This window comes from Neofelis nebulosa, chromosome 5 (genome assembly GCF_028018385.1).
Source record: "Neofelis nebulosa isolate mNeoNeb1 chromosome 5, mNeoNeb1.pri, whole genome shotgun sequence".
Classification (NCBI taxonomy): domain Eukaryota; kingdom Metazoa; phylum Chordata; class Mammalia; order Carnivora; family Felidae; genus Neofelis; species Neofelis nebulosa.
The window spans coordinates 130,257,786-130,379,681 of NC_080786.1; the positions used below are offsets into that span (position 1 = coordinate 130,257,786).

The 121,896-nt window shown below is 35.5% G+C and overlaps 2 protein-coding genes and 1 pseudogene across 8 annotated transcripts; 1 reads left to right on the plus strand and 2 right to left on the minus strand.

Annotated features, from left to right (window-relative positions):
* Window positions 1-19,927: 19,927 nt before the first annotated feature.
* Window positions 19,928-20,501, minus strand: LOC131513194 (transmembrane emp24 domain-containing protein 2-like; annotated as a pseudogene).
* A 12,604-nt stretch (window positions 20,502-33,105) lies between these two features.
* Window positions 33,106-103,070, minus strand: LIPI (lipase I). Of its 7 annotated transcripts, XR_009262252.1 has the most exons (12): window positions 102,745-102,945; window positions 99,974-100,107; window positions 79,393-79,778; window positions 76,843-76,951; window positions 74,475-74,576; window positions 69,478-69,567; window positions 68,341-68,508; window positions 66,476-66,580; window positions 52,592-52,703; window positions 47,920-48,096; window positions 39,940-40,045; window positions 33,563-33,673 (listed from the first exon to the last, which is right to left on the minus strand). XR_009262252.1 is itself a non-coding variant. In XM_058731740.1 (11 exons), exons 3-11 carry the CDS (start codon window positions 79,702-79,704, stop codon window positions 33,583-33,585), a joined length of 1,266 nt encoding a protein of 421 aa, XP_058587723.1. In that variant the 5' UTR covers window positions 79,705-79,778; window positions 99,974-100,107; window positions 102,957-103,070; the 3' UTR covers window positions 33,106-33,582. The 7 variants fall into 7 exon arrangements, 6 of the variants coding, with proteins under 6 accessions (XP_058587723.1, XP_058587722.1, XP_058587726.1 ...); XM_058731740.1 differs by lacking the exons at window positions 39,940-40,045; window positions 102,745-102,945 and adding an exon at window positions 102,957-103,070 and having other exon boundaries at window positions 33,106-33,673; XM_058731739.1 differs by lacking the exon at window positions 39,940-40,045 and having other exon boundaries at window positions 33,106-33,673; window positions 102,874-102,972.
* Window positions 103,071-103,072: 2 nt separating this feature from the next.
* RBM11 (RNA binding motif protein 11) lies at window positions 103,073-121,691 on the plus strand. Its single transcript, XM_058731745.1, has 5 exons — window positions 103,073-103,179; window positions 106,958-107,120; window positions 108,459-108,531; window positions 118,754-118,850; window positions 120,592-121,691. Exons 1-5 carry the CDS (start codon window positions 103,084-103,086, stop codon window positions 120,874-120,876), a joined length of 714 nt encoding a protein of 237 aa, XP_058587728.1. The 5' UTR covers window positions 103,073-103,083; the 3' UTR covers window positions 120,877-121,691.
* The last annotated feature ends 205 nt before the right edge of the window (window positions 121,692-121,896 follow it).

Genomic DNA, 121,896 nt, shown 5'->3' on the forward strand with positions numbered 1-121,896 from the left:
TAATAAAAATAATTCTGTGTTAAAGGTGAAAGGAGTTTTTTGTTTGTTTTTACTTATTATTTTTATCTTTCTACACAATCATATTGCTGCATTGTTGACTGCCCACTGGGAGCAAAGTCATACCAATCACCAATACATACCCTAAAGAGACATGTTTATTACTCTTCCATGAATTCTATCTCCTATTATGCTTTAAAGATGCTACAAACTTGAGCCATTAATATGTAAATGACATTTCCAGCAAGCCCTCAAATAACATCTTATGAGATTTCAAATGTCATGATTATGAGACAGTAAAAGAATTAAGGAAATAAAGAAAAGCACAGTATATGTATAGAAAGTATTAAAACATAAAATTTTCAATTATTAAAGCAAATAATAAGAAGTGAGCTTTATTCTAAACACCAATTAAATCAGAACCACCACACAGGGAGTACAGGTGCATATTAAACCATTATACCAACAAGAACAGAAATCTCTTTCTCCTGTATGATTAAATTTAGCATTTACTAAGGAAAGCATAACACAAAATGCCTTTATGTATCCTTCCATCAACTTAAGAAATGTATACACTATTGATAAGATTTAAAAAAAAAAAGAAAAGAAAAGAAAAAATAAAAACACAAAAAATAAAATGAATATCAGTGAATAGTGAAATAAATGCATTTATTAATAATTATATTAATAATACATTGAATTCTAAACATTACATTTATTTGTTGAGCCAAAACTCACTTAACATCATCATATACAACATTGACATACTATTGAGAAAAGAGCTTACCATCTTCCAATTCCTTCTAAAGCCTTTACATGTGTTATTTCATGCAATTCTCACAATAAATTTATGAGGTATATGCTGATTTTATAATTTTACAGAGAAGAAAATTGAGTCATATAGAGAGGAAGTTGTAATAACACTCAGGTGATCAGTGACATAGCTGATATTTGAAGTAACAGGATAGTAGAGTATGATTTAGAGAACACTGAAATGATAGTTGAAAGCATAGGTTCTGGATTGAAATTTTTAGCTTGTCTTTTTAGTAGCTGTGCCTTAATTTTACATACACATCAGTTTGTGCCTCTCTTATGAGCTGGTATTATACTGGTTTATGCTTGCAGGACACTTAGAACACTACCTGGAATTTGAAAGATATTAGCCATCTTGTACCATTTTCTTTACCTTGAGTAATTCATTAATCTGATAGAAATCGATGTGAACATGAATAAATGGTTTTTTTTTGTTTGTTTTTTTTTTAATTTTTTTTTTCAACGTTTTTTATTTATTTTTGGGACAGAGAGAGACAGAGCATGAACGGGGGAGGGGCAGAGAGAGAGGGAGACACAGAATCGGAAACAGGCTCCAGGCTCCGAGCCATCAGCCCAGAGCCTGACGCGGGGCTCGAACTCACGGACCGCGAGATCGTGACCTGGCTGAAGTCGGACGCTTAACCGACTGCGCCACCCAGGCGCCCCGAATAAATGGTTTTAAAGGCACCAGGAAGAAATGCAAAACCATACAAACAAGTCTACTTGGCTGGAAAACATATTTGAAAGCTCTGTTAAATTGAGAAAGGGAAGGGTGAGATCACAAAGGTGAATCAATGACTGGAAGCTGATGAGGCTTGTCAGGAATATTCTGTTCGACATCCCAAGACTTAAAAAAGTTTTGACAAAGGGAAGGAGATGATTGAATAGTGTTAGGAAAAGACATTTTCTGAAGTCAGCAGGTATGATAGTTCAATAACAAGAAAAGACAAATACAGTAAAGGAAAACAATATACAGTAATAATGTATTTGAAGTGATTTCTATAGGGTAATGCATGTAAAATCTGTTATATGTAAATTATTATGATTATAATATCATTATCACCTGGCTAATGCACGCCAGCCACATCACTTGGCCATGTGAGGCCAATTTCCCATGCCTCAGAGAATACCAATAACATCCGATCAGAGGTATCAGCAACCTCTGTCCACAGCTGAGTAGACCCTCACAGCTACTGGGTGAAATTGATTGTGTCTTCAATTGCAGTTTTCAAGACATGAAAAATGTATTGTCAGTGAGCAAAGTGTAGGTTGCTATCAACACCTTTGTTTAATGAGCCTCAGATCACATTACAATACGACTATCAATTTATCTTGTATCACATTCCAAACTTACCCCTTATTCCTGGTGCAAAAATATCTTCGTTAAAGATTGTGGCATCTAGCTGTATCTCTGCATCTTTTAAATCTGTCATCCACAGACTATCAGCCTCTTACTCAGTCTTCCATTTAATCCCAAATTCTGTCCCAATGCAGTTCCCAGAGTTTATTGCTAGCACTGAATCTGGTTACTGGGCTCTGTTACCCATTCCATTCCCTAAGATACAGCTTCAAGTATTTCTCCCCAAATTTCTTCACCTCTAAGCACCTAGGATCAATTTCTTATGTTCTGACTATACTTCTCCAGTGTTTCAGACATCCCCTATCACCTCTTCTACTCTTGCTTTTCATCTGCACAGAGATGTCAACTTCACTGACTCTTCCAATTGCTCTCATTTTCACTTATCCCAGGCCTTTATGGGTCCCTAAAATGTGTATATGTTCTCAGGAATTATGGTCCTATAATCTGTATATGACCACAGGTCCTATGTTAGGCATTATGGAAATAAGGATAAATACATCTCAACCCCTGCCTACAAGGAGCTAGTTTCCAGCCTAATGTACTGACAAGTAAAATGCATAACAGTAAATCTCTAGAAGTTCATGTGCATGTGCCTAATTCAGACTGGGAATGTCAGGGAAAACTTTTTAAAAGTGGTTATACCGCACTGTGCCCCCAATATGAAAAATAGTAGAAATAAAAAAAGTAAACTAGAGGATTATATGGGTATGCTGGGTATCTCTTCAGGCCAAGGGAGCTTAGAGATGAAAGAAGGCATGAGGGCATATTGGGAAGTTCATTAGCTCATTAAGGTTGGAGAAAACAGTATGAAAGGAAAAGCAGGAAAGAAGGCTACAGAGGAAATTAAATTGTATCACAATAGGATCTATATAATGTGCTAAGCTTTTTGTACTTCTTCCTGATGGCTGACAGGAAGACATAGACTTGGTGTATAAGTGTGACATGCTTAGTCATGTGTCTTAGAGCACTCTTACAGCAGTGTGGAAGATGTTTAGAAAAAAAGGCAAAACTTCCAATAACATGAGATTGTAAATCAAGAATCATCAGTGGAGATGGAAAAAAGGGGTAGGCTAAGGAGTTGAAAGAGATCGGTTATGTAGAATAAGCGTGCATTAGGGTAGAGGGAATAATAAATTGAGTATGGCCTATAGTCCTTGGATAACCCAGTGACTGCTGATAGCTTTCACGAAATATTAACAATAGCCAGAGAGATAAAGAGAAAATTATTACAGTGTTATATTTCCTTCTCAGCGGAAACCTAAGCAAAATGTATAATCAAATACTTGATATTTTAACTGACCAATACTCATTTTACTTCCTGGATTAACATATTTTACTTCCTGGATTAACATATTTTTCTGCCTAAAAAACTGCTCAACACTTCTGGCTGGCATGTTTCTTGCTATCATACCCAGGTATTTCTGCTAATTCCACTGAGTTACAGGTTTACTAAGGGTGCCTCAGTTGTCCCTCATTGTGTATACAGTATTTTCTGTTATCGTTGTCAACACAAAATTTAATTAAATATTATTAACACCAATAGTGTGAGTGAAAATGTAGTTTTAAATGCTATAAAGATTAAACTGATGCCTTTTCAAAGGTTCTCACATCTTAGATGCTGAGTTTGGAGTGTGCATTTCTAATAAATGGATAGTTGGTTTTAATCATTCTGTTTCATGACTAAATAATATGGGAGTGGCTTTAATCTTATCCTAAAACTTAGAAAACAGAAGACCATAAAAAGAATGGATGGGGTTTCAGAGTCTGTACAACTTTAGCATAAAACACAGCTCACCTGAATCAAACTTTGTTATTTTATGGGGGTACACTTATCAGTCATTATTAAAAATTTAGAATTTCAAAAGCAGAACATTGCTCTGGGAAAGTTACCATTGCATATATAGAGGAATCTTCCTGAGAATAACAATTCTAATGATCTCCTTCACCAGTGGTTCCCAAATGAAAACCCATGGAGAGTCTACATAAGGATAATTTGGAAGGACATGCAAAAGAAATACATATTCCCAGCTCTCCAACCCAGAGATCTAAGAGAAAGGTCAAAATCCTTCCCAATCTATCTATATCTACATACTGTTGTCAGTGAAGGCCTTAAACTATGTTTCTTTACCACACGTAATTTGACAATTAAAATGGCTGGAAGGTAGACTCATAAATGGCACTTCCATTTCACATCACATATTAAAAAGAATACCATATGATTTCATTCATAAGTGGAATTTTTAAAAAAAGAACAAAAAGCAGAATCAGACCTATAAATACAGAGAACTAATTGATGGTTTCCGGAAGGGAAGGGGAATGTGGGATTGGGCAAAACGGGTGGAGGGGAGAGGGAGATACAGCCATCCAGTAATGGAATGGATAAGTCGTGGGAATAAAAGTCATAGTATAAAGATAGTCAGTGATACTGTAATAGTGATGGAACAGGACAGATGGTAATTACACTAGTAGTGAACGCAGCATAGTGTATAAACTTGTCAAATTACAAAATTGTACACCTGCAACTAACATAGGATGGTGTATCAACTACACTTGAATAAAATAAGTCTCATGTCTTCTATGATAAATAGGCAGAAAATCATGACCCATGTTTTTGGCCATAATAACTACAGAAACATTCAAGACAGACCAATGCCTGCTCTGTTTGGAGATTAACAAGAAAGTACATGCATTTTTTTCCTTTTTTTTTTTTTTTTTTTAAATTAGGCTATACACTCAACGTGCGTCTTGAACTCACAACAATGCTCTACCAACTGATCCAGCCAGGCACCCTGAAAATACATGTCTTTATAATGTAAACATTTGCCACAGTTGATACCATGTGATCTTCATTATGCAGCAATAGAGAATTCCAGGATTTATCGGATACACATTCTCTGGCAGCTGCAGCATTTCAGGAGAACAGCCATGTGAGCAGGAAGGAAGTCACTTCCCATTTCAGATGATCAGAATTTAGCAAACACAGTTTTCATCTATTGAAATCATGGTGGGCACTTCAATACTGTCATTTATTAATTCTTTCATTATGAGATATTACTATAGGGACTTCGTGGGAAATGGACACTATAGCTCCAACACAAACAGAAACAAGGTCTTATTTACAGCAAGAACCACTTAAAGGAACGTTGCACAGTTACAACTTCCAGATATTTCACTTAGTATCTCCCCAGGTTACGAATGACCGGAACAGATTTATTGAGTCTCTGCTTGTTCACATATGATTTCATCAATCAGTTGTTCCAGAAGCATCTTACACTAATTTTCCAACTACTGCTTTATATTATGTTACCATTGCCAACAATAAAAAATAGACCTCACTCAGTGAGGTGATATAAATGCTGGGCAGTTAAATCTTGCTGATGTATGACACCATTTTCCACCAACATCAAGAGCATCCATACCTACAGCCATCTAGACAACATCAAAAAGAGAGAATCTATAGATAAAAAGGCACTGATGAAATATTGGTGCAGGATAAATGGGTTACCCAGAATCCTGCCTGATCTGAGTCTGAATACATTCAAAGTGCTGGTGCTATTTATGTCTCTTCAATAATTCCAAATCTATTGATTTTCTGGGCTGTACCTTCCACTGATAAGACTGCTAAATGTATAGGACATTCAATAAGTACAGCTGACTTTTTTTTTTTTTTTGATAGAGAGAGAGAGTGCGCACACGAGTTGGGGAGAAGGGCAGAGGGAGAGAGAGCAAGAATCCCAAGCAGGCATGGAGCCCAATACAGGGCTCTATCCCAAGACCCTAGGCTCATGACCTGAGCTAAAATCAGGATTCCGACCCTCAACCAACTAGGCCACCCAGGCACCCTGAATACAGTTGACCCTTAAACAATGCAGGGGTTAGAGGCATTGACCCTGGACCCACACAACTGAAAAATCACTTCTTAACTTTTGACTCCCCAAGAACTTAACTACTAATAGCCTACTGCTGACTGGAAGCTTTGCCAGTGACATAAACAGCCAATAAACACATATTTTGTAAGTTGTATATATTACACACTGCATTCTTATAGTAAAGTACACTAAAGAAAATGTTATTAAGCAAATCATAAGAGAAAAGACATTTATAGTCTATACTGTAAAAATGTGCATATAAATAGACCTGTGCAGTTCAAACCCATGCTATTCAAGAGTCAACTGTATTTAAAAACTGTCTTGTGACTTTAAGTGCCCTTAACCATAATTATATGTTCCAGCGATCTAACTTGGGGTTTATCCTAATGTTTACTTCCCTTGATAAAGTAGAGTTGTTAAGACTTTGCCTATTTCTTGGTTATTGCTACATCAATAATTGATTTACTGAATTCTACAGTGAGAACAATTAACTTCCTGGTAACAAATAAACATATCTTGTAACCTAGACACATCTAAGCCAAGTATGTTCCTTGGGCTTGCTAAGTGCAAGAGTGGTTGGAGACAGAATGGACAGCAGTGTTATAATTGTTGCCTGAGATGCTCATGGGAGAGGCAGGCTACTGAGCTTTGCTTATGTGTGGCACATTTCCCACCAGCAATTTTGGGAAGCTCTGCCCAGGCTCCATGTATCTTTTGATATGTGGGTTATGTCAGGAAGAGAGAAAGAAATACTGAACACAAGCATTAAATACTTTACAGCGTTACCTAGAGCCGGACCTGTCCCAAAGCTTTTGCATACACTTGCTTGATAAGCAAATGTTCTCTGTTGGCATGTTCATTGTACAACACACACTATCAAACTTCAAAGCAGAAGATCAAAATTTATATTTTATATTTTGTAAAATTTAATGAAAATATTTTTAAGCTTATACTCTTTTACAAATGCTATTAGATTTTTTTTTTTTTTGAGAGAGAGAGAGAGGGCACAAGTGAGCATGGGGCAGAGAGACAGAAAATCCCCTGAGTGGCAGAGAAAGAGAGACAGAGAGAAGCAGGGTTCACCCGAAGTAGGGCTCATGTTAACCTGAAGCAGGGCTTGTGCTCACCAAATGCAGGTCTTGAGCTCACCCAAAGTGGGGCACCAGCTTACCAGCTCACCTACCCTAAGCAGGACTTGAACTCACAACCGTCAGATCATGACCTGATCCAAAGTCAGATATTTAACCAACAGAGCCACCCAGTCGCCCCTGGTAGATATATATATATATATATATATATATATATATATATATATATATATATATTTTTTTTTTTTTTTTATTCAAGGCTATGCCAGTTAGGAAATTACTTCTGGTTAAATTTAACCAGCCCCCTGCAGGTGGGCTAATTAGTTATAAACTGCAGTTAAATTGGTGGCTATGGGTCTTACAAGAAGACCTTGAGAGTGTTATTCCACTTACAAGGACGTAAATAAAATGATCTATAAAAACCAATTATTAAGAAAGAAAAATATAGTGACCTAGCTTTTTACTTGTAGGATTCAATTAATTGTACTGTTTAATATTTTATTCTGATAGGCGTCATCTTATAAACTTTCAAGCAGAACTTGAAACTTGCTGAAAATGAAACAGTAAATATTCCATACACTTTGATAGAGATTAGCTCTTTGGCTGAGCTTTTGCCAGGGAGACACCTCTAGAAAATTTACTGGGGGATAGTTTCAGGAGGTCATTACACCCCTTAAAAATCAAGATTATTGCTTTTAACATGAGTATAAATAATTCATCCACTATCAACCACTTTCAAGATCATAATAAATAGCCTTTATTGCTTGTTTCATGACATAATCTACATAAACAGGTGATCAATCATCTCATGTGGTACACTTAGAAATGCTACCTGGTAAAGTCACGTTTTGAAATTACCTCCCGTTTGATAATTTTCTTATATGAACAATTCCACTTAAAGGTCTGTTTCTATTTGTTCCTCATTTTCACCTCCACTCCATCCTTTGTGTCTTGCCTGTTACTCATGATCAGTGACTTGTAGCATTACATATTTTTGTAAACCCTTCAACATAAAGATATTACATATAGAAAAAAAGCATCTATATCAAACATTGTTTTATTCACAGGTGTCTTTGCTTATTCACCTATGGACAACTTTTTATAGATTTCATATGCTCTTAACTTATGTGCACTTTTAGAAGAATTTTCTTCAAAAAATTTTTGCATAATTTAAATTATATGCTGCTGTTACTATATAGTGTTCATTTGTATTCCACAACTCATAAACTGAAGCAATTAAGATTCAGTTGCGCAGGATTTATAATATAAACCCAAAGGTTGTTATAGAATGGCATCAGCTTTACTTTGTCTAATTACTCTTTATATAATTTCATATATACCAGTAAAGCTGGAGGCCTGGATTGGTCAGCAACTATATTAAACAGAAGAAAGAAAGGTCGCTTGGGGTTCAGTTGGTTAAGCATCTGACTCTCCTTGTTGGCTCAGGTCAGGATCTCATTGTTCCTGAGTTCAAGCCCCGCCCTTAAGATTCTCTCTCTCTCTCTCTGCCCCTCCCCCACTTGTGTCCTTTCTCTCAAAATAAATAATAAATATACTTTTAAAAAAATTTTTAAAAAAGGTTGTCAAATTTCAAAACCCAGCTAAGTGAAGGAGCTGACCATTTTGAATAAAACAGACACAAGACAGCCTTTAAAAATTAAACAATTTCACTGTTTTGGAAAAAGTTGATATAGTTCATTTTAACTTTTTCAATTTTATTAACCAGAGAGTACTCATAGTCTAACCTCATTAGTATCCTTTGAGGTTTAAAAGAAAATTTTAAAAATTTCAGATAAATAAATTAATGTTAGCATTTATTTGAGGTACTCTTTAACCTCTCAGATAACATTCTGAGAACTCATTAGCCACATATCACCATAATGCAGGCTAGTAATAAATGGAAATAATGATTTCATTGTAAAGTTTAAGCCAATAGTAGCATGATCAGGAATTTTTGTTAACCTAGAATGCATAATCAGCTCTAGAGGGGAAATGAAAGGCAAAATCACTTTACATACTAGTGTAAAAACTGGTGTACAAAATTAGAACATAACTTTTTAAACCACTACTGTTCTATTGCCATTAAGAATCAATGGAATCTGTAATTAGGAAACATTATGGAAAGGTTAAAGATGAGAATACATGTGGTCTATCTACAGGAAACCTAAACTGTTTAGGTTAATGAAATGTCTATGAAAGTCATATTAATTAGCAAGTTCACAGGAACCTAACTTTTATTTTATAAATGCCGTGATAAAAAGTATTAAGGCTCCATGCACACACTGTGTTCCATCTAGATTACTGCACAGTGCTTACCTCTTTCAATCTTCTATCCATTTCCCCCCTCATGATCTGGATGCTATTAAGTATTGCATATTTCTGGAAATCCTTCATGAGGCAGAAATCACATTTAATTATATTGTTTTGAAGATAATGAGAAACAGTAGAAACTTTCTATTTTTTTAAAAAGAGGTTGTTGACTTTTCAATGTTTCATTAATATAACGTTATTAAGATGATGTATTTCCTTATTTTCCTCCTTGTTGTTACTTCTGTCTAATGCTAACCAAAACTCTTTCTTTTATTCAAAAGTGAGGATGTTGTCCACCAAAATCCAGTTTATTCTGGGAAACAAAAAGCTAGAATCAAATTGTATAGGAGTGATTATGTACTGTACAGATAGCAGGACCAGAAACAGAAGTGATTTAACATTAAAAAAAAAAAAAAGACAAAACCAGAATATTATCAGAATCAAGCATTAACACCATGCCAATTCTAATTCTGTACCCAGAAGAACAGGAAAACAATCACTGAGGATAGAATTCTCTGGCAAAAGTTGGTTCTTGTTGCTCTTCCCTGTATCAAAACGATATCAACAAACAGGGCCTTTTACCACTTCTCTCACTTTCAAATGTACGAGTGTGTATGATTAGCTGAGCTTAAGTTTCATGTGAACATCTGCCTACAAAGGAAGTAAAGAATTTGAGCCTTGATTCAGTTTACAGGGGAATTCACCACTTGGAAAGTTCCGTAAATATAGAGAGGTTTTTCAAAAGATGATGGACCAAAATTTTACATTACAATGATGTGGTAGTAGCTCATATCTGACTAATCCAAATGCAGAAGAAAAATGATCAACTCTAATCAACTCTAATCAAAACATTTTAAAAAGCAACAAAAACAGAATTCTGATGTTTTGAGGGAAAAAAATAGAAAATAGGCAGAAATATCAGAGTATTCAACCAATGATCAAGTGTTTGACCAAGGAAGGAAGATAACTGCACTAGTTAAGTTTGCCTTAATACAGATTTACACCTGATTACACCACAGTCTTGAAGAACTGGATGACTAAAATGAAGCAGCAATTCTGTTCTAGTGTGAGGAATAACAGTACAGAGTTCCATGCTGAAAAACGCAAGAGCTGGGGGATTGAGTGGAGTTGGAGAGACTCCCTTATAAGTGAAAGTCACAGAAAAGAATGTCACAGGTAGTGAAGATCTGAAATATTAATATAAACTCTATTCAGACTATCAGTGACCCCTAAATTGCACATGCATAGAGGGGACTCCATAGATTCCAGCAGAAAGCAATGGCTGAAGGATGAGAACAGAGCAGAGATTTCAACCACTATACACTACAGAGGTTTGAAGGTTTGGTGTTGGAGAATAGATAGATGAGTAATACTAGAAAAGAGTCTCTCTTCAAAGAAAAATAACAGAACCCAGAGTCTCTACAATGTATCAACCCCATATCTAGTATATGATTAAAAATACCTAGACATAAAAAGTCACAGGAAAATATAACACACAGGAAAAAAGTAGACAATGGAGAGACACACTGAGATGGCCTATATTTTGGAATTAGAAGGCAAGGACTTTAAATTAGCTGGTATAAATATTCAAGAATTAGAGAAATAGATGGCCATACATTTGAATATATAGGGAATTTCAAGGAAGAAATAAAAACTATAGAAATAAGGAAATATAAATTAATTCTAGAACAGATGAATACTATATCCAATATGGAAACTTTACTAGATGGGCTTACCAGACACGGTAGAAGAAAATATCAATAAACTTGAATAGATCAAGAGAAATGTTTCCAAAATGAAGAATATAGAGGAAAAAAAAATACTGTTTAAATTATATACTTTCTAAACACAGAATTTAATTAAATTCTCTAAATTATCTGGAATGTTTATTGTCATACCATTTGCTTTTTTCCATCACTCAAAACCACAGTAGATTTTCTTGAAAAATTTAAAATATCCATAAGAACTGAATCAGCGTCTTAATGGGTACTATTCAGGCTTCTAATTTTTGTGTTTTAAAGTCCTCAGTGCTTCCGCCATGCAGTCAGACTTACAAACCTCTGTCTTGTTCAACCACATCCACCTCATTCAATTTCTCTAACCCTGTTTTTCTATACAAAAGCCAGTTTTGACTACAAACTTGACCACTTAGTTACTTAGAAAGTATAATATATCTATTTATTCAACCAATACATACTGATAAATGATTCTATTTTTAGTTATATGCTAGATCCAGGAATATATCTGAAATTACTCAAGTAATTTTGTTGTTTGTTTAAAGACAGAAAGAGAAGTATACTCAGTCTAGCATCAAAAAGAAATTTCAAGTCTCCACAGTGAAACTACATCATTCCATGGAATTCCTAACTGCTTTTATCACTTAGGCCCAAACCTGCTAATATACAGGAAATGAATATACCACATCACATAGAAATAGTTTAATTTTTAGGTTAATAATCTTCTGGTGTTAAAAACTTAGTATCAGGGTGCCTGGGTGGCTCAGGTCATAATCTCATAATCACAGGAAAAACCCTATGTCAGGCTCTGTGCTGGGCTTGAGGCCTGTTTGAAATTTTCATTTTCCCTCTGCACCTCGCCCACTGTGCTCTCAGGTACACGTGAAAAAACTCTTTCTCTCTCAAAAAAACAAGCAAACAAAAACTTACTATCTATACGTTTCAAAAATATTGAATTTACAGGTATTTCTTTTGGAGTTTACTCATCTAAAATCCTTAAGCCACAAACTGATAAATTTATTGAATTACATTCAATGCATAAAATGCTGATTAATGAGCATAAGGCTTTGAATTATAGGGATAATGTGAAAAGCTAGCCAAGTTCATATCACACATTTTATATATATATATATATATATATATATATATATATATATTCAATATTATATTATTAAATATATATTTAAATATTGTCATTAGTATTTCTCTTCAGATTGAATCATATTTTTTCTAGCTTGAGACCAAAATGGCCTATAGTGATTATATTTAGTGCCTTATTATATAGAGATAAAATGTTTTCAATGCTATTTTACATATTTTGCTGGTATACTATCAAATTTTCCTAGTAACTTATATTTTAAACTTTTATTTTAGATTGAAAATTGATGAGTTACTATGATTTTTATTATCAGAATGTAAAATAAAGTTTTTTTTAAATCTCACTAATTTAAATAAATCCCACTCCATCTCACATGAAGATTAGCTGTGTACATGTTATTAATGTTCAGAGGTAAAGATCATAGTGTGCTCCATGTTTACATCTGGCCTGATAGGTGTGTGTGATGTTCCCATCATTTTATAAATTTATAAAAGAAAGGATTACTTCTTACTAAGAAAGTTATTCCCAGGGCCCCTGGGTGACTCAGTCGGTTGAGCATCCGACTTCAGCTCAGGCCATGATCTCACAGCTCGCGAGTTCGAGCCCTGCATCGGGCTCTGTGCTGACAGCTCAGAGCCTGGAGCAAGCTTCTGATTCTGTGTCTCCCTCTTTCTCTGCCCCAACCCACTCGCATTCTGTCTCTTTCTCTCTCAAAAATAAATAAACATTAAAAAATTTTTTTTTAAATAAGAAAGTTATTCCCTCCTAGTTACAAGGCTGAAAATTGCTGTAAGTTGCCATCAAATGGATGTCAAGTACAAAGCCACTAGGTGGCAAAATTTAATTATCTGTTCAGATTCTCCTCCATCCTCTTCCCAGAATTGCATCTAGATTCCAGGGACCAGGCAGGGGTTTTCGATATTGTTGAGATCTTGCATTAGGTTGGAAGCAGCACCAAATGTTAACCACAGAGGTAGACTTACTCATTAGTCTGGAGATCACTGCTGTGTCCACTTTGTCCCAGGCACAAGTACAAGCCCTCTCCAGATCTGCCAGGTCTGTAGAACAAATATTTCTTAGCTCAAGTCCACAGAATAATTATGAAGCTCCCCTGTCACTCCACCCACTGCGTGAAATCCATTAATTTGATTAATCACCTTGCTCTTTTTTGAAAGCAGTGTCCAGGATGGGGTCACAGAGAGGTTCCTCTGTCTCATAGTTATAACTGGAATACTCTACAACTGTCAGAGGTGATGCATAAATACAATTTCAAAACATGAGGGCTTTTAACCCCTCTGTCATAGATCGAGATTGGTCCTGGAGAGAGAGAGTCAAATATAGTATACAGATATTGGTGTGTTGGGGTAGTAAAGGGGAAGGGGAGGGCAACTAAACGGCCAGGCTATGGATAGGAGAGAGGTATTAAGGCTGAAAAATTAGATGCAGTCTTTCACCCATACAGGGAAACTCGGTTCTTTGCTGCTCTCTGCCAGTAGCTGCGAATACTCCTCAATCAGAATCACCTGGAGGGCTTGTGAAGCCACAATTGGCTGGGACAGTTTCTGATTCAATAAGAAGAGGAACCTAAATTGGAGAAAGGTGGGGCAAGTTGGGGTCAGGTGGTTATAACACCTGGTGCTACTCCTGGAAAGGACTCATGGCATTGGGGGAGGTAACCATTCACCCGTGTTATAGACCCAAATCATGCATACACCAAGACACCTTGCAATTTACCCTATCAATATATCCAATGGCATTGTGTCTTTAGGCACTTAAAAGTTTCAAAACTAGAAACAAGCAATCCAGTGATATTAATTTGCCCTTGGCTAATGTATCAGTCTTGATACTTCCAGTTTGCCTTTGCTTGGTTAGACACCTTTGGTTTTATAAAACTTTGGTTCACTCAACCCAGCCATTGATCTACTGACTTAATGTTTAAAAAGTACAATTTGTGTAAACCCATTTTGTTACAGGAGACAATTTCAGCCTTTGTTGTCTTTATAGATTAAAAAATATTTTTGTTAGCAGTAATGAAGAAAAAAAGCAACATGCATAAAGCAAAGTATCTGCATGAATGTTTTGTATTGTTTTATTATATAGTTGTATGGATCTCAGTAACTTAAAATTTCAAGGACTGTCTGCATATTGGGGAACAATTCATGTTAAAAGACTGCCCTCTTGTGACAACGTCCTGTATGTTTTACTGGTAAAATGACCTTATACCCTCTAAAATACAATTCATAATAGCATTAAACAGATATAAAACCTCGATGTAGTTTTTTTTTTTTCGTCAAAAATTTTATTTTGTTAAAAAATATCTTGCTTTTATGGCAATTTTAGGTAATGAATTGTTTTGAGTAGGTAGATGTTCCTGGGAACTGAAATTTAAACCCATCTCATTATTTAACTAATTTATTAATACATATATTTCCAATATGTATGGCCCACTTTTCTGCTTTTAAAAAATTAGTTAATTTTGCTACACACTGAGGTGTCAGTAGCATACATCATAGAACTTAGAAACTCATCTACGTTACTGTAACTATGAATGTCACCCCCATATTGAAGAGTCAGTTAGTCAGTAAGTATCACTAGTGGAAAGATAAATAGTTCATATCTTCTGGCTTTGAAGAGCTCTTGGTCTAATGCAGGAGATAGGTCATGTAAGCAATTACAAAGAAAAATCATAAATGCTACAGTACAGGTGTAAATACTACACCTGGAAATATAGAAGAGAAAGTACTTAGCTTTTCTGTAGAGAACTAGGGAAACTAGAAACAGCTAACATTGGAGACACCTGACATTTGAATAAGACACACAGGATTTTATTATATGCTAAGTACTCCCTAGATGCTGGACATGTATTAATGAAAATATTTAATCCCTACTCTTAAGGAACTGAGTTGTAATGGAAAAACAACACTGTAGACAATTTGAATACAACATGATAAGCGTTTATAACGTTCTGTGGATGTTCAGTGGATTTTCTCTCCATATCTCTTGAAACTGTTCCCTTCTTTTCATTTTATCACACCCTATAGTTACAAATATAGTGACTGTGGTGTTTTGTGATGTTAATTTTGTTTTCTTCCAGTATTTTTTCTAGGTCTTCTTCCCAGTTCTAGGAGCAAAGTTATTCTGGGCTCACTGACTTAGAGGAATGTAAAGAAAGCATTTTATGGAAAGTAATTGTAAGTGACCTACAATTCTCTCTGACTTATAACTTCTAAAAACTTAAGCCTTAGAGCAAATTTAAAAGAATCGTGGAACTGGTGGAGAAAAATATTTTTATGATTGAGAAACACAGTCTAAATGTGAAAGGAGACAGATTTTCCCCAGATTAGGAAGAAATCCACTCTCTGCACCTCTACATTCTGTCCTCATGGTTGAGAGGAGGGGAAAACAGAAGTGTCCCTTGATCGGCAGTGGAGACCTAGAAGCTATTGCCTAGAAATCCCCCGTGAGATGTAAAGATCCCAGAAAAAGTTTTTTTAAAAGTTACAATGGTGTTTAGGCAGAAGGGGCCATGGGCAGACTCATGAGAGGATGTTTGCACTCCAGGCATGAGCAAGAAGCAGCATTGGATTTGTGGGCCTCAATGAGTCCTGCAGGAATAGCAAAGGAGAGGCAGACAGTCAACTGAACACCTGACTACCATCCATCCCCACGCTCTGACTCTGCTTACCAAAGCTGTGCTCTGACACCCAGATGCCTTCTTCAGCACTAAAGCACCACTCTCCCAGCTCCTACGGGTGCTGACAGCTGACTCCTTGCAGAAATGTCACAGGTGAATAAAAACATCTTGGGGCGCCTGGGTGGCTCAGTCGGTTAAGCGTCCGACTTCGGCTCAGGTCATGATCTCGCGGTCTGTGGGTTCGAGCCCCGCGTCAGACTCTGTGCTGATGGCTCAGAGCCTGGAGCCTGTTTCCGATTCTGTGTCTCCCTCTCTCTCTGCCCCTCCCCCATTCATGCTCTGTCTCTCTCTGTCCCAAAAATAAATGAAAAAAAAAAAATTTAAAAAAAAAAAAACAAAAAAAACATCTTAAACAAGTTCACAGAGCCTTCTCAGAGACAGCCGGTATCCAAAGACTGGCAAATGTGGGTGTATAAAGTCCTGGCTACTTTACTCCAAATTAGGATAATTTGAGACCCATCAGAGTCAAGCTACCAAAAAAAACGGGTGAGAGGAGGGAGGGAAATTAATTTATCAAAGACAATAATTATTCCTAATAGAGTGACATCAAAATTGCAATTAAACACAACTATAATGATTACTTAAATAAAAAGTTTAACTCCAGTGGGATATAGAAGAGATTGGTAATAGCTTTGACTCCAGGGCAAGGAACTCTGGATAGATGTATTTTTAGTAAACTTTGATTCACTGTCATGTCGAGAGATTAAACCCTTAAATAAGGAATAGGAAATTCTTTGTGACAACATTCTACATATATTTCAAAAGTTCTGTAATTCATACATGTATACAGACATGAAACATATGGCCTAGAAACCCTGTTATATATGCTAAAGGGGTCTTAACTGATAAAAAGACATTGATATAAAAAAATACATGTGATGCATTTGGTTAAATTATTTCATGATATGTGAGAATTTCTAAAAATGTCAAAGAAATCGAAATGTCTTACATAATATGTATGATTAATAAATAAGTAGATAATTTATTTTTATTCACAGCATAACTTACATGTTCAATTTTTATATTCAATTGTGCTTGCTTGAAAATTGAGGAGATTTCTAACCCTGTTTCCCCTCGCCCACAGGGGGATGTAAGCAGGTATATATAGTTGTAAGTCAGCGAGCTTTCCTAGGAAAAAGGAAAAAATAAAAATAACATTGAGGATCCTTTATCGTGATGTCCATTTAAAAAGAAAAAAAAAGGAGCAAACAAAAAAATCCTTATTCTGGGGAACAAATGACAGAGATAGGATGCAATTCAGAGCTACCGAGGATTAACCTAACTCAGAATATATATGATTGGCAGGCGTGGATTTGCAAAGCACTTCTACTGGCTGCCCCTCAAATAGCAAGTACCAGCCAGATTGACCTCTACTATGTACATCAACTCATCCTGCTGTTTTCCTCACATCTCTGCTATTGCCGGAAGAGAAAGTCTATTAAGCTTTTTAAACTAAAGCCCGTGCAATTGTTAAGTGGATAATCTACAGTAATCCTCAATTGTTTCTCTTATTTTGCCCCTCACTCCATTTGAGCCCGCTTACGGAACTTCTGCTAGATTTTCACTTTGATGAGGCTGCAAAGGGGGTCTCAACATATTTAGAAAAAGGATGAAAAAATGATGCCACATTAGAAGGCTACATCTATACAACACATAAACTTTTCTTTCTCTCCTGGCAGAAAGTTGTGACAAAATGCAAAGCATTGCTATGCTGAATTGCTCCATCTTCTTGGAGATGCTTGCTGTCCTCACCTAACATCTTTTATTATCCTACTCCGTGTGCCCAGGGCCCCACCACCAAGGTAGGAGACAACTCTTTCAATAAAGGATATGAAAGATACATCCTTTTGAAAATATAAGTATGTTCATGCCCTGTTCTTACCTGAGAATCTTAAGTAGATCCTATTTATACTAAATCCTTTCCTGTGATACACAAAACTTCATATAATCTCACCTGCCTGTATCACCTCTGTTCTTCCTTCCTGCCTCTCATTCTACAACTGTACCATACTCTTCTATATTTCTCTCTTTGCATGTACTAATCCCTAACCATCCACCAAGAACCAATTTTATTAGTTTGTTTTTAAGAAGAATTGATTATTTGTTGAACTGGGGCAGATTAGGTAACAACGAATTTTAAGTTTACATCTTTTTTTAATATTTGCTTGAGAGAGAGAAAGAGAAAGAGAGAGAGAGAGAGAGAGAGAGAGAGAGAATGAATGAGAACAAGCAGGGGAGAGGCAGAGAGAGAGGGAGATACAGAATCTGAAGCAGGCTCCAGACTCTGAGCTGTCAGCACAGAGCCCAATGCGGGGCTCAAACTCCTGAACCAAGAGATCATGACCTGAGCTGAAGTCAGACATTTAACCAACTGAGCCCCTCAGACACCCCCAAGCTTACATCTTGTAATTCAATTTTGAAGTGCTTTCATACACACACACACACACACACACACCCTGGCATTGCAATAGTTGTCTTAAGGGAAAATAGTCACCTTAAACTGTTGTAAGTAATTTTACCCAAGACTGAAAAGCTGTTTGTCCTGAACAAGAAAACCTGTAACAAATTCAAATTAATTATATAAAACTCATTAGTTTTCTCTTTATAAAGAACCCCCCCCCCAAAAAAAAGTACAAGTAACTAATATACCTCAGTCACAATATAATTCTGGATCATCCCCTCACCACTACCAAATGTTTCTTTTATTTTAAGCCTGTTATCAGAGACCAAGAGAATTTTTTTCACTTTATACAAGACAAAGCTCACATGTGCCAAAAAAGAAAGGCCCAAGAGAAACAAAAACAAAATCCTAGTACTGACAGTGATATTCAGTACCCTAATTAAACAAAGGCCAAACTGCCACTGATAAAACAGTGGCTGTGTATCATGGCAATTAAATTCAAGGGACTTTAACCCTTTGGCATCAGAAATCCAGATTTTCCCAATTTCATGAATGGGTGTTTCCTACATGCTGAGAGTAGAGAATGTGGATGTGCCCGCACAACAAGGAAAGAGGTACTGTTTGTTGCAATATAGAGAGAACTAGCTTTAGGGGAGACTTCTTACAAGGCTAGGCAGAAACCGAAAAATGGTTATTAGCTGGTTGTGTCATCAATTTAATTGGAAGTGGTTGAGTCCTAAGGTTCAAAATACCAATTTGGTGTGTGTGGGGGGGGTGTAGTTGGGTTAAGACTTATCTTTAAAGAAAAAACAAGAGAGACAAGTATAAAAGTACCAACCTGGTAACATACTCCAGTCAGAGCTCTGCCAACAGGATGGGTACAAAATGTCAAGATTCAGACTGTTGCTTCTCATAAGGACTGAACAGAATGAATCTTTAATACTTTAACTGCAGGGTAAGGGATCCAAAGAATGCAGTCCTTTTAGTTAAAGTACTGTCAGTAACGTACTATTCCAAACAAACCCCATTTTATCGTGAAAACAAAAGGAAGATATAATCGGACTATATGCCTATCTTTCGCTTACAGGGTTTGAGTTCTGACAGACCTGTATAATGCAGGCAGAATTCAAGTAAGAAATTATGCCAATCGATTGTCAGATCTTCACTATAACTTTCCTAAAAAGGCGTTTTCACTCGATACCTTTTTTTTTTTTTAGCTTATTTATTTTGAGAGAGCAGGGAAGAGCCAAAGAAAAGAAGAGAAAGAATCCCAAGCAGGCTCCACACTGTCAGCACAGAGCCCCATATGGGGCTCAGTCTCACAAAATGTGGGATCATGACCTGAGCCAAAATCAAGAGTTAGACGCTTAACCAACTGAGCCACACAGGCGCTCCGCCCCCAATATCTATTAATCACAAAGAAACATAAGCTGTGAATATACAGTTCCAAAAGTAAAATTATAGAAACTAATGACATTATTATGACCTAAATATTTGGCAAACAGTGAATTATGATTTTGAGATCATCAAAAAGAGGCTTTCTGAACAATCTTCCACACTTCACAAAACTCTCTTCATGTAGATCTGTCCCAGTGTCGTGGCAACTAGAACAAGAGCTTCAAAGAAGGACGAAAGGGCCACTCTGCTGTTTGTGTTGCCACTAATCACTCTGTGTATTCTCTTCCGAACTTGTATGCATTCCTGCTCATGCTTTACACTTGTCATTGCCACTGCCAACTCATCAATCATTTCTTCTAGCTTGTTCTCATGAGCTTCTCTTTCCATGTCTTGTCCTTTGGGGACTTCCCCAATATCAGTGGTGAACAACATTCTTTGGAGTCATGGTAGACATCCTGTCTCTAAAACAAAACTGAATATGTTCCATCCATATGAGCAGCCAGTATGTATTTCCCACTGATCAATCTGTCTCCTTTATAAACTCTTTTATTGTCAGGCCCTGTAATTTCCACATCTATGTCCAGGAAGCCACCCTTGGCCACCTGGAAGATGAGGCCCATGTTGGTGCCTGAGGCGACCCGCACTCCTCTGCATGCACATCAATGCCGATAAAGTAGCCCAAGGCTGTGGCCTGAAGGGTGGCCAGGAGCACCAGCCACTCAGGGATCATCACCATGGTGAGACTGGGACTGAAGCCAGGACCCAGAGCAGGGCTTCCAGAGCCACCACCACCACCACTGCCTCCTCAGCCACCATCACCTCAGCTCCTTCATCAAGAACCAATTTAATCATCTCTGTTATCCACCAAGCCTTCCCTAACCTCCTCTGCTGAAACTGATACTCAGCCTTTCTCTACGCCGCCTCCTGGAGTAATCATTATTTCTGCAGCTACTGATGGGATTTTGGAGTGACGGGGGTTTGGAGGTGACAGCAAAGAAAGAATTCTTGAAGACGTCTGTGGTGCAAAAAGGTAATTTTATTACAGCACTGGGACAGGACGAGTGGGCAGAAAGAGCTGCACTGGGGTTGTGAAGAATGACTGGTTATATGCTATGGAGTTGGGGAGACAAAATCAAGAGGAAGGTTCTTAATGGGATCTATATGCTAAAGAAGACTCAAAGATGACTGGATGCCTAGCTAGTGTCAAACTAAGGTTGTTTCCCTGTAGAAAAGCATTATCATTAAAACAGTAAGCAGTTCCTGGAGATTAGGCTATTGATAAGATTGCCTCTTTCTTGATAAGATTGCCTCTTTCTTGTAATGTACTAAAATGTTTGTAAACTGATGGAGACTCTATCAGTTTAATCCTTTGTTTTCTGTCCTTTCCTTTGTTCATCCAGGAGTGCCTGAAGAATATCAGCCATCTCCCACTTGGGGGAGCGGGATATTGTTAGCTTGTGTTTGGCCCTCAGCTTGCCTTATGCTCCCTCCATCAGTTATCACGTGGTATATCACAACATATGTTTATACAAACAAGTAGCTTTCTCATTACAATATAAATTCTTTGAGTCTAAGAATTCAAGCTTTTCCATTTTTATACTCCAAATACCTGTCATAGTTGAGGAAGGCTTATTGAAGAGATTGATTGAGATGTTTAAGTACACAGTAACCACACTCTTTTCAAGGAGATGCATGAAAAACACTTGAGTGTTTTCAAAATATTTTAAAGCTTCAAAGGCAAGACTTCAGGGATACACCCTCTAAAAAGTATTTCAAGAAATAGCCATGACAATATTGTAGGAGATTAGCAAAGCTGGAGGAGCAAAGCTACCTGACTTTGAGACTTACTATAAAGCAACAGTAATCAAGACAGGGTGGTATTGGCAGAAGAATTGACAAATAGATCACTGGAACAGAATAGATAATGCAGAAATAGACTCACATAAATACAGCCAGCTGATTTTGGATAAAGTAACAAAGGTAATACAGTGAAGCAAAGATTGTCTTTTCAACAATGGTTGAATAATGGAACAATTGAACATCCACAGGCAAAAAAAAAAAAAATGTATCTAGACAATGATCTTACCCTTCAGAAAAATCAACTCAAAATGGATCATATATTTAAATGTAAAATGAAAAGCTATTAGACTCCTAGAAAATAACATAGGAAAAAAACTTAGACAAATTTTGGCATGACCATGACTTTTTAGATACAACATTAAAGGCAGGATCCATGAATATAATAATTGATAAGCTAGACTTCATTATAATTAAAAACTTCTGCCCTCTGAAAGACAATGCCAAGAGAGTGAGAAGACCAAGCTACAGACTGGGGGAAAATATTTATAAAAGACACATCTGATAAAGGACTTATCCAAAATATACAAAAAAGTCTTAAAACCCAACAATAAGAAAATGAACAACCCGACTGAAAGATGTAAAAAAGACCTTAATACACACCTAACAAAGAAGATATATGGATAGCAAATAAGCATGTGAAAATATGCTCAACATCAAGTGGCATCAGGGAAGTAAAAATTAAAACAACAGTGAGATTCCACTACATATCTATTAAAATGGCCAAAATCCACAACACCGACAACACCAAATGCTGGTGAGAATATGTAACAACAGAACTCTCATTCATTGCTAGTGGCAGTACAAAATGGTATAGCCATTTTGGAAGACAGTTTAGCAATTTCTTAAAAAACCAAACATACTCTTATCATACAGTCCAGCAATTGTAGTACTTAGCATTTACCCAAAGGAATGGAAAACTTATGTCTACACAAAAGCCTACACATTAGTGTTTATAACATCTTGATGCATAATTGATAAAACTTTAAGGTAAGGAAGATGTCCTTCAGTCAGTGAATGGATAAATAAACTGTAATATATCTAGAAAAATGGGATATTATTCAGTGCTAAAAAGAAATGAGTTACCAAGCCATGAAAAGACATGGAGGAATCTCAAATGAATATTTTTAACTGAAAGAATCCAATCTGAAAAGGCTGTATACTGTATGATTCCCTTCAAAAAAACAAACAAACAAAAAACTACGGAAAGAGTAAAAACCAAAACTATAGAAACAATAAAAAGACAAGTGGTTGCCATGGATTGGGGAAAAACAAAGGATAAATAAATAGAGCACAGAGAATTTTTAAGGTCATGAAAATACCTTGACTGATATCATAGTGATCGATATATGTCATGATACATTTGTCCAAGCCCATAGAATGTACAGCACCAATAATGTAAACTATGTAAACCATAATGTCAACAGTGGACTTTGTGTGATTATGAGGGATCAATGTAGATTCATCAACTGTAACAAATGTATCACTTTGGTGGGGGATGTTGATAAGGAGGGAGGCTCTGCAAGTGTGTGAGCAGAGGTGTTAGAAGGTGGAGGAGGGGAAGTATGCTCCACATTAGGAAGGCACTTTGAGACCAAAAAACAAAGCAAGTCCCTCCTGCAGTTTACACAATTTTATTCAAGGTAACTTACTGACTGGGGATCAGGCAGGCAGGCGATCCAGATGCTATGCAGCTATTCTCCCCCAAATCTGGATCTTAATCTACTGATTGTATAAAAGGAGAGGATACTAGTTATCTAAAGTGATGCCATCTGTGTGCTAGAGGAGAGGGAGGGGAAAGAACTATGTTATCTCTACTAGTTATCTGACCAACTTTAGGGAAGATCAGAACAAGCCTTCCTGCACTGAGGTCAGGATATACAATAACCTTCAAGGGGCCTGGAACATGTAGCCCCAAGGAAGGTCATTGCAAGTGTGTAAAAAAGACAGAAGGCCAAATATGGTCAGTATTGTCAGCATCCCTACAAGAGGTATACAAAAAAATCTTTGCACCTTCTCCTCACTCTTGCTTTGAAGCTTAAACTGCTCTAAAAAAAATAATAAAGTTTTAATAAAAGAAAATGTTTCAGGCAGTGTCTGAATTGAGACCACGTGGATTACAATCAAGCCAGATGACCAGCTTCTAATGACCTCATAGCACAACCTTGCCCTGACATATATTGTCCACACAGCATGGCTGCTCTGTAACTGCTAAAGTAGCTGACACCAATGGCCAATGGACAATACCTTGCTTCTTGCCTCTACTACATGTAAAGGGAGTGGTTACCCCACATCCAGGTAATAGTGTATTATTCTGTTATGTGCTAGACATTATAATTTCTTCATCCTCACACCACCCCTGTGAAGAAAGCATGATTATTATCACCGTTTCTCAGCTGAGGAAACTGAGGCAGAGAGCTTAAGTAGTCAGATGAAGACCACACAGATGGTGTGTGGCAGATTCAAGATTTGAACTCGGGAAGCCTAGCTTCTGGGCTTGGACCTGAAACCACTCTCAGTCACCACAGACCCGTTGTAGGAGTCCTCTCCCACAGAGTCAGAATCCTAGGCATTCCAGGTCTGTGCAAATGCACTCAGAAGGGTTTAAGACATGAAGTCCTGAAGGACGACCACTAACCTTCTGTAGCTTATTTTGTAAAATGGGATTTCAGGGAGGGACTCATGACAGTAACAGAGGCACAGCATTTTTTCTCTTATAAATTTATTCACCACAACGTTTTATGCCTGAACACATAGTTTGTATGCTCATTGCACAGTTATAAATAGATACACTCAATCTGGTAAAATGTACAGAAAGTGGGCAGAGTATTTATAATCTTGAGAAAATGCTTCAAAAAAGAATCCCATTCTCAGGCTCTTTTGGCTCAGATATAGGGACATTCATGGACCAGATTCCTTACCTCTTGCTTGGTATCCTTGAATGTAGGTATTCCAGTTTGAGTTTACTTTTGTTCCTAATACCATAGCAGTTGGTACATCCTGGAGTTCTACAGAGTTCGTCTGTCTAATTTAGATATTCTGATGTCCAGGCAGTTCTTACCATTAAGGGATGATACTTCATGGGCATTTCTGTTGAGATATTTCTTCTCAAAAGCCAATTCCATTTTACCCACCTACATTTGAAAATGAACCATTTAATTCATTTATTCTAATCTTTTTCTTTTCAGTCTAACAATTTTATAACATAAAATAAACTCTACACTCAGTATGACAACTAGGAATAATGACTGGCATTATTTTTGCATGTCACTTCACAATATTATTATCATTTTTTCTTAATAATATAAAGTTAATACCTCTTAGTTATTTCAACCATTCCTATTTAAACTAGTACTAAATAAAATTAAATTCATAGTATCCTTCTAGACTCAGAAATTGGAGTATTTCTTAATACCATTTTAGAATATGATAGCATACTGGTGGTGCATTATTAGGTAGAAAAATAACTGGTTAAGAAAAACTGGATTAAAAAAAAACTGGATTTGGGAGGTGTTCGCGGGTATCTCATTTCTGCCCAATTTATAAGCACTGGCTGCCTTTTTTGAATATCTATTCAAGAACATCTGTATAGGAAACAGGATTATAGATTAGTGTCTCCTTTTGGAGCAAAGGAAAGGCTTGCTTACTGTCCAGTGTAATATAGAAAATGTCTCTCTCTTTGGGGAAAAGTTCTGGCACATGAGCTGCCATAATAGAAGATGTAGGTTCCCTAAGCTTGTGGCCGTCCTCCTGCGGTACCACGTACAGGCATTACTTGGCCCCTTTGTGTTGTCCTGTGAGAGCTGTGTACTCCCGCTATGCTGTTGCTATGAGCAATGGTTTGTTGTTGTTGCCCCCCCCCCCCCGCCCTGCTACGTCTGAGCCAGAAGTCCTATGTCTTTAGTGAGCATCCATAAAACTGTGGCAAGAAAACTTGTTAGCTTGCAAGTAGGGTAACGTCTCAGACCCTTCTAAGTTATTGACAAATATGATCTGAAAAATTTAACGTTATTTTTATACATATATACATGTGTGATGTGGGGAGAGAAAAAGAGAAACTAAGAGGAAATGCTAATAGGGATAGGATTTTATGATTTTTGAATTCCACTTCTTTTTGTTTGTCCATTTTTTGCCACTGATATAAACATAAAAAAATCAATGTCTCATACAAATAACGTAGGTATACTCTATTGTCAATGTGAATTATATCTCTTTTACAGTTGTAGTTTCAGTGCTTTCAAACTTAGTAATATAAAGAAGTTGTTAATTTCTCTATATTCTTTTACATCCTACCACTCTCCAGCATTTTATTTGTTACAAGGGTAGCTGATTGTATTGTGTTTTGTTGTGAGGCAGTATTACCATCAACAAATAACTTTAGAAATGAGTACTCAGAGTTAGTGGTGCTTGTAGTTGGTAGTAATACATAATACAATATGTTACCAGAGTGTATTACATAAAATACCTATATAAGCTACACATCATATATCTTCTTTGTTGTCTATCAAATTTATACGTGTTTTATATATGCATATGTTTCCAGTTCACATTTTAATTGGGCAAAACTTCCAGATAAAAATACTACTAATAGTGTTAACAGGTTACCTTACCTTGACTATGATTTCAACAAGAGTAGCTTGACTGTTGTATTATTAATTAAAATGAAAGCTTTCCTTTTATTTGTAGTTTAATGAAGTTTTATTTTGTCCTCCCATTTTTTGAGATGAGTTTTAGGTTTTGTACTGGGTTGAAGAGTCTCTCCCCAAGTCCACATCCATTCAAACCCTAAGAATGTGACATTATTTGAAAATTGGGTTTTTGCAGATGTAATTAGTTAAGATGAGGTCATGCTGGAGCTTTCCTTCCCTCAACTTCCATATTTAATAAGTGGCATGACCTAGTTCTACCTTCAGAATACTTGAGCTTAACCACTACATCCAACAAAACAAACACACAACAGCAACAAAAACATCATAGACCAAGCCACCATGATCACACGGCCTTCTTAGTGGTTTCTCTGCTTCCAAACTTACCTGCCTACCTAAGGTGCCCTTCCAGTAATGAAACACAGCCATTGTTATTCTCATGTGTGAATGATATTATTAATGGTTTCATATTATATTTAGAATATAATGCAAACTATTACCATAACCAAGAAGATGTTTAAAATCTGGCATCTGCCAATGTCATCATCCTCAACTCCTGCAATCATGCCTCTGGATTTCTAGATTCCCAGCTCCACTGGCCTTCTTCCTGTTTCTCCAACACGCTTTCCTTCCTTGGGTCATTATACTTGCTATGCCTTTGCTGCAAATGCTGTTCCCTAGATCCTTACATAGGTGGTTCTGCCTTATCCTCCAGGTCTCTTCCAGGGAGGCTTGCCCTGACCATTTCAACTAACTCAGTCCCTCTAGTATCACTAACTCTTTTCACTGTAATTTTTTCTTACTGCCTTATCACTCTCTGAAATTATATTTTTGTTAATTTATTTAGTCTTTGTCTTACCCACTAAAAACTAAGCTTTCTAAGTTCAAGAACCTGCTCACTTTGCTGATAGCTGTGTTTCCAATAAAATGTCAGGCACATAATAAACATTTGGTATATGTTTGGATGAACGAATAAATGAATGTTTATGTAAACGTATCTAATTTGCACATTCTGTAACACATCCTTCTAGAAGCACCACATAGTTTTTCTTGCTACCACCCATGGTATACCTACTCCATGTTTCAGAAAGTATATTGCTTAACTTTTGCTACATAACAAACCATCCCAACACAGTGCCTTGGTCTATTGCATTTCTTCAAGTCTGGGCCAATTCTACCAATCTTTCTGCTTGTGGTCAATCTGTTGAGTGGCAGTTGTTGGCTGAGGTGTATCATTTCTCCTCCATTCAGTGTCTCATCCTTCCAGCAGCTTAGCTTGAGCATTTTAACATGATGTCCCTGGGACCCAAGGGCAGGAAGTATTTGTCAGGTCTCAGGTTGGGTTACATTTGCTATTGTCCCAGTGGCCAAAGTAAGACACATGTTCAAGCCCAGATTCAGGGTTTGAGGGTATTACATATGGGAATGACTACTAGGAGATTTGAACAAACTAGGCAATATTACAGAAACAATCTACCACAGGTGGAAAGCCACATAGCCTGTCTATATTAATTTCCAATCATATAATTTTCCTGGTTTTGTGGGATACTGATGACTAAAAAGTCAAATAATGGAAGAGAATGCGAAGAGTGGAAATTTTCTTGCTCTCAGAAAGTTACGGATTTCCAGTAGGTAAATGTCCATACACCTCTAGTTGGAAAGTGAAATGGAATCACAGTGCAATGGGTCACCTCTCTACCTGCCCATTGGGGGCATAATGGGGATCAGCTCAATTATCTGCCTGGATGTCCCATTTGTGTGTGATTATTATAACTTCCTGCTGAAATTTGGAATATTATATTTAATTTCCCTATGCTGCAGATATTTTCAATCCTAGGTTCTGTGTATTTCCTTGACTTGTTCAAATGAAAAGGAGGTAAGGGGGAATCTGGCACTACTGCTTGCCATCATCATAACCCTGAGGTGCTTTCCACATTTTTCTTTATATTAAAACTGTGCCTATATTCAAATCTATAAATATTGGTCAAGTGTTACTTTTTTGTACAGATTTTAGGAGGATATGATTGAAATAAAATAATCTGTATGATCAGTAATTCATTATTTCATAGAAACCATATCTTGTGTTTCAGAATGAAAGTTTTTCGGGGGGTGTCCTAGGCCATGTGGTTCTGAGAATACATTCCATTTAATCATTAAAATAAGATGTAATACTGATAAATTCTAATTCTCCTTCTCTCTCTCTCTCTCTCTCTCCCTCTCTCTCTCTCATCCCATACCCTCCTAACTTAAAAAAAGTGCTCTGCTAACAGTAAGCCCATTTTCCAAGTTATTCATTCTTCATTTACTTTGACAACCCTTATCTTGGAAACGTTCTCCATAGACATTTTCCCAATTAAACATGTCTCCTATCAATTGTTAAAGAGTAACACAAAATTAACAAGTATTGGAAAATAAAAAAACTCTTTGATAACTTATGACAAGTACAACTGAAAAAGTTCCAGTGGTTTCAGAATCTATACCTTTCGCACTTTGTTGTGTGTGTGTTTTTTTCCTTTTCCCAGGTAGTTATTTTTAATAGGCCTGAATTTTTATCATTCTTCTATGTGTTTAGAGTGTTAATGTTTTAATACTTCAGTGATACGTGTGGAAGAATTTTTAAAATTCAGCTCTAAACGCAAAAATTATTCTTAAATACTCTGTTTTGACTAACATCATCTAATGTTAAAATCTGGTTTTACTACATTTACTACATTAGAAAAGAGTTTAAGGCATAGATAATCTCAAATTTGCTGTACAGGAGAGCTCTGTGATCTCTAGCCAGAACCACTTGTAACATTTTGTTCTTCTAAATAGCTTGCAGTCAATGGTCACTGCCCACTCTTCCCAACTAAGCTAAAAAATATTTACTGCTTCATTTAATTTTGCATTTATCATTCAACAAATATTCATGGAACCCTTGAAACAGGCGAGGCAGTCATCTAAACCCTGAAAATACAAAGATGTATAATACAAAAATTTCCTACTCAGGAAAATCACATCTTTGTGACGGATATAGACAAGTAAGCAAAGAGTTAACATCCCAGGCTGTAACAGAGACATGAAATAGCATCTCTGGGAAACACAGGAGGAGGCAAAAGCAAAGGAAGGAGTCATTTGGGGAGATACGCAACAAGCTGATCATGTAAAAAGGCCAATAAAAGGCCCAAGTGAGAAGGAAGCTATGAAGACAAATCTGAGTTAGGAACTGGAAGGTGCTGATGGGGATCAAACAAGAAAGCTGGAAGACTATTCAACTGAGTCCTAGAGAATCTGGGTGAATGATAAGTTGCTTTGAATCTTCATACGCTTTTACAATATTATGTTCCATTTAAAACACTTTAATCATGACTGCTAGCCTACATGCAAACACATTCTTCCATGTCCCTGTGAGAAATAATTCTACCCTTAGCCAAGAGCCTAGCATTCCAGAAACTTAAGTCGTGATACAGAAATCCAAATTCAATTCAACACCATCTGCATAACCAGCTGTTCACCTCCCATATTTCCTTCCTTTTCATGTACCACATGTTCACAGGAAAAAAGAAATTATGAATGAAAATGTTTTCTGTGCTTTGAAGTCCTACATTTCATTATCCCAAAGTCATTTACTGATATTCTCTGAAAGTGTTGTTTACGCCACCCAGAGAAGCAGATTGTATTGTCTTGGGGCAGGAGTCAGGTATTTGGTAACTTTTAACAATGTCTTCATACTAAGATCCTAAAAGCACATGCCAGAAAACCAGTACATGTGCCTGGTGATTTGTTGGAATGGTTACAACCAGCAAGCCCCTTGGCAGTTGGCAGGCACTCACCAGCCCCATCACAATTTCTGAGTCAGGCTCTTCTTTTTGTCCTATGCTTCTTTTCCAGAGGATTTGAGCTCCTGTTCACACATCTATCCATTTATTCATCCACAAACATTCACATAATGCTTATTACATACTCGGTAGACAACAAAATACAACAAACATACCTTTCAAGTATTGCCAATTGTTCAAAGGGTTTTTTTTTACTCTTTTATTCCCCTTAGTCACTGAAGGTAATAAAACTACCTAATGTATATGGTAGCTTTCAATACTAAATGAAATAGTGCAAGTCAAGGACTTCCTAAAATCACAGACTGGTGGGGCACCTAGGTGGCTCATTTGGTAGAGCAGGAGACTCTTTTAAGTTTATTTATTTATTTTGGTAGGGAGAAAGAGAATTCCAAGCAGGCTCTGCACCATCAGCACAGAGCCCGACACAGGGCTTAAACTCACAAACTATGAGATCATGACCTGAGCCAAAATCAAGATTTGGACGCTTAACCAACTGAGCCACCCAGGTGCCCTGAGCATGAGACTCTTGATATCAAGGGCATGAGTTCAAGCCCCATGTTGGGTGTAGAGATTACTAAAAATCAATCAATCGATCAATCAATCAATCACAGACTGTCCCATAGTAAGTATTCATTGTGTATTTGTTATTATTATTATAATAATGCAAAAAACAGGACTAATACATAGGCCATAAATTTTATGACTCACAACAACACCTTTATGAATAAAACTATTTCTAAGTATTCTTACATAATTTTGCCTTGTCTATATTGGCTACACACACACACACACACACACACACAATTATCCAATATTAGAATGGTATTACAGCCAATGCAAATGATGCAATTTGGTTTTTTTAATGTGTAGTTTATTAAAACAAAATACAGTTTGCCGAGGATTATATTTACTCCTCATTTCAGTCAACCATTATTGGAACAAAGGTATGATTTGTTGCTTTGCTGGTGATTTTTTTAAATATAAAATTTATTATTCCATGGAAACACCAGAAGACACATCAATAAAATTATAATATATTATTTAATTAGATAAATCCTAAAACTAACCTAAAAATAACCAAACTGCATTGTTGAAAGGACTTTGAAAGACAGGGTTGAGTCTTGATTCATGCCAAGTAAGCATCATGAAAGATAGAAATTAAACATCTCATCTCTGTTTCCTTTTCTATCTGTTCCAGAACAGCATGCCTTCAAAGCATCCTGGTGTAACATATTTTGTGCATAATTCTTATTTGTTCCTTTTGTTGTCCCTGATTATTGCTATAGAATACCTGTGCTTCACCATAATCCTCCAAAAAGCACATTTTTCCCCTTTTATTTTTGATCTATGATTTCCACAAATTAAAAAAAAAAAGTAGAATAAAAAATGTTGCTTAAAGACTATGAACTTGAGGTCAGAGGAGTCACAGCCTTCTTCCCTTCTCTGTTTTTATCTTTTAAAAAATGGGAATAATTAGAATCCTGGAAGATATTATAATATGGAAACCTATAAATATTTTATAAGCTTGTGTCTTCAAGTTATACTTGGGAGAGTCTATCACCTGTGGCAAGAAGTTTTATTATAAAGGTTACAGGAGCCATGAAAATGCTATAAGTTTCTCTATTATCCAGAAACCCTAAGCAACTGGAATACTGGAACAGAATTTCTGGTCCTCATAATTTATCTGTAGTGCATTTATTGACATTTAATTTTAAATGTCATTCCCATCACAAACAGATCCAAAAGTTGCTGGGAATATCTGGCAAATTAATTAGAGAGGATTAGCAATTACATGAGGGTTTGTGGTTTTGTTTAAGAATGTGAGCAGACACCTCAGAGACAGAGAGGAGCAAACAGGTGTCTCTGCAGACTTGAGTCAGAGGCCTGTGTGGTGAAGGCTGAGGCAAAACCCGAAGGCGCTGTTTTCAAAAAGGACTATCAGTTGAGGTACAGGCTGCACTGATTAAATCCCTGGACAATAAGTGAGGAGACTTCTACTTGTTTCTGCCTGGAACACTCATCTAGTACATCAAGAGTCTTCACACATCAGTGTTTTCCAGATGGGCAACAAAAATGACCCCAATTAATCTTCAAATGGCTTATCAGGCAAAGGTCATCATTGTGGAGCTAATGAGTCATGGCAGGTATTATGGACTGAACTGTGCCTCCCCACCCCACTCCCTTCCACCACCACCCCCACCACCGCCAAATTCATATGCTGAAAGCCTAACCCTCAGCACCTCAGACTGTGACTATATTTGGAATTGGGGGTCTGTAAAGAAGTGATTAAATTTAAATAAGTCCTTTAGGGTAGACCCTCATCCAACTGGACTGGTGTCTTCATAAGAGGAAATTCAGACACATGGAAGAGACATCATGCACAGAACAAAGACCATGTGGGGAAACAGCAAGAAGACAGCCATCTGCATGTCAAGGAGAGAGGCCTCAGAATAAATGAAGCCCACTGACACCTGGATCTTAGACTTCCAGCCTCCATGCCTGTGAGAAAATAAATTTATGTTGTTTAAGCCACCCATTCTGTGGTATTTTGCTGTGGAAGCTGTAGCAAACTAATATAGCAGGAAGTCAAAACACACGGACTGTGACTGTAGTTGACATATTGGTTTATAAACACACATGCAACAAACCTTGGGAGTATTCAGACATACGTGAGAGAGTGGAGGCCCAGGAATCCCTCAATGTCTTTATCAGCAGAAATAACGAGGTCAATCTCATAGGATTTTTGTAAGGATTAAATGAATTGATATATGTGTTATTAAACTGTGTAGCAATACAGGGATGTATGTAAGTGTTAACTATCAGTATTTTTATTATTATTTTCATTACATATTTCTTACTATTATTATACTAATTTGAAAAGACACCAGTCAAAATATTGACTCAATCTTCGCAAAAATTCTTAGGTGACTGAAACATGATAAAGTTTAGCTACTCAAGTTCACACCATCAGTAGGTAGACCCAAAGTCTGACCTTAAACATTACAGACCCATATATTACTGTGCTCCATAGAAATAAATTTATTTACAATGCCAAATAAATCAAATATATCTCTAAATGCCAAATAGATCACTAAACACAAGGTGGATTTATGTTTACCAAATTTACATTAATCCAAGTGACTTCTCCAAGTGACAAATTTACAATTAAAAATACTTCTTTTATGACTGCAGTTTGACAAGTAGAAAATGATAGTTTAGACAGTGTATTGAAACAATAGGCTTCTCTTTTTTCTAAAGACATATTATCTATTAAGTAATTAAGGGAAACATTTAATGATAAACATTTGATTGAGGTAAACAGAGATAAACAGCTTTTAGAATATATTCAGAATGCTTTACTATATGCATTTTAACATTTTTCTGTATTTTTTATTTTTAAAATTTATTCAGGAAGTAGAAATATGTGAATCCCAGATTGAACAATGCCTTCATAAAGAAATGCTGATTACATTGTTCCCATTTACAAGTTCTTTAATCACAAACCGAATCCTGATGTGCATGTGCTTGGATCGAGAAATAATTCCTCATTTCCTTTAAGAACAAAATTATATATGCAAAGTGGTGGTCTGTGAAAAAGCAAGGGAGAGAGAGAAATAATTATTAATAAAAAGCAACAAAGTTTATTTTTTTCTCATAAACATTAGAATATTCAATGCCTGTAATTAATTAGTTTTCCAAATGCAGGGAAAAATCTATAGCATCCTTTCCATTCCATCTCACTTGGCTACACAGGGATGAAGTAGACACAATATTTATGAGAAAGAAAAAAACTGTGTTTCAAATTCTTCTCTCCTTGATGCCTCTTTGGGATACTAACTTTATATGGGAAATATTTTTGGATACTGAAATAGCTGAAGCCTGAACTCAACTCTTAGTGGCTGGGCCACTTTTTCTACTGGGAGAGCCACCATGAAAGAATGGAGCTTAACTGCATAGACAAATTCTGTCAAAATAATGTAATCATTCCTTTTTTCCACCTGCTAAAATGGAAGTAATAATGAGTAAAGAATTCTGTGTCTTGGAGAGATTGTGTATTTAGCATTTGAATATTTCTGAAAAGTCAAATCACTGTGGTGAATCGAGCATCTTGTCTAGTTTTTATCTCCCATTAATGTCTTAAAAACTTTCAAAACAGGTAATCAAGGAGGATAAGAAAAGATAGGTTAAAGTTTAGGAAAGGAGCTAAAGAAAAGATGCATTGCTCTAATTCACGATACACATTGCTCCCAGTCTCCTTCTAGCTTGCTTGAGACACCACTGAACAAGTTTTTAAAATATTCAACAGCACTTTTAGTCAAGTTATTCATTTTTAGATAAATCAATTTTCTATGTCTGCAAATTTGATTAAAATAATAAAATATAGACATACTCATTTTTAATTATAAAAACTGAAACAGAATACTAGAGTATCTTCTATTTGAAATAATAAAGGCACCTTGGAATTTTAATTTTAATGCTATAACAGTGAATATAAAATGATAATACTTCAATCATAAAAATTTTAGGTGTTAGCAAAAGTAGTTTTTTGTCACATTATCAGAGATCATCAACCTTCCTTCATTATTAAGAAATAGGTGTAGGAATGACTTTACCACTTCTCCAAACAAATGTATATATACTCGTGTCAATTCTTTACCTATGCCGCTATACCGCTTATCCATTGAATGTGACTTCACTGTTCTGGACCTCCCTGATCTACCTCATTTTTAAGTTGTCATAGTAGAACAAGTGTGTCATTAGACTTATTAATAGGCAAATTACCTCAACCATTAAGTAATTATTCTATTCAAATATTTATAATATAAAGACAAGTGTGGTTTTACTTGTTTTCTACAATAAAATATTACAATATGTTCAATCAGTAATATAATAAATGCATATTTTTGAATTAAATATTCTACATTTTACAAATCTTTGCAAGCATTACAAGTCAGCTGGGGCAGGTTTATAATACCTACCAAAAGTTAAGTTTCATCAAAATGTATGAGAAATATTAATTTTCTTTGTTTTTACGTTGTGAAAAGCCTGTCTACTTCCTCTGCCAGGACTCTAATTTTGACATCATTTATTCTATGTTATTAGTTCCTACTCTCCAACCTATAAAATTTTTTTAAAACTATAATTTAGAAGAAAACTTGTGTTATATATTGAACTACCATGGGGAGATTATTATATGTTTACTTGTTTAGTTTTAAAAAGAACACTGAATATTGCATTTCAAATGCTTTACTTACCACAAATTAGTGAGATAAATACATTACTTTGATTATATAAAATAACAGAAGAAATCTAGTGATAAAAAACTCTAAAATTCAAACATAGTTCATTTTTTAAAAACTTAAATCCATGTATTATTCCAAATTACAAAAAATACATGTACTTCCTTATTTTAAAAAGGTCCCTAGGGCCTTTGTACAATAAATCACCACATCCAAGCTTATCATACTGTTTTTAAAAGTTACTTAAGGTTCTCAGCACTAATTCAGGTGCTTGTTCCCACCTGCCAGATGGGAAAAGCCAGTATTTCACAGGTCACTGGGGAAGGCATATGGAGGTTCTTGCCTCAGTAGTGGGAGTAATTAACCCTAAACTACTCCAGGACTGCCTAATAAATCTTGAAAACAGGACCCGAAAAAAAATCAACCTGTTTATAAGAGCTTAAGTGCATCTTCAGAATAAACCTGAAGAATATTTATAGGAATATAAAAATATAGAGCACCCAACATAATAAAATACACAAAAATCTATCATCTAATCAAGAATTACCAAACATGCAACGAAGCAGGAAAATGAACCCATATGAGGGTTATCAATTGGAACCAACCCAAAACAAAGCACAGATGTGAGAATCAGCAGGGGACATTAAAGGAGTTATTATAACTTTATTTCATATGTTCAAATAGTAAATAGAGAAATGAGAAATACAAAAAGATGCTAGTCAAACTTGCAGAGGTGAAAACTACAATGTCTGGGATCAAAAATACCCTGGATAGGATTAATATCAGATTAAACATTGCTGAATAAAAGAACAGGAACTTGAAGACATAACAACAAAAGTATTCAAAATAAAATACATAGAGAAAATTAAATATAAAAATTATCAGAGCATCAGTGAGCTGTGGGATAACTTCAAGCAGCCTAATGAACTTGAAATTAGTGTCCCCAAAGGCACAGGAGAGAGGGGGGACATGGAAAAATGTATTTTAAAAACTAGTCACGATTTTAGATGAAATTTGATGAAATCTATAAAACTATGGGTCCAAAAAAGGTTAACAAATACCAAACACAAGAGGTATGAAGAAAATTACAAGTAAGTCACATCATAATCAAACTGCTTAAAATCAATAGTAAAGCGATAATAAAACCAGCCAGTCAGGGGCGGTGGGGGTGGGGAAGACATATTATCTTTACAAGAACAAAGGAAGGATAGCAATAGATTTCTCATTAGGATCAATGAATAGTAGAACACAGTCCAGCAACATCTTTAACTAACTGAAATTAAAAAAAAAACAAAACTGTCAAACTAGAAGTCTATACCCAGAGAAACTATTTTTCAAAATCAAGGCATCACAAAGAATTTTTCAGACACATAAAAGTTGAAAGAATTCACACCAGCAAACCCAGACTACCAAACCAAACCAAACCAACAATAAACCTTAAAGGAACTCTTTTAGTCCAAAGGTAAATTACACCAGATAAAAATATTCATCTGCATAACAGAAGTGTATCAGAAATGGTAACTATGTGAATATATAAATATATAAGACTTTTCCTAATTATTTATATCTCTTTAATAGATTGACCCTTTAAACAAAAATGATATAATGTATTATGGAATTTTTAGCATATATCCAAGTAATATGTCTGCCAACAACAGCACAAAAGCCAGGATGGGAGAAATGGAATTATACTACTCTCAGGTTCTCATGTTAAATGTGAAGTGATAAAATTCCCTTGGAGGTAGACTCTGATAAATTAAGGATTATAATATGAACCCCAAATAAACCACCAAAATAATCAAAGAGTTAATAACAATAATAATAAACCCAGAAAGGAAATAAAACATAATCCTAAAACTACTCAATTCATCCAAGAGAAGGCAGACAACGACAAAACTGGGAACAAAGAACAGATGGGACAAATAGAAAAGAAAATAATAAGATGACAGGTTTAAACTCAACCATATTAATAATCACATTAAACTAACTAATCTTTATACCCTCAATTAAATGGCAGAGGCCATCAACATCATGTGTCATTTGAGAAATCCAAATTAAAAACACAAATTAGTAATGAGAAAATAAAAACCAAACAACAAAAAAACTTGATGATGATGCAGGAGAGCAAAGGAACTCTGCTAAATGTTGACAGGATTGCAAAATGTACAGTCACTTTGGAAACCAGTCTGGCAGTTTCATATGAAGTTAAACATACACTTACAGTATGACCCAGCGATTTCACTGCTAGGTATTTATCCAAGAGAAATGAAAACTTATGTTCACATAAAAACCTACATGCAAATATTTATGTTGGCTTTATTCATAGATAGATATCAAAAACTGTGAACAGACCATATGTCCTCAAACTGGTGAGTGGTTAAACGAACTGCGGTAGTCATCAATAACATTCCATTGATATAAGCAACAAAATGCATGAATTTGGAATGTTTGAAGCTGAATGAAAAAAGCCATATTTAAAAGGCTGTACATACTGTATGATTCTGTTTATATAATGATCTGGAAAAGAAAAAACTAGAGACAGTGGTTGCCAGAGAGTGGGAGTGGGTAGTGGGGTTGAAAATAAGGGGGCAGCACAAGGCAGTCTTTGTCATTGATGGAAATGTCCTGTACCTTGAATGTGATGGTGGTGTATGACTCTATGAATTTATCAAAACTCATAGAACTATACACCAAAGAGTACATTTTACTGTTAGGTAAAATTTTTAAAAGTAGATTTAGTCCCACTTTTCGCAGGAAGTCATCCCAGGTCACTTCCACTAGAATATTCCTCTCAATCCCTAAGTTCAAAGGCCCTACTCTCCTGGAAATGCCCTGAAGGAACGATGCTGTAGTCTCTATCAGAGTTTGTTACAGAGAGATAATTACTGGTTGAATGCATACACAGTATATCTGGGCCATACGGCGTCCCACTTTTATAACTCACGTTCCCAATAATTTGGCAGTGCTAATTCTCATTAATTGCACATTATCTGTAGGGACGGATCTAAATAGGAAAAGCAACTAAACAGTTATGGCAATTATCTAGGTAATTAAACTTAAACTATACATTTCATCCAAGCATCTGTTAGCACCCTCAACCAGCAGGGAATGCTGTGTTTTGCTAACCACCCACAAGTTTTTTTGTTTGTTTTTTTGTTTTTTTTTTCCTCATGAGTAGAAACAACTGTATCTAAATTGTATAAATTTGGTAAATTTTCATAGTCTATTCACTGTTTATATTTTACATAAAAGTTAAAATTACATGCATGCTTATTTTTTCTCTATAGCATATTCGATTACATTACCCTATTTTTACTGATTAACCAATGAATGAATTGTGTACAATATTTGTCCGTATAAAAATGATTAAGAAAATAGGGATTGACATATAATAGTGGACACATCTGTCTGCTTTTACCATTTCTTTTCCCCTTATGACTCAGAAAAGAGAAATGCATGGAAAAAGTCAACTCTCTACGGCTCGCCAACAATCTGTATGAAGGTGTGAACATCATGTGCTAAGGTGCAAGATTTGAAACTGTTCTTCATCCTTGATGTTCCTTCTATGAATGTAAAACAAGGAAAATTGTTTACCGTGCAGATAGTTGTCTCTGCACAGAAAATCAGTATCTATGATAAGCAAGCACTGAGGGAAAAAAAAACAAAATACTCAACAAAACAGGAAAGACCAATTTGAATGTTCCACAAAAGACAGAATATAATGGCAGCCACTAACTTACATTTTGGAAGAAAAAATTGCTTCTAATCAGGTCCAAGGTACTGCACAACCCCAAGTACATTATGTTCACATTGTTATCTATGTAAACAGTGATTCTCCCAAAGCTACTGCAGTGGATAAGCTTCATGATTCTACACAGAAAGCCTGCTTATAATTTAACATAAATAATCAGAGTCAGGGGCGTTTGCATGGCTCATTTGGTTAGGCATCTGACTGTTGGTTACCACTGAGGCCACGATCTCACAGTGTGTGGATTCAAGCCCCGCTGTCAGCACAGAGCCAGCTTGGGATTCTCTCTCTCTCCCCACCCCTCTCTCTTGGCCCCTCCCCTGCTCATTCTCTCTCTCTCTCTCTCTCTCTCTCTCTCTCTCTCTCTCTCTCAAAATAAACTTAAAAAAATAATTAGATTCATGATTCAGTTATAACATGTGTGATTATTAGTAAGCATGACAAAATATTAACAGTGGTATCTCTTAGTTGTAACATTAAATTTGAATTAAATTGCCTGAATACTCCATAATGGAAATAATTCACTACATTAATTAATGAAAAAAAATGTTTATTCCTATAAAAATAACAGCAACTAAAACAAAAGAAAACAAGAACATTAAAAACCGAAGAAAAGCCAGGCTTCAAATCATTGCAAAGGCACTTCTAGGCTTAGAAACCGTAGATGTGCTATACAAAACCCCTCCGTTTCTGTTCCTTTACTAATAAAACAAAGAAAATACCTACCTCAGAAAGGTGTTGCAAGGATCGCAAAAATAATGTCTGGGATGTAGTAGATCTAAACAAATTTAGCCACTATTATTCATCTTGAAAGCAGCTTACTAACAGAAAAAAGAAAACTTTGGGATATCTCTTTCATGCCTACCTCTTCAAAGAAGTCATCTTTCTTTGGTACATAAGAATTTTCCCTTAAATGGTATACATTATACAAAACATGCACCTAAAAAATCCCTTCCATGTGTGCTAGTTCCCTAAAAAAGAAAGTTAAATTACATTTAGGGCAAATAATTTGGACAATAAGTTCCACTTTATGAGATGAAATTGCAATCAATGCGAGTTTTCTTCTCTGAAGTTCTTAATAGTCTCAGAGTCTTCCTATGTCCCCAACAAAGCCACTGGGTGAAGATTCTGATCACAGCATTATCAGAGAGGATAGTGTGGGAAAGCGAATACAGAGTTTGTGTAGGAAGTTTCAAAAGGACTACAAAAGGAAAGTTTTACAAGAAGGTAGAAGGATATATATATGGAGAATGAGACAGTTTCATAAAAATATTGGGAATGAGGCATTTTAAGGACGAATTGCTTTAACAAGACAAACAGATCTCTTTCATGTAATTATTGGCTTGGTCAATCTTTTGCTTTAGCTGTGTATTTACAGGTGAAATGGGGTCTAAGAAAAGTTAAATTAGGGACCAAAAAGAGAAGAGAAGAAAAATGAGAAAAAAGGGATTGCTTTAATTGGCCATCTATTATCATCCAAGTATAAACTTTATGTATATTCTGCCACTGAAAATATTTAGAGCAAATTAAATCACAAGACAAATATACAAAAAAAACAATTGTTTTATGAACAGTAAGGACTGACTGAAAATATATTTGTTTGTTATATATTTATGTAAGGTACTTTTAATTCAATGTTGTTAAGATTTCTATTGCTTATTGGATATTTGTGTAATAACTATAAACTGCACCTAACAGCATAGTGAAAATATATATGTTGTACCTTTTATGATTACAACTTGAAAAACCCTGATTACGTTGTCCAGTTTTACAATTGCAAATTGGAATTATGTCATCATAACTTTTAAGCAAATTAAAGAGAACCACTTATTTCAATTATCAAATATTTTAAAAATCCTTATATAACTGCAAGAGAATTTTAATCTAAAACAATGTTAGGAGAATATTAATAAAACTATCTTGTCCCTTAATAATTAAAAAACTGAATTTCTAAAAATATTTAGGTATAACATTTTTGTTCAATAATGACTCTAATAGTATATAATATGAGAGTTTGTGTGGTTGGGTGGCTCAGTCAGTTGAGCATCCAACTTTTGATTCCGACTCAGCTCATGATCCCAGGGTTGTGGGATTGAGCCCCACATAGGGCTGTGAGCTGAGCATGGAGCCTGTTTAAGATTCTCTCTCTCTTTCTCTCTCTCTCTCTCTCTCTCTCTCTCTCTCTCTCTCTCTCTCTCTCTCCCTCTCTCTTCTCCTGCCGCCTCCCCTGCTGTCTTGTTCTCTCTCAAAGAAAATAATAGAAAAGAAAGAAAAGAAAGGAAAGAAAATAAAAGCTCATTTCCAGTCGTCCTAAAACTACTTAATTCTCTCTTCCTCTGCCCCTCTCCCCCGCTCTCTTGCTCTCTCAAAGAAAATAAGGAAAGGAAAGGAAAGGAAAGGAAAGGAAAGGAAAGGAAAGGAAAGGAAAGGAAAGGAAAGGAAAGGAAAGGAAAGGAAAGGAAAGGAAAGGAAAGGAAAGGAAAGGAAAGGAAAGGAAAGGAAAGGAAAGAAAAGAAGGGAAAGAAGGAAAATGAAAGGAAAGGAAAGGGAAAAGAAAAAGCTCATTTCCAGTCATACTAAAACTACTTAATTCTCTCTTCCTCTGCCCCTTTTCCCCACTCTCTTGCTCTCTCAAAGAAAAGAACAGAAAAGAACAGAAAGGAAAAAGCTCATTTCCAGTCATCCTAAAACTACTTAATTCTTATATGAGGTGTAGCTTACATTACATATAGAAACACTATATGCATACACTACTCACACAGTTGACATTGTTTTGGAGTTCCTGACCCATATCACCTCTCAAAATTACAGTGACCTAGAGAACATCATTTGGGGACATAGGAAAAAGTGGGGTGTGGATATTGAAGATGGAGGACAGGTTTCAAGAAGGATGAACAAATTTTGGGAAAATGTAAAATGAGTTATGTCAAAATTGCTACCTGTAAACACCCTTCAGAGTTCTAGAGTTCCAATCCTCATATTCCCCCAAAGTACTGCACGGGTCGGCCTTCAGCCAGACAATTTCAAAGACACAAATGCAAGGTTGAAGACTTTAGCACAAATAATGTAACTGTAAATGGGTTTTCTAAGATTACTCTTTAAGTTGAAGACAATACTGTTGCCTTTTCCTAACTAAATACTCTCATTAAATTTAAGTTCCATGTATAGTATTTTCAAAAGAATCTGGAAACCATTCAACTAAATGCAATACTAAATAACTAGAGAAGTTATCAGGAAGTAAGTAAAGCATTCAGGCAAAAGCTACAAAATTATTGATTGAAATATTTAATTAATTTGAAAAAGTACAAAATGTCTAAATGTATTTATAAGCCCTCCAAGATATACTGGAGGAAATTATTTGAGGAGTTACTACAATGTTCAATCTCAAGTTGTTTTACAGGCAAAATATTACATTGTAGCCATCCAGAACAATAAATATAACCACTTAAAAAACCTAACTTACCCCCAAATTGTTTAAAGTATCTTGAAAAATCTGAATTTGAGTACTCCCACTTAAATATTCATTTTTTGCCTTCATTCACAGGTTAATTGCATCTGGCAAACAAATTTTGATTTTTTTTTTGTTAAACCAATATGTAACTTTAGTAGGATACGTTACAAGCCAATGTACTTTCAATTAATGTTTTGCTCGATTTATCAAAATATTTTCAGTTTTTCTGTAGTGTCCTGTTATTTTTGCCACCAAGCATCTATTCCCTTTCAGGTAATATAATCTTCTTTGATAATATATCCTTTATCATTCTTTATCCCACTCTCAATATATAAACTTTGATTGAATTTGATTCCATCTTGTTTCAGAGTAAGCATAAACCAAAGGACTTATTTCCCTGGCCAATCAGAAGAATCTATTTCCTTGACCACAGTGTAAGGTTCAAAGGTATGTACTTGCCCAAAGTCAGTGAGATGCAAGGAGACCTTAAAATCTTTTCTCCACCCATCCTCATGGGATTAGAACTTGGAATCAAGTAGCAGCCAAATTGGTATTCTATAGACAGAGTATGAAGCAATGTGAATGGTAAAGCCAAGAGCTAGCACAGAACTGTTCTTTGAATGCAGCCAAACCAGGAGGCATATCTTCCATGGGATTTTCAGATATGTCTGGCTACATGACTCTTTTATCTTTAGGGACTTGTAGTTGGATTTTCTGTCTTTTGTAGTAGGGAGTTCGCTTGTTTGTATTATCTGCTATACAACATTGTGCCTATAGTAAACATTATCGTATTGTGCACTTAAAATTTGTTGAATGTAAATCTCATGTTAAGAGCTCTTACCACCGCAACAATAATAATAAAAAAAAAAAACAATAGACAACTGAGCGGGTGGTGACAGAGTTTGCCTTTTGCTTCATGTGAACTCTGAGCAGCAGGGATAAGGTCTTTAATGAATAAGCCATTTGGTGAAACAGGTAAGGGGGAAGCACTTGGCAGAATGTCCACAGCTATTAGAAAGTATATTTGTTTACATCTTCATTACACATTATTTATACAACAAAAGAAAAATAAAACATAAAATAAAAAGCTCAGATCATTTTTGTAGTTTGTACATTTTCTCTTTTGTGTCCTTGTCTGTTTATCCTCGTAATATATTCATCCTTTTATTACTGATTTGTAAGATATCTTTTTTAATTAATTATTTTTTCAGCTTTATTGAGATATAACTGACTTATAACACTGCGTAGGTTTGAGGTATACAACATGTTGATTAGATACACTTATATATTACAAAACAATTACCACCATTACCATTTTTTGGTAGACAACATTTAAGATTTACTCATAGCAACTCTCAAGTATATGATACAGTACTGTTAACTATAATCACTACATTATACATTATAACCCCAGAACTTATTCATCTTATAACTGGAAATTTGTATTTTTTTACCAATATCTTACCTTTTTATCTGCCCCTTAGGCCCAGGTAATCACCATTCAAGTGTCTATTTCTATGAGTTGGGCTTTTTTTTTTTTTTTTTTTTTTTTTTTTAAACGTTTTTTATTTATTTTTGGGACAGAGAGAGACAGAGCATGAACGGGGGAGGGGCAGAGAGAGAGGGAGACACAGAATCGGAAACAGGCTCCAGGCTCCGAGCCATCAGCCCAGAGCCTGACGCGGGGCTCGAACTCACGGACCGCGAGATCGTGACCTGGCTGAAGTCGGACGCTTAACCGACTGCGCCACCCAGGCGCCCCGAGTTGGGCTTTTTTAGATTCCAGACACAAGTGATACAGTATTTATGCTTCCCTGATTTATATCACTTAATATAATGTCCTCAAGGTCCATGCATGTTGTCACAAACTGCAGCATGTCCTTCTTTCTTCTTTCCTCTATGATGAATAACATTCATACACATATGCACACATACATATAGTGACCCATTCATCCATTTGATGGACACGTCAGTTGCTACAACATTTAATCTTCCACTCTATGAAGATTTCTTTGAACACTTGCAGAATTCTATCTTTTTTTAAAAAGTTTATTGATGTATTTATTTTGAGAGAGAGAGAGAAAAAGAGAGAGAGAGAGAGAGAGAGAGAGAGAGAGAGAGAATCCTAAGCAGGCTCCATGCTGTCAGTGCAGAGCCCGATGAGGGGCTCAATCTCACAAACCATGAGATTAAGACCTGAGCCGAAATCAAGAGGCATACACTTAACAGACTGAGCCACCCAGGTGCCCCACAGAATTCTATCTTTTAAATTTTTTCTATGTTTATTTTTGAGACAGAGACAGAGCATGACTGGGGGAGGGGCAGAGATACAGGGAGACACAGAATCTGAAGCAGGCTCCAGGCTCTGAGCTGTCAGCACAGAGCCTGATGTGGGGCTTGGTCTCATGGACTGTGAGATCATGACCTGAGTCGAAGTTGGACACTTAACCGACTAAGCCACCCAGGAACCCGCAGAATTCTTTCTTTATCACCAAATTTTAAAAAATAAAATATATAAGAGTGAGTCTAAAGATTGGTCTCTTTTAGTTTCTGGTTCTTAGTTTACTCTATCAATTTGTCTTCTTTTGAAGACAGTTTTCTTGTATCACATCTGCACTTAGTTCTTCTGTTGTGTCTCCTCTTCAACAACACCAGATAGCTATATTTTGCATTTCAATTATTTTTTCCCAACAATTGTTCCTCAATCTTTTATATTGTGTATATCACCTTATTCTGTAAATTATTATAAAATGAGTTTTTTACATTAGTGATCAATTCTATTTTTTTATTTTTAATGTTGATGCTAAACTTGATACTGTCTTTAGTTTAACTGTGAGCTCACTCTGCGTCATAGTCAGCTGTTTCATAATCACAAACAAGTGCTCTTCTCTTGTTCTTTAATGAATTAATGTTTTCTTAAATATTATTAAGAACACCAAGCAATGATTTGTACAATTTCCATCTATTTCCTATAATAAATCTTTTAAAGGGTCAACCTTATTTGTAAATCTTGATTGTTAGATCTTTTTTTCTATGTTGCTTATGCTGAAATAGGCAGCATTTTGTTGTCGTCATTGTCACTGTTGTTGTTGTTATCGTTTTTTGTGTTTTTCCTGTTCACTTTTGCTTAAATGATAAAAGCAATATCCAGTCCTATCATTTGCCCATATAAACAAAAGGTGCATTATCCTTATTTCCTGTTATTGTCCTTGTGTATGTAGTTAAATTTCTCTTTCTCATCTTGAGCTTCTGTGCTATTTTATCTATAAAGGTTCTAGCTAATACCTGGTATCTGGCCAAAGCTTACATTATATGCTTCTAGACTGAAGAGAAAATTCTTTTTCTTTTTCCAGTTGTGATATATAGGGAAAAGACTTTATTCAGGGACAATATGAATTCTTTACACTTAAGTACCAGAAGGAAGGTATAAAATTACAACCTCTAAACTTCTCTGTTCATACCTTCCTTAAGCTCAGAGGAGTATTAATGGGGGAAATTAGGAGGCTATGATGGTGCAACAAGTTTGGTCCCTTTAAAACCTAGCTTTTGGAAACACAAGTATAGTCTGCATTCTTATGTTTACCAGAAGATTTGCACGTTTAAGATAATAAATACAGAGATCAGTTGAAGATTACAAATCTTGAGACTAGTCCTTTAAACATTACCCCCTAATGTGTGTGTGTGTGTGTGTGTGTGTGTGTGCGTGTGTGTGCGTGTGTGTGTGTGTGTGTGTGTGTGTGTGTGTGTGTGTGTGTGTCTGTCTGTCTGTCTCTCTCTCTGTCTTTGGTATACTCTGGCAGGGAATAATATCACTAATATTTCTAGCTGAAAATTTCAAATATTTTGGTATTTTTGGTAGGTATTTCAATCAAAGGCAAAGAAAAGTAGAATTACCCTGAGATTTTTTCCACTATAATGACATCTTAATTATTGACTTTTGAGTGACTAAATATTCTCATACCAAAAGTTACAAAATAATTTACACTTCAAACAATGTTTCCAGTTTTCCTCTGTTAATATAGACCTCATCTAAATGCATGGTCTTGTCATTTATTATTTTTATTCTCCAAAACTTCTTATTTACTCTGTTCAACATTCATATAAAGGTAACTGGAGAATCAAATATACAAATACAGAAAAATAAAGAGAAATAAAAAGAAAGATCTACAGTCAACTAAAAAAGTGCTAGCAATTCACAAACCCATTGCTATTGACTCTCAGTTGGCACTCACAGTTGGAACAACTCACATCTCACATATCCAAATTGACAGATGGTCAGCTCATTAAAGGGGTCTTAGTGGTTCTTAATGTTTTCACAGAGGTGTTTCTGTGGGAATATGAATTCTGTCATGGTGAACATGTACATCAATATCATGGGCACAAGGATAGTAGGAAAACCTCTCCAGTTGTGAGAACATGGAACTAAGAAAAGCATATTAAATGGACAAAGAAAAATACTGATACAGTCTATCGTCTTCAAATATCCCCATCAAGTCAGGATAGTATCACATTTTTGTGTAATGGAGATATTTGTGATGTAACAGAGAAACCAAGGCATAGGAGTCAGACTTTCCTCCTGCTGTTATTGTATATATGCTAGAGCTTCACTGATGTCAATATATTCCCAGGGTTGAATCTCCAGTGATGTCTAGACTCTGATATATAATAGATAAAAATGGATTTTTTTCTCTTCCCAAATAAAAATAAAGTTAAGAGAAAAATCATTGAAAGTCCTGATGACTTCTATCTTCTATGACGATATGCTTCATGATAGAGTTTTCAGCCATTGAACCCCATCTAAAGAATTGTACAAAAGGAATCTCAACCAATCTATAAATATATATGTATATGTAAGAAATTATTGATCAACTTCTAAGGCAGATATTTGTCTCACATTTTTCATTTTTATTGTGTCTAATGAAATGATTGTGTTTTTTCTTTGCCTAGGTAATGTGACTCCAAACTAAACTTCATTCAAACTAATTTTCATTTAAAAAGTGCATTTTTCGGGGCGCCTGGGTGGCGCAGTCGGTTAAGCGTCCGACTTCAGCCAGGTCACGATCTCACGGTCCGTGAGTTCGAGCCCCGCGTCAGGCTCTGGGCTGATGGCTCAGAGCCTGGAGCCTGTTTCCGTTCTGTGTCTCCCTCTCTCTCTGTCCCTCCCCCGTTCATGCTCTGTCTCTCTCTGTCCCAAAAATAAATAAAAAGTTGAAAAAAAAAATTTTAAAAAGTGCATTTTTCACCTTTTAGATATTCTAATATTTGTGTAAAATATAATCTGAAATACACAATAAACATATATCTGAACATATGAATTCTTAAGCCATTTCTTAGCATACTGGTATTTTCAAGTTTAAAAGATAATATACTGAAATCAAAATTTAGTTTTCTTACCTTTCTGGATAGGTAAGTGATTGTACCATGACACGGTGGATGTTGTAATTATATTGGAAACATTGCCAATTTGAGCTCTGAAAATATCCCAAACCAATGCCTGAAATATTTACAACATCATTTGAAAACTGAGCAAGAATCTTGACTTCTTGAAGTTGATAAAATGATCTGTTCTTCCTAAACAGAAAATTTAATATGCTCACCATATTAGTAATTTAAAATTTAATTCAACTCTAAAGTCAATATAATCTTAATGTAGTATAGAACAACAATCTTAAAGGAAAAAAAGCCAAAACATATTTGTGAAGTATTTATTAAAATAAATTGAAACAAAATAAAATAATAATATCAGAGCATACAAATGACTTTCCAAAGCTAGTGAATGCAAAACAAACACAGCCACGTCAATGCTCTTCTTCATCACTCTACTCAAATTCCTCACCCCTATGTGCCAGAAACATAGGGGGGCCTGGAGTCAGATAAATATGGATCTGCTTGACTACAAAGGAAACTCCAAAGAAGGTGAAGAAGGAGGAGGAGGAGCAGGATAAGTAAGAGAAGGAGGAAAGAAAGGGAGGGAGAGTAGGAGGAAGGTGGGGGAGGGGGAAGAGGAAAGGAGGAAGGAAGGAAAGAGAAAAGAGGAGAGAGCAAAAAAAAAATTTAAAAATATGTCGTGTTAATTTCCTCCAAGGTGACAATGATTTGCTTGAGCAAAGGCAACAATCATACGTAAAACAGCTGAGGAGCAACCAGTGGTGTCTCCAGCTCTTGTACCATCTTATATTTATCCCTGCTCTTTCCTGCTTTTGATTCTTCGAAACAGCTGGGCTCCAAAAAGGTTGTCATTACTCTCCTCAAAGCCCATATCTATTCCCCCCAGGAACTGATATTACCTCCTCCTTCATGGAATATAATGTCATTGTTCATATCTCTAAGACGTTATCTAGATTTCTCAGAGATGCTTCAGAGTCAGTATGTCCAGATGGGAACGTGCTATCTCTCCCTACAATTTCACATCCACTTCAATGATTTCAAATACCAACTATTTGCTCGTGACCACCAAACCTCTGCACACTATAATTTGCCTCGAGACATTTTTCAGATTTTATTTATGTAGTTTTATTTAATTTTTATAACTGTTATATATTTCATTAGGGCTTTAAGCTTAAAGAGGGTAGGACCATGTCTATCTTTCTCCTCACAGTATCTTCAGCACTTAGCAAATTCCCTGCTCAATGTAGATTCCTCTGTTTGAATAGAGGAATGATGAACATCATCATTTTATTTGTATTATGTATGTGTAAAGTCTATCTGCTGCACTAGACAGAAGTTATGTAAAGACAGCAATCTAATTTGTCCAGAATTGTATCCCTAATTTCTAGTACAATTATTGGCCTATAGAAGCTTTCAAGAAATTATATTGAATGATTAAACTGGCTCCTCTCCATGACTTCCTAGCTCAATAAATGGCATCATAATTTAACTAGTTATCTTAAAACTGGTTTCTTTACTTAACTTTCACATATTTAATTAATCATAAAAAATATCTATCCTAAATCCTAAAAAAAAAAAAAAAAGGAAGAAACACCTCCACATATTGAGTCTAGACCTCCATCATGTCTCACATAAATTATTAAAACAGCCACCTCTTTGGACACATGCCACTCTAATCTCTCCATTACTCATCCTCTGGGGGAATCCTTCCAACCAGAATGTCCAAAATTGATACCTCTTGTTTAAAATCCTATATTTATATATTATTATATTTAGCATCATATTATAACGTGTGAGTAATATTTAGCGGCATCAAAAAATGATTGCACTGTAGCATTCAGTATAAAAATCAGGATACAGAACACATTTGTGGTAAGATCCTAATTTTGCTAAATGAAGAAAATAATGTGTGTGTGCACAAGGGTATATACCAGAATGAAGAGAGGAAAAAGAGGAGGTAAAGGAAGAGGAGACATAGTTGTAGACCACATAGTAAATGTGAACATCCCTGGATGATATAATTATATATGATTCTCATTTTCTACTGTATAATATGACACATTTTCTACAGTAAGCAAATCTTCCTATTTTAATTTTGAAGAGGGAAACAAAAGGTCATTTAAAAATCTCTGACTTCCCTGGTTTCTGAAACAGTTTAAATCTCAAAGCATGACTAAAGTTATTAGCAAAGAATTATTAATAGAAAAACAATAAAGCCCTTGGCCAGTCATAGATGGACAGATTTGTCATGAATATATCATCCTTCATGAAAAATGCACTAATTCAAGGACGTGAATAAAATATATCAATATTTCATGGTGTTCTGCATACACAATGACGTTTATAAAGGAAATGAAGAATCACAATTTGCCTTTTGAACAAGTTGGAAACAACTTCTCTAGGACTGTAGTCTGTGAGCTGTTACTGAACTCAGGTACTCTCCTATTTCCATGCCTTTGAAAACACTGTCTCCATTCCTTGATTGCAATATCTCTCCTTTAAATGTTTCCTTGCATCTTCTTCATACACCCACAGCACGTAAGTATTCTGCTACTATAGAACTTATTACTCAAAGCTGTAATTACTCATCAGTCTCCTTCAGTGTTCTGTGACTTCCTTAAGAACTGTAACAGTGCTATTTTAGCTTGAGTATCCATTATTTAGCGAAATGCCTGAATAAGTTTCAGTGGTGCTGAATAACCCTGTTGAATAAGTGGATTCAAAAGCAAAGAAAGCATATGTTTTAGAAAAATAAATAAAGGATCATACGCATATGTGTGTGCACAGATAGGCACATACATACACTATTTTAAGCAACATAAAGCAATAAACTATTACAAAATAACTATTATAACCCAGTCAATCGTACTGAGAATTAGGTGGAAAGAATTTGAAGTTTCTCTTATTAAAATATGGGCCTTGATGTAAATGAAGAATTTAGATTGAAATCCTGGTTTGATTTACTTAATAGTCTTTGGGTGACTGAAAAGAAGTTGAGAAAAGGGAAAAACAAAAATAATTGATGCTCATTCAGGACAAGTTTTATCCAACTACTAAATTATCTGCAAAGCCTTTAAAAATTTTATGAAAACTAATTTGGTAAGGCTCTAATATTAAAAATACATTTATCTCACATTTAAAAAAATTTTCTCTGACTTATGACTCAGAATGTTATTTCCAAGAGTGGCCTTAGTATCCCATGATACTATAAATAGTTTCTATGTTATGTCAGTACACAGGTTCTCATTATTTGATCATAATATACTTCTTTTACTATTATTTTCTTTGTGGATTTTAAGGTGTTAAAGACTTATCTACAAAACAAACTTCGTTTATTATGAGCTATGGCTGCTTTGTATATTTTTGTTATTTTAGATTTTAAACAAAGGTTCATAATAATACTGTAAAATTACATACATCACTGCCATTATTTGTGACACTAATATGCAAATATATAAGCATGCAGAGACTTTTCCCTGGTTCACTTTAATGGTTGCATAAATTTGGATGTCATGATGTACTCAAGTCTGAATCCCATCACACACTAGATTTAGTCAATTCAGGTATTGTAACTACCTAGACTGTGACAACAGTAAACATTGGATATACCAACTATGCTTCCTGAAATTCGAATGATGTCATCAGTAATCAGTCTAAACTTAAACCAAACTGTTGTAAGTCCAGGTGTAATAAAATAAAGTGTTTCTTTTATCGCATCACTAGATATGTTACCTGTGAGCCTTTCAAAAAGTTACATTATTTAATAGATTTCTAGAAGTCTAACACAGCAGGTTGGAAACTACTATTTAAAAATGTTTTTAATGTTTATTTATTTCCAATAGAGAGAGATGGGGGCCCGGGGGCGGGGCAGAGAGAGGGAGACAGAATCTGAAGCAGGCTCCAGGCTCTGAACTGTCAGCACAGAGCCTGACGCAGAGCTCGAACTCAAAAACCGAGAGATCATGACCTGAATTGAAGTCGGACGCTTATCCAACTGAGCCACCCAGGCACCCTGAGGAAACCACAATTTTAATAGTAGCATGCATCTTCATACCATTCTTTTATTTACCAGAAAATGAATTTCCTTGTTTGAGAACTTATGAAATAGACAGGTACACCTTCAACAAATTCAAGCCGAGAACATTCTTTGAGATGATTAGATAACTTTTAAAATATGTATATGTAACATACATCTATACACAAAAAGCTAAACAGAAGATTAAGTAAAAAAACCCTCTTCTATTTTGTAGGATTTGTAGCTGCAAGTGCTTCTCTGAAATACTGAAACTGGGTCGCTCTACTGACAGAAGTTACTTGACATTTGGTCATATCACTGTGAATACAATGTTGCCTGAAAACTAGAGAGAAATAGAAGGCAAGGTAGTTTGAGAAGAAGAACACAGGAATTACAATCAAAAGAGAAAAAAAAAAGTTTTCCTAATGTTTGTAGTCCCTAGGTATGTATGACATAAAGAAGTTAAGTAGTAGACTTCATATTCCACATCTTTCTGCAGACAATGAATGAATTAGAATATAACACCTGAGATATTTTAATATTTAATATTTTAAGACTCTCTGGAGGAAAAAATTTACACAATATGTATTATATTCCAAAGTGGATGCTCAAGAAAACAAACATTTAATTTATGAAAGAAAAAAATTACTAAATTATACTTACTCATAGACTCTTGACTCTTCAACCATTCCAAGCTGGTTTAATAATTTAAATGTAATATAGCCATTTTTCATATTATTATCCAGAACAGTTATACTGAGAACAAAATAATAGCCTACAAAAAATATAGAATGCTATTGACATTATTATTATTTTCTACTTATTTTTGGTACGTATACAGACATATATATGTGTTTGTAAATATGTGTGTATAATATATGTATTATATGTAATATACATGTAAAATATGTAATTACATACATGTAATCTAGACACATATTATATATGCACATAATATCAAGAGGCACTTTGTACATGGGTAATATATTTTCATTTTGTCAATTTTTAACTAGACTTGAAAATGAGAAATGGAAAACCTGCCAGAAAGTCATGGGTATGGTAAAGAGCTGGCCAAATAGAGAATACTAACTGGTGTGCAAACCAAAATAAATCATAGTTTAGGTCAATGAAACAATTTTTATTTTTCAGTAGCACACCTAAAATAAATATGATAAGTTTCCATATTTATCTGAGGAATTGTCTTGGCTAAAATTGCTTGACAAATATAATTCCCAATTTCATTGTTTTTTAGGAATGACTGTAAAATTAAGTATTTTTATACATACCCAGCTCGTAGTAGCTCTTATTCAAAATACCCAGTCAAAATATCTGTACACTGAAAACTGCATAACACTTATGGGAAAAAAAACTGAAGAAGACACAAAGAAATGGAAAAACATTCCATGTTTTTGGTTTGGAAAAACAAATGTTGCTAAAATGTCAGTACTACCCAATGCAGTCTACATATTCACTGCAACCCCTTTTCAAAGGAACATGAGCATTCTTCACAGAGCTAGAACAAACAATTCTAAAATTTGTATGGAACCAGAAAATACTTCAAATAGCCAATGTAATGTTGAAAAAGAAAATCAAAGCTGAAGGCATCACAATTCCATACTTTAAGCAGTATTACAAAGTTGTAGTCATCAAGACAATATGGTACTGGCACAAAAATAGATATAGATCAATAGAACAGAATAAATAATACAGAAATGGACCCAAAAATGTATGACCAACTAATCTTTGACAAAGCAGGAAAGAATATCCAATGGAAAAAAGACAGTCTCTTAAGCAAATGGTGTTGGGAAAACTGGACAGCGACATGCAAAAGAATGAACCTGGACCACTTTATTACACTATACACGAAAATAAACTCAAAATGGAAGAAAGACCTAATTGTAAGACAGAAAACCATCAAAATCCTAGAGAAGAAAACAGTCAACAACCTCTTTGATGTTGACCACAGTAACTTCTTACTAAACATATCCCTGGAGGTAAGGGACACAAAAGCAAAAATGAATTATTGGGACTACATTGAGATGAAAAGGTTCTGCATAGTGAAGGAAACAATAAGCAAAACTAAAAGGCAATCGATAGAATAAGATGAGATATTTGCAAATGATATATCAGATAAAGTGTTAGTATCCAAAATCTATAAAGAACATGTCAAAATCAACACCCAAAAAACAAATAATCCTGTGAAGAAATGGGAAAAAGACATCAACAGACACTTTTCCAAAGAAGATATCCTGATGGCTAACAGAGACCTAAAAAGATGCCTAACATCACTCATCACCAGGGAACTACAAATCAAAACTACAATGAGATACCACCTCACACTTGTAAAAATGGCTAAAATGAATAACTCAGGAAACAACAGATGTTGGCAAGGATGCAGAGAAAGGAGAACCCTTTTGCACTGTTGGTGGGAATGCAAACTGGTGGAGCCACTCTGGAAAACAGTATGGAGGTTCCTCCAAAATTTGAAAATAGAACTACCTTATGACCCAGCAATCGCAATATTAAGTATTTATCCAAAGGACACAAAATGCTGATTCGAAGAGGCACATGCACCCCAATGTTTAAAGCAGCACTATTGCCAATAGCCAAATTGTGAAAAGAGCCCAAATGTCCACTGACACACACACACACACACACACACACACACACACACACACACACACAAGAATATTACTCGGTGATCAAAAAGAATAAAATCTTGCCATTTGCAACAATGTCAATGGAACTAGAGTGTATTATGTGTGCTTAAGTGAAATAAGTCAGAGAAAGATAAGTATCATATGATTTCACTCATGTGTGGAATTTATGAAACAAAACAGATGAACATAGGGAAAGGGAAGGAAAAATAAGATAAAAATAGAAAGGGGGTCAATCATAACAGACTCTAAAATACAGATAACTGAGGGTTGCTGAAGGGGTATGGGGTGAGAGGATGAGCTAAATGGGTGACAGGCATTAAGGAGGGCAGTTATCAGGATGAGCACTGGGGGTTAAATGTAAATGATGAATCACTAAATTCTACTTCTGAAACCATTACTACATAAAATGTTAAATAACTTGGATTTAAATTTAAAAAAATAAAAGAGGAAGAAAAAAATGCCCAGCTAAAAATTGATACATATTTCAGAGGCAAGGATACTGAACTCACCCCATACTCAGTGTTGTCTGAACTATAGAGAAAGTTCTGACTCCCTGTGAGATTTTTTTTAGCACAGAAGAATTTATTAAGGAATATGTAGCTCAAACAATCATTCAGGGCCAGAGAACAAGGCTCAGCCAGAAACACTGCCCCAAAATCACAGGACAGACTGCTTCAAGATCCCATTGCTACCACTTCCAAACATGAGCTAGAAGATTAGCTAAGAAAGCAAGTTTAAGACACTTTCATTTCTTTGATGAGAAAATAGTAACACATCTGGACCGAAAATACCCAGAGGGAAGATTTAAATTCACATCAAAGAGATATTTTTAAGTATGCACTACATCTACCCCTTTTACCAACTAACATCAATATCCACTCTTCCTCCTATATTTCAAGCACAATGCTATTATTGCTTAGATGCCCATTCCATAGTACCAGTAACAGCCAAGTGGGCTACATTTGGCTGCAATCCAGGGTAAGGCAATACCCATTCTTTTAGTTCTATCCCAATCCTGTTGTGATATTGTAACTTATGGACTAGAATGTACAGTCCATCTCCATCATACTTTATATAAGGGAGGTAGACACTAGTCCCTGTACTGTGAACTATTTCTTAGAAGAAAACATATAAAAACAACATGGAATGTATGAAATTATCTTGTGAGAAATACATGTAGTAAAACCATGCAGGCTAGGTGTTAAATGTTGCTACTGAACAGACAAGAGTAACTTCTTGTTTTATGCCTGATGCTTACTTAGTACCACCTTAAATAAGATAATTTATTTACTACTGGACCTCAAGAAATTCTAACACAAGAGACTGAAGAACCACTTCTTACTCTGAAGTGACTCCCCAGCTTTAGACAAAAGACTTTGTTTCACCTCACCCAGAAAAGTAGGTGTTCAGACTCTCTCAGATGATTTCTGGTAGTGTGACATATTAAGATGTCACAGAAAAAGCCCATCTCATGTTACAAGTACATGGAAATGATGACTGTACAATCCATAAATTAAATACAAAACCAAGCTCAGATGAAGGCAGGGAAAATATCACAAGGCAGAAAGGAAGAGAAAATAAAGGCAAAACATAAGGAGGACTGAAGCCCTGGATCCCTACATGACCTGGGAACTAGATTTAGCATGGAGACAGAGGATGCATATCAGCTTCCATGCACAGGAGGCATGATGCTAAGTAAAGGAGCTCAGTAAGATAGAAGTTAAACCCAAAAGGAAGAAGTAGGGGAGGGAGAAGAAGGCCAGATAAAATGTAGAAAAACAACTGGTAAATAGAGTATTTGATGTAATAGCATCCATAATAAATACTAATTGTTAAACAAGTGAAATAAAATACTATAGAACATAATATTCAAGATGGAAAAGAAGACACAGATTCAAGGGGTCTATGAGACAAATTGTTGTGATAGAATCAGATAAAATCAGGAGGCAATTTTATGTACAAAGAAAAAAAGAAGGAAGTCACCAGGCAACTATAAAAATCCTGAACTTTTATACATCTAAGAAGCCATAGTCTCAGAATAAAGCTAAAATCTAAACAATAGCTGCCTGCTCAAAATAAAAGATTTAAATAGGACTCAAATTCCAACATAATAGACAAAATGCTCAAAACATTATTGAAAATTGCCCATTATACCAAGAACAAAGACAATCACAACTTTGGTGAGAAAGGAAATCAATTGATGCCAACACTGAGATGAATCAGATGCTAGGATTATCTGACAAGGATTTCAAAGAAGCCATTATAAAAATGCTTCAAAGTCAGTTTCTTGAAAAAAATGAATAGAAAAATCTGAGCAAAAAAATAGAAACTGGAAAAGAAAGTAGAAATTACATAAGTAAAAACTACAGTAATGTATATATAACTCATTGCATGTGCCTGACGGTAGAGTGGATGATAAAGGATAGAAATCAGTGAATCCAAAGACAGATCAATTTGGCACTCAATCTCAGCAATGTAGAGAAAAGAGATTTAGGGGGAAAAAATTAACAGGGCCTGAGACACTTGTGGGACTAAAACAAAAGATGTAATTTCTGTGTTATCATCATATCAAAAAGAGAGAAAGGAGAGTGAGGCTGAAAGAGTATTCAAAGAAATGATGGCTGATGGCTGAGGACTCTCTAAATTTGGTGAAGGAAACTAACATGAAGATTCAAGAAGCTGAGTGAATGTAAACAGGATACTAAACAAATCCTCACCATGTCATCTCATAACTAAACTTCAGAAAACTGGGAGGAGGAGCCAAGATGGTGAAACAGCATGGAAAGTTTTTGTGTGTCTCACATCCATGAAATACAGCCAGACCAACACTAAACCATCCTGCACACCTAGAAACCTAATCTGAGGATTAACACAATAATCTACACAACCTGAACCACAGAATTCAGCAGGAACGTGGCATGGAGAGGTGAACTTGGGGACAGAGAAAACATGGAGGGCAGGGAACTGCTTTTGCATGCAGAGAGAGGACGGACATGGTGGGGGAGAATAAGGGGAAAGCACCCCTCCCTAAAAGCAGCTAGAGAGAAAGTGGAAAATTGGAAACAGCTGCAGGGACTGAACTAAAAAGGGAGAAAGGAGAAAGGAGAGGCTTTAAATTCCATTAAGACTGTAAACAAGGGGATCACAGTCTGCAACTCTGCAGCTCAATACCTGGCAGTGGTCTGGTGGAAAGGGTGAATCCCCAGGAGCAGAGTGGGGTCCGACAGGTTCTCGGGCTACAAGGGGAGAAGCGGTTCCACTGCTGGAGAGAAGCGGTTCCACTGCTGGAAGGATGTTTGTTAGAGGCTGTGAGGCCACCTATGCCCAGCAGACCCCAGAGAAGGGCCACATTCACTGGTGCTGGAACAAAGTCATTAGGGGTGAAGCCTGGTGCCAGATGTGTGTTATTATTTTCCATACCCCTGAGGTGCTGCTGCTACACTGTCTCACGAACTTTTTCTGGGGCGGGCTAGCACCCAGCCGCAGTTAGTGGGCATCGGCAGCAGCATGATCCTGCAAGCATTCCTGGGTGTGGCCGGCACCCGACTATTGCTCTGTGAGACCCTCTGCAGAGGGGCGGAGCAGGTCAAAGCCACAGTACCTCAGAAGTGGGGGGATGGGGAAGGCAGTGGCATCTGAGACAAAACTCTGGAGGGAGGTGCTGCCTGGAGTCTGGTCACTGATGGTGTGGAAGTGGCGAGTGGACAGAGGCTGAAGATGAAGGACGGGTGCACGATTGCTGATCGGGGAGAAAAGAGTTCCAATACTAGAGACCGAGTAGCTGGGTGACACCATTTTCACTCCTCCCACACATGCGCATATGCACCTACAAGTGCCACAACAATCCACCCCAGTAGGTTAGCAGTGCCATCTAGTGGATAAGGGAGCCGTTACACTAAGCCCCGACCAACTGGGCTGACCAAGCTCTTCAAGAACACAAGTGTCACCGCTTGCTCAGTATATGTACTATAAAGTGCTTCATAGTCTGACTTCTAGGGGGAAATGAAGTAATTTAAGTACTATTTCAATCTGTTAGCAGGTCCATCTATTCAATTTTCTTTCTCTTTTCTTTTTTTACCTCTTTTTCTTGAATACAGAAAGAGAAAAAAGTTTTTATTTTTAATTTCTATTAAAAAATATATTTCTTTAATTTTTTCTACTATATTCTTTACTTTTGTGTAATTTTTTTCAAATTCTATTTTACTTCCATCATTTCATTTTAGTCTATTTCAGTATTTTCATTTTTTTCAAATTCTCAAACACTTTCAACACCGAAACCAAAACACACCCAGGATCTAGCATCATTTATTCGATTTTTGTATGAGTGTGTTTTTAATTTTTTAATTTTAATATTTTTTAATTTTAATTTTTCTACCTCATTAATTCATTTTCTCCCTTCAAAATGACAAAACGAAGGAATTCACCCCAAAAGAAAAGAGGACGAAGAAACGACAGCAAGGGATTTAACCAACACAGATACAAGCAAGATATCTGAACCAGAATTCAGAATCATGATAATAAGAATACTAGCTGGAGTTCAAAATAGTTTAGAATCCCTTTCTGCAGAGATAAAAGAAGTAAAAACTAGTCAGGATGAAATAAAAAATGCTACACCTGAGCCGCAATCATGGGTGGATGCCTCAGGGGCAAGGATGGATGAGGCAGAACAGAGAATCAGTGATATAGAAGACAAAATTATGGAGAATTATGAAGCAGAAAAAAGAGGGACATTAAGGCAAAAGAGCATGATTTAAGAATTAGACAAATCAGTTACTCATTAAAAAGGAACAACATCAGAATCATAGGGGTCCCAGAAGAGAAAGAGAGAGAAATAGGGGTAGAAGGGTTATGTGAGCAAAACATAGCAGAAAACTTTCCTAACCTGGGGAAAGATACAGACATCAAAATCCAGTAAGCACAGAGGACCCCCATTAGAGTCAACAAAAACCGACCATCAGCAAAGCACATCATAGTCAAATTCACAAAATACTCAGGAAAGAAGAGAATCATGAAAGCAACAAGGGGAAAAAACTCCCTAACCTACAAGGGAAGACCAATCAGGTGTGCAGCAGACCTATCCAGAGAAACTTAGCAGGCCAAAAAAGAGTGGCAGGATATATTTAATGTGTTGAATCAGAAAAATATGCAGCCAAGAATTCTTTATCCAGCAAGGCTGTCATTCAAAATAGAAGGAGATAAAAAGTTTCCCAGACAAACAAAAATTAAAGGAGTTTGTGACCACTAAACCAGCCCTGCAAGAAATTTTAAGGGGAACTCTCTGAGAGGAAAAAAGATGAAATTATAAATAAATAAACAAATAAATAAATAAATACCAAAAGCAACAAAGATTAGAAAGGACCAGGGAACACCACCAGAAACTCTAAGCATCATAATGGCAATAAATTCATATATTTCAGTACTCACCCATTAAATGTCAATGGACTCAATACTCCAATTAAAAGACATAGGGTAACAGAATAGATAAGAAAACAAGATACATTTGTTTACAAGAGACCCACTTTAGACCTAAAGACACCTTTAGGTTGAAAATAAGGGGATGGAGAACCATCTATCATGCTTATAGTCAACAAAAGAAAGCCAGAGGGCGCCTGGGTGGCTCAGTCGGTTAAACGTCCGACTTCAGCTCAGGTCACGATCTCGCGGTCTGTGAGTTCAAGCCCCGCGTCGGGCTCTGGGCTGATGGCTCAGAGCCTGGAGCTTGCTTCCGATTCTGTGTCTCCCTCTCTCTCTGTCCCCCCTCCCCCCGTTCATGCTGTGTCTCTGTCTCAAAAATAAATAAACGTTAAAAAAAAAAAATTAAAAAAAAAAAAAAAAAGAAAGCCAGAGTAGCCATACTTGTATCAGACAATCTAGACATTAAAATAAAGACTGTATCAAGAAATGCAGAAGGGCACTGTATCATAATCAAGGGATGTATTCACCAAGAGGACCTAACAATCATAAACATTTATGTGCCAAATGTGAAAGCACCCAAATATATAAATCAATTAACCACAAACATAAAGAAACTCATCAATAGTAATACCATAATAGTAGGAGACTTCAAAACCCCACTCACAGCAATGGACAGATCATCTAATTAGAAAATCAACAAGGAAACAATGGCTTTGAATGACACACTGGACCAGATTGACTTAACAGATATATTCATAGCATTTCATCCTAAAGCAGCAGAATACACATTCTTTTCCAGTGCACATGGAACGTTCTCCAGAATAGACCACATGCCGGGACACAACAGCCCTCAGCAAGTATAAAAAGATCGAGATCATACCATGCATATTTTCAGACCACAATGCTATGAAACTCGAAATCAACCACAAGAAAAAATGTGGAAAGGTAACAAATACTTGAAGACTCAACAACATCCTACTAAAGAATGAATGGGCTAACCAAGCAGTTAAAGAGGAAATTAAAAAGTATATGGAAGCCAATAAAAATGATAACACCACAATCAAAATCTCTGGGACACAGCAAAGGCAGTCATAAGAGGAAAGTATATAGCAATCCAGGCCTTTCTAAAGAAGGAAGATCTCAGATACACAACCTACCCTTACGCCTTAAAGAACTGGAAAAAGAACAGCAAATAAAACCCCAAACAAGCAGAAGACAGGAAATAATAAAGATTAGAGCAGAAACTAATGCTAATGAAACCAAGAAAACAGAACAGGTCAATGTTAATTCTTTGAAAGAATTAACAAAATTGATAAACCACTAGCCAGTCTGATCAAAAAGAAAAAGGAAATCACCCAAATAAATGAAATCAAGAATGAAAGAGGAGAGATCACAACCAACACAACAGAAATAAAAACAATAATTAGAGAATATTATGAGAAATTATATGTCAATAAAATGGGCAATCTGGAAGAAATGGACAAATTCCTAGAAACATATACACTACCAAAACTGAAACAGGAAGAAATAGCAAATTTGAACAGACCATAACCAGTAAGGAAATCGAATTAGTAATAAAAAATCTGCCAAAAAAACAAGAGTCCAGGGCTGGATGGCTTTACAGCGTAATTCTACCAAACATTTAAGGAAGAGTTAACACCTATTCTCTTGAAGCTGTTCCAAAAAATAGAAATGGAAGGAAAACTTCCAAACTGTTTCTATGAAGCCAGCATTACCTTGATTCTAAAACCATACAGATACCCCACTAAAAAGGAGAACTATAGACCAATTTCCCTGATGAACATGGATGCAAAAATCCTCAACAAGATATCAGCCAACCGACTCCAATGATACATTAAAAACATTATTCACCACAACCAAGTGGGCTTTATACCTGGGATGCAGGGCTGGTTCAATATCCACAAAACAATTAACGTGATTGATCACATCAATAAAAGAAAGGATAAGAACAATATGATCCTCTCAATAGATGCAGAGAAAGCATTTGACGAAATACAGCATGTTTTCTTGATAAAAACCCTCAAGAAAGTAGGGATAGAAGGAGCATACTTAGAGATCATAAAAGCCATATATGAATGACCCAGTGCTAATATCATCCTCAATGGGGAAAAACTGAGAGCTGTTCCCCTAAGGTCACGAACAAGATGGGGATGTCCACTCTCGCCACTGTTATTCAACATAGTATTGGAAGCCTCTGCAATCAGACAACACAAAGAAATAAAAGGCATCCAAATCGGCCAGGAGGAGGTCAAACTATCACTCTTCGCAGATGACATGAAACTCTATATGGAAAACACTAAAGATTCCACCAAAAACTCATAGAACTGATTCATGAATTCAGCAACGCTGCAGGATATAAAATCAATGAACAGAAATCAGTTGCATTCCTATACACCAACAATGAAGCAACAGAAAGAGAAATCAAAGAATAGATCCCATTTACAATTGCATTAAAAACCATAAAATACCTAGGAATAAATCTAACCAAAGAGATGAAAAATCTATACACTGAAAGCTATAGAAAGCTTATGAAAGAAATTGAAGAAGACACAAAAAAATGGAAAAAGATTCCATGCTCCTGGATAGGAAGAACAAACATTGTTAAAATGTCAATACTACCCAAAGCAATCTACATATTCAATGCAATCCCTATCTAAATAATACCAGAAGTCTTCACAGAGCTAGAACAAATAATCCTAAAATTTGTATGGAACCAGAAAAGACCCCAAATAGCCAAAGCCATCTTGAAAAAGAAAACCAAAGCAGAAGGCCTCACAATCCCAGACTTCAAGCTGTACTACAAGGCTGTAATCATGAAGACAGTATGGTACTGGCACAAAAACAGATACTCAGATCAATGGATCAGAATACAGAACCAAGAAATGGACCTACAAACGTATGGACAACTAATCTTTGACAAAGCAGAAAAGAATATCCAATAGAATAAAGACAGTCTCTTCAAGTGGTGCTGGGAAAACTGGACAGCGACATGCAGAAAAATGAAACTGTACAACTTTCTGACACCATACACAAAAATAAACTCAAAATGGATGAACGACCTAAATCTAAGACAGGAAGCCATCAAAATCCTCAGGGAGAAAGCAGAAAAAAACCTTTTGACCTTGGCCGCAGCAACTTCTTACTCAACACGTCTCCAGAGGCAAGAAAAACAAAAGCAAAAATGAACTATTGGGACCTCATCAAAATAAAAGCTTCTGCACAGCAAAGGAAACAATCAGCAAAACTAAAAAGCAACTGACATGATGGGAGATGATATTTGCAAACGACATATCAGATAAAGGGTTAGTATCCAAAATCTATAAAGAACTTATCAAACTCAACACCCAAAAAACAAATAATCCAGTGAGGAAATGGGCAAAAGACATGAATAGACACTTCTCCAAAGCAGACATCCAGATGGCCAACTGACACATGAAAAAATGCCCAACATCACTCATCATCAAGGAAATACAAATCAAAACCACAATGAGATACCACCTTACACTTGTCAGAATGGCTAACAATAACAGCTCAGGCAACAACAGATGTTGGCAAGGATGCAGAGGAAGAGGATCTCTTTTGCATTGTTGGTGGGAATGCAAGCTCGCACAGCCACTCTGGAAAACAGTATGGAGGTTCCTCAAAAAACTAAAAATAGACCTACCCTAGGACCCAGCAATTGCACTACTAGGCATTTACCCACGGGATGCAGGTGTGCTGTTTTGGAGGGACACATGCACCCCCGTGTTTATAGCAGCACTATCAACAATAGCCAAAGTATGAAAAGAGCCCAAATGTCCATCGATGGGTGGATGAATGGATAAAGAAGAAGTGGTATACATATATACAATGGAGTATTACTTGGCCATTAAAAAGAATGAAATCTTGCCATTTGCAACTACGTGGATGGAACTGGAGGGTATTACGCTAAGTGAAATTAGTCAGAGAAAGACAAATATCATATGACTTCACTCATATGAGGACTTTAAGAGACAAAACAGATGAACATAAGGGAAGGGAAACAAAAATAATATAAAAACAGGGAGGGGGACAAAACAGAAGTGACTCATAAATATGGAGAACAAACTGAGGGTTACTGGAGGGGTTGTGGGAGGGGGGATAGGTTAAATGGGTAAGGGGCACTAAGGAATCTACTCCTGAAATCATTGTTGCACTATATGCTAACTAATTTGGATTTAAAATATAAAAAACAATAAATAATATAAAATAAAATAAAAATAAAAATAAATAAAATAAAATAAAATATCCAGTTAAGAAATAGGCAAAGGATATGAACACACGTTTCACCAAAGAGGATATACAGAAAAGATATTCATTATTATAAACCATCAGGGTAACAAAAATTAAAACCACAATATGGCATCACTCTCCACCTATTAGAATGAATAATTTTTTAAATAATGACAACACCAATTATTAGTAAGAAATCAGAGAAATTGGATCACTCATACTTTGCTGAGGGGATTGCAAAATGATACAGCACTCTGAAAAACACTTGGTCAGTGTCTTATAAAGTTAATTATCTTCTGACCTAGCAAGTGCATTTCTTAGGCCTTTGGAGAAATAAAAACTTAAATTCACACAAAAACTTGTATACAAGTGTTCATAGCTTTATTCATAAAGCCAAAATTAAAAATATCCCTCGTGTCCTTCAAGAGATGAACAATTAAACCAGCTGTAGTACATATATACCATGGAATACTACTCAGCAATAAAAAGGAATGATGGCTAAGCCTCCAGAGAATGCTGAGTGAAAAAAAAAAAGAGGCAATTAAAAGGTCACATACTGAATGAGTCCCTTTATGTAACATTTTCAAAATGACAAAATTTTATTTATTTTTTATTGTATCTTCTTTTTTTTTCTTTTTTTTAAATTTAAACTTTAGTTAGTTAACATACAGAGAAATATTGGTTTCAGGAGAATTCAGTGATTCACCACTTATATACAACACCCAGTGCTCATCACAAGTGTCCTCCTTAATACCCATCACTCACCTAGCCCATCCCACACGCACCTCACTCCATCAACCCTCAGTTTGTTCTCTCTCATTAAGAGCAAAATGACAAAATTTTAGAAAAGCAGGACAGGATGGTATATGTGGTTATAAAAGATCACCCAAAGGATCCTTGTGGTGATGGAACTGTTCACGATCTTCACTGTAGTGACAGATACTAGCCTTAAACATATGATTAAATTGTACAGAACTACACACACACACACACACACACACACACAGAGGAGTGCCTGGGGAAATATGAATATCCTGGTGGTGATATTATATTATAATTATATTATGTTGCAAAATATTAACATTGAGGAAAACTGGATAAAGTGTACACAGGAGCTCTCTGTATTTCTTATATCATTTGAATCTAAATTTAATTTAGTAAAAATTTTAATTAAATAATAGGCCTAATTCCAAATGGTACAATATAACACTAATATTTTAAAAATTATTTTAAAATATTTTAAAAATTATTTTAAAATATTTTAAAAATTATAATATCTTAAAATTGATAGCAACTGTGTCTGCAAAATATTAACACTAACAGCCCTAAAAATACTTTTATTTTTTATTTATTTTTTAAATGTTTATTTATTTTTTAGAGAGAGAGAGAAAAAGAGTGCGAGCAGGGGAGGGGCAGAGAGAGAAAGAGAGGGAGACACAGAATCTGAAGCAGGCTCCAGGCTCTGAGCTGTCAGCACAGAGCCCAAGGCAGGGCTCAAACTCACAAACTGCGAGATCATGACCCGAGCCAAAGTTGGATGCTTAACTGACAGCCACTCAGGAGCCCCCAACATACTTTTAAATACGAGAATCGATTTTAAGTACTTATCCATCAGTAACTAAAGTCAATGGCAGTGACTTGAAACTTCTCATAAGATTCTTCTTATAATAGGATTTACCTTTATTTATAAACAACTACCAGCTTTTCATCTTTAAACAGAATAAAATTTAAAATAGCTCCTCATAAATCTAATTATTTAATATATTTCTAAGAGATTCTCTCTTGTTCATTGAATTTTCTCTTGCCTCTAAATATATAGGGGAAGTTATTACTTACTTATACATTTTGTATTTATATAGTTTAGGTTCAGTTCCCAAAGGATATTAATAGTGTAGACAGATGTCTTGAACTCTATAATCTGGTATATGTTGACATAACTCTAAAGGTGGGAAGGATAATCAGGCAAATTTGGAGGAAAAGAACAAACAGACTTTATTGTTTCTTTGGGAAAATATTGCCCAAAGCATATGTTCATTCTATCTAAAATATCAAGTCCTTATTTGAATTTGGCTCTAACAAATTTCAGAGTTCCTTGAAATTACATGATGAAATTGGAGTGGGTAGAAAGAACATTTTGGAGAATATATAAATTAGTATATAAAACTAATTATTTGTTCATTTGTTGAAAATGCTAACTTACTGCAGAATGGTTTTGTGCCAGTAGTATCCAAAAACACAGTGGTCCTGAGAAATCTTTTTTCTTTTCTTTCTTTTAAAACATCTTTCCATAGCTCAGCTTGATAACCTGAGATTTGAGAAAGAAAACATTAGAAACTAGACTTCAAGCAAATAGCACACAAAGCTTTCAAATCACTAAAGGAACTAAAGGATCAATGTATTATAATACTTATTATAATTATAGTTCAGGATCTTTATAACTTAAAAATGACTTTTCAAATAATTTTACATTATATTTATTTTAATTACATGATAATTCAAATTAAAGATTCACAAGCAAATCTACTGCCTGGAAATCTTATCAGAGGTTAGAATACTCTATATGGCTACAATCCATTTGTAGCAGTCTTTACTAATATATCATAAATTAAGAATTTTATTTGTATCTTTTTAGTAAATATAGCAGAATAAAATTATTAGATAAAATAAACACAGAATTTAGTTCCATGAGTACACCCCCCCAATTCTCCTACAAATACACATTCAAAGAGATACAGTATATATGTCTGTACATTATATATAATACATGAAGTGTAGATAGCATCTATATACACTATACATTATGTATATAATATGGATATTTCCAATATATACATTATTACTAAATTTGAAATATTATCACACACACATATATATTGAAAATGCTTCCCACTTTATGTATTTGTCTCTTTCCACTTTCTACCTCTGAATTTGAAATGTGAACAAGGTAGAAAGAACACTGAATTGAGAATTAAGGATTTTAACTCTAGCTCTCACTTGTGTCCTTACATAATACTTATGCTCACACCGGGTCACAATTTTCTCATTTATATGGAAGAGCAATGAAACCAGAAAAGCAATTCCCAACATGAGGTCTGAAGAAAAGGAATCCCACAGGATGTTTTCTGGACAGAAGAGGTCTACAAGAAAATAAGTCTGACAAAGCCTGCATATTGCCTGTCTCTCCTAGCAATTCTCTATGCATGTTAGTATAAACCTCCTGCTGAAGAAAACTGCAGGACGCTTTTTAATTCAGCCTTTGTAATTGCTTCCCATTTAACAGAGCCCCTTTGGCTCTGGAAACATTTCTGGCAGATCCTGATCATGACACTGATCAGATGTTTACATGCTCATAACATGCCTGGGGGTTGGTAATGTCTTCGGAAAATCCTGAACAAACAACCTCTGAGATTCTTTCCAGCTCTTACGTTCTATTTTTATGTGGATTCATTTTTCTCTATAATTTCCCACCAGCAGGCTGTAGTTATCGAAAGTTGGAATACTTAACCGCTCTTGCCAAGTTTTATCAATTTGGAAGGTGTGAACCATGTATGATTCATGTCTACTTGCTAATAGCAAATGAAAAGCTAACAATGGTTTATACCTCTCCACTTGCTCCTAAAGCTTTCCATAAAAATAAAAACCCTCAATGCCACTAAGAATGCACAACTCTGAAAGAAAGAAAGAAAGAAAGAAAGAAAGAAAGAAAGAAAGAAAGAAAGAAAGAAAGAAAGAAAGAAAGAAAGCAGTCTCTTTCTTTAATGGAAATATACATGGATGATAAATAGTGAGAGTCCTCTGCAAAGCAAGAACAAAGATCCTCATGAGACCACCAGATCTGTATACTACACTGAGCATAGAAAGGCAGTTGATTAAACTTCTCTCACTAAATATCTCATAAAATACTTAGTAGGAAATAAACTTTTGTGTCTGGTTGTTCCACAAGCAATTTTTCCATAAAATGCTAACATGTTCGTAAGTAAATAAAAAGCTTCCAGCAAAAAATACTAACAATTATGTTATTCATTTTCCACAAAATCTTATAGTCAACATACCAATCTCACTTACCTAGCCTAGGACATGATTTTTCCTTGAAGTTGTCACAGTCCACACATGAACCAGCATGGAAATCTTTGTGTGAAGGACAAGGAAATGAAATAAAATTGCAGGTTGTTTCCAAAGATGCCATGAACAAGTAAACAGCTCTCTGGTGACTGCATTTAATAAATGCAATGCCTTAAGTGTTAAAAAACAAAAAACAAGCAAAAGAACTGCAGATGTATTAAACCAAGTTCAAGCAAATTAGAGAAAAAATTAAAGGTTAAGTTCTACTCAATACCATGCACTTGTGAATATTGAAATGTTGCCTGACCACATTGTGCCGTTTTAACTCAAGCAGCTAGAGGTAGTACCATTGAAAATGTAAATTCAGTATGCTTTTACAGGAGATTTAAAAGACATTTTTCTAAAGTAATAATTACCACAGGGGAAAAACGTGTTTAATTTCAATAATCTGACACACTACAAGCACAGTGCCACAACACTTAATGGCTATGTACACATGGTTCTCTTCTAATCCCTCACCCCTAATATTTCTATTTAATGTCAGAGATGATTATGAAACCAGGTAACATTAGAACTTCATTATGTACCTTTCTTTCCTCAACTTCTCATATCCTTATAACCTTTGATCAAACTTCTCTAGCTACAGTGGGCTTTGGCCATATGTTACTTGACCAGGTGTCACTGTAGATGCTTCCTATGGCTCTGAACTGAGCCAAACTCCACACCTGGAGCAGCTGTTTGGCTATTTATGTAACAACCAAGTGCAAGAGATTATGAATCTGTGTTTGTACAATACTACAGTGATGGTAAAGATTAAGTCCTGGAACCAAACTCATGTTATGTGACACTTTGCCCAGATTGCTTCTTCAATAACTCAGAACTTCTCCTAATGTTTAAAATAATGAAATACAACTGTTGAAACTAATGTAATAGGTTTCATCATGACCAAATGGTATATCTACTGGTCAACTTTATGAACCAATAAAAATCCAATTAAACCATTTTTCACCAATGACTCTCATTAATCATGAGCAACAGTGATCAAAATCTTGCCCATAGATTAAGAGGGAAAAAAGTAAACTGATTTTCTTTCATCATTTTGAATCATCTGTAATTCATTCAAAAATATTATTGGTATACCTGCAAAAATGGATTTAGGACAGCCAGGTTGCTTTTTTCCTCCATTTGCATAAAAATCTATATGTCCCAAAGGTTCATTAATGCCTAAACCTGAGAAGAAAAGCACTCGAGAATCACAAAGTGAACATAATCAGGTCAGCAACACTTGTACAAATAGCATCTCCTATAAATTCCATTGAAAGTGACTCCTACAGTTTGAATTGAAAATAAAATACATGCTATTTTTAAAAAGACGCATTTTAATGCCTCAAATTAACTCCTCATGAAAATTATGTCATTAATTTAACATATTTATCAGTCACCGATTTACTATGCCCATCACAGTTCTTTGTGCTATGAATATGCAAGTAAAAAAGAAAAAGAGAGAAAAAATCCTTTTTTTTTTTTTGGTGGAAATTAAATTTTAGTGAGAGAAAGACCTAATAAACAAGTAAGAATATAGTATGCCAGATAATAATAAGGGCTGTAGAGAAAACACAAGTAGAACAAGAGTACAGTTAGTGCCTAGTGAGGGTGGCAGGTTGCTCTTTCAAACAGTTTGGTTAGGGAAATTCCCATTGAGGAGGTAGAGTCACACAAAATGTGAAAGATGTAAGACAGTGAGCCAAGCAGAAAACTATGTGAGCGTACCTAAAGTATTCAAAGAAGCCAGGCTAGCTGGAGTACAACGTGGATGAGGGAGCACTGGAAAGAATGAAGCCAAGTCATACAGGACCTTTTAAGCCAGTGTGATGATTTGCTTGTACCCTGGATAATAAGGCCTAAGACTTGGTACTAGTTTCACTAACTGGAAAAATCTAAAGATGCTGCTTCAGCTGGAACAAACTGGGCCAGAGTGACATAAACCTGTAGCTATGATTTAAGGGCTTTTGTATATCTGTAGATCCTCAAGGCACTGGAGAATTACAAATTCTGAGTCCATGATTACCAATATGGGATCTATAACTTGGGGAAGTCATAGGAATGAAAGAGGGTAACAAGTTCAGAATACTCAGGACTATGATTAGAAATGAAAATCTTGCTGCCAAGTAAGCCTGCTGGGCTTTGGCTTAGGGACTACAAATTTCCTACAACATAATAAACTCTTAAAAGTGATCGGCAATAGATTTATATAACAAAGTAAATACTTGTGGCTGACAGTCAAGATTAAGATGCAGCAACATGATTTAGTTCTGGTATGTAACAGAACAAGATAACCATTAGTGAGGTATTTATTACCAGAGCATAAGAACACTGGGCATGTGCAATATCGGGTAGGGGATTCAATGTATAAGGAAAGGCAAAAAACATTTTTTTTTCTTTTCTTTTTTCCTTCTTTTAATGTTTATTTATTTCTGAGAGAGACAGAGACAGACACAGACAGACGATGTGAGTGGGGGAGGGACAGAGAGAGACAGGGAGACACCAAATCTGAAGCAGACTCCCTAAGCAGGCTCCAGGGTTTTAGCTGTCCACACAGAGCTCATGAACCACAAGATCATGCCCTGAGCCGAAGTCGGATGCTTAACCAACAGAGCCCCTAGGCACCCCAGCAAAGAACAATTTGGGTGAATTCATTGGAACTCCTTAGAATTGGGAAGCATAAGTGTGATTTGACTGTAACAGTGGTGAGGGTTTGATAGCCTCTTTATATTCCATCAACTGCCTGCAATTTCCTAAATATGGCCCCAAAAAACAAAAAGGCCAATGATTTTGGAGACCTTTAATTTCCTTATGTCTGAACTCAACATGGAGTTCCAAGAATAGGGGTTCCAGGTTGGAGCCATCATTTTCTCCAATCTTCTACTAAAGTAGAATCAAGCCAAGAAGACTCCTCAGGGATCAAAGAGAAGCAAAAGACATTTATATTAACTTAACAAACAGCCCTTGATGTCATTTTCCCTTTATCAGATGGAGGAAGATGAGCAGTTTGGTCATTTAGGTCATTCATTTCCTTCATTTGAGGAAGTATAGGAAAAGCATATATGGCTTTTTAAATTTTCTTTTTATTATAGTTTATAATACATATATGAAGAAAACATAAAGCTATGGATTAATTACTATCAGGGAAATAGCCAATTAGCTACCACACCAATGTCAACATATAGCACCTGGAAACCCCTACAGTGTTCTTATCTAATCACCAGCTTCTCCTTTTCCTACAATAATAATAACTACCTTTTAATAAAATAATTTTTTTGCTAATCTTTAGCTTCTAAGGATGCCTCTCAAAGCATTACAATTTATATTTCCCATATAAAAATTGACTCATATTCATGTATCCTTTTATGTATGCTTTTATTATAAATTTGCTTTTTTATAATAATCCAAATTGGGTATGATTCATTATCCATTTTTATATGTTGCTGAATTGGTTTACTAGTGTGATGTTTTATGTAGAATTTTTGTATCCATGGTTATAATAGAAAATGTCCACAAATTTTCTTTTCTGTAATGTCTGTCTCAAGTTTTGACATTAAATTTATGAAGGCTTTTTAAAAAGGTTGTAAACAGTTTTTTTTACTTTTTAATTTTTTTTAAACATTTATTTATTTTTTGTGAGACAGAGAGAGAGAGAGACAGAGTGTGAATGGGGGAGGGGCAGAGAGAGAGGGAGACACAGAATCTGAAGCAGGCTCCAGGTTCTGAGCTGTCAGCACAGAACCTGATGTGGGGCTCTAACTCATGAACTACGAGATCGTGACCTGAGCCGAAGTCAGATGCTTAACTGACTGAGCCACCCAGGTACCCTGGGAATTTTTAAATTACAGTTTCTATTTCATTAATAATTATGGAACCAAATTTTCTCTCTTAATTTGTTAGTTTGGTAAATGCTTTTTCTTCTTCATAAATTTTTTCTATTTTATATATCATACCATATAATCATATATCTTCATTTCTGCATAATATTGTTCATTATATCATAATACAGTCATTTTAATGCCTGTAGCATCCGTAACACTATCTCCTGTTTATTATTGATATTGTGTCTTCTCTCTTCTATTTTTTCTCTCAAAGAATATATTAACATGGAGAGTGATATATAAAATTTAAGCATTCTACATTTCCTTCATTTCGTGGAAAGAAGATAAAAATGAGATGTTTTACAAGCTTCATGTATGGGTTTCAAAAATATTTCTGATACCTCTGCATCAGAGAACCTACTATGAGAAAAGGGACTCCAAATCGTCAGTTCACTTCTAGAATTTTTCTAGATGTTGGACTGGTAAGTTTTCCCTGATATCCCAGCAGGAATATTAGCCCAAATTACCTAATTCACAATTTTGGAAGGCGACATAGATTTTTTAACATATACAACTGAATAAGGACAAAACCTATTGGTAAGTAAAAGATGCACTCTGAATAGTATTCAAGGAAGAATTAATCTGTCAGATATGTACTGACCCCAAATATCTCATTCAGAAATTCCTTGAGACAGGTGGATATGCAGCATCAAAATTCTGTGTCCCTCATTTGTGATGGTCATGAAAAGATCAACCAAAGGTGCCAAAACAATGTGGCATTTAGTGGTAAGTTAGATCTGATAGGTTAGGTCATCAAAAGATGTTGAGAATGAAAGACAATACAAAACAGTTTATTAGGAAAATCCAAAAAATAAAAATAAAATAAAAAGTAGGAAGAGCTAATTCCAAGGCCATAGGCAGAGCTGAAGTTGGGATTTCAGAAAGAAGAGCTCAGACAAAGAACTGCAGAGCAATTGGGCAGTAGGTGTACTATGTGTGGGAATGCTAAGCTGATATAAGAGCTAGAGATAAGGAAGACTTGAGAGGTTGAGGTATCACACTAGAACTGTGAACCTTAGGCACTGACTCCCTGTGAGATATAGGTGAACTCAGATTCCACTTTAGAAGCAAAACTGTACCCATATAGGGTTAGTCCAGGCATTGATATTGAGAAATTGTCATCTATGGCATTTATAGCATTTGTATCTCTTGCAAAGGCACTGGTATGGATCACCATGAAGACAATTTAGAGGACTATGGGAGCAAATAAATTACCTGGACCAAAGAGAAAAGTAACCTGAGGAAATAGGAGAATCAGAATAGTCTTTGCATCACTTCCTCCTTTCTCCATGGTAGCACCATAACCTCCCCATGCCCACAGTGACAACACATGTAAATTATCAGCTAATCAGAGCAAGAAACTGGTGAAGGCAGGCTCTGGAATCAAAAGATTTCAAATTTTTTGAAATTCTGAAATTTGAAATTTCAAAAAATTGAAATTTTGAAATTTGAAAGCGGCTCTGCCACTTACTGGCCTTGTGACTTTGACTCTAGCTTCCCCATAAGTAAAAAAGAGATGACATTTACTTATCTCATGGGAACTTAGGAGAATGCCATAATTAATTCACATAAAACATTTAAAACACTGCCTGAAGTATATAGGAAGTGCTCAATAAATATTAGTATCATAAATTCCAAATCAGAAAAGGGCTTAGGGCCATCTAACTTATTCCTTGAAAGTGCCTGTCCAAAGCATTCTGGACCAAACTATCAATAGCATATTTGACATTTTCAGGAAGATAATTAAAAACAATAGAGAAATTATTTCTCTACCTTTAGGGGAAGGTATTCTTTACCTGTGCCTGAAATGCTGTTTTCATTTCTAGTTGATAGATATCACAGCAAGAAAATGAGTGGAGAATGGTAACCTAAATACATCAGGAACATTAAGCATGGGAGAATTTGTGATCAAATCAAAATTGTCAATAGCATGAACAAGATGAAGTATTTTTTAATCAAATTTCCGCTTTTTAGGATGATAGGACAGGTCTTGAAACCTGAAGGAGGTAAATTGAAGGCAAAAAGTGCCATGTTAACACCATAGGATATCACTAACTCCAAGAAATACCACTTGTGGGAAACATAATCATTTTATAATTACAGACTCATCATCACTTTATCCACTAATCTTCCTCCTTTTATGTTCTCCGCATCCCAATGTCTACATCTCCTTTTCATTTTCAAGTAATTAAGCAATAAATCCTACATCGTTACCATTGATATCAGAATGGATGACATCCACAAACTTTGCATCAGTGTAATCTAATCTGAGATCACATGGCTGTCCAGAGAACTTTGGCCCCGCTGGGTCAAGACCTGAAATTCAAGAAAGAAACTATCAATCAATTAAGCAACTTCTACTATAGTGTTTATTAGATCATATGTTTGCATTATTATATTATAAACATAAGTCTATACAGCTTTAAACTTGTCTAAAAACTAATCTAAATATAAATGAAATTGGATGAATAGCAAATATCTTCATTATCTGAATAATTTATACCAATCTTCCGAGTTTACCAACAATCTAGTGTTAAAGCCACACTAGAAATGCCTCAACAAAATATTGTAGGTGTTTTTTTTTAGCATTTTTATTTAAGAAGTACTTAGAGATAAACTGGTAGTATTTTTATAGTTAATAAGTAACTACTACTTTTCCTGGAGGGGAAGGGGAATGAGTAATAGCCTGGTCCTATCTTGAACTTCATGCCTTACTAGTTCATCCCAGATCTATCTGCAGTTCTAAAATGAATTTTAAGTGCCAAATACAATTTGTGGTGGGGTATAAAACATAATTATTATTATGTTATCATTTATTTTCCACCAACAGCTTCCCATATACACACAAGAAGAGAAAAATATATTAAAAGTTCCATGGAATATAGATATTATTTCTGGTGCATGTGAAATTCTACATAGAAATTCTAGGCTCATGACCTACTGGCAACTGTCAAAAAGGGGCAAAGAGGTAAAATTCAACACCTTGAGAACATCTGTGCAATGGGAGATACGCTCATCTCAAAAAAGAGATTTTTTAAACTAAAATATAATGTTGCTCATCCCAAGCCCTTCTATTTTCCCTAGTGTATTTAGCCCACTTGACTGAATGAGGCAGAAACTTCTCTTTTCATAAATAATTCTGATGTAGAACTACTACACTTGCTGGAATTTTAAACCCTGATGATTGCTTGACATGTGGAGCCATTCAAACTGGACTAATGTGTGAATAAACACACTTTAACATAAAGTAGGATTACTGTGATGGTTGAAAGAGAAATAGGCTTTGGTTGCTAGAAAGCTTTGCATAAATCCTGGCTTAGCTGTTAAGAACTTTTTGACCTTCCTACATTCATTCAGTTAACCTGTTTTCGTATCTGTATAACAGGGATATTACTAAAACTGATCAAAGTAAGAAAGGTATACTTAAAGTTTGTAAAGCTCTTACTTATGCAATTTATTCACCTCTCCCCTCCCCCTTTGCTTCACTTAATACTCTATTACTTTTATTAACACTCAAAATCATTATAAATCTTCTACAGACACATATCTCAATAATTGTTTTAAAAAAACAACTATAGGGCACTTGAGTAACCTGACTATAGGGCACCTAGGTGTCTGACTCTTGATTTCAGCTCAGGTCATGGTTTGGGTTCCACACTGACAGTGTGGAACCTGCTTGGGATTCTCAGTCTCCCTTTCTCTCTGCCCTTCTTCTCATGCTTTCTCTCTCTCTCTCTCTCTCTCTCTCTCTCTCTCTCAAATAATAAACCTTTTTTTTTTTTTTTTAAGCTAATTTGGTTGGGGAAGGATACTAACTTTCTGGTTCTAAAATCACCACCATTCCCAAAAGGAAGCATGAAAATCCACGTCAGCATTATTTGGCTACTAAACTTTCTGCATGCAGGAACTCTGTGAAGGAAAATATGAGAGGAATCAGGATCTAGACTCCCTCAAGCCTGGTTGTCAACTCCTGATTCTCTCTTCTGATGTTCAAGTAAAATTTTTAAAAGAACTGAAATATGTTAATGAAAATTAAATACATGGGTATATATTTAGTTAATACATGAAAAAAGTTTTATAAAAAAAGAGTTACAGAGGGAAGGAGGCAAACCATAAGAGACTCTTAAATACTAAAAACAAACTGAGGGTTGATGGGGGGTGGAAGAGAGGGGAAAGTGGGTGGTGGGCATTGAGGAGGGCACCTGTTGGGATGAGCACTGGATGTTGTATGGAAACCCATTTGACAATAAATTATATTTAATATAAAAAAAGAAAAAAGTTTTATATTTAATGAGTCAAGCTTTTCTCTGGATTATTACAATAGGTTCTTAAAATTCACATGGAGCTGCAGAAATTGATCTTCCTCCCACTTCTATATGAACACTTCAACACTGCTTAGAACTAAACAAGAAAGAAGACTTTAGAATCTAACTAAAACAAAGGCGAGCATTGAATATAATATAGAAAAAAATAATGTGCATCATTTTTACTGTTTAACTATTGTGCCTGTTAACTTGTAAATAAAGTAATTTCTCATGGTTAAAATTATGCTAAAACACTAATTTTATCAAAAATATTTTACCTGTTATTCTTCCAAGTTGACCTTGAAATATCTTTCCAACAAATCCACTAACATGAGCCCCTAAGCTCATACCTATGAAATGAAAATTATCAAGAGTCGCTCCATGGTTCTGCAATTGAAAATGAAGTGTTATGATTTTCATTTCAGAAATCACAAGTTATGCCTTGTGCATCAATATTATAGTATTCACTATTTTTTTTTTCTGGTTTAATACATTTCTGGGAGATAGAGAATGGGATTTTATAATTTCAAAACAACATATTGTTGTTCAAATTTTTCCATAAGATATCTGATTTTTCTCAATATATTTTTAGTAATAACATTAAGCTTTTAAAAACCTTTGTTATCTATTATCTAAAATAGTATATGCAAAATAACATATTAATTAATAAATAATTTTGTAATAATAGTAATAGACATTAACAGGTACTTAACTTGAATAAGTGTTTTATAACTATCATATTCACATTAACTTGAATAAGTGTTTTGTAAATCTCATATTCACACTAGTCCTACGAGTTATTTATTTTTATCCTATTGCCCAAAGTTATTAAGAGCACATATTAAGTGTTGAATGAATAGTTTGATAATGAGTTGCCCAAAGCCAAATATACTTATTACTGTAAGGGAAAAAGATGGACTTCAAGTCCAGGCCTATTTAACTCCAAAATATATACTAATCTGCCTCCTTGTTTTATCTGATCAGATTGTGTCAAAATCCCTAGGAAGACTGGAACAGTGTGAATTATCATTATCATTTCAGAGATGATAAAATGAGACTCATGGATTTTAAGTGATTTCCCAAATCCACAAGCTGGAGAGTGATGGAATCTGATCTTCCAAGCCCAAGTTTTGAGCGCTTCTTAGAGTCTTAGCCCTGAAGGGCCACTAGGGAGCTAACAAGGAGGGAAAGTTTCTCCCACCACACTCTCAGAAAGCAGGTTGTGGTCCATTCAGCAGAGTGACACATTTGATGGCTTGGAGAAAGATGTGGAACATTTACTGCCAATGAGAAACTAGACCCAGGCTTTCCAGCCACAGGTTAATTTTCTTCAAATTTCTCAGAGCAATGCCCAGAAACCTGAAGGGGTATTGTTGTCAACTTTAGTGTTATTAATCTTTTCATTTTTTTTCCTTAATATAAAGCCTCTTTCTAAATTTCTATATATAATAATCATATTTCCAACACTTTGAAGTACATATTTATTAGAGAAAAGACCACTTCTATAAGCAAAATCAGTTATGTAGTTTACAGGTGATAAGAACAGGTGAATCAATCACCTCCTCTGTCTCTCTATAGAGAGATGGTTTGGTTTTGTCCAAACTTGGGGATGTATAAATTATACTGATCCTGATTTTTACTCAGATTATTGTATGCCAGGTCCTGGTTAAGAATTAATGTCATTTTATACTTATATAAAATATTGTCATAAAGTTTGATTATCTGAAATATATAGATAAATAAATGAGACAGAGAGATTAAACAATTGGTCAGAGTCACACAGAGGATAACAGATTGATTTGATCTTTGAACTCCTCCAGTCTGACTCCTAACCATTATATGTAACTGCTTCTTGGATCAGTTATGCTTGCTTAGTTTTAAGAGAGTCTCCCAAGCACAACTGAGCAAGTTGAGTTGAGCACAACTCAAAACAGATTTCAAGCCCATGAATGCCCCAGAAATTACCTTTCTTTCTCTCAAGCGCTCATCACCACATCTCTCTCTAGAATAGACACTGATCACCATATGGGTTGACATAGTCAATGTAGATGTAAATTCCTGATAAGCCCAAATTAGCCTCAATTTGTTAGACTCATCCCAACCCTGGACCTAAATGCTGGACAAATCTAAATAGTATTAAGACTGGTCTCGAAGATTGGCAGAAGTATGTAAATTTTTAAGATGTTTTTCCCTCACTTTTACCAATTCACACTCAATTAACTATAAACATATTAGCCATACCTTAGAAAAGAACTTAATGATTATATAGTTTATCTCCTTGGTGCACAGAGAATCACTACCTTAACCTCAAGTCAGTATAGGTAAAGTTACAAAAGGATAAAAATCTTAAAAGATTGTTTTAAGTTTATTTATTTATTTTGAGAGAGAGAGCACATGCAGGCATGCACGCATGTGAGCAGGGGACGGGCAGAGAGAGAGGGAAAGACAGAATCTTAAGCAGGCTCTGCACTGCCAGCACAGAGCCCAATGTGGGGCTTGAAGCCACAAACAGTGAAATAATGACCTGAGCTGAAACTAAGAGTCACTTAACTGACTGAGCCACCAGGTGCCCCCAAAAATGTTAAAAGATTTTTAAGACAAGATGTAATAACTAAGTCTTTAAGACATTTCTTCTAAAAATAAGACAGTACACATCTACGTATGGCATTTATCCATTTCCACAAAGAAAAGATGGCTGTAAATGGTAGCATATAAAAGCAATAATTCTTAATGCTTATAGAAAAAAAAGTATTTATCTTACTACCACTCTGTGGTATTGCATAAAACACTGTATATTGTATAACATACGTAATATATAAAATTCTTACCAAAAGAATCTGAATGTATGTACCCAAAGTAGCAGCAACTTTTCTGATGTTTTTAACTGCTCTGTTGTAAATAAAAGTTGTAGCACCCCGGTTCCAGTCTACTACAATTACATTCAGATCCTCGTGATTCAACAAAACCTTTAGAAAGTTCTGAAGCCATTTAGGAGTGGAGCCCATTGGTCTGTATCCATGAATAATCCAGACTGTTTTCTTGCTTGTATTGAAATTAACATTAAGTGAGTTATTCTGCTCAAACAGTGGCTCAGCACAGGAAGGGTTGTTTCTTGTATACATCATCAAAACAATGTCCATTTGGGGAGAAAACAAATCTTTGATGGAATGCAATATGTTTAGCTGAGAGAATTCAAGGCATGGTCTTTTATTCTCTGAAATTGAAAAAAAATTCAGTTAAGCTGAGTACTGGGATAGTATTTGATACAATTTATTACTGTTAAAAAGAACAGATTTGAACTTGAAGGGTGGGAAGGATTTTATTTCACTAGTATTTCAACCTAAGATCCTGAGCAACTACAATGATTAATTTGTTGATTATATAAAGACTTTTTGAACAAGCAGCATTCAAATTTTAAAATAAAATATAGAAAGAAATATGGTTGGTTAAAAAAATTATTTTTTATCTGTAAAAAACAGCAATGGTGTGACTAAAATCATTAATATTGTTAGTAACAAAAGTATTATTCACACCGGTAAAAGTACATAAATTGATTGTGAGCTTTATTTTTTTATTTTTTTTTTTTTTTTAAATTTTTTTTTTCAACGTTTATTTATTTTTGGGACAGAGAGAGACAGAGCATGAACGGGGGAGGGGCAGAGAGAGGGAGACACAGAATCGGAAACAGGCTCCAGGCTCTGAGCCATCAGCCCAGAGCCTGACGCGGGGCTCGAACTCACGGACCGCGAGATCGTGACCTGGCTGAAGTCGGACGCCCAACCGACTGCGCCACCCAGGCGCCCCTGATTGTGAGCTTTAAAAGAAATTCTGCAGAAGAATACTTACATGTGAATAATCATTCAAAAATATATTTTATCTAATTAGCGATCAAATAAAAAATCAAAACAATATGGTATAAGTTTCTTCCTATCAAATTAAAGAAAATGAAAAAAATCTTATTAATACTTAATACTTGTGAAGGTAAATTTGACACATAATTATATAAATGAATGCTAAGAGTATAAATTGGTATAACATCCTTTCCTTTTGAAATTGAAATTATGTGGTACACATTCATAATCTTAAAAATATGTATTCTTCCTCACTTTCCTTCTAGGATTTATATTAATGAAATAAACAATTTGTATTAAATATAAGACATTAATAACAGGTTTATGCATAATTGTACAAAAATTTAAAACAACTTAAATATCATTTAGTATTTTCTACTTTTTTTTTAAGTTTATTTATTCATTTTGAGGGGACAAGAGGACAAGTGGAACAGAGACATAGAGAGAAAAAGAAACAGAGAGAATCTTAAGCAGGGCCCATACTGTCAGCACAGAGCCTGATGTTGGGCTTGAACACACAAACCATGAGATCATGATCGGAGTTAAAATCAAGAGTCAGACACTTAACCAACTTAGCCACCCAGGCACCCTGTCATCTTATAGTATTTTTATCAATGCATGCATCCTATATGTCTGCCTATCTATCTACCTTATGTACCTACCTACCTATCTATCCATCCATCTATCCTACAAGGAAGTAGGGAAGAAAATAAAATATCTAAGCCAAATCAATAGCAAGAATCATAGCTAGGCAGTGAAACAATGGCTGCTTTTTTAATTTTCTTTTCCATAGGTTCTCAGAATTGTAATTTCTTTCAAAGTAAGCATGTAATCCCATTTGTTTTTATTTCTAAAAAGAGAGAGAGCATGTGAGTGGGAGAAAGGGGCAGAGGGAGAAAGAGAGAGAATCTTAAGCTGCTTCACACTCAGCGTGGAGCCCAACAGGGGGCTGATATCAGGACCCTGGGATCTATGACCTGAGCTGAAATCAAGAGTCTGATCAACTTACTGAGCCACCCAGGCACCCCTCAATTTTTTTTTTTTTATGAGAGCATATGATTGTACTGTTTCTGGAAGTTTTACTTGTTAAAAGATCTGGGAAACAATTTGCCAGCATATATCAAAAATTCACAAAATCATTAATATACTTCATGTCAATAATTCTACTTCTAAAAATTTATCCCAAGAAAATAGTCATTTAAACATATAAAAAAGGAAGAAAGATTTCAATTAGGAGGAGAAACAACGATTGGGGACAGGAAATGATGATTCAAGTTAAAAATCATCGTTTTACTGGAATGGGAAATAATTGGAGAGGGAGAGGGTAGCAGTTACAATAACTAAGGAAATAATTGCACACCAGGGTGTGCAAACTGAAAGACTCAACACAATCTAGAGGAAATCAGTTAATTAGACTCATCAAAAGACTTCCTAAAAACTGGTTTGGGTTTTGATGAAAGAGAAAAATATCCTAAAAACATCAAGGCAGAAAATCCATGTTAAAAATAGAGGAACAAAGTCTTGATGACTTCAGATTTGCCTTCCGAAGCAATACATTAGACAGATAAAAGTGTAATGAATGAAGGTTATAAGTGGAAAAGTTTGTGGCCTAAGAATTTTATATCCTCCCTTAAGTGCACCACTCACAAATGACACAGTACAGTTCCCGACATCATCATTGTTAAATAAGTGCTATATTTAATGAAGACCAGATCCACAGAAACTCACAGTATAAAAAGATTGAAAGTGAGCATAGAAATAGGTTAGACACCAATATAAGTGTAAATATTAAAAACTGGGTAAAACAAATGCAATATCAAAAGGCATTCTTATTTGAATGCTTGATAAGAATATTTAAATATTAAGACAAGTCAATATATTAATAAGATGGGAATTTCAGTTAAAAGTAGTATCAAAAAAGTAGGTGTGGATAAAATTCTTTAACTGGGGGATTCAAAAGATGTCAGTTATTTTTAATTTTAACATATAGTTAAATGTGGCTTTAAAAAGATATTGAAACCTGAAATGTTAAACCCTGTACTATGTAAAACAGTACATGTAACTTTGTACACACTAAAAACATAGAAGTACAGCAATGTATATATATATATATAAGAAAAAATGAAAAAGAGAAATATAGAAAGTTAAATCCATGAAAAAAATAATACAATTATACTAGAGAAAAAAATATATGATATATACAAACTTATGTAACTGTATAAAGATTGCCTATTCAAAAACAAAGAATCTTCAGTTTTCATTAAAAAATGACACTTAGCTATAAGTTATTTAAAAGAAGTACACAGAAATTTTAAATAAATGGGAAGGTATATTCTACACAAAATAAAAGGAAAGCTGTTTGGTATACTAGATTATAAGGGTGGCTCCAATTCATCCCCCTTTCCTTGCCATGGAAAATAGGATCTTGGTATATATAATACAAGCAGAAACTTAAAATGGGCTTATGCATTGCAGGGTTGGCCTCTCCTACTTTGGCCATCACCATGAGAATATCCCTGGTCTGGCCTGTTAGAAGAAGAGAAAGAGGTGTAGAAGAGCCCAGCTCATCAAGTTCCCAGCTGGTCACCCCAGGTGACTGACAGCCAGTCAAAAGCAAAACATGCAAGTGAACCCAACAGAAGAGCAGTGCTACCTAACCACAAAATCCCCACCTGACTCCACAAGTATGACTAATGCTGCTTTAAGCCAAATGCTACTGAGGGCCTGGGGTTTTGTTTTGTTCCATGGTGTTTGGCTTTACTGTGACATGATATAATTTATTTCATTGGTAATATTAATATCAGGAACAGAAAATAAAAACAAATGTCTTTAAAAGATAATAAAACGTTACACTAGTATACAGTAGAACTCCTAAAAAAAACATTGAACTGAATTATGGTAGATGTTAGGAATAGAAAAATAAAGTTCTATATATCTAAAACTTATCAGAATTCCCAATAATACTGTCATATTTCTCAGCAGAAACTTTGTAGCCCAGAAGGCAGTGAGATGATATATATTTAAAGTGATGAAAGAGAAAAACTTTCAACCGAGAATTCTATATCCAGCAAAACTGCCCTTAAAAAAATGAGAGCTAAGTTAAGACATCCCTAAACAAACAAAAGCTGAGGGAATTCACTACAATAGACTTGGCTCTACATGAAATAACAATGGGAGCCTTCAAGTTGAAATGAAATGGCATTATACAATAACTTAAAGTCATATGAAAACATAAAGAGCTCTGGAAAGGGCAAATGTATAAACAAATGCAAAAAATAGTATTTTAAAATTTTGATTTATAACTCTTTTTATTTTCTACAGAATATAAAAGGCAAATGCATAAATACAATTATAAATCTATGTCAATGGTATGCAATATAAATACAAAATTTGTGCCATCAACAACTGAAATGAGGAAAGCAGAGCTATAAAGGAGTAGTTGTTTATGTAAAAGTTAAGTTTTTTATTGAAGTCTTTATTTTTTTGAAGTTAACTTAGTATCAATTTAAAATAGATTGTCATAACTTTAGGATGTTACAAGTAATCCCTATGATAACCAAAAAGAAAATAATCTATAGAACATATACAAAAGAAAATGAGAAGGGAATCATAATGTGTCACTAAAAAAAAAAAATTAAATACTAGACAGTAATGGAGGAAATGAAAGACAAAAATGAGCTCTAAGACATATAAAAAACAAATAAGAAAATGGAAAAAAATAAGTGCTTCCTATCAGTAATAACTTTAAATGTAAATGGATTAAACTGCTTAATAAAAAGAAATAGATTGAAAGAGTGGATAAAAAACAACAACATCCAAGTGTATGCTGTCTACAAGAGACTCACTTTAAAGACATTCATAGGTTGAAAGTGTTAGGATGCAAACAAGATATTCAATGCAAAAAGTAACTGAAAGAGAGCAGAGATATGAAGAGATATCTCCACACTCATGTTCACTGCAGCATTATTCACAATAATCAAGACATGGAAACAACCTAAATTTCCTTAAGTGAATGAATGGATTTTAAGAACGTAGTATATATACATAATAGAATTTATTCAACCATAAAAAAGTAAATCCTGTCATTTGGAACAGTAGATAAGACTAGAGGGCATTATGCTAAGAGAAATAAGCCAGACAGAGAAAAACAAATGCTGTATAATATCAACTATAAATGGAATCTAAAAACAAAAACGAAAAACAAAAAAACAATTTCATATTAACAGATAATAAAATGGTGGTTACCAGAGGCTTGGGACTGGTAAATGAGGAGGTACAGTAACTTCCAGTAACAAGATAAATAAGTTCTTAGGATCTAGTGTGCATCAGGTGACTATAGTTAATAATACGATACTGTATATTTGATTATGTAATAATATAATATTGCATACTTGAAAGTTGCTGAGAGTGAATCTTAAGCATTCTCATCATGCACAGAAAAAGTGTTAATTTTGAGAGGTGATGGATGTATTAATTATCTTGATCTTGGTAATCATTCCACAATGTATATGTGTATCAAATCATCACATTGTAAAATTCAAATATACACAATTATATTTGTCAATTATTCCTCAATAAAGTTTGGGATAAGAAAAGAACAGAGATTGGGACATCTATACTTCTACCAGAGAAAATAGACTCTAAGTTAAAAATTCTTACAAGAGATAAAGAAGGACATAATAGAACTAAAACCATAAAACTCTTAGAAGAAAATACAAGAGAAAACCTCAAGACTTTGGGTCTCAAAATTACTTTTTGAGAATTACCAAAAACAGCACAGACAATAAAAGAAAAAAGGATGAAATGTACTTCATCAAAATTAAAAACTTTTGTGCATTGAAGGACATTATAAACAGAGTGAAAAGGCAATCCAGGGAATGGGAGAAAATGTTTAACAATCATATATCTGATAAGGGATTTATATTCAGAATACATAAAGAATTCCCATAATTCAATAAAAACAAACAACCAATTAAAAAAATGGCAAAAGATTTGAATGGACATATAGATAAGATATACAAATGGCTAATAAGCACATGAAAAAATGCTCAATCTCACTAATCATTAGAGAAATGCAAATCAAAACCATAATGAGATACCACTTCAATTCCATTAGAATATGAAGGTAAAAGATGTAGCTACTACCAAGAAACACAAAATAACAATTGTTGGCAAGAATGTGGAAAAATTGGAATGCTGCCCATTGCTGATGGGAATGGAAAATGGTATGGTGGTTCCTTAAAAAATTAAAAATAAAATAACAATATAATCTAGAAACTCCACTTCTGGGTATACACCTAAAAGAACTGAGAGCAGAGACTCAAAGAGATATTTATACCACCACGTTCATGGAAACATTATTTATGACAACCAAAAGGTGGAAGCAATCCAAGCATCCATCAATAGATCAATGTAAAAACAAAATCTGGTATACACATACAATAAAATATTATTCAGCCTTAAAATGAAAGTAAATTCTGACATGTGCTGTAACACGGAAGAACTCTGAAGACATTATACTAAGTGAAATAAGCCAGTCACACAAATACAAACACTGCATGATTACATTTACATGAGTACCTAAAGTAGTCAAGATAGACATAAAATAGAATAGTGGTTGCCAGGGGCTGGGAAGGAGAGGAAAATGGGGAACTATGTTTTTTATAGGTATAGAGTTTCAGTTTGGAAAGATGAAAACGTCCCGGCGATGGATAGTGGCAATGGTTGTACAAAATGTGAGTGTACTTAATGCCACTGAACTGTAAAAATTATTAAAATGGTGATTTTTATATGTGTTTTACCACAATTAACACAAAACCTTCTAGAATCCAATTCCTGTCATGAAATATATCAGATTCCATACTTCTCTTACTTCTGTAAACAACTCGAACAGTGGATAAAATGTGTATATGAAACTTTAGACACTGGACAACAAAAAGCACAGAACTGTGATCTCTAAAAGAAAGGAAACAAATTATGTGAACACTATAATCTAGTAGCTTCCTGCCTGGAGATAGTCTCCCTTAGTGCAGAAAGTTTGGACCCAAGGAGAGCATGATGATGTTACCAAGTTGGGGAGAAAGATCAGGGTTTGGGGAGAGTAAAACAACTAGAATTTCTAGATTATATGCTGCAAAAGAAGTGGCTCTACAGAGGCAGAGGCTTGAAATCTGCAGAGGGGTCCCCAAGAATCGGTTGCTGTATACAGACCTATGCATGCATAATGTGAAACTCCACAAAGAGCTGTAAACTGAACAGTTCCAGAGGTCACAATGCTCTGGGAGACAATGAAGCCCTGGCTAGCCAGAGTAGAAAGACCTTAAGGAACATCATGGACATTCAACAGAGACCCTAGAAAGGTCACATTTGGTTTTAAGAGAGCTAAACTAGCTCTAGAGTGAAAGAGACTCATCTTTTCCTCTTTTCATTCTCTCAACTCTACTTGCTTTGATTCAGCTTCATTCTCTGGCAGGCAACAGGCTATATGTCTGTAATATTGAGAGAAAATATTAATGATCTTGAAGTAAGCAAATATTTATCAGACAAGATTACAGTGAGTGTGAAACATAAAAGAAAAAGGTGATAAATTGGACAGTCATAATGAAACATGTCTGTTCCTGAAAAGACACTCATCGTTAAGAATGTGAATATGTAGGCTTGTAATATGTACACCTGAAAATCACCTATATCCAGAATATGGTGGGGTGGATGGAATCTGAGTGTTTATATACACATATACGTTAAACACACGAACTCAATTTTTCAGAATTGTCAAAATAATTGAAGACACTTAACAAAAGATGGTATAATGGCCTAAGATCCATGCTCAACATCACTAGTCACCAGTAAAATATAAGTTAAATTAAAATAATAATATCACTACACACCCACTAGAAAGGCTAAAACTAAAAAGATGGAGGGGCACCCGGCTGGTTCATCCAACTCCTGATGTCAGCTCAGGTCATGATCTCTCACTTGGAGAGATCAAGCCCCGCATCAGGATTTTCTCTCTCTCCCTCTCTGTCCCTCTCCCACTGGTGTGTAGTTTCTCTCTTTTTCTATCAAAAATAAACTTTAAAAAAAATATGGACAGAACCAAGTATAGGTGAGGATGTAGGGCAACTTGAAGCATCCTTCATTGCTAAGGGAAGTAACAAAATGATATATTTTGGAAAACCATTTAGCAATTTCTCAAAATACTAAGTATATACTTTTATGACCCTAAAAAATCAGTTTCAATTGTTTACCTCTGAGAAATAAAAGCATTTGTCCTAAACATGTACAAGCTCATAGACATTTTTTCATAAGGACCCCAAACTGGAAAAAACCTGCATGTCAATAAAAGGAGTATAGATATACAAATTGTGGCATAATTATACCATGTAATACTACCCAGCAATAAAAAGGAATAAGCTGCCCATACATGCAACAACTTTGATAAGACTCAAAAACATGATGATGAACAAAATGTTCCACAAAGAAAAGTACATGTTGTTTAATCCCATTTTTATGAAATTCTCGAAAAGGGATATTTAGAGTATCAGAAAGCAGGTCAGATTTGTTTAAAACCAGACAAGGAGAGGGGGTTACTTGCAAAGAGCTAACTTTTGGTAATTCAATAAATATTTTATTTTTTGATAAGACTGTTACATGCCATGTAAAATGTGGCGCACATATTTTTAAAAACTCATCAAAGTATACTCTTAAATGAGTACATTTTAGCATATATAAGTTATACCTCAATAAAGTTAAAAAAAACTTATAGTAGGGGCGCCTGGGTGGCGCAGTCGGTTAAGCGTCCGACTTCAGCCAGGTCACGATCTCGCGGTCCGTGAGTTCGAGCCCCGCGTCGGGCTCTGGGCTGATGGCTCGGAGCCTGGAGCCTGCTTCCGATTCTGTGTCTCCCTCTCTCTCTGACCCTCCCCCGTTCATGCTCTGTCTCTCTGTCCCAAAAATAAATAAAAAACGTTGAAAAAAAAAAAAAAACTTATAGTAAAGTTCTAATTTTTTTACAAAACAGAGAAAAACATAAAGCTTAATCATTTTTAGAAGCTAGAATATCTCTAATATCAAGCATAACAAAAATAGGGCAAATATCCACATAGATAGATACAGGAGCTATAAATTACTACAACTCATGTAACAATTAAAGGCAAAATAACACACTCACAAGCATACACAGTCCATAGCACAGTCCACAGCATAAAACTAGAACAAGAGTTAATACTATATTATATAAATTAAAAATAGAAGTATATTTTATTAAAATGACAAAATATTACCTATTACATGCCAATAACAATTGTCGTATTAGTGATGAAACATTAGTGACATTAAAATTAAAAAAATATAAAACATCTGCTGTCATACATTCTTTTGTCTAACTCAGCAACAATATAAGAAAAAGAACCAAACTCAACACCTGAAAGACAAATAATCCAGTGAAGAAATGGGCAGAAAACATGAATAGACACTTTTCCAAAGAAGACATCCAGATGGCCAACAGACACATGAAAAGATGCTCAACGTCACTCATCAGGGAAATACAAATCAAAGCCACACTGAGATACCACCTCACACAGCTCAGTGGCTAAAATGAACAAATCAGGAAACTACAGATGCTGGTGAGAAGGTGGATAAAAGGAAACCCTCTTGTACTGTTGGTGGGAATGCAAACTGGTGCAGCTGCTCTGGAAAACAGTGTAGAGGTTCCTCAAAAAATTAAAAATAGAACTACCCTATGATAGCTAGTAGCTAGAGTCAAACCACATGAGACCCTTAAATACAGAGAACAAACTGATGGTTGACAGGGAGGGGCAGAGAGGGGACATGGGTGATGGGCACTGAGGAGGGTGCTTGTTGAAATAAGCACTGGGTGTTGTATATAAGCCAATTTTACAATGAACTATTTTTAAAAAATTCAAAAAATAAAATAAAAAAATTCAAGGCCCCCCAGCAAAAAATATATATAAGAAAAGAAATATAATCATTGGGTACAGACATAACTTGCTTAATGTGATATATTCTATTAAAAATATGAAAACAGGAACTCAAAAAATTAATCCAAGGGGAAGTTTTAATATACACATATAAAAGAGGCACCTGGGTGGCTCAGTTGGTTAAGCCTCTGACATTGGCTCAGGTCATGATATCACAGTTCATGGGTTCAAGCCCTGTTTCAGGCTCTGTGCTGACAGATCAGAGCCTGGAGCCTGCTTCATATTCTGTGTCTCCTCTCTCTCTGCCCCTCTCCTGCTCACTCTGTGTGTGTCTTTCTCTCTCAAAAAATAAATAAAACTAAATGGGCACCTGGGTGACTCAGTTGATTAAGCCTCTGACTCTTGGTTTCAGCTCAGGTCATAATTTTGTGGTTTGCAAAATCAAGCCCCACACTGGGCTCTGTGCTGACAGTTCAGAGCCTGCATGGGATTCTCTCTCTCCCTCTGTCTCTGCCCCTCCCCCTGCTTACTCTCTGTCTCTCTCTCAAAAATAAATAACCTTGAAAAATTTTTAAATAATAAATATTAAAAAATAGATATATAAATATATAAAAATCATTAGCTTTGGCTCATATTAGCAATAGTCAATATAAAATATAATAAAATTATTAAAACCCACAAAAATATAAATATTAATAATATTGCTGCAAATATATTTTATATTTACAGTTCTCCAGCTTTTCTTTTTCAAAATTTCCCCCACAGTAAGTGAATTTTTGGAGCTAACCATAAAGATAGGCTCTCCCTTCATCCTAGACCAATTTGAATACCCAATCAACCTAGACCCAAGATTAGACCACAGGGGAATGTAAAATCCAAACGGGTCCATTCAGGACCCTTTGGGGTGGGTGGATATAGACCATGGGAGAGAAAGTGGCTTTCTTTCCAGATTTCAAGCTATAAGGAAATAAATCCTGAAGCTACAGACAGTAATCTTTTTTTTTTTTCAGTACTTGGATCCAGTGGTATTTAATGCAAAACTTTTCAGTTACATGACATAATAAGTTCCATATACATATATATATATATATATATATATATATATATATATGTATATATATATATGTATATATGTATATTACTTAACCATCAAAAAGAATGAAATATTGCCATTTGCAACAACGTGGATAGAGCCAGAATGTATTATGCTAAGTGAAATAAGTCAATCAGAGAAAGACAAATCCATATGATTTCACTAACATGTGGAATTTAAGACACAAAACAGATGAACATATGGGAAGTTGTGGGGGTGGAGAGAGAGGGAAACATACCGCAAGAGACTCTTAACAATAGAGAAAAAAACTGAGGGTTGACAGAGGGAGGTGGGTGGGAGATGGGCCAGATGGGTAATGGGTACTAAGGAGGGCACTTGTTGGGATGGGCACTGGGCATTGTATGTAAGTGCCGAATCACTGAACTCTACAACTGAACCCAATATTGCATTACATGTTAACTAAACAAAATTTAAATATAAATAAATAAATAAATAAATAAATAAATAAATAAATAAATAAAGTTCCTTCTTTCCTTAGCTAGTTTGAACCAGGTTCCTATGATTTGCAAGTTAACTAGCCCTTTGAAAAGAGGAGAAGAAAGAAGAGAGAAAGGATGAAGAAAAGAAGGAGGAAAAAGAGAAAAGGAAAGAAGACCAGAAGGGAAAGAGAAATATACAGTGCCCCTAAAAGAAAAACAAAGCTTAAAAATATTACAAAGGAACGTAAAAGATTTGAATAAACACTGAGATATACCATGATCCAGAATGGAAGATCTATTATCACAAAATCAATTCTACTCATATTAAATTTATATGTGTAATATGATTCTGAATTAAGGTCTCAATGAGATGTTTCCAGGGAGGGGATAAATGCTCAAGGAAAATGAATGATATTTTAAAGATAATAAATGGGCATGATTAAAATTATGTTTATATTATAAACTAATTAAAAAGAAGCCCTGAAACTGCATCAAAAATTGATATACAGGTTAATGAAACTGAATGGGAACACCCAGAAATAAACTATATTACCCATAATAATTATGGCAATCCATGGTCAAAGATAATGGATTTTTAAATAAACAATGACAAGGATAATTGATGTTAGTCCTATTTAAAAATGCCATGTAAAAATTAAATTATATGACCTAGAAAAATATAGTTAATATGTACATGACCTCAGTTTGAGGAATGACTTTTTAGCATAAAAACAAAAGAAACTATAAAGTAGGAGACTAATAGGTTTCACAGCACATAAATTTAAAACTTCTGTACATAAAAACTATATACCAGCCAAAAGACAAAATATATAAGCTAGGGAAATATTTTCAATGTAAGGTAGGAAAGGAATTGATATGCTTACAAGTAAGTATAAATGAAGAAAAAGAATACCCACCTGAATACCAAGTGAAAGATATAAACAAATATTTTATAAAATAAAATATGAAAATGGCTCATAGAGTTATCAAAATGTACTTAATCTTCTTAAAAATCAAATAAAAATTACAATAATATTTTCTTATCACATTTTTATTATACCCATTAATAACATCAATTTATATCACAGGATTTTTAACAGTGAATATTTGAGAATCAACTAAATGCACAGAAATGAGAGACTAGAAAAATAAATTAATGGTGTATCCATATGATGGGGACTGTAAGCAGCAACCAAAAAATTTATATAATCCATATATATGTGTGTGTTAATATACAGTTGTAAGTTTTATCTGTTATATATATGTGTATATATATATATATATATATTATACTAAAAACATACACATTTGTGCACACATACATATTTATTATAATAGAACTGATAGGAAATAAAAAACTTGGTTATTGTCAATATTGGAGTCGTTTTTTCTGTATTTTTATGTGTGTTTTCTATTTTTTGTACTTCACCATTTTCTAAATGTTCTAGATCTAAAATATGCATTAATTTTACACTAATGAAAAATGATTTAAATAGGCTTCAATTAATTGATAATGACAATAGCAAAAATAAGTTAACAGCAAAAGGATGAATATATCAAGAACAGAAAGGCAAGTATCATTTTTTTAAATCCTGTTTGAAAAATTAACAAATTGAGGGTCTAGAGAATACAGTAAGTAATTCTATTGTGGTAAGAAATTCAGTAGCAGGGGCACAGTATCAGATTCCATTGCCAAATATGTAGGGAGATGATGACTCTAGTAATCTCAACAGAGGTACACTGAGAAAGAATTCTGAAAATCTTCTGAGACTTCAATTCTAGAAGCAGTAAAATTGTTAAAAAATATCAAAGACATATGGTGGAATTAGGATAATCATTCTAAGTTGTTCAGTTGTATCTCTGAAATATATTTCCATTACAGTGACAATGGCTGTGATGAAGACAAGGGGATCAAAATGGACAGAGTCCAGAAACATGGACAGTGCCCTGGACATGGGTAGCTGAGACCCAAGCGCCTCTAGCCTCCTCAAATATCTCTTGTGACTCTGAGTAAATCTTCTCATCTCTGAGTCTTGGTTTCTTTAAATGCAAGGAGTTGAAGCAAATGCTCCCTATGACTTGTATTATTCTAACATTCTTTGATTCCAAACCCATTTTCATACTCAGTAAGCTGTTAAGACCAGTTAGTCTGCCTTGCAACTTTCAGTGTTGACCAAGCCAATAACAGAGGAGCCTCAAAACCCAGCCAAAGAAAGCCAACAATCCCAACACATTCTGGAAAGGTCTACTGCTACTTCCTTTGATAATCCTCTGATATCCCACACTCACCCTAAAAAGACTCCATGAAAACCTCTTTTCTCTTTTCCCCATTTCTGAAAACAAAACATATTTGTTAACACCTATAAACAAAACCATCAATGATAGTAATAATGGCTAATGGTTATTTAGCACTCACTCTGTGTTGGGCGCTGTGGTGCTTTTGTATTTGCTATCCTTTCCCTCATTTTATATATGAAGAAAGGTCACACAATTAGAAGCAACAGAACATTTATGAGTGATATCTGAAAAGCATAACCATATTCACAGCACAAGTTACTATGTAAACAGTTGAGCAACATAAGTTCACTAGCTTAATTATACTCATGTGTAATAAAAAGAATGAAGACCTTTGGGGGCTAGCAAAATATCAGGTACCAAACAGTAGACTGACTTTATAGCTACAAAATCAGAGATTTTTATGGTCATAGAGCCAGTTAAGACACAAAACTGTAGGTAGAACTGTAATATCTCGGAAGGCTAGAGGCAGAAAGCAAAATTAAAGCTAAAAGTATCCTTAATTTTCTGATTCTGAAGCAATCAAAGCACATTTAGAAAATGTACACTTATTTAACAAGTCATAAGTAGTCCAGATATTCAATCCACAACTCTTCCAACTGTGCAAATGTTTGGAAAGTTGTTAAAAATGAAGCTGACTACACACACAAAAAATAAACTTGATGTCTGATAGGTCTTGAGGCCAAGAATTCTCAAGCATGGTTTTAAAAATGGGTGTAAAAAATGACTGGGAACGTTTGTTCAAAGTGTAGTTTCCTGGTCCCCAGAGATTCTGGTTTGGTAGGTAAATCTGCATTTTAAAATGCATAACCCAGGGGATTCCGATATAGGTAGTCCATACAAGTCCACCACAACTGTGTACAGGTAGATATAACATGAAGACTTATACCTGGAAGTTAATCTGAGACAATTACAGAGAAAGGGTACATGGGAAGAAAACAGCGGATTATTCTAACCTAATTTATAACTGACCAAATCATACTTTATCTCCTTTGAGCTTTTCAATGCAGTGAGACAGTATTATAACTTTTACTTCCATTTAAAAATGAGGAAACTGAGGTTCACAGGAGCTAAGTGATTTGTCTGGGATTATAAGCTGCCAGGACTTGAATCTGGGTCTTTTAATTGCAAATTCCATGTTCTTGCATGTTCCCCTTATTTTAAAGACACTTTGGTACAATAAATTGTACCAATAAATTTGGTACAATAAGTTGCTTGTAGTCATCTGATTTTAGCAGATCAGTGGAAATGAATTACTAGTCATATCAGATTTTTAAATACAAATTATACAAATTTACATAAATTGTACAAAATTTTTATATAAATATATAAATTTTTATACAATTACATAATGATGAATTTATTGAGTCCATGAGCTTAGAATGCCATGAGTTTCAGAAAGACCACTGCCCTACAAACAGCCCACTAAATAAAGTTCTACAAATATCTATACTCTCACTACTCAAAGTGCAGTCCCATATACCCACAGGCATCATCTGGGAGTTTATGAGAACTGCAGAATCTTGGACTTCACTTCCTGCCTATGGGATAAGAATTTGTATTTTAAACAAGACTCACAGGTGTTTTGTATTACATATGATAAGTGCTATCTATCATCTTAGAAAAGTGACTCCATTTTTCTGAAGTTCACTTTCCTCAACTGTAAAATGAGAAAGAAGAATTTTTTTTAAGTTTCTTTCTTATTTATCTTGAGAAAGAGTGAGAATGAGCAGGAAAGAAGCAGAGAGAGAGACAGAGAGAGAGAAAAAGAGAGAGACAGAGAGAGAACATCAAGCAGGCTCCATGCTAACAGCATGGAACCTGATGCAGCGCTAGAACCTACAAACCGTGAGATCATGACCTGAGCTGAAATCAAGAGTCAGGCGCTTACCTGACTTAGCCCCCTATGAACCCCTAATTTATCTTTAATATCTCTTCCAGATTACCGGAACAAGAGAATTGGCAAACTATGGTCAGAAGGCCAAATCTGGCTGGCAAGATAAGGCAGGTTTTTACATTTTTAAATGGTTGAAAAAAATTAAAATAATATTTTGTGACACGTGAAAATTACAATAAATTCAAATGTTAGAGTCTATAATAAATTTTATTAGAACACAACCATACTCATTAATTTATGAATTATCTACAGCAGTTTTCACATTATGATGACAGAGCTGAATAGATGCAGCAGAAATCATATGGCCCTCAAAGCCTTAAATATTAATCAACCGGCCCTTTACAGAAACATTTGCTGCCCCTTGCTATGATAACAGCAGCAACTACAACTACCGTTTAAGCACTTATATGAGCAAAAAACTGTAACAAGAATATATATTCATATAATTTGAATATATGCATACCGCTACATATCTGTACAGTTTGTTCAGCTATCTCTTCATTCCCATTTTTTCCATTAAAATTTTTTTTAAAACATTTGACTAATCTCAGTTTTTCAGAATGTTTTTCCTTTGTTGAAGGCAGATATAACCATATAATGATTTTCATGTTGAGGAGTGTGAGGATTGAGGAGATGCTAAGAGACATCTATAAGAATCTCTAGCAGAGAAGGGAGGAGAATGTATGGTTTAAATAAAACATACTTACATGAAAGTAATTACTGAAAATTCAGCAAAATTCCCTAGGCATGTGGGATTTCAAGGAAAATGACAGAGAGCACAAGAGTTTGCATGGGTTACAAATGATTTTGAGAATAGATGAATTCTTTACCTTATTTTCTATTTACTGTTATTAATATCTAAAAGGTCTTCTGTTCTATTTCAGTCAACAGAGACAGAAACATACTTAGTAATTATATCTGAGGTTTCCCAATTGAAAAATTAGGTAATTCCTAACTACTAATCAAAACAATAATCTTAGAAAGTCTGCCACATGAGGTTGGAGTAGAAACTATGATACTAAGATAATGCCAACTCTAAATGACATAAAAGTTAGGGGCTTAGACTTCAAATTTCTCTGACTTCCAATTTAAGGTGGCACTATCATGCATTACACAAATATAAAATGCCTACCAAGAAAAATCTAAATGAGAAAAAATATAATAAACTGTATATTAACACCATTTAGATTCTGCATTTGAATATAAAACTCAACATTTCTAGAATTTATGATAAACTCAAATATCTAATTGAAAAGAAACAAGAAATAATTTGAATTTCAAGGTGATATTTTAAGGTTATTCAAGTATGCATTCAATAATTTTTTAAAAGAAAATTTAAAACAAAATCATCTGCCTTTGCAAGGGACCAAAATCTATATGCATCATGAATTTTAAATTTATAACATTATCATAAAGTAGAACAAGTACTTCTACTTTATTACCAGAAAGAAATAAATGATATTACTAACATTAGTAAACTTTATTACCATAAATCTGTAAAACAGGAGAATAAAGTTCTACTTTATTACTATAAACTAATTTTGGTTTTAGTCACACTTGAGCATAATAGGACAAAAAAAAAGTTGTAGTATACGTTTACTTGTTAGTTTTGCAATTGACAATTTACCTATGTAAACATTTTCCTCAAAAGTAAGATTATTTGAGCATTCAAATTGAAATAAGATGTTTATCAAGTCATGATTTTCAAATATTGATTTAATTTCTCTATTACTGAATTATTCTGTCTCTTGAATATTTGTTCTCTATTTACACCTTCTTATAAAAGGTTTTCTAGTTATTAACTGGAAATTAAGTAAAATACAGAATATAAAATTTACCAAACACACACACACACACACACACGCAAACTTTATTCATAATTAACCATTTGATATAGTTAGTATTCACAATCATACTATTTCCTTTCATACCATGATGTCACAGAATTTTTTATCCCAGAATCAAAATACTATACTCATTATTTGACACACAATTTGGTAAGATAAATCAAATTATTAAGTTCTTACCAGATCTTGCCCAGCACATCAAACAAAGAAAAATGTATACTCTCATTTGGAATCCAGTAAAAGTAAAAGCAGCTCTGAGATTCAACACAAAAGAAATTCTGAAATTCATTAAGATTTCTCTTTTGTAAGATTGTCAGAGTCTGGTAGGTTTTATCATCAAAGATCCCTGATCTTTTGCTCCTCCCTGTTTGTTGAAAAGGTAAGGTAGGTTGTTTTTTTTTTTTTTTCCCTCTCATCTGGCTTGTGGTTGTAAGAGGATTTTTAAGTCAAAACTCTGTAATAAGTCACAAACAGCTGCCCAAGTTGAATTGAAGGGAAAGAAAAAGCTAATTATAGCTTTCCTTATTCCTCTTAACCTCAGAATTTCAGAAGCGGTCAGGAAGAATATGTTTATTGAAAGCCTAGAGCAAATGTGATGTTAGAAAATGCTAGAAATGGAAAAAGTCAGAAAACGTTGTGGTTTATGTTCATTTTGATTACAAACCAAGCTGTCTTCATATACCATAAAATCAATAATAAAATCCATATCCATCAAGCTGTCAGATATAAAATATGACCTTTTCATGTTTATATCATTTTGCAACCCAAATTCAGTGGCTATTTTAAAATTCAAAATGCTAGCTTGTCTCTTGAGTTCTACAATTGGAAAATCAAAAAAACATATTTTTGTTTTTAATATAACATTTTTTAAAAATTATTATAGGTTTCTTTTCGCATGTTTATTTTTCCCCTTATTTTCCTTCCAGTAATAGACTTTAGTAGGTCAGGAAAATAGAGAACAATTTTCAGTACATGCATTATCAGTTCAAAACTTAAATTTGTTTTTTGTAAATTCAAGTTTCTATAAATTTGCAAAGATACTTTAAGAACAGTATCAGCAGAAACTAATCTGAAATCTAGGGAAATATTTCAAAGAATCCACAAACAAAATGAGATATTCATTTAAAAACTGTGAAAAATGTAAAAATCATGATTTTCAATTGTTTGATCTCTAGGGGGTTTATGTGAAACTTCATTTTTAGAAGGGGGCCATTACTATAATTTGACTGGAGACCACCAAATAACCTATGTCCTTTAATATCACTTAGCTGTAACAACTGTACTTCTCTAACAAAAATATAAATAAACCACATCTCTTCAAAATGTGGGAAAAAATGTAATGCAATTGTTGTACATATTAAAAGAGATTATTAACAAGTTTATACTTAAATTAAAAGATAAACCTTTCCTATTTAACATATACTTCTTCTTTTATTTTGTGCTTTTGATGTGACACTGTAATATGAATCTTATACATTATTTTCATCGTTGTCATTCTAAAGAGCTTATATTGAAAATCTCAACTTGGGGGCGCCTGGGTGGCTTGGTCGGTTAAGCGTCTGACTTTGGCTCAGGTCATGATCTCACGGTCCATGAGTTCGAGCCCCGTGTCGGCTCTGTGCTGACAGCTCAGAGCCTGGAGCCTGTTTCAGATTCTGTGTCTCCCTCTCTCTCTGCCCCTCCCCTGTTCATGCTCTGTCTCTTTCTGTCTCAAAAATAAATAAAAACGTTAAAAAAAAATTGAAAAAAAAAAAAGAAAATCTCAACTTGGCATTTAAGACAGTACAATACATAGCAGTAACAAAATATAAAAATTATACTGTTTTCATATTTTTTACTTACTGTCAATAGCGATAAAACAGATGAATGTCCATTGCATTAAATGTCCATTGCATAATACTGAGGAGTAACAAAATATTATATAAAATGTCTATAATTTAGTAAGACAATATTTCTGTGCTTTTTTTAGTCCTCCTGAGAAATAAAAAATGATTTTAAGCTTACAGACATGGATACATTATTAATAATACTATAAAGGTGATAATGAGGATGATGAGGATGAAGATATAAAATTGATTGAGCTCTGTGTACCAGGCAGGCTTCCAGGCAGTTTATAGGTAATTATAATAGGTAGCTGAGTAGTGTATATTGAGATGGGGTAGTCATTGTTTATCAGAATATATTTTGGCACAATCTTTTGTATAATTTAGCAATATGTGTCAAAATGTTTAATGGTTATTACTCTTTGATTCAGCAATTAAACATCCAAGATATTTTCCTACATAAATTTTTTACTAACGTATGTGCACAAAGGCATATGAGCAAGGATGTTAATATCTGTATTTTTTTAATGGCAAAAAACAATGGAAACAATGTAAATGTCTAATAGCGGGGGGATTAATCTAATTGGATACATACGGTGGATTAAAACTAATGATGTGTATAAATCACTATTTATTGGTAAAGAAAGTCTCCGTTACATAGCACAAAGGGAGAAAAGGCAAGCTACAAACAGTATGTATAGTAAGATTTATTTTCCTAAAATGTTTTTTGTATATATGTATATGTATATGCACATGTATATTTCAAACTAAGGAAGGTTTTCCTCCAAAATGTTTATGTCTGCATGGTAGACTTATTGATGATTTTTACTTTCTTATTTATTTCTTTAAACATTAAAAATATTTCTTTACAATAAGTATCTAATACAAGTAAAACAAACAAAAATCTTGGGACAGATACAGTTAAGAAAATCAGAATAAATAAAAAATGAAGGTAGGAAAAAAGTGAAGTCAAAAGTGAGGTCAATTTTAGAAAAAGCATCCACTAACTAGAGTCCCTTAATACTAATTTATCAAGTTTCTCCTTTCATTCATTCATTTATCCAACTTTTATTACGCATCTACTAATTTCCAGGTATAATGTAGTTGTCGAACATACAAAGTAGAGACATTTATTTATTCAAACTGTACTATATCAACAATTATTTATGATATATCCACAGATATGTCAGGGATTGTCCTAAGTACTGAAATATCTTTATTTACCTTATAGCAATTCACAGTGAGGAGGGCTTGAAAAAGGCGTATCTATGAAACTATGGCACCACACAGCAGGACCGCCAGCTAATCTAGAGTGCAGACTTCAGGGAAGACCTTCAGGACATGCTGCCTGGGCTGAACTGCCAATGAGAGTAAGAGTCAGTTGGGCAAAGAAGGGAAGAAAGAAGCTCTAGTTTTAGCTAGATAGGTAAATAGATACACTTATTTATTTATATATATAGCTTATAGTTTTACATATATTATTATATGTAAACGTTTTCATTTTTGAATACATAAAGTTAGGGGTATAAAACATCCTGATAGGAGTTAAGAAAGGCTAATTCTTTATAGTGTACCATGCACTTAACACATTAAAACTTATATTTGGCTAATGGTCCAGGAAATGCTGAGAATAAAGTGAATTATATTTGGGGGCACCAGTTGAGTGTCCCACTTTGGCTTAGGTCATGAACTCACTTTCTCTCCCTCTCCCACTACCCCTCTTCCACTTGTATTCGCGCTCTCTCTCTCTCTCTCTCTCCCTCTCTCAAAAAAAAAAAAAAATTAAACCAAGCAAAATCAAAAAGTGAAGTTTTTAAAATCCATTAAGAAGGTGGCTTTTTGAGGCAACTGGGTGGGTCAGTTGGTTAAGCAGCTGACTCTTGGTTTTGGCTCAGGTCATGATATCATGGTTCATGGGTTTGGGCTCTGAGTCAGGCTAGCTGCTGTCAGCAGAGCCCACTTCAGATCCTGGGTCCCCCTTGCTCTCTGCCCCTCCCCCGCGCTCACTCTCTCTCTCTCAAAAATAAGTAAACATTAAAAATAAGTGAATTATTTTTTAGCTACTGCTAGGTTTATTACTACGTGTTCATTCAACAGAAGCTAGGAAATACAGTAAGCTTACGTTAGAAAAATGATATATATTAAGGTCAAATTCTGAACAGTTAACTGCACAAGCTTTCAAAGCTCATAACATTAATTTTTTTAATGCTTATATATTTTGAGAAAGAGAGAGCACACCCATACAAGCAAGCGGGGGAGGGGCAGAGGGAAAGGGGGAGAGAGAGAGAGAGAGAGAGAGAGAGAAGCCGGAGCCTATGATATGGGGCTCAATCATGACCTGAGCAGAAATCAGGAGTCAGACGCTTAACCAACTGAGTCACCCAGGCACCCCAGAGCTTGTAACAGTAAAAAAAGTACCATAGAAATACAAGCACCATAAACTTAGTCTTGCCAAAAGAAAAGAGGATTGATAAGAACATGAAAATCATACACATTTCTAAAAAAAGAAAAAAAAACTATGATGCAAACCTCGAAACTATGATGCAAACCTCAATATAGCAAGACAACATGATCATTAACTATTTGTAAATATAGCTAAAGTTTTGTATCATTCACAATCATATACATGGGCACTGCAAATTTTACAATGAAACCTGAAGATACAGCTCCCAGATCAGTGTGACTGAGAGGAAACAAAAAATATGTTCATTTGGATAAGATTTATGAGATAAATGAATTTTAAAAATCAATAGAATTATACATAATAGAAATCTTCGGGTGTCCATTCGTTTGATCAACACATATTTGTTATATAACTACAATGTGCTAGTTTCTTTAACCCCTTCCCACCCTACCACAATAATGTTGATGGCAGAGGAAAGGAAAAACGGAGACAAGACCTGTATACTTATGATATATCAACAGAAGGTGACTGTTGAAGTTACTGACACATTATGTTGTATTTATTTGTATAGGAAGAAGTCTGTCTCTCTCATGCTGAAAGCTCTAGGACAGATCTTTACACTTAATCTTTGTTTTCCAAGGATTAAAGACAGAGGCAGGCACATAGTAAGCATTCAGAAAATATTAAATGAAGTACTGTAATTACATTAGCTCAATACATTCCTTAAGAAATAGAATTTGAATTCCTAAAAGTGAAATTACTTATGTAAAATCATAAAATTAAATAATGTCACAGTTCAATTAGAAATCAGGTTTCCAAAGATGTGTTCCTTTTCATTAGAAAAGAAGGGCATTTTTGTCCACCAACTAAGTAAATGCGTGCAATGCAAAATGAATTATCACCACTCCTAACTAAAGGCCAAATGATGTCCTGATTACTTGTTTATTTACAGGATAATTTCAGGGTCTTTTGGAGACATGGATTCTTCAGAAAGGAAACCAAGTTAATAGTTGTCAGTTGATTTATTAATCTATTGACATTCTGAGTAGGTTTTCTTCCCCCTTTAATTACCTTTCTTCTTCTTCTTCTTCTTCTTCTTCTTCTTCTTCTTCTTCTTCTTCTTCTTCTTCTTTTTTCCTAACCCTCCTCAAAAAAGAATGAATTCTTCACCCTGGTCACTGTATACAAACATTGGATCCCGCTACAAGCGCCCTGCAGCCATCCTCAAGAATTCTGGCTTCAGTCACAAAACCTGCTATACTCTTTCTAGTGTTCCTAGGTATAGGATGTTTTCTCAGGCCTTCTGGCCTGAGAAATGCCTTCTGGAGTCCACCTAAAACGTCTATGCCCATTTTCAAAGACTTCTCTAGGGTGCGCTTCCTCGGTAAATAAACTTTAATTCTAGCACTCCATTGTATTCCACACCCATAGCCATGCAAGCATGGATTTATTCTTTCAAAAAGCATTTTGTACAGAATATACATTCAAAATCCTAGTGATTTAGACATTTACTCTTTGGAAACAAATCTTCCCCCATTAGCCTAGGAGCGAGTGTACAGCAGCTAGTACGTCTTAAAGCCTCTCTACACACATTTTATTGAAAATTTTGATTGAATAAATCCGAAGTCAATTAATAACGGTGTGTCCAAGAAAATGGAGGGCACTCCACAAGCAAGAGGGGCAAGCCCCGAGCACAGTAATCTTTTTTATTCTCACTCACACCCCCTCGGTCCGGGCCGGATCCAGGGCGTTGGGGCGGCATGGTGGGCGGCCCCGCGGGGCGCCGGGGGGCGTAGCCCCTACCTCGCTCCGCCCCTGGCGCGCGCGCTCCCGTCGTCCGCTCGACTCCCCTAGTCCAAGCGGCGCAGTAACACGGAGAGAGGGGGCGGGGTCTGGGTGCCTCCTCTATCCTCGGCCCGAGACCGGAGGGATGTTCCCTGCTCAGGAGGAGGCCGACAGGACGGTGTTTGTGGGGAATTTAGAGGCCCGAGTACGGGAAGAGATTCTTTACGAGCTGTTCCTTCAGGTACCGTCTGCGGGGGGCGGCGGAGGGGCGGGGAGCGTCAAGCCGGAAGCGCAACCCGAGGGGCGGGGCACACCTGGACCACCCGGTGCCCGGCCCCCTTGCCGCCCCATCCTGAGCCTAGGTTTATAGTTTAGTTCCGTTTGGGCGCACCTGTCCCTACGTGAGCAGCTGGCATTGAAGTGATATCATGTGCGTCCTATCGCCGTCCCCACTATACAGTTCTGCGGGTAGGGGGTGACTTGGCTCCCCCCAGCGCCCAGCCCTGAGTGAGGGCTTCCCAGAAACTGCCTGGGCCTTGAGTATCTTGGGCAAAACAGAAAACAGCCCTGTCACTGCCTTCCTTCAGGCAATAAGCACCCTCACGCCTTACATCCAGCGAAATGAGAGGTATAGATTTTAAAATGTTGCCCTATACATTACTTATGCCCCCAAGCCCTTTTATATGGAGGGTATTTTTACTCCAGTATGGTAAATGAAATTTAGTGATTTGGACAGCCGCATCATAGCTGACCAATTGATTCCTTGGGAAGCTCCCTGTATTTCATACCAAGAGGACCTTCTGGAAACTTTTTGAGACCTAGGACTTCCATGAGTAAGCCTCCTCTGTCTCCTCTAAACACTCACCTTTTATATACATGTAGGTGTCACTTGCTAAAGAGATATCTTCATCCAGCTATTTAACTGTTTAACATTTATTTATTTTTGAGACAGAGAGAGACAGAGCATGAATGGGGGAGGGGCAGAGAGAGAGGGAGACACAGAATCCGAAACAGACCCCAGGCTCTGAGCTGTCAGCACAGAGCCGGTCGCGGGGCTGGAACTCATGGACCTTGAGATCATGACCTGAGCCGAAGTCGGACGCTTAACCGACCAAGCCACCCAGGCGCCCCTATCTAACTGTTTAATGGTACAAAAATTACATGGCAAACACAAAGTAAGATGCTGAGCATACAAATTTAAGAGATAGGCCTTGGTTTTTCTAAAAGGGAAAATTTTAAATTAAATTTTTGATTTAAGATAATCTACAAAAGAGGGGGATATGTAATACAGCGTAGTTGTTTGACTCGTGTCAGCAAAGTGACACTGGGCAAGTAAATGAATATCTCAGTACTTCAGTTTCCTTAAATGTCAAATGGTAGTAATAGCATCTACAGTATGATGTGGTGTGAAGGTTAAATAAATTAATCCAGGTAAAACAGTTAGAATTGAGCCTGGCACTTGTGTTTGCTGCTGCAAACTACTGCTACTACTGATAGTATTACTATTACTACTAACATCAAGAGAAATCAAGAAAGAATGACTTCTCTCTGTCCTAATAAGGGCAAGTTCCAAGGGAGACTATAGCAAAACTAAATTTCTAGGACTAAGTATGAGTACCGGTGGTGAAAAGGGTTCTTGATAAAGTTTCTGAAAAGCCCTAACTTTGTCTCTGTCTACTGCTAATTATAGATACAAACAATTTGGTAGAGAGAATTCCCTCCCCACCCCAGGAACATAAAACTTGTTATTATTTGAAAAATATTGTTGATTTTAAGACTTTTATGCTTATTCTAATATGCCCTCTTAAAAAGATACTTAAGTTTAAAAACTTTAAAAAACTGGCCTTTTTTAATCCGTTCTGATAGTTTCCTATAGTTATTTCCCCAAATATCATTTGAAACTTATGACTCTAACTAAAAGAAAAAAAAATTTTAAGACAAAAAAAAAAAAAAAAAGAAAGAAAGGGAAGGAGGAAGGAAGAAAGGAAGGAAAACAGAAAGAAGCCTTATAGTTGTTTTCCCGTGAAGGCTTCTTTAATGATGAGCTTCCAAAAAGAAGGCGGGGAGTTGGTAAAGGGGTTGGGGATAATCATGAAGGCCCCATGCACTTACATTATTTCTAGTCAGCATGGCCTGGATCCATCTATTTATATACATATATATGTATATATTATATTATATTATATTATATTATATTATATTATATTATATTATATTATAATGTAATATATAAATTATATACAAATATGTAAAATTTTCTCATTTTTTATAATTTCACCATTAGAGATCAGGCAACCAAGCATATGTTTTTATTTTTGCCTTGGTCCTTCTGTATTCTGGAAGGATTTGCTAAAATGAGGTATCTTTTAAAAAGGCTTTTTAAAACACATAACCTTAGTCTTTTTTTTTTTTTTTTCAACGTTTATTTATTTTTGGGACAGAGAGAGACAGAGCATGAACGGGGGAGGGACAGAGAGAGAGGGAGACACAGAATCGGAAACAGGCTCCAGGCTCTGAGCCATCAGCCCAGAGCCCGACGCGGGGCTCGAACTCACGGACCGTGAGATCGTGACCTGGCTGAAGTCGGACGCCCAACTGACTGCGCCACCCAGGCGCCCCAACCTTAGTCTTTAAAAAGATTGAAAGGTGATGGGATTGTTGCTATGAGCAAATCTTGTTGAAATTTATCTTTAAAAATGCTTTGGTATATCTTTGAATTTGTGAAATTCAAAGCATTTAAGCATATTCTGTTCATTTGTGATTTTATATATAATATCTGTAGAAGAACAATACTGATTAAAATTGATTTTATTTTATTACTGTGTATTTATCCTTTTACTAGTTTTTTTTTTAATTTCTCATTATCCTTTGATGTGAGAAAATCAGGTTTAATATTTTTGTACTTTTGACTAAGAAATACTGAAGTAAAGATGTGGGGGAGAAAGATAATGAATGCAGTTTCAAATGTGTTGAGTCTGAAGTACAGTCACACAGAGGTCTCTAGGAGTCATGAGTATAACAAATAGATTTGTTGGTGAAGTGGTCCTTGAAGTCAGAGGGAAGGATGAGCTAGTCCCTGGGAAAGCAGAAAATGAAAAAAAAGAAAGACTGAATCTTAAAATATAGTATAATTTTAAAGATAATAGTTAACATTTTTCTTTAAAGGCAGTTTATTTATCCAACTCTACAGAGAAAAGTAATCAATCATTAATATACAATTAAAAAGTATGAACCATTTGCCATTAAATCTTGTTTATAAATCTTTGTGTGTACTACCTGTAACACTTATAATGGGGGAGATGTAAGTTTTTAGTTTTAATTAACACTTTTTTATAATATTTGCATCTACTTTTTAACTCTGTTTTGCTAGTTATAGGTTTTACTATAAATACAATCTGAATATTTTAAATTTATTTTATCCCACTTTAGCAATACGCAATGGAATAATATTCACCCATTGTTGGATTTGGAATCTTTCTAATTTTTCATTCATATAAATAGTGCACCTACTTAAAAGTTTTAAAGATATTACAACTTTTTCTTTGGAAATATTTACCAAATAGGATTATTAGCTCAAAACACATGATAAATTTAGTTTCTCTTGTAAAAATGTTTAATCTTGACAAAAGAAATTAGGCTCAATACAATATTAACACTTTTTTTAGGATCACTCAAATAACATTAGGTTGGTGATTTCAATTTATTTTTGAGTTTACACAGTTAATATGTATGGAGAAAAGTAGTATTTCATTCCTAGATTTAAATGCTCTCTACATTGTTTTGTTAAGCCTAACAGAGGGTTTTCTGTTCCTAATACTACAAATGTTTCCTTGATCAGCCAAAAAATACCAGAAAGTGTGATGAAATATTACTGTTAGTAAAATGTATTATTTGCAGAACTACATAAAGCTATTATTGCTAACAATTTTTTTTAACTTTGAAGTTGAATATACTTGATTTATCTGAATGTAAAAAAAATCTTTAGATTTATGAGAAAATAATTTTTAAGTTTCTTATAGGCTGGGCCATTAACCAAAGTGACTATATGCAAAGACAGAGAAGGAAAGCCGAAGTCTTTTGGATTTGTCTGCTTTAAACACCCTGAATCAGTGTCTTATGCCATAGCTTTGCTGAATGGAATTCGTTTATATGGAAGACCAATTAATGTACAGTATCGATTTGGTAGGTCTTGCCATCGATGAATCTTCCAAGTGTGTTTTGTTGATGGTGTTGTTCTCAGAGGTGTAAATATTGTGTGTTCTATATGATGTATAGGGCCCTTGTGGTCTCTGTTAAATTTTCTCAAAATACATGTGGACATTGAAAATGTTATATGACTAATTAGTATTGCCAACTCTATAGCACTTTTTTCTATATGAAAATTTAAAATGTTCTATCTTAGTACCAGCCAGAAGGTAGCTACGATATTGCTATTTGCTGTTTTAAATTAAGCAAATCTAAATGAACTGCGGACACACAGCTCTAGCCTTTATACAGCAAGGCTATTTGCTAATCTTCTCGTCACTGCTAATGTATGGTATCAAATACCTACTATTTGGAAGGTATAGTGAGTGTCTTAGTCATTCTTCTGGGAAAACCATGCTCTACATATTGCCCTGGATCAAAGTCCCTGCAAGAGCAGCTGGCTGAAAGTGGCTGCAGAGTGACCCTCAGTAACTGGAGGAAAGCTTCCTGACATGAATGACCTCAAATGCCTTCTCCTGCATACCCCCCAACAACTTGTTAAATACCAGGGAACACTGTGCTACTGCTCTACCTCTTTCCTTTGAGGGACTGATAGAGGTGATGCTTATGCTCATGGTGCAGGGCTTGGGATGCTTATGTTCCCTCCCTCCCCAGATTATTCAAGGATATTGATGTATTCCTTGTTTGTTTTTTATTCCTCTCATTATACTAAAAACGAATAAGAATAAGAAAACAATACCTCATTGCAAAGGAAAAGGGTTTCTCCTTGTGTTTCTTTCTTTTATTTGTTTTGTTAATGTTTTCTCAAAGCTAATTAGCTGTATAATGCTCTCAAGTACTTTCCAGTTAACTCACAAGGACTGGTAAAATGGGCCACGACATAGTATGTTCTGACACATCCCAGCCAGCTGCTCAGCATCCTAAGGTTGCATCCGCTTTTGCCAGTGCAGGTTGGAGAACTCATGCATTCTACAAAGGATGCAAATAACACAAATGTTTGCCATTGTTAGTCTACAGGCATGTAGAACAATACAACATCAGGGACCTTATGGTCCCATATCAGTATCATTTTTCTGTACAGCCATTACTTTGGACAAATCTTGGTTGTAATTCATTCATTTGCAGTGATGTAAATAATTTATAAATATTACTTGGGAGATCAAAGATATATTTGGGTATCTTAATTATATGATTAAGGAATTTTAACCAGTGCTAAATCCTTTCAGGTTTCGAGTTTCTGTATGGCTTAATGTTAGAACTCAAAAAAAAAAAAAATGTACCATTAAGTAATCAGTTGTTCTATTTCTTCCATAGGGAGCTCTCGCTCTTCTGAACCAGCCAACCAAAGTTTTGAGAGCTGTGTTAAGATAAATTCACACAGCTACAGGTAATTAAAAATATTTTTTTTCAAAAAGGTAAAGCAAATAAATGTGTTCTTATACCAGCAGTAGTTTTTATATATACTGGACTATTGTAAAACCTTACTATTTAGACATAGGATACAATTAAGCAATTCACTTTTTTTCTGAAACCATGAAAAGTGACAAAATATTTTCATTTAAAGTGGGGTTTTAATATTTTCATCAGTAGGTGGGAGAGATTTATGTTTCTAGTGTTCTTTATGGTTTACCTTGTGCCTGTCATAGTTGTTAAATTACTTAAGCATCCAAGGTGTCATTGTGATGATCACAGAGATACCATTATCCATATTTTATATTTGAATAAATTGAAATGCAAACGTTAACTAATTTTTAAGGTCATGAAGATGAAAAAGTGGTAGTGGCTAGTCTTGAAATAAAGCCTTCTGCCATTAAGCCATTCTGTTATTTATTTTACTACTTTTTAGAACTTCCCTATTGTAATTTTCCAAATATTCTAAAATTTTGCATTGGCTGATTTTTCGATGCAACGTTAGCCTCTAAGGACATTGTCAGGCAAGCTATCCCAGAGGTCATGGAACAGAAGGACTCTCAAACTGAATTAAGATGTTTGAGTCACACTGTCTATTAAACCAATTTAAAAGACACATGGATAGGTTAGCACACTTAAGCAGTGGGTACAAGTGGGCCGAAGGACCAGCGTACCGTGTTCTGGTTACACTAATATTCATGCACCGTTTTTCGCTCTGCTGCATCAGCCTTCCTCACTGCTAGCGTGCTTCTGAGAACTAGAGTTGAGGTTCAATAAGGATATCCATTCAGATGGAATATTCCCAGAATTTTCCTTCTCAAAGAGGGTCAGGGGCAAATATACCTGGCCACACAAGTAACTTGTTGGTTAGTCTGCTAGATGCCCCCAGGTTTATCTGAGTTTCTGAGGCAGAGCAAAGATAAGAGAAGCAACATAATTGTTAGCCCAGGGGTGACATGATGAGGACATGGTGTTTCTTTCCCTTTCTGTCCATAAGTAACGTTCTTACTTATTCCATCCTATATTCTGTTGAATCTATCTATAGCATGTCTGGCAGGATACTAACTTATTTCCTATCTATATTTAATATATATTATAAATTCTGCCTTTATCTCCCAAGTGATTTGCTTATTCTATCTCTAACCCAGCTTCATCACTGTTCCATAAACCGCCAGCTTACTTAGAGTCTATTACAAGCATTTCATCCATCTTGTTTGTTTTTGCCTTCTGCAGCAGAACCGAATATTCTCAAGTAAACTAGCTGTAGCCGAAACTCCTGTCTCTCTGAGGCATAAGGCAGTGCCTCTTAGGACTGACAATTACACAGGCTTATCTGTAGTAAAACTATTTCATCCCAAATAAAACACAGTGTGCTTCACATCATCTTTCTTCCCAGCATTTCTGTATCAGGGACATTAGAAGTTAAAAAGTAGGTGCTGACATCAAATTGCCTGAATTTGAATTCTGCTTTTACCACTGTTTTAATGTTATGACCTTGGACAGGTTATTTCACCACACCATAACCTGTCTTTAAAATGAGGATAAAGGGCGCATAGGTGACTCAGTCAGTTAAGCATCCAACTCTTGGTTTCAGGTCAGGTCATGATCTCACGGTTCATGAGTTCGAGCCCCGTGTCGGGCTCTGCACTGACAGTGCAGAACCTACTTGGGATTCTCTCTCTCACTCTCTCTCTGCCCCTCCCCTGCTCATTCTCTCCCTCTCTCTCTCTCTCTCTCTCTCTCTCTCTCAAAATAAATAAATAAACTTAAAATAAAACAAAGATAATACCTCAGAGATTATTATGAGAATCAAATTTTGTAATAAATGCAATGGATTTAAAATACTGGACACATAGCAAGTATTCAGTGAACACTTTCAGCCAGTGTTACCAAAAAGGAGAGAGTAACTAACTGTGTTGGTAGGGGAAGTGCTATAGACTCCTGAATTGAGCTATATATTTAATATGAGAGTTTCCCCTCTTCTCATGGTAAAATATACCTCTTTTTTCTCAGGAATTAGGAAGGAACAAGTTATTGCTACGATTTGAGCAGAGGTAGAAAGACAAGACAAACCCTATAAGATGTTAACATAACTCTTGTATTCTGTACTTACGTTTTACAAACTAACTCATCACAAATTCTAGGGTAGAAAATCAGAATTATAAGTATATTCCATAATACTACACTTCATCGGTAGTAGTACCTTATCTTCTAGTTATTTGTTATATCATAAAGGAAGAATGAGAATAGGCTATAGTAATGTCCAGAGAAAAGTGGTGTACATGTCAAACCCTTCATCTTTCACTGGTCTTTCTTGGAAAAGGGTTCTTGTGCTTCTATTGATTGCCTCTCATACCTTCTGTTTTTAATAAATAGTTCCTGAATTAGTTTGTTAAAGCTGTCATAACAAAGTACCACAAACAGGTACTTAAACAACAGAAATATTTTGTCTCACAGTTCTGAAGGCTAGGAGCCCAAGATCAAGGTGCCCACAGAGTTAGTTCCTTCTGAGGGCTGTGAGAAAGAGTCTGTTCTGTGTCTCTCCCTTAGCATCTCCTGGTTATTTGGCAATATTGATATTCCTTAGCTTATAGACCCATCACCTATATCTCTGCCTTCATCTTCATATGGTGTTTTCCCTGTGTGCACCCATCTCTAAATTTCCCCCTTTTATAAAGACACCAGTCCTGGGGCACCTGGGTGGCTCAGTCAGTTAAGCGTCCAACTCTTGATCTCAGCTCAGGTCATGATCTTACAGTTCATGAGCTTGAGCCCCGCATCAGCGTCTGCACATGACAGCACGGAGGCTGCTTGGGACTCTGTCTCTCCTTCTCTCTGCCTCCCCCTCCCCCCAGTCTCTCATTCTCTCTCTCAAAATAAATAAATAAATAAACATTTAAAAAAATAAAAATACAAAAATAAACACACCAGTCCTATTGGATTAGCGGCTCATGCTACTCTAGTATGACCTCCTCTTGATTATATCTGCAACAATCCTATTTCCAAATAAGGTCGCATTCTGAGGTATAGGGGGTTAGGATTTCAAAATAATAAATTTGGAGGTGACAGTTTAGCTCATAACCCTTCCCAATTTACTTGCAATTCTTCTATGTAGAAAACTGTGCGTGCCCAGATACTCACATAGGAAGGATCGTGGTTTTAGAGAATCTGTAATTGCTTTCATGATGGTGCTAATTTCACTATTTCTGCTACTGAGGTCATATCTTCCCTACTCTAGAATTTCATTGCACTTTCCATTTGTTTCTTTACTATCGCTTGTTCTATACACATGTTCTGGTCTTTGCACCTTGTCTCCAAATCAGGCTATTATATTCCCCGCCCCCCACCGAAAAATCTTTCATCCTTCACATCCTTACTTCCCATACACTTCCTCTTTTATAACTGACAGCTGTCTAATTCCTTCCTTAATGAAATTTACTCTTCCTCTGGTTTTTGCAATACTGTCACTGCTTATAAATGGAATCTCTGCCTATCCATCTAACTGCTTCCTGTCATTCACCTGTCCTCATTTTTGCCTTTACCTGCCTGTGTTAGTTTTTTTAATATGAAATTTATTGTCAAATTGGTTTCCATATGACACCCAGTGCTCATCCCAACAGGTGCCCTCCTCAGTGCCCATCACCCACCCTCCCCTCCCTCCTATCCCCCATCAACCTCACTTTATTCTCAGTTTTTAAGAGACTCTTATGGTTTGGCTCCTTCCCTCTCTACCTTTTTTTTTTTCCCTTCCCCTCCCCCATGGTCTTCTGTTAAGTTTCTCAGAATCCACATACGAGTGAAAACATATGGTCTCTGTCTTTATATGACTTATTTCACTTATCATAACACTCTCTAGTTCCATCTACATTGCTGCAAAAGGCCATATTTCATTCTTTCTCATTGCCAAGTATTCCATTGTGTATATAAACCACAATTTCTTTATCCATTCATCAGTTAATGGACATTTAGGCTCTTTCGATAATTTGGCTATTGTTGAAAGTGCTGCTATAAACATTGGGGTACAAGTCTCCCTATGCATCAGCACTCCTGTATCCCTTGGGTAAATTCCTAGCAGTGCTATTGCTGGGTCATAGGGTAGATCTATTGTTAATTTTTTGAGGAATCTCCACACTGTTTTCCAGAGCGGCTGTACCAGTTTGCATTCCCACCAACAGTACAAGAGGGTTCTCATTTCTCCACATCCTCGCCAGCAACTATATTCTCCTGATTTGTTCATTTTGGCCACTCTGACTGGCGTGAGGTGGTATCTGAGTGTGGTTTTGATTTGTATTTCCCTGATGAGGAGCGACGTTGAGCATCTTTACATGTGCCTGTTGGCCATCTGGATGTCTTCTTTAGAGAAATGTCTGCTCATGTCTTCTGCCCATTTCTTCACTGGATTATTTGTTTTTCAGGTGTGGAGTTTGGTGTGTTATTTATAGATTTTGGATACTAGCCCTTTGTCTGATATGTCATTTGCAAATATCTTTTCCCATTCCATCGGTTGCCTTTTAGTTTTGTTGATTGTTTCCTTTGCAGTGCAGAAGCTTTTTATCTTGATGAGGTCCCAGTAGTTCATTTTTGCTTTTAATTCCCTTGCCTTTGGAGATGTGTCAAGTAAGAAATTGCTGCGGCTGAGGTCAGAGAGGTTTTTTCCTGCTTTCTCCTCTAGGCTTTTGATGGTTTTCTGTCTCACATTCAGGTCCTTCATCCATTTTGAGTTTATTTTTGTGAATGGTGTAAGAAAGTGGTCTAGTTTCATTCTTCTGCATGTTGCTGTCCAGTTCTCCCAGCACCATTTGTTAAAGAAACTGTCTTTTTTCCATTGGATATTCTTTCCTACTTTGTCAAAAATTAGTTGGCCATAAATTTGTGGATCCAATTCTGGGATTTCTGTTCTATTCCATTGGTCAATGTGTCTGTTTTTGTGCCAATACCATGCTGTCTTGATGATTACTGCTTTGTAGTAGAGGCTAAAGTCTGGGATTTTGATGCTTCCCACTTTGGTCTTCTTCTTCAAAATTACTTTGGCTATTCGGGGTCGTTTGTGGTTCCATACAAATTTTAGGATTGCTTGTTCTAGCTTTGAGAAGAATGCTGGTGCAGTTTTGATTGGGATTGCAGTGAATGTGTAGATAGCTTTGGGTAGTATTGACATTTTAACAATATTTATTCTTTCAATCCATGAGTATGAATGTTTTCCCATTTCTTTGTTATCTTCTTCAATTTCCTTCATAAGCTGTCTATAGTTTTCAGCATACAGATCTTTTACATCTTTAGTTAGGTTTATTCCTAGGTATTTTATGCTTCTTGGTGCAATTGGGAATGGGATCAGTTTCTTTATTTGTCTTTCTGTTGCTTCATTATTAGTGTATAAGAATGCAACTGATTTCTGTACATTAAATTTGTATCCTGTGACTTAGCTGAATTCATGTATCAGTTCTAGCAGACTTTTGTAGAGTCTATTGGGTTTTCCATGTATAATATCATGTCATCTGCAACAAGTGAAAGCTTGACTTCATCTTTGCCAATTTTGATGCCTTTGATTTCCTTTTGTTGTCTGATTGCTGATGCTAGCACTTCCAACACTATGTTAAACAATAGCAGTGAGAGTGGACATCCCTGTCGTGTTCCTGATCTCAGGGAGAAAGCTCTCAGTTTTTCCCTATTGAGGATGATGTTAGCTGTGGGCTTTTCATAAGTGGCTTTTATGATGTTTAAGTATGTTCCTTCTATCTCGACTTTCTCTAGAGTTTTTATTAAGAAAGGATGCTGAATTTTGTCAAATGCTTTTTCTGCATCGATTGACAGGCTCATATGGTTCTTATTTTTTCTTTTATTAATGTGATGTATCACATTGATTGATTTGCGAATGTTGAACCAGTCCTGCAGCCCAGGAATGAATCCCACTTGATCATGGTGAATAATTCTTTTTATACACTGTTGAATTCGATTTGCTAGTATCTTATTGAGAATTTTTGCCTCCATATTCACTAGGGATATTGGCCTGTAGTTCTATTTTTTGCTGGGTCTCTATCTGGTTTGGGAATCAAAGTAATGCTGGCTTCATAGAATGAGTCTGGAAGTTTTCCTTCCCTCTCTATTTTTTGGAACAGCTTGAGGAGGATAGGTATTATCTCTGCTTTAAATGTCTGGTAGAATTCCCCAGGGAAGCCATCTGGTCCTGGACTCTTATTTGTTGGGAGATTTTTGATAACTGATTCAATTTCTTTGCTGGTTATGGGTCTGTTCAAGTTTTCTATTTCTTCCTGTTTGAGTTTTGGAAGTGTGTGGGTGCTTAGGAATTTGTCCATTTCTTCCAGGTTGTCCAATTTGTTGGCATATAATTTTTTATAGTATTTCCTGATAATTGCTTGTATTTCTGACAGATTAGTTGTAATAATTCCATTGTCATTCGTGATTCTATATATTTGGATCATCTCCCTTTTCTTTTTGAGAAGCCTGGCTAGAGGTTTATCAATTTTGTTTATTTTTTCAAAAAACCAACTCTTGGTTTCATTGATCTGCTCTACAGCTTTTTAGATTCTATATTGTTTATTTCTGCTCTGATCTTTATTATTTATTTTCTTCTGCTGAGTTTGGGGTATCTTTGCTGTTCTGCTTCTATTTCCTTTAGGTGTGCTGTTAGATTTTGTATTTGGGATTTTTCTTGTTTCTTGAGATAGGCCTGGATTGCAATGTATTTTCATCTCAGGACTGCCTTCGCTGCATCCCAAAGTGTTTGGATTGTTGTATTTTCATTTGTTTCCATTGGTTAACCCATTCATTCTTTAGTAGGGTGTTCTTTAACCTCCATGCTTTTGGAGGTTTTCCAGACTTTTTCCTGTGGCTGATTTCAAGTTTCATAGCATTGTGGTCTGAAAGTGTGCATGGTATGATCTCAATTCTTTTATACTTATGAAGGGCTGTTTTGTGACTCAATATGTGATCTATCTTGGAGAATGTTCCATGTGCACTCAAGAAGAAAGTATATTCTGTTGCTTTGGGATGCAGATATATCTAAATATATCTGTCAAGTCCATCTGGTCCACTGTATCATTCAGGGCCCTTGTTTCTTTATTGATCCTGTGTCTAGATGATCTATCCATTGTTGTAAGTGGGGTATTAAAAGTCCCCTGAAATTACCACATTCTTATTAATAAGATTGATTATGTTTGTGATTAATTGTTTTATATATTTGGGAGCTCCCATATTCAGCGCATAGACATTTATAATTGTTAGCTCTTCCTGATGGATAGACCCTGTAATTATTATATAATGCCCTTCTTCATCTCTTGTTACAGCCTGAAATTTAAAGTCTAGTTTGTCTGATATAAGTATGGCTACTCCAGCTTTCCTTTGACTTCCAGTAGCATGATAGTTCTGCATCCCCTCGCTTTCAATCTGAAGGTGTCCTCAGGTCTAAAATGAGTCTCTTGTAGACAGCAAATAGATGGGTCTTGTTTTTTTATCCATTATGATACCCTGTGTCTTTTGGTTGGAACATTTAGCCCATTTACATTCAGTGTTATTATATAAAGATATGGGTTTAGAGTCATTATGATGTCTGTAGTTTCATGCTTGTAGTGATGTCTCTGGTACTTTGTGGTCCTTGCAACATTTCACTCACAGAATTCCCCCTTAGGATCTCTTGTAGGGCTGGTTTAGTGGTGATGAATTCCTTCAGTTTTTGTTTCTTTGGGAAAACCTTTATCTCTTCTATTCTGAATGACAGACTTGCTTGATAAAGGATTTTCGGCTGCATATTTTTTTTTCTGTTCGTCACATTAAAGATTTCCTGCCATTCCTTTCTGGCCTGCCAAGTTTCAGTAGATAGGTCTGCTACTATTCTTATGTGTCTACCTTTGTAAGTTAGAGCCTGTTTATCCCTAGCTACTTTCAGAATTTTCTCTTTATCCTTGTATTTTGCCAGTTTCACTATGATATGTTGTGCAGAAGATCAATTCAAGTTACATCTGAAGGGAGTTCTCTGTGCCTCTTGGATTTCAATGCCTTTTTCCTTCCCCAGATCAGGGAAGTTCTCAGCTATTATTTCTTCAAGTACACCTTCAGCCCCTTTCTCTCTCTCTTCTTCTTCTGGAATTCCTAATATGGATATTGTTCCATTTGATTGCATCACTCAGTTCTCTAATTCTCCCCTCATACTCCTGGATTTTTTTATCTCTCTTTTTCTCAGCTTCCTCTTTTTCAATAATTTTATCTTCTAATTCACCTATTCTCTCCTCTGCCTCTTCAATCCATGCTATGGCCACTTCCATTTTATTTTGCACCTCATTTATATCATTTTTTTAGCTCCTCATGACTATTTCCTAGTCTTTTGATCTCTGTAGCAATAGATTCCCTGCTGTCCGGTATGTGTTTTTCAACCCCAGCGATTAATTTCATGACTATTATTCTAAATTCTTGTTCTTGTATATTGCTTAAATTGTTTTTGATCAATTCATTAGCTGTCGCTACTTCCTGGAGTTTCTTTGAGGATAATTCTTCCATTTTGTCATTTTTGGTAGTCCCTGTGATGGCTCCAAACTGCAAGGCACTTCTGTGCTGTTCTGAGTTACTTGTGTTGTTGGGCAGGGCCACAGTCAGACCCAATGTCTGCCCCTAGCTCACTGCTGGGGCCACAGTCAGACTGGTGTGTACCTTATCTTCCCCTCTCCCAGAGTCAGGACTCACTGTGGAGTGGTGCGGCCCCTGTCTGGGCTACTTGCACACTGCCAGGCTTGTGGTGCTGCTTCGATGGGATCTGGCGTATTAGCTGGGGTGGATCCACAAGGTGCACAGGGACGGGAGGGGCAGGCTTAGCTCACTTTGACATTGGTGGTCCCCTGCGGGAGGGGCCCTGCAGCACCTGGAGGGAGGCAGGCCTGTTGGAGGGATGGATCCACAGAAGCACAGCGTTGGGTGTTTGCAGGGTGCAAGCAAGTTCAGTGACAGGAACTGGTTCCCTTTGGAATTTTGGCTGGGGAATGAGAGAGGGAGAGGGCGCCTGCCAGTGCCTTTGTTCCCCTGCTGAGCTGATCTCTCTTCCGGGGCTCAACAACTCTCCTGGCGTCCTCTCGCCCTCCCTGCTCTCCAAGAGCAGAGCTGTTGACTTATAACATTCCAGATGTTAAGTTCCGCTGGCTGTCAGAACTCACGGAGTCCAGCCCCTCCATTTTTGCGATTCAGACTCGGGGCTCTGCCCTGCCGGGCGGGCTGCCCATCCACCACCCTGGTTCCCTCCCGCCAGTCCGTGTAGCATGCACTGCCTCTCTGTCCTTCCTACCCTCTTCTATGGGCCTCTGTCTATGCTTGGCTCTGGAGTCCGTTCTGCTAGTCTTCTGATGGTTTTCTGGGCTATTTAGGCCAATGTGGGTGGAATCTAAGTGATCAGCAGGAGGAGGTGAGCCCAGCCTCCTCCTACACCGCCATCTTCCCAGGTCCCAAAAACATGCCTGTGTTAGTTTTACCCTTTCTCCCAGCACATCTCTTTCCTAAGGATTAGTCGTATTAGCATTAAAATTGTGGAATACTGAGGAGCAAGTAGCAAATGAAGGCTAGTTGTTCTAACATTGGAATTTATTAAACATCTTCATAGAAGCAAATATTACACTTACAAATGAAACTTTAGCTCACAACTGTTCTTGAATTAGGGATTTTTATTATCTTAATTCATGTGTGAAAGAAATCAGCAAACATGGCTTGATGGTAACATTAGCAGTCCATTTAGGAAAGAGCATAATTTTTCTAGTTAAACAGTGAAGATACCTTCCAAAATAAATTGAGGATAAATTCTATATTTCTTTCACTTTTTATATCTGTAGAAAATTAAATGCATTCTTGGTGGTTACTAATGACTAGCTTTGCTCTCTTCATATCTAAGTGTTCTTTTTCTTTGTACAAATATAACATATTGAACATTTTCCTATCAGAAAGTCAGATGTGACTCTATATATTTAGATTTCAGTGTGTTAGTAATTAATAAGATATAAGGCACTATGAGGTCACTATTTTATCAGTATAATGTCTGATCATTTGTATGTATATGTTTAAAGTTAATTAATCTTAATCGAGTTGTCTTAGGGAAGCTTTGTTTTTTAATTACAAAGAGCTTTTATTATTATTGTTTTTTAGAAAAAAAGGATATTTGTGTGTAAGAATTTTAACTGTTCGTTAATTTTTCTTTTCCCTTCCCAAAGAAATGAAGAAGTTGTGGGCAGATCTTCCTTTCCCATGCAGTTTTTTCCAATTAACGGTGCAACTTTACCTCAAGAATATTTTTTCTTTCAGAAAATGGTAAGTTTGATATGCCTTTGGTTCAATGTATAATATAATACAGACTATGGTGGAACTTACGGTTCTCAAATCTCAACCTGGAGTGAAGGCAGAGGCTGTCTTCTGCCCAGTGGTGGTCGGCTCTAACACAGGCATCTTCAGTCTCAAACTTAGTATCTGAGTAAGTGTGTCCGTACAAAGTGGGTAGATGGTAGTGAGGATGTACTGTGGTCCAAGGAAAATTTGAATAGAGAGTTCTCATTTAAATTTAATTTAGTTTAGGTTCTCAGTTGGTAGAGTAAACTGCATTATTTCCAAAGGCTCTCAAAAATGTAGTTCCAGCCTAGAAATTATTAGTATGGTCACAATAAGTTAAAGGGGAACTTAGGAAAATATTTTTCTTTTAACTCTTCATTTTATGCCTAATAAAACTGAGGGATACAAATAGGCCCAAGACAGCTTGTCAGTGACAGATGTGGGATTGTAACACAAGTAGTGTGATTCACAGGTTGTGATTTTTTTTAAATATCCAACATATATGTGAGCTTCAGATGTTTCAGGTAGGCATTTCCTTTTGTAAACATAAGGAACATCAAGAATTGAACTTCTGGAAAAAATTTTTCTTAGTTACAGTGAGATATTAACAGACAACTAGTTCTCATTCAAAACTGTCAATACCCTTCTTCCTACATGTCATGTTGTTGGTAGAGATGAGAAACATACACACCCATGCATGTACTCACACACACAAGTTCATTTTGTCTCTATTAATCTTTCATCTACTTTATGTAGTTAGAAATTTGAATTAAAAACAAGAAAGTGTCTCTCTATCTTAATAGTGGACAAACATGCTCTATCGTACGGTGGCCATTAGCCGCATGTGAGAATAAGGAGCTGAGTTTTAATTTTACTTAATTTTAATTTTTATTACAATTTAAAAACAGATACTCAGTTCAGTTATTAGAATATTTTTTAAATTTTTTTAATGTTTATTTTTGAAGGAGAGAGAGTCAGAGCATGAGCAGGGGAAGGGCATAGAGAGAGGGGGACACAGAATCCGAAGCAGGCTCCAGGCTCTGAGCCATCAGCACAGGGCCTGACGCGGGGCTCGAACCCACAAACCGGGAGATCATGATCTGAGCTGAAGTCGGACGCTTAACCGACTGAACCACTCAGGCGCCCCCAGTTATTAGAATATTTTTAAGAATATTTGAAACCTTGGGTATGTGAATCTCCTTTTTCAAATGTAAATTTTGGATAATCTAAATTCAGATCAAGTATTGTCTGTGCAAATGTAGCATCTTAATTGAGACGTGCTATAAGTGTAACATGCACACCAAATTTTAAAGACTTGGTATGGAAAAGGGAAAGTAAAAAAGCTCATTAATAATTCTTATATTATTCACATGTTCAAATGACAGTATTTGGGATATTTTGGGATAAATAAAATACATTATTAATATTAGAAACAGTATTATAAACAATATATTTTATTTTCGTATTGTAGCTACTAGAAAATGTAAAACTGTATCTGTGGCTTGTACTGTATTTCTGTAAGGCAGCACTAATCTGTATTGTAATAAGGCATATACTACCTTCGATCTTCACATTAACCATTTAAGGAAACTACCACATTCCTGTTTTGAAAAGTCACTGTCCTTCTAACACGTGGTTTAGTTTGCTCGTAGTTATTTGTAACTGTTAACTTTTTTTAAACGTTTGGGCTTGTTTTGGTAGAAGATTATCTTCTTTTTCACGGCAGTGGCACGCGTATAACCCAGCACTGCAGCTTCCGTACTACGAGGTGACGGCACCGCTTCCCAGTAGCACGGCCATGTCTTCTCCCCTAAACTGTGTTCCAGATCTAGAGGCTGGACCCAGCTCTTACGAATGGACTCACCAACAGCCCAGTGAACCTGACCTTCATCAGACGAATAAACGAAAGAGGCAAAAACAAACCAGTGACAGTGACAGTAGCACAGAAAATAATAGAGGAAATGAATATAGCCAAAAGTTCCGAAAGTGTAAGAAAAAGAAAAGATATTAGGGATTATGTTCAAATGAAATTTGTCTATACTGCTCTTCATTTTCTTTAAAAAAAACAAAAACAAAAACACAAACAACCTGTATTCTCCTAAATGACCAGTTTCGTGGCTTTCTTGTGCTGTTTGAAATATATAATAATATGACATCTGATTTCCTGTTAATTGACAAAAATTTCTGTCTTGAATGACAAAAACTTAAAAATAATATAATGTAGTACTTTTTGTATTTGTAATAGTATTTTTGACACATTGTCAACAAGAAATACACTTTGAGTTATTATATTTTAGTACTGATGATGGCATTGCACTAACTTCTCAATCAGAAGTCACTTCCTGAGCACTTGTGGATAAGGCACCCTGCTCTCTGAGACTGTTGCCTATATGGAGTGGTGGATTTTCTGAATGAAAACTAGTGTAAATATTTAGGAGTTGCATGTTGTTCCTAACAAAGATGGAAAAGCAGGCTTTAGTTTCCTTTGTGAATAACATTTTATCTTTTATGTCTAAATATGGTGTTTCTGAGCCTTACTCTCCTGCAGCTTTATTTCATAAAATGAGGATACCAAAGGAAAGCTTATGATGGGACTAGTTTTTAGATCCTTCCCTTTTTACATGACTATATAGAAATAGGAATGCCTGCCTCTTTACTTCTCGCTTAATTGTAGTTCATGAAAATTAGCTATGACAGTATTACCCAACCTCTTTTGTCAGCTGGGTTTGAGATAGTATATTTGACATACTTAAATCTTGATAATGAACAATAAATAGAATGATACTTCATTAATGTATGATATTTAATATTTATTATCAAATCATATTTCTTGCCTCTGGTTCATTTATTTTATTTTTTATTTTAGAGAGAGAATGGGAGCAGGGGAGAGGGACAGAGGGGGAGAGAGAGAGAGAGAGGGACTCTGGATTTCCGTAGAAATTATATTTTAATGCAGAAAGTTCAAAAGACATCTTTTTTTTACAAAGGATGCTTCTGTACCTCAAGCCTGAGGAAGTTCAGTGAACACAAC

What these genes read in the sequence shown, in the direction of transcription:
- LIPI (XM_058731740.1), bottom strand. Translation starts at nt 79,704, where the DNA reads ATGGACATTGTTTTGATGATGTATACAAGAAACAACCCTTCCTGTGCT. An exon ending in CATACATTCAGATTCTTTTG is followed by an intron (nt 76,952 to 79,392) that starts GTAAGAATTTTA and finishes TTTCAATTGCAG; the next exon opens with AACCATGGAGCGACTCTTGA. An exon ending in TGGCACAAAACCATTCTGCA is followed by an intron (nt 52,704 to 66,475) that starts GTAAGTTAGCAT and finishes TATTTTTTGTAG; the next exon opens with GCTATTATTTTGTTCTCAGT.
- RBM11 (XM_058731745.1), top strand. Translation starts at nt 103,084, where the DNA reads ATGTTCCCTGCTCAGGAGGAGGCCGACAGGACGGTGTTTGTGGGGAAT. An exon ending in TTTACGAGCTGTTCCTTCAG is followed by an intron (nt 103,180 to 106,957) that starts GTACCGTCTGCG and finishes AGTTTCTTATAG; the next exon opens with GCTGGGCCATTAACCAAAGT. An exon ending in ATAAATTCACACAGCTACAG is followed by an intron (nt 108,532 to 118,753) that starts GTAATTAAAAAT and finishes CCCTTCCCAAAG; the next exon opens with AAATGAAGAAGTTGTGGGCA.